Source organism: Petromyzon marinus, chromosome 3 (assembly GCF_048934315.1).
Source record: "Petromyzon marinus isolate PM22_M1 ecotype Great Lakes invasive population chromosome 3, UKy_Petmar_22M1.pri1.0, whole genome shotgun sequence".
Lineage (NCBI taxonomy): Eukaryota > Metazoa > Chordata > Hyperoartia > Petromyzontiformes > Petromyzontidae > Petromyzon > Petromyzon marinus.
In genome coordinates this window covers 21973146-22088561 of record NC_133669.1, presented here as the reverse complement: position 1 = coordinate 22088561, position 115416 = coordinate 21973146, and the positions used below count along the sequence as shown (strand labels likewise).

At 45.2% G+C, this 115416-nt stretch overlaps 1 protein-coding gene across 2 annotated transcripts; it reads right to left on the bottom strand.

Moving 5' to 3' along the window:
* Nucleotides 1-5664: 5664 nt before the first annotated feature.
* On the bottom strand, nt 5665-114969 carry LOC116957234 (kin of IRRE-like protein 1). 2 transcript variants are annotated; one of them, XM_032979275.2, is made up of 15 exons: nt 114517-114969; nt 52706-52858; nt 42190-42339; nt 33263-33420; nt 21071-21221; nt 18254-18359; nt 17308-17456; nt 14751-14878; nt 12982-13108; nt 12433-12533; nt 10551-10749; nt 9528-9635; nt 7679-7851; nt 7242-7328; nt 5665-6431 (listed from the first exon to the last, which is right to left on the bottom strand). In XM_032979275.2, exons 1-15 carry the CDS (start codon nt 114572-114574, stop codon nt 5814-5816), a joined length of 2466 nt encoding a protein of 821 aa, XP_032835166.2. In that variant the 5' UTR covers nt 114575-114969; the 3' UTR covers nt 5665-5813. The 2 variants fall into 2 exon arrangements, with proteins under 2 accessions (XP_032835166.2, XP_032835175.2); XM_032979284.2 differs by having other exon boundaries at nt 7679-7821; nt 114517-114968.
* Nucleotides 114970-115416: the final 447 nt, after the last annotated feature.

The window sequence follows — 115416 nt, the reverse complement described above, 5'->3', positions numbered from 1 at the left end:
TATACAAGGGATCATGTTTGCAATAACCACAACACAAGCAGTCAAAATGCAAACAAAAAGAGACAACTCTGATAATGATATGCACTGTCCTTGAAATTGATTGGTCCACACCCGAGACAGCTTTTCTTAGAGCCTCGTCTCCACTGGTGTTGGACCAGAAGACGCCAAAAGGCGTACAACTCAAAAACAGCGCACTATCAGAGTATTGAGAGCTGTCTCGGGTGTGGACCAATCAATTTCAAGGACAGTGCATATCATTATCAGAGTTGTCTCTTTTTGTTTGCATTTTGACTGCTTGTGTTGTGGTTATTGCAAACATGATCCCTTGTATAAAGGTGTCAGTTTTTGTGCCAGATTAAAGGGTAAAAACCTATTACTACTACTGTTGTCACCTTCTCACCAAGCTGCTTGGCAATGGTCTTGTAGCCCATTCCAGCCTTGTGTAGGTCTACAATCTTGTCCCTGACATCCTTGGAGAGCTCTTTGGTCTTGGCCATGGTGGAGAGTTTGGGATCTGATTGATTGCTTCTGTGGACAGGTGCCTTTTATACAGGTAACAAGCTGAGATTAGGAGCACTCCCTTTAAGAGTGTGCTCCTTATCTCAGCTCGTTACCTGTATAGAAGACACCTGGGCGCCAGAAATCTTTCTGATTGAGAGGGGGTCAAATACTTATTTCCCTCATTAAAATGCAAATCAATTTATAAAATTTTTGACATGCGTTTTTCTGGATTTTTGTTGTTATTCTGTCTCTCACTGTTCAAATAAACCTACCATTAAAATTATAGACTGATCATTTCTTTGTCAGTGGGCAAACGTTCAAAATCAGCAGGGGACCAAATACTTTTTTCCCTCACTGCAGAAACACATCGACTTACACGCACACACACATATGGACTCACACACACAGACATCGACTTTAGACACACATGTAGTTACGCATACAAATCGACTCACACAGACTTACACATATCGACTCATGCATACATAGACTGAACAACAACCGTCATCGCCACTAAGTGGCGGTGACGTGATCACAACGCTTGTGTCAGGCTATGCGCACCTTGAGGCCACGTGAAGTGTCGAATGCCCGCTGGCAGGATGTCACGGGGCAGACCCAGATGCCACAGGCCTACTTACTGAGACGACTGGTTGATGCACCACCTGTGATCTGCTTTTCAACGCAGCGGCGGCGGAATCCGGCACACAACACGCAGAACGGATTTGGTGGACTGCTCTAATTTGTAGACGCTTTTGTGCGCCCCACCGGGGGGGGGGGGGGATGATTGATTTTGGTTTGGTGAACTTCCCATCGCGTGTAAACCGCGTTGGAAGGGATGCCTCGGAATTGGCAACCACTGTCAATGCACCTTTTTAATTCAGTTCCTCCTGCCCGATGGGATGAACCAAGAGGTGTGGCGGCGGGGGGGGCGATACGTGACCCCTAATTGCCGCCGCTCGCTATTTCACTCCCAACTGTTGTGGGGGTGGGGGGGTGCACGCTGATCGATATGTTGGTATTTGAGCACATTTCAGCCCTTTTAACGGCCCGTCGCGCTTGCAATGTAGCCGTTTGTCATACATTACACGGCGGAAACCGCGGGGGACGGTTGACTTTCATGCGTCTGTGATTGGAAAATCGATACAAATTGCCACCGTGCGAGACGCATATTGCATTGCCAACGTTCGCTGATGTACAGAGTTAATTATCAACTGGGAGCGGTAGAAAAAAAAGGCCATTGGACGCGTTTCTAATTTGGAGGGGCTACGAGCGGTCGTATTTTTCCTTCCCACATCTTTCTGCTCCTCTTGTGCGTGTGCTTGCTGAGGATACATTCTCGTATGTAGACACACACACACGTATATAGTACAGTATATGCATTATCTAAAAGCTGTCTTGTCCATCGTGCACGCGAACGAAGTCTTGCGTTTTTCCTGTTCACGTTTTCCAGGCCAAGTCACCTTCTGCATATCATTTGTTTCTGGCACGCACGTGTTTGTTCGTTTGTCCCCACCCCCGCCCTCCCCCCGCGGCTGTTGAATTGCCCTCTTCAGCTGGAGAAAGTACTTGAGTTTATCTTGTGTTGTTGCTGCTGCTGCTGCCCTTAGGTTGTGCGAATATCCCCCAAGTGTAGAGAGAGAGGGAGATCGGGCCCAACACACATTGCCCGAAAGGGCGCAAGTGGCAGCAAGTAGAAAAAGTATGGTTACGCTCCGCTGATGAGTCCCAAGGCGAATGATAAAATCCGTATGCTGCTCAAAGTCTTTGGTTCTTCCCAAATGAAAAATAGGCCACGATCACCGCCGCTGTGAAGCAGGTGGTCATCGCAAGCAAGGATGCGTGGCAGAATACGTGATTTCAAGCTTTCGTGACTGCACGAATTCATATTCTTTGGGTCTTTCGGTAAAGTCACGTTGATATGTTCAAGGACTTTACCGCATACGTGATACCAACCACCCTGACGTGCACAGCAATGCTGCGGGATTCCTGTTATCTTTTTACCCCCCAAAAAAACACGTATCAATAATATATGCGCTCTCGTATGCGCTAACGCATTTGAGCAAGAAACGCTGATAATGATTCAACACGCAGTGAACTTACGCACACATGTGCGGTGTGTGTGTGTGCATGAGCAGTAGTGGTGGAACAGTCGTGTCGCGGTGAGCGCGCTGCACTAGGGTGACGATTATTTGAACGGGTCCTGGGCCTCGCCTACGTTGACTCAGCCTCGAATGAATACCTGGTTCCGATGTGTGAACATCGCCACTTGGGAGACAAAGGCAGCCGGGCGTGTTGCTGGCCACCCACTACCTCGTGTGCTGTGCCCCGCCTTCATATGTGCTTGCTAACAGCACTTGCTCCAACAGTCTGTTAATGCTTTACGGGGGATCTTTCTCTTTGTGTGCACAAACGGGGAAGAAGGCGCGTGCGTGTGCTGTGTGCGCGCGCGTGTGTGAACTAGCGGAGAAGAAGAGGCGAGCAACCGTTAATTCTCAACACTTAATTGCAGGGAGTGTATTCGACATCCGAGGGGATTTTTTTTTCTCTTTGACCTTTCCGTCGGCAGCGCTGAATATACAGTAATTGCACGCAGCCCCGCTCGCTCACGGGCGGCTTAGCAGAGGAACAAAAAAACACGACCTCACCACCGAACGGGTCTCTCGACACTGATTTGATTTATTTATTGAAGAGACAAAGATTCAGCGGAACTTACAAGAACCACCGGTCCCAACGAAAATGCAGTCAGCATGATTGATCGCTCGTCACAAACAACGGGGAGCTAACGCGCAATTAATAATAACAATCGTACGTGTAAAAAAAAAACGAAGCTCAAAAAAGGTACCGTAAAAAATGACAACGCAAATATAGAAGAAGCATTCTCGTGTTTTTTTGTTTGTTTGTTCTGTTTACCACCGACACATGCACAGTCACGCACACGAGCACAAACGTGCACACGCACACGAGCAACGCACGCACGGCGATCTCCTTGGCCAAGGTGACACCACGGGCGATTATTCCCAGCGCACCTTACCCTTGCGTGAGGCCCTCACGTGTGCAAATGCGTGTATATTTACACGACCGAATGTAAAACTGTATTTACATGAAAGTGAACTGATAGCTAAAACGCCTCGGGCTGACAACGAATACATAAATGATGCATAGAGACTTTACTTACTGGAGTTTATTTTTTTTCTTTTGATATTCAGCCCGACTGAAATAATTCCCCCATTCCCTGCAACCGTATGATATAATACGATGCAGTTAATGTAATATCAGATGTGCCTGTGATATGCTGCTACTGCAGCCTAAAATGCTAAAGTGAGCATTATTGACATACAAATAAATAACACTGATCAATTCAATGAAATTGCTGCCATTCGTCAACAACTTGCGTACCGGTCTGCACAACAGATATATTAACAGTAACCAAAACTGTTTCTGTTCAATTCACCTTATTTGTATGGGGGGAAAAAAGTACGATACAAAAAATATATATACGTCGAAATCAAGTACGCGCGTTACTATACAATATAGTGGTGACGTAGTGTGTACACAGAGTGATAGGAAAATTAATATAGTATCGGGGTGTGTGGATTGACTATACAGATTTCCGTGCCTGCAAAACATCGTTGTTGCACAAAACGCTTTTGTGTCCGTAGGTACGTATGTATGTATGTACATTCGAGCGAAGCTTAATTGGGCCTACGGCTCTGCACCGTCTGGCTGGCTCAGCCCAACCCGAGGTCAAAGCACAGACGAAAGAGAGAGGAGCGGTCCCATTCGGAGCAACAGTGAAAAATATCTGTAATTGCTCGTTCCCCCTAAAGGGCTTGGCACTACTTTCAGATACAATCCCGTGCAGCAAATCTGCAATAATACACCTCGACATTTGTGGGGTCGGGGGGTGGTTTTCTATTTTTTTTGTGCTGAAAGAAATAAAGACATAGGCAAATGAAACCTCAATCATTTTATCGTTACGAGGTTTTCTCAAATATATATATTTTTTAAAAACAACTCCCAATTCAAAGTGTCCGCCTCTGTGCAGAGTGTGTTGGGGAGCGTTGGAAAGTGGCTGAATTCTATGCCCGAACGGTATTTACAACGGCGTTTAAGTCTTCACAAAAAAAAAAAACACAATATGAAAAGCCATTTCAAGTACAACAGGGATTCCTTTTGTTCATTTATATAATAATAATCATAATGAAAAAATAGTTGGTCAGCAACCAGGCTCTGCAGGAGGGGGCGGCGGGGGGGGGGGGGGGAGCCTCCAGGCATTGGGGGTAAAAAAAAAAAACGGGTCCAGCCAATGCCCCCCACCGCCCTACAGCTGCATGCAAGTGTAGGATTGTTCATGGGAGTAAATAGGTACTCCATGTGCGCACTGTGCGAAGATCCGCACAAAATATACACCGTTCTTTGTTTAATTTAAAGCTTTCTTTTTGAAATGGTCATTGTCACGTGCTAACCGGTGGGAGAGATGTGTATGTTGCGCGCTGCACACGGCACGTGTGTGCTGTACGATTGAATGAAGGCACTGTCATGGTTTTACACATCAACATCTGAGTGGGTTAGGTAAGGGGGGCGGGGGGGAGCTTCTGAAATCTCCCAAAAATGTTGGGTTGGCTACGGCCGTAAAACTGCAGGCTTAACATAGCAGCAGGCTTCTATTTATTGAGAGATATAGGGCCTTGTTTGGAATGTTTGCTTACTTATACAGCAAGCAGTGCTTGTTTGTTTTCTGTACTGGTAAAGAGTACCGCGCTCATGGCCAACGTCGCTCTCGTGCCTTCTAACAATAATCGTGCAGCGTGGTATATATATATTTTTTTGGAACCATCATTTCCAAGCCAGTAACATTTTTTTCTCGAGGTGGGGGGGGGGGGTGGGGGGGGGATGGGGGGAGGGGGGAAATCAACAGCGGCCGGACTACGGACAGACCGGCGGCCTCCGTCGCAGGAATGTAAAAATTCCACCACGAGCATTAAAGTCCCACTCCTCGTTCGGAGCCGGGTGGCGCTTAGATTCCCGCCTCGATGCTTCGCGCGACTCTCGCCCAATAACCCTGCCCATTGCCCCTCTCACCACCCTGCTCAATGTGCAGCAGCAACCCCCCCCCGACCCCTCCCCCCCCCCGCCGCCGCCTCCCCTCGCCGCCCCCCCCCCCACCCCAACCGTGTGGACGCCGTTTTCTGAGCTTCCTTCCATCCCACGGCCGCCACCCCCTCCAAACGAACAAACAAAAAAAAACCCAACCCAACAACCCCTCCGCGAGGACGTTGGGTCTGCCGTTGCACCGCGCGGCGCCGCCTCCGTCATACGTGGGTCTGCATGCGCTGCTGCAGTGGGCGCGCCGTGAAGTCGGAGTGCTGCGACGCGTACGAGAAGCGGGACGACAGCGAGTGCTTGCTCGCCTGGTCCAGCGTGTCGCCGGCGCCCTCGAACGCCGGCACGCGCCCGTAGGCGTACACGCCGACCCCGCTGCCGGCGACGCCGCCGGCGCTTCCGCCCACGCCGAACGGGCCGGCCGCGCCGACCGCGGCCGCCGCGGCCGTGGAGGAGGAGGAGCAGGAGGAGGCCGGGGCGTAGACGGAGCCGCCGTAGACGCCCGTCTGGGCGTGAGCGGCGAAAGGCGGCCGCACCGCCACTCCGCCGGAGCCGAGGCCCGCGGCGGCGGCGGCGGCGGCGGCGGCGACGGCGCCGTCCGGCTGCTGCTGCTGCTGAGGGGGCGGCTCGAAGCCGCCCGCCTGCTCGTAGTCGTAGGGGCGCGCAGGGTACGCGCCCAGGTGGGCGTACCCGCTGGCGTGCGAGAGACGCGAGGGGGGACGCGGCTCGTAGAGGGGTCGTGCCAGCGGGCGGAACTCGGAGAAGGCGTTGCGAGTGGTCGACTGCTCCTCGTGCGCCCGCACGTTGTAGTAGCCGTTTGTCGGGTCCTGGTGAAAGTGGAAGGGGGGGGGGGGGGGGTCATTTTTTGAAGGGGATGAGAATTTAAAAAAAAATTGAATTGTTGGAGGGAATGGGGGGGGGGGGATATTGCGATGAAATAGTTAAATTAATTTAAAAGCCATTATAGCTTAATTTACAGCATTCAAGCTTCATTGGGTCAATGGTGAATTTTAATTATTGGTTTTAGGATGTACTTTGACAGTTTTGGGAAAAAAATTGTGGCAGGATAATACCCCTCCGAGAGTCGCTTCATGCAACAAATTAGAGCATTAGAAAGCGTTTAGTGCTTTCAAAATAAATGTATGCATTTGAAAGAAGAAGCATTTTTACTGCCAAGTTGTGTGTTAGAAAATAGATTGAAAATGGGACCAAAGGAAATAAAGAAATAATGTATGACGATGAAGTAATGTCATGACAACAAGTGAATCTCCGCAGCTAATTGGAATGTTTTTTACTTAAGTAAGTTTTTTTTTCATGCCTTGGACTCAAACTATTCATTGAAATTTAAAGGAACAGAAGCCAGGCCCTGCACTGAATGTGAAAAGCGATCGGGAATACATTAAAATGTTTTTGACTCGTAATGCGTGGCAGCTTAGGCATCGTAAAGTGCCCCCACAGAAGGTTGGGTCCAGCAATTAATTACCCGCATCAAAATTGTTCCATGTCGGCCTCTTTGCAAAAGGCAGGCTGATAGCTAGGAAATATAAATGTAGAAGTATATTTGTAGCACAACCAAATTGCACGAATCCCTCATTTGCCAGTTCAGTGGTGTCCTTCCTCAACGTTCTGGCACGCACCTTGAGGTCCTTGTAGTCGGCTTCATCCTGGCTCACGCTGGGTTCTGTCGTTTGCTCGGTTTTGGTGTCGGTCTCATCGGAGTACGCCTGGCATGCACGAATGAATATCAGCACCATTACAAACACACACACACACGCGCATGAGCGGGGCGTGCGAGCGTGCAGACATACCCACGATTGTGCATGCCTGCCTCGTCCTGCAGGTTAATTATCTGTTTAATGCTTTGGACCATATAATCTAAGAAGTTGCCCACCTTGTTAATTTCCCGCACCAACAATGCTCTGCTTCACTTTATATGCCGCATGCATGGGTTATTAAGCACCCTCTGAACAACAGCAAAAAAAATCACAAACTAATTTCCTTTTAATAGGAGGTTGTACAAATCTTTCCACGGCTAAGAAGCAAATTAAAATCCATGGGTGTTGTTCGTCTTTACCGGGTAGTAGTTGAACTTCTGGTCGCCATTCATGACCGGCAGCTTTATGTCTTCCTCGGACATCTCCTTGCGAATTTGGTCAAAATCCTTGTGGACGATCTCCACCTTGGGGTCGTGCTTGCAGATCTTGATGTCCTTCTTGGCTGTGACGCACAGAATGCAGGCAGTGCAAACTACTTTGGGTTTTAAATGGAATATTACAGGACGAATTTGAACAAGAACATTTTGACGTTCAAATAGCTCACCAGTAACCGTGTCACTTTGCACCTGTGACCCGACACCTACACAAGCTTCGAGTCTCTATGTAAGTTGCGATCGCTTGGTCAAATGTAATATGACACCGTGGTCGCTTATTACATTGGTAACTATTTGATTTTCAAGCTGGCTGATGAGCTCATCAATGACTCTACAGCTATGGGACGTCAATATGCACCGATGGGAACATGTATGGGCACCACTATGGCGAGATGGTAACTGCCTCGCCTGGTATACCCTGAAGACTGTATATTTGGAGTTTGCATGTTCTCCCTGTGGTCACATTGGTCTTTTTTCTCCGGGCCATCCAGTTTTTACCTCAACATTTATAAACATGCATTTAGAGTATTTGGGTGCAATGCATTTCTACATAAGCCACTTCATTGAGCTATCATTTGTGGCCCGGTTGCTTCTGAAAAAGAGCAATACAGCTCAGTCGGTCTTATCCGGTAAAAAAAAAGAAGTTTAGTTTAGTATAGAGACAACTGGCCTTACTGATTGATCATTTTTATTCTTAATTATTTGAGTACACACATATATGAATCAATTGCTCCTCTTTGCTAATTATACATCAAGCAAAAAATATATATATCTGATTTGCCCTGGTCAGCTTCATATTCTATTTATACAATTATAAAAACATTAACGTCTTTAAGCTTGGCAGGAATATGTTCATAGAATGCTGCCTTTGGTGTTGTGAGTTCAAAGCGAATAAACGTGTGAGGACATTAATAAAATGTAAGTTAGGGCGACCTCTCCTTTCATAGCCTTGCAAGGCTCACTCCCAGAAGAGGATTTTCACTGTAGTATTAGCATTTAATACTGTAGATTATATTCACGACCGATTTAAGTGATCTGGCCTCACTGTTAATATTGAGCCCGCTCAATCGGGCCGAGTCAGCATTTCAAGAGCACCGATTCCCCACTCTTGGCAACTGTCCCCGTGCAGAAAAAGGTGGCAGTGGGAATTAGTCTCCCGGCCGGAGAGCAATGATCATTATTATGCGAGTACATTATGTGGGTAAGTTTTATAACTTTCAAACATTTGAACCAGATTAATAATATATGGGTGTTTTAGTTAAGGGGGGGGATGCAAACTGGGAGAACCCAAGGAAAACTCATGCATGGGGGCAAGAACATACAAACTCCACACAACAGAAAGGCCACGCTTCTTGGTCGACCATAATCAGACATGGGACAACCACAACCTTGGCATGGGAAATAACGTAAGCATGGGCCGATAATATCATTCGGACGAGATGGCATACTTCTAGCATACTACAAAATACCCTGTCCAGAGTGGTTATCTAGCTCCGTGGCGAGGGGGGGGGGGATTTCGCAGCCGCTCGTGGTCACTGGGCTTGGGTTTGCGTGTTGAGCATCACTTCTCTCAACATTTTATTCAACTCCTCGCGAAGATGCCGCACAGCAGTGCAAAAGCTTTCCCTTTTTTTTTTACACTTTGTGGCGGTGCTGAGAAGCGCGCGGCAAGTAAAAAGTCTTTGTTTGGTCAACATGGGCCCCTGGCCCTGGTGCAGCAGAGTTTGCTCCAGTTGGGGATGGGGTTAGCATATTGCACTGGGCAAAAACTTACTTCTGCGTCGCTGACGGCAGCAAAAGATGATGACTGCGACGGCGGCGATGATTAGCACGACAGCAGCGCTCACGCCGGCGCCAATCACGATGCCCTGCGACAGCACCTCTGGCGAGCGCAACGTAGAAGGGGCAGCAGCACTGTCATCGACTGAAGTGTAGTCAGTAAAATAAAATAAAGAAGAAACGACGGTGCTGGTCGTTTGTTCTGGAGTCTTGTCATCGGGGCAAACTTTTTTGTTTCTTTGAAAGAAATTATATAATTGTGATGCTTTGTGATCGCTGGGCCCCCTTTGGACGATTTCACGCGCACAACACTCAAACGCATTATCAAGGCAAGACTCCCCAAGGCAGCTCAGGTCAGATGGCCATGGCAACGGTGGGCCTGCGAGGGCCAATTAGGCATGTGAAGAGCCTGCAAGTGGGTGGCGGAGCCGACGCCGCAACTTTGTCTCTCTTCCCATTGGTGATTGTAACATTTCACCGTGGTTTTTTTTTGTCGTTGTTCAGATTTTTGACTGACCAAGGTTGAAAGCCTCTGTCCGTCTGGCTGCGGTGGGGCCGATAACTCTCGTAAAGACGACCTTATGTAGATAGTTCAGAGGTTACCATAGAGTTGTGTTGCTATTACGAACCTACCTTCAGGACGACCAGCCATATTTATCAAACATGTTGGCCAATTCCGCTCATCACGAATTAAACGGGCCTCTTGGACCATTGCACGAGGCCAACCCAGCCGTGGCCCATGAGGTCACATGCCAGCATACGTCCGAGCGCAAATTCACGTGGCAAGAATCTACGGAGAGGCGTCATTTCTTCCTTCCCCATTGGGATGACTCCGCCCAGGGGTACAAGTTGAGGCGTGGCCTATCATGGTTTCACAGCTGTGAATTGACCCTGGGTCACTTGGAATCATCGTGCCGTTCTCACACGCGGGGCCCACCGCAGCGTCCAAAACTGACACGCGATATACGAATGCTTCGCGACGCAAAAAAAAACGAAACAAACAAAAAACAGCCCGTGCCTTTCTCGCGCAGCGTGAATATCTCTGTGTCGGAGCCGAAGCCGTTCCAGGCCGTGCAGTTGTAGGCGGTCTGGAAGTCCCCCTCCATGACGTTGGTGATGGTGAGCGTGGAGAGAACCCCGTCCACGCGGCTCACCGTCTCCACCGTGTAGCGCTCGTAGGTGCCGACCTCCAGCACGTTCTCCTTCCACGCCCACGCCTGCCGCGTCCCACGTGGCAAAGTGGTGGGGGCGGTGGGGTGGGGGTGTAAAAGAGAGTTTCATTAGGAGCAGGAATGGGAGTTTGTTAACTCGCCTGTGATCCATTGCTGTCTTTGTGAAACGCCTTTCGAGAATGACTATGCCTCTTGCTTTGCTGTAAAGTTCTCTTTCATTTCCACATCACGACTGGGGATTACAGAAAAATATGCCCTACACGTGTCCCTTCTATAATTTTACTGTACTCCACTGGCCCTTTTGTTCGTTGATTTGGTTGCATGAAAATGCATTTTTTATTTTTATTTTAAAGGAACCCGTTTTCCTCTTGCAAGATGTCATCTACAAGGAATATCTAGAGTGTTCTCTAATTAGAGGTTCTTCTGCCAGCAGTGATGTGGGAAAGTAATTGCAGGGCTGGGCCATTATCTAAAAGCCTTTTATAGGGTCCGTTCACTGTGACGTGACATGACGATTCTCATCTCTTATCTGAGCTCAGTGGTATCAGCTTTGTCACCACCGACTGCACAACAACCCTTCACACCATATAAGTAGAGAAATGTTTTTTCAATTGTTTAACTTAGCTACGTCTGATGGCTGAAATATATTTATATATGTACATAGAATTACTGACATGTGAAAATGGACAGATTACACACCATGAAAGAGCCTTTTCTAGTGGTGGGTTAATTTATAGCCCTTAGTCAAGACACGACTAAACACATTTTTTTTTACCAGGTAAGTCCCACTGTGCTATATTGCTTTTTTTCAGAAGTGACCTGGTCACAAATCATAGCTAAAAAAAAGTGGCTTATCATGTGGAAATTTCTAGCAGGCAAATACTCTAAACACACATTTCTAAATGTTTAGGGAAAAACTGCAGGACCCGGATAGAAATATATGTGACCATGGGGGGAACATGCAAACTCCAAATATACAAACAGGGCCGGGATCGAACCCACGACCTCCTGTATACCAGGCGTGGTAGTTAATATCTCGCCACTGCGATGCCACTGACAGATCATAACATCCCGCCACTGATGGATGAAGGTTCTTCCCACACCGTGTAGGTCATCAGGGGTTGCATAACCGTTCTTCACCATACTGGTGTTGGCTGGTGATGGTGAGGCCCAGGACCAATTAGGATATCACGTGCCACCGACATTAGCCTTGGACGGGAATCTAACTTGGATCCCTGGGTTCAGAGGTCGAGTGAATGTAACTGCAGAAGACGCGAGGTGCATTGTGCCAGACCAGTAGTGAGCAAGTACACTTGACGCAGGATCGCGCCAAGTGCCGTTACAAACAAAAATGCCATCTGCTCCGAGTCTTAAATTACGATATTTTTATTGCCCGAATGACAAGAAAAAAATTAGTTTTGGTTTTACATTTAAATGACGGCCGTGTTGGTGGCGCGAACGTGAGCCAACAATTTGAGGTCCGTTAACGACGGCACGAACGCCGACATCGTTTGTCACCGCGGAAACTTGCCCACATTTCGTTAAGGTGTTCGCGAATGTAGCTGTTGCCTGTGGCGACGGGTCGGTCAAGGAGGACGCTTTTCTCGGCAAAGCTCCTAGGGTCAAAGTAATCTCCCGCCACTCGGCAGGCTGCTATGTTTCATAAGATGTGAGGCCAAGAATGCAAGGCATTATTTTGTCGAGACTACTGCACCCCGATGCACTCACGATGCGGTCCGGAGGTGGTGTGCTGCCGATGAAGCACTCCACCCGGCCTTTCTCTCCGCGCAGCGCGTGCTGCAGAAGGTCACTGGATATTATGGGTGGCCCTGGCATAGGGAGACAAAACAAATGTTTGAACAGGGGTTATGGTTGTCGCCAGTCGTGGAGTCATTGTCTTGTGCATTTGCCCTTCATGAATGCCGTTTGTGTGTGTGTATGTATGCGTGCGGGGAGCGGTGGCGCAGATGCGCTTACGCTCCAAGCACGGCGACCCCCAGGGTCAGATTCCCGCTCACGGTGTAAGATCGGTGCCGAATATCTGAACCGGTCCTGTGCCCTCCCTTAGTTCGACTCGGCATTCAATTGAGTGCCTAGTGCAGGTATATAAACATCAGCACTAGGGAGACAGAGACAATCAGGCGTGGTGTTGGCCAACTACCCCCTCGTGTGTCGTGATGGCCTTAATAAGTGCTCGCTAACAGGGTCTTTGCCAACCAGTCTGTTAAGGCTATACTTTATTGTGCGCGTGCGCTTTAATATTGTCGTGTAACGTACCATTAACGTTCAGCATGACTTCTTTCTCGCCGACGCCAATGCGTGGAACAATGGCCTTGCACACATAGCGTCCAGTGTCGTCTTGAGTCACGCCTTTCAGGAGCAGCATGTTGCTGTTACTCAACACCTGCAGGGTACACACAAAGACCCCCCCCCCACCCCGCCATAGCCTTAACAAACTGTTGGGGCAAGCGCTGTTCGCAAGTAGCACACACACATTCACAAACAGAGAAATGCACTTGCCATCAGCTGTTGATGCACTCCCAGAAAAACAGGGATGCATAAATGTTTTGTGCATGCAGACTTTTCTGGATCATGTCTTTACAAAACCGTTGGGTGTATACTCGTGAAGAAAGGCGCGCGATCATCCAAATTAGGTTCATTGTAAGGAAGTCACGCTTAAATGGGCTGAACATTAAAGCTAAAATAACTCGACAAAGAAAGGATCCTGAAAGGATCCTGTTAATAATAATATATTATACATTTAAATTGGATATTATAAGAAAAAATGTACTTTAAATAACTGGTCGAATTTTTTTTATAGTTTAAATTACACTTTGCTACAGCCAGTGGCTGTTCCCTCTATAGAAAGACCACTTAAGAACTGTCACAAAGTGATAGTCATTGTATTATCCGCTGAATGATGGATGATGGACTGAGCCAAAGCACAACTGTGATCTGCTCTAACCACAGCAGCACCACACGTGCCCTCATTCGTCACGCGTTTGACTGCACTTGCGATGTTCATACGTGCTGCACTGCCTTCATTGTTCCTGCCCTTGACTCTGTTCGCATGTATTTGATATTGTACGAAAGTATTTTGTATAAATACTCCTTGGTTCTTTCGATAAAGTCACGTAGGTAGAAAAAAATAATAGATCGCGACGTTTCTTCGATCGCAACGCAAGCAATCGCCATCAAACAATTTGTTAATGTTTGCGCACGAGTCCATTGTGCGTTTGCTCTGCACGTGTCACTTGACACCCAGGTCACGAGACGTTCCATCGACAGGGGATTGCCCACGAGAAATATTACAATCAATAAATTAGTAAAACATTATTATAGAAATAATAATTATAATAATAATCAACGTGGCCAATACTTAATGCTGATAAAGAAAATAAACGGAACGAATGAATACATTAATAATGGGCCAATAAAATTACGATTGGCGTGGTTGTAACAAAAGCCAACACAAAGTGTGACGTTGCCGCCGTGTGGATTGCCGCAGCGCGGCGGCCAAAGCGTGCGAACACGAGCGGAGGAGAGCACGGAGGAACGGAATTGCGCTCCGTGTGCCACGGTCCCGGCTGCATTGCGCACGCGGGCGCACATTTTTACCCTCTGCAGCGGTGGTAGCTTTCTGGGTGGCCATCGAACAGAGATGGTCACTGCATCGCACGCTTTTTGGATGCACTCCAGCATCGGCAGTCCAGAAGGCTCTTCCATTCCGATATTAGGAAGCCGCTGGAGCCGTGCGCTTTAAAATCTAGATTGGAAAACTCATACCTTTTAAAAACAGTTTCTTACGTCAGTTTAACACGTAGGCTTTCGCGACCAATATTATTCATAATAAAGGTTTTTGGGTTAGATCGCGTTTATTTAAGTTTGTTAAGTTTGTTGTCCTTCCCACCCCCCCCCACACCTCCAATTAGCACGTATTGTGCGAAAGAAGTTCAACGTGCATACGTTGCATTGCTCCCCGGCCTTGTCTAGAACATCAACTCGGAAGGGGGCACGGGGGGGGCCTCGCCGCCGTTGACGCGTACCACGTTGGAGCCCTTGCGTGTCCAGGCGAGGGTCAGCGGAGGGTTCCCCGACCAGGCGCACGTGAAGGTGGCGTCGGAGCCCCGGTCCACGGTCTGCGGCTGTGGCTCCGTCACGATCCGTGGCCCGACTGGCGGCGACGTCGCAACAGAGCCGGGCGTTAATCATGCAAAGTGAAGTCCGGCGGTGGGCGGGCGCAGCAAGCAGAGCTTGTTGGCGAGATGTGGTAACACATTTTTTTTTAAAAAAAAGTTACAACTGTCCTCCTGTGCAGGCGACGAGTGCAAACGTAGTAGTTTTTTTTTTTTAGAATGATGTGATTTATTTTCTATCCGAGATCTCCCTCCATTCCCCCCACTTTTCGGTTTGTATACAATTTGCAATTACTCTCATTAGAGGTCGTGGGCATTTCGTTGGAGTTGGCAGAGTGCCAATGGTAGCCCGTTAAAGGCTTATGCAATTTTTGCTGCACGTTCATGCGGCTTTCTGAGGGAGGCGGGGCTGGCTTGGTGGGGGGGGGGGGGGGTTGGAGGGCAGAAATGGTGGGGGGGGGGATGGGGGGGGGTAAGCTGGCAGCAGGTGCCGGCCTGCCTGTGAGCGACGCCTGTGCGGGGACAAGAAGCAGCCTGATAACGCGATGATTGCCAAAGTGAAATGACACGCATTGAGCGCTGCGCCGCGAATGTCCCCGCGGACGCGCGAGACAAGTCGGCGGGAAGGAGTCACAGATTTTGTAAAGTGGCTTTACACCTGTGCTCGCGCTTCGGTGTAGTAAAAAATAAAATAATAAAATAAAGTCCAACACCGCGCGAGCGAGCGAGCGAGCGGGCAGCATCCAACTGAGATGCATCATCTTGAGATGTGAGCGGAGAGAGCCTGGAAGCAATCATTGCAAAACGGTGCTCACAGCACAACCTTATAATACCAGGAGGCAGAGCTGTGTGAAATTAGCTTTTATACACACTCATGAATAAAGGCAGCAAAGCGAGCCATCGCTACCTGACCTGACAGCCAACCTCGATGCTTTATACGGCTCACCGCACTACCCAGGTCACATGGACGCATGCCACGGCAGTGGCATTCAGGCCATATTTGCCACCTCATCTGATTATAAGTGACAGTCGAAGCAATTACAATATTCTCGTCTCCTGGAAATACATCTTGCCGCATGACTTTCCCCCTCAACTCATGCCCCACTTATCGCAACCCCATCCCCTCACCTCTCCATTCTTCCTCCGCGGTAGAATGTAAATTCCCCAACAAGGAGAAAGCTATTTTCCCGGTCTTATCGCCTTGAATGTTATTTTGTAGCCCCCCCCCCCACTCTCTTTCCTATTTTGAAATGTCTGTGCCTCAATTTACACGCCTGCCACGGCCTATAATTTCAGGCTGTGTAAATAGCACATAGCTACACCGGTGCACTTTGCCGGAAAACAATGCCGATGTGCCAACTGCCCTCCTCGGCATTCTGAAGACCCGGGAACGTATAATATTCTTTTATTTTCTGAACGAACAAAAAACACCGCACCGAGCTGCATGAAGTGCGAATGCATCTTTGATTCAAATCGAGACAATTATTCAACTTAAATGCTCGATTTTTCTGAACAAATCATGATTTTAGTATTCCTTTCACCTAAACCGGCAGCTGAGCTACGATCCCAGAAGCAACACATTACACACAACTGGTGGTGGTGTGCCAGTGGTGTGTGCTCAACACTAAAGCTGCCAGAACCGCTTCAAGTCTTCGCTCGGGTATTGGTATATTAGCATACTCATAACCAGTACACATAAAGTGCTGGGTTCTACTTTTACTCTACTCCCAGGTGTAATACTTCCCAAATCTATACAGAGAAATGCGAAGCAACTGCACGGACAATATTGCATAGCCATGCACTATAACATCGACGACCTGGCCCTTAACGCTGCCATGCAACGGCAAAAAATTATTTAGTCGGCAATTGCACCTCTCTATATATCAAGAGTGTCGAATCAAAGTATTGTCCATCATCAAATAATTCTAGTTAGACAGCTATGTGCGAGCTCGACCAATATAAAGATAAACACGCACTGCATAATGCGGGGATTTTCTCGTACGAGTCTCCACGTGCCCGGCCCTGGCGTTGGTGGAAGCATGTCATGCCGAAGTCCTAACTAATTGCCCACGTCTCAAGTGTGATCGCTGAAGAATCGCCATTGAAGACCACGCTCGTGGTTCTATCGGCCCGCACTCGATCCCTCACGTGACCCAAGCAGCCCTACGTTTATTTAACCGTGGACGCCTTGCATTATTTTTTTTGTACTGACGCCGCATTAATTGCAAAAAAAGAGGAAGCGGTGAGTTACATCGAGCCATGGAAGCTTTCCACCTGCAGTTGGTGGAAGGGAAAACAACGCAAACTTATTGATCGCACGTAGGACCCTTCCCTTTAAACTTTACTGCCACTGTCCGCCCAGCTCCCCCATGCCTCATGATGGAAGCAAAGGGGCTGCGAGCTCCTGGATCCCGGCCAAACGCTCGGGGGGGGGGTGGGGGGGGGGTGGCCGCGTGCGTTTGCTCACAGTAAACGTCGACCAGCGTGGTGACGTTGGTGCTCCCCACGACGTTGTGCACCTCGCACGACACCGGCTCGGTGAAGTAGGAATAGTCCACGGTCGTCTCGTACGTGTTCTCCGTCGCGCCTTCGATCAGTGCTCCCCCCTTGGCCCAGCTGCCCCAGGGAGCGGGAGAGGATGGGGACAGCGGGACGACGCAGGGAGGTTTTTTTTTCGTTTCGTCGTTGTGTGCGGCGGAGATTGCACGGCAGTGTAACCGATTCGCGCAGATCGAACGTGACTAGGGTTTTGGGAAAGGGTCCTGCAGAGAACTCCGCAACATTGTGCACGGGGATTGTGTCTCGTCTGTTTGTTTTTGCCTGTCCTTTATTTCCAGTGTTAACTTTGAAGACTGGAACAGTTCCAGGTCGGGAAATGACAGCGGAGCGCGGTGTCCTTATCGCAGCTTGCGCCTCTCTCTGTGTGTGTGTGTGGGGGGGGGGGGGAGCACTCATGCACACACCGAGGTCTGCATTGCACGGCTCGTGTCTTGCCGTGAAGCGGGAGGGCTCTGGCCCCAGTGATTGTGAACTTTCAACGTTGTCCTCGGGCTGGACTGATGCACACGTGTGATCCAACTGTCCTTGCAGCGGGAGGGAGAAATTAAACACCCTTATTCCGATTGGAAGCAAGTGCCTAACTGGCGCCCTCCCTGCAACCCACCCCCCCCCCCGCCCCCCCCCCCCGCCCCCCACCTGGTTGCCCTCTCCTCAGATATGACGTTGCCAAGGCAGTTAAAACAAACGAACAGCTTATTCACAAGTCACTCGCGTAAGCAGGAGCGGTGTGCAAAGTAAAAAAAAAACGTGTAATATGCTGGCCCATTTTTCTGTTGAATGGGCGCTTGATTGCCTCTGCATGTGAGGACACCCGTAGCGGCGTGCGGCGGGTGCACCTGTGTGCATTTGCGTACCGGTATCCGGTGATGTCAGGGTTGGCGGTGGCGGAACACGTGAATTTCACGGTCTCTCCCTCCTGCACGGGCTGCGGGTGCACTGATAGCCTCACAGCGGGCGGGTCTGCGGGAAGAGCACAAAGTGGTGTTAAACTCGGCTTTTTCATTTGTTAACCTCGAAGCAAAAAAAAAAATATCAGCTTGCAGCCCGGGGTTGAAATAATTACCCACTGAGCCCTTCTCCTCCTCGCCTCCAATTTCAGTTCAATTCGTTAGCCTTCATTTATCGTGACTACCTCGACAGTTGACTTAATGAAGGCAGACCTGGGGACGTGAACCTTGTGTAGTGACTATTTTTTCACCAAAAAAAAGATTTCTCATTTGTGAATTGGGATACAACACAGGGATACAAACAGGCCCACTTCTCACAAATTATGACATAGGGTGGTTAAGAGCCGCTTTCTCTAATCATCTTCCCATCAGGAAAGATAAGCCATGAATTTCCACATTATTTCAACATTAAAGATGAAAGAAAAAAGGGCCGACATGCAGTACCTGCCTTTGTCGAAATGTAATTAGATGTAATTAGGGCTGCATCAGAGCAAGGCCGGCAAATGCATATTTTATTGCAACGAAAGAGTTAGCGGCAGAAGAAAGATTCAGATTTTACGAGGAGCGCATGCTGGTTGCTTCGCAGTGAAGAGCCATGGAGGTAACGGAGGAATTCACAGCAATGCCATTCAAACGAAATTAGCAGAAGAAAGCATAGCGGTGGCAGGCGTGCGCATCGGTCAAAATGTACTCGCAAGCCATTTAATCGCACGGCCATGAGGATATATCTAATGGCTCTTGTTTCTTTAAGGGGATTTTTGTTCACACAGTCAATTGCAATTTAAGCTGAGCCATGTGGAGATCTGTTTTATTTCTTTATATATATATACACACACGATGTGGAGTCGTAAGTCGCGCGGAGACTTACAACCTTAACGATGAAAGAGTTTTTGGAGAGAGGGAGAGAGAAAGAGAGAGAGAGGGTGGGGGGGGGAGGAAAAAAAACATTCGCCTGTTGAACAAAAGAGTCAGGAAGGGAGAATGAACTACGTCCGACCACCCCGGAGCCAGCCAACATGTAGCATACTCCAGTCACTTACACACCACAGCATTGCTTCACAGGAGAACATGCAGGGTGTTCAAGCGGAGGCGCAGTGGTGCAATGGGGAGCGAAACGCGCAATGAACACGGTGACTCACATTCAAGCCAAGGCTAACATCACCAACCCCACACTGGCGAGGTATGGTTCAACGCCTATCATGTCTGATATCGCGTGGTGAGGTCTGCACTTAGCAGTGGAATCACAAAGGTTCGATCCTAATTTGTTGCTCTATTTATGTCCTCGGCCACGTATAAGTTCGACCGTAGCAGTTATTCCAGGCGCGTAGTGCACCGAAGCCCCCCGTGTACTTTTAATCGAGATCACGTGCTGTCTACCGCGATGCAAAGGGTTCGCACAACTGGACTTGTGACCCAGAGATGACCGGTTCGGTTCCATCTCCCGCCGTGGCAGTTGAAACACGTGGGGCAAGTTCCTTACATCTCCAACTCGCCCCCGCCCCCGCCACTGTCCACCCAGCACTACAAAGGGGGTATACACTCCAGTCAGTAGATCGGCAGGAGAGAGACAGAGAGTTCCCTGGAGCGGAGATCCTTTCGGCAGCAGTGGCGTGAGTGAGCTGATTGTGGCGTTGCACGTTTATTTCACCTCTCTCCAATTGTTATTCTCCACCGCCCCCGTCGCCTGCCCTGACACCCCACCCCGTTCTTACCACCTCTTCCTATTTGGACCCAAACAGCTTTTGTTTATTTGTCTGCATTGTGATCCCTCCATTTTCACCACGAACGCCGCTTCCGATCGCTAAAAACGGTGACCTTTTTTAAATTGATTCCGCGGCGTGAACGCCATGTCTTGAGACACGGCACGCTCAACCGCCGCACACATTTTTAATGAGTCTCCCGGCTGCTCTAGCAAAGAAAGCGTTTAATATTAAGAAGCAACTTCATTAGCCTTTCAAACCCTGTTAGCATACTTGGAGTGTTAATTTATAACCGATGGATGGGCCCCCCGAATGATGGCTTTGAACGTTCAAGCGTTGCGGTGTAGCAGGGAAGGACCGTGCATCTGTCACAGCCAGTCTGTGCAGAATGTGGACAGACTGTGCAAATGGTGTTTTTTTCCTCTCTCCCTGTTTTAATGAACAAGGCAATTAATTGCACCGTTATTTGGAAAGGACTGCCCACAATACTTTTTCGATTCCTCACTTTTAAACGTGTTCATTTAAGGAATTGGCCCAATTACGAATGCCGACTAGGCGGATACTATTTTTTGGTTATGTTTGCGTTTCTCGTTACATGGAATGTATAATTTAAAACGCAATGAAGTGGCATAATTATGGGGCAGTGTATGATTTTAATTAATGGCTGTTGTATGCATAGTACTTAGTCACGTTGCAAATGTTGCACTGGCACTTGGTGCTAATGAAGCCAACAGAACGCCTGTTCACATGCAGATGCTTTGACTTCAACACATGGTACCGGAGATAATTTTGCCGCGCCCACGTGGGAGTACTCGTAGACTCGGTGACACGCTCGCCCAGCAGTGCTCAAACAGGGATTCCTACACTCCTAATTTATGTAGTTAATAATGATAATAATGCCTGCTTGTCTGGTGCACGGTCGCTAAATGCTCGAAATGTGAGGTGGGGGGGAGCTGGATGGGGAGGGGGGCGGGGGGGGGGGTTAATGCACGGGGGGTAATACGCGTGCGTGCGGGGTACCTACGCTGCACGTTGAGCCTCACGGAAGTCTGCTTCCCGTCGGGCGCTGCGGCGTTGGAAGCGCGGCAGGAAAATGTGCGGCCAATGTCGCCGTCGCTGGGCGTGATGAGCAGCTTGCTCATGGCGCTCTCTCGCTTGCCGTCATCCAGGATCATCTGTGGAAGAGCGGGCGCACGCACGTACGCGCGCATTCGAAGACAGGCCTCCATCCCAATGGGTCCACTGAAGCGCGGCGATGGCGTGGGAGGCACCAGTAATGCTCTGCTCTCTCCTTCGAGAGTGCCTACAATTGTGCTGTGACTGACAGCCCATATAGATGAAAAAGAGAGCGCTGAAGTGAGACTGATCCCACAGCTGCGATAAGTATTTTCACCCTGTGGTCTAACTCTGAATGGTAGAAAATGATCCATGGTCCAGAAACGTATTATTTTCCAAACATTCTTTGACCTACAGTATTGGGCCCCCAGTATACACTGGCAGGCAGCTGCATCACGTTTAAAGGCTGCAGCTGATCAATTCTGCTGATCCTCCCTCCAAAGGTGTGAGAATAATATTTGGCTCATTGTGAAACCAGTGCGTCATAACTTATCTGTCATGCAGTGCTGTAGTATTAACAAATGAACCTCGATTCGTATCGGCGCAGCCAAAGTGCACGCTAAATGGTACATTCAGTCAAGCGTTTATAGACTAAAAATGCACTCACATGGGGTGTGCACGTTTTTACGATGAAATTATACACAGCCCCGATTACACCAGCAAAGATTATCAGAAGGAACAAATATCCAGATGTCACCAAATCTCTCCCACCCACTCTTCCCACCACGCCTCGCATCGACCACCAGCCCTGCCCATCAAGTCCGCTATGCTGGTGCGTTAAAGGTGGATCATGACGCAGTCAGCCACACTGAAAATTGCAAATGTGCTTGAGTGCGATTTCCCGGGTCGTGTTTAAATCTACGCACGCCTCAATGCCCGCAAGTCGCATTGGCAATCTCGCCCACGTCTCTCGGTGGCACGGAAGATACGCGCTGACGGGGGGGGGGAGATGCTTAAATAATTGATGCGGGAGATTATTACCGCATATATTTTACCCACCCCTCCTCCCCTTCCCCCCATAACTTCCAGCCCCCCCCCGCCGCCCCCACCCATCCCCCACCCTCGTCTTCGGGGATGAGCGTAATGTTGAAATCGCTAAATAACGATTTGGATTTAGAGGCAACGATCTGCATCGCCCAGCATGTTTCCAAATTGACAATATTTCCGACGCCGCCGCTGCGGGAGGGAGATACTATGCGATAATTGCGTGTTGCGAGTAATAAACACAACCCGGCGTAACACGCCATAATTGGAAGGGGGAGAATATGGGAGCGAACACATATAGGTCATACATATGTATAAAGGGCATTGGAAATAAAAAAAATAAAAACGGTTTTACTCCCGCCTTTTGTTCCCCCCCCCCCCAGAGTAGTTTGCCTTTAACAGAGAGAAGAAAAGCAATTAAAAACACCGCATCGGTGCACACGCAAAAAAACACGAGGAATGTCGAACAAATGGTGCCTACATTTACATATATTTTTTTATGCCAATGTCAAAGCACAACTGTACTGCCATGATGGTGTACCATCGGCAAGGACAGAAATAAACCCACCCTACGTTCATCAAAGGTCGCGCACTTACACTTCTGTGCGAGCCGAGTACACACGCGATTTTCAAATTGGATGTTAAAATTCACTAATTAGCATTCCCCCCTTTCGTACACATGAAGAGTCGCATTGCCGGGCTTCAGGCAATTAGCAAGAACCGATTTTCCTTCCTCCGTTGGGATTTTGCACAATAGGGGAATAAAGGACCTGCGGTTGCCGGAAGGGCAAGTGTCGGAAATGAAAGAAGGCTGCGAGCCTGGGCGAGGTTTGTCAGCTATTGCATTGTTTGTATTTGCAGTGGAGAAGGCTCTAACAAACAAGCGGGCACCGTCCCGCGGGCTACCCACGCCCCCACGCCCCAACCCCCGGTTGTGGAGGGGAGAGCGCGCGTCTGCATGATCCGCATCGCTCGGCGTGAGCGACTGTCGTCAGCCCCCACGCCAAAAAAAATATCCTCCACGCGACCACTTTGGCGCTCCGCGGTTTCGCTTTACACGCCGGCGGCGAAGCGTCGCGTGGCGCGGTCGCGTAGAGAAGCGTCGCGCAGCACCCGTGGCTGGATGACGGGCACTCGCCCACCCCTACCACCGCCCCATCCTTTTGCTTCCCCCCCCCCTCACCACTTCCCCCCCCCCACCACCCCCGACCCCATGGCTCGGGAAAATATTTCCTCATTAAACATGCGAGCGTTCCTTCAAAGTAACCAAGTTGAATCGGTATGAAACAAGCTATTTAAAATAAAACAGGGTTTGCTATCAACTATATATACGATGTTTACGGTGTGAAACTAATTTATTATTATTAGACTAATATTACTGCCCATTAATTTAAAAAAAAACTATTTGAGTCTCTACTAATTTTGCACAGTACAACATAATTATTTGTCAGCTCTGAATGTATGTGTAGTGACATATAATGCGTCACTACGGCGCCTAGCGCGAGTTGCTGATAGAGAGGGGAACTGGGAGTGTAGTAGCCCTCTCTGCCAGCAGGGTATGCTATGTCATGGAACGGGTCCCTAGGGGGCATGGTCCTGGTGGCTGGCAGAGAAGGGGCATCTGAGGACGTAGCAGCTCGGTTGGCTGGCAAGGGTACGTGACAGAACAGGGTAAGGATGTGGGCCAAAGGTGACAGAAGGGACACGTGGTGTATGGCCCAGAATCTTCTGGTCGGTTCCAGAAGGGGGCGTGGCCGAGGGCGGAGCCAGGCCACGCTGGGGGGCATAAAATGGAGGTCCAGGGGTTCTATAGGGGCTGTCTGCTGGAATGGAACCCACCGTGCTACGTCTTCTCCTCCGTCTCCAGTTTTCGTGCTCGGAATCGTGGGTCAGACAGTGTGCCGACTGACCTGACCCGTTTATATAGTTACCCCGTGGTGGTTACCGGTTATGTAGTTATGTAGTTACCCCGTGTGTCTCTCAAGTGAACCCACTACATATGTATAAAAACACAAATCTTTCTGCATTGCGTGTGTGTGTGGCGTCATTAAATATTGACTTAAAGCTTTGGTGACTGCAGGAATTCATATTCTTGAGTCTTTCGGTAAAGTCACGTAGATACGTTCAAAGAAAATAACAAAAAATAACAAAAAAACTGTGACGTTTCGATCGCAACACAGGCAATCGTCTCCTGCTGACGATTGCTTGTGTTGCGATCGAAACGTCGCAGTTTTTTGTTATTTTTTGTTATTTTCTTTGAACGTATCTACGTGACTTCACCGAAAGACCCAAGAATATGTGGCGTCATTACCACAGGCAACACTTTTATTGCACCAGGCGATGTCACACGGGATGAAAGGTTAGAGGCCGGATTTTATCGACCGTCCCATGGAGAAGGGAGTGCCGTTGAACCAGCCTCGCGCTTCTTAAAATATAACGATTGGGCATGCCCGAAAAAGAAATTACGTTTTTATCCAAGACGACACGTTACTGGCCCGTCCATGAGTCTATTTTTTTGTTGTCACTAATGTGAAAGGTGTTTGGTCGTCATAATTGAGACGTTAAAAGACAGGAGAGCACTTGCTGCTGCCCCTGTCTCCCAAGCTAAATTAACTCCTAACACCGTTGGTGGTATGGTGTGACTTGCGTAAGGCAATAATGCTGGGCTTTTTTTAAGAGAATACGTATTGATGCAAAATATACCATTCTAGATCTAGGCCAATTTCGCACGTACTAAAAAATACATTATGAAGTGAAATCCAACTCGGCGTTTGAATAGCAGCACGTACATTACACTAAAATGTGCACCACTTATGAGGTTAAATGGAAAATGTCTGTTTATTGATGAACACATCAATAAACGGCTCAAGTACCACATTACATTATAATGTGCGATTTAATGTCAACATTTGCTGGCGAACAGCACATTTTTTAAAGCAGCCGAGCTGAACTCTACAATAATTACACATGTTTGATTGGTTTCGAGCACTAATAAATACGAAGTTAAAAAAAAAATCTCGTTGGCTCCTACTAAGTCGAAAGATCACCAATGCAGGAAACACGGCGGAAATGGCGCATGATGAATTGCAGTGGCCGTGACTAATGTTCCGCTGGCTGGAGGCAGCTCGAGTGTTTCATAGTCTGGAATGAGAAGAGTCGTGTGTGCACCGGCTGGTACGCACGCAACACTCCCATGACGGCCGTTACACTTTTCCGCTTTGCACAAGGAGTTGTTCCATAAATCAACCGTTTGTCCAACGGTCTCGGCGATTGTGCTCTGCCGTCGGCAAGCCTTCACAAAAGACTCCCCCCCCCGCCCCGCCCCCACCGGTGCGTGACACATTGCATAGCAAGAGACGCGATTGCACTCGTGAATGAATAGAATAAATGTCACACAGGTAAGGGTATATAATTTCAGACGTTTGCAAAAGGCCGTAAGTAAAAAAAAAACTTACATTTGTTTTCATAATTAACCGTTGCTTTGAAACCAACCAAATATAATGTTGCAGACAATGTTAGCCGCTAAGTCTTTCTTCACGTTTACAACATTGTAAGTATAATAGCAGCGGTCTTTTTTTTGTATGTATGAATGTGGTACTTAGCCAACCGTGCTAATTGTCGGTGCGGAGGAAGGACAACAAAAAAAACATAAAGCAGTTTTGAAGAAATTAGTTTTAAATCTAGATTTAAAAGTGCATAGCTCCAGTGGCTTCCTGATATTATAAGAGCATTACAGACGGCTGCAGAAGTGCATCTGAAAGCGTGCAATACGGTTGCCGTCTTTGTTCGATGGTTGGCCAAAAGCCACTGCACGTGCTATAATAAAAAATAATAATATAAAAAATCTCCAACAACTATACTAAAATGTTTTGTGCGCAGAACTACACGATGCGCTTCACAGATCCCAAAGAAGCCACCCACCCTCAAATCCTCAAACGAGCACTGCACAACCAGTACCGTGCCGACAGATTTATCTTGGAAGACTGTCCTCCGAGAGGTGCCACGTTAATAGGCCTGAATATCATCAAGTCAATTGCATGTATTTTTGGGTTCACATGTGGAGCCTGTGTGACTCAAAATCTGCCACCCAAAGTTCCATTAGATCATTAAACGTAAAAATAAACAATTATGTACCGTTAAAAAAAATGAAAGCAAGCTGTGGCCGTGATTCATCTTATTGGTTCTTTCGGTAAAGTCACGTAGAATGGAAATAAAATAATAAAGGAGTTGATATGTAAACTCCTTTTTCAAGGCGCTTCACCTCTCCCACCTAGCTTAAAAGACGCTGCGAATCTTAGCAGCAGTCATTGAAGCGCTGTCGTCCCGACAGTTCTGTTCCTTCACCTGAAGAAGGCTACTTGTGTTGTGGCCGAAACGTCGTGAGAATTGCATTTTTGTTTATCATGTTTCATTTTTATTATTTTATTTCCATTCTACGCGACTTTACAAAAAGAACCAAGAAGATGAATCCCTCCAGTTACGAAAGCTTCAAATCGAAATTGTGGCCGTGAGTTTGTCGTTGTACGCATTTGCCAAGCGCAAAGGCGACATTTTCTGCGAATGGAGACAGCGAAGTGTGCTTCTCTGGTAAGCTGGAGGACAGAGCTGCATACCGAGGCCGATTTGCTGAGACCTGCTGAGAACGCGTGTGCGCGAAGCGGAAGTGTAGTGATTAGCCCACTGCGCTACGAACCCGGCGACTAGAGTTCGGTACCCCGCACATGACCAATCACAGCGGTGAATATTTGAACCGGTGCCGGACGTCCCCTAGGTCGACTCAGCCCCAAATGAATACCTGAGAGGGTGTGTCAATGTCGCTGCCAAGCAAAACGAAAGTGGTCGGAGGAAGTGCCGGCCAACCCACCCAACCCACCCACCCACCCCCTTGTGTGCCGTGCTCGCCTTAACAGGTGTTCATGAACAACACTTTCCCCAAGAGCCTGTGCAGACTATACGGGGGCACCTTTGTGTGTGTAATCAGGGAGAACTGCTGCACCGCATTCTCTCTCCCGCCTCGTGTCCGTCCTGCATGCTGAAAGCTGCATTTGCATGACGGCCGCCTTTCATTACCAATTGCCGTTGCTCCCCGCTAAAGACAGAGTACTGGGCTAAATTGATGAAATGTATATCGTCTGGCACAATCAAATTTACTTATGGGCTGCGCCATTAAATTAATTTGAAGCACACGCGGTTAGCAAAATATTGCCGACCCTTTATGCAATTACCACTTTCACAATTGGAGAGAATATTTCCATGACCGCTATTATTTTCCTTTTGGCTCTTGTTTTTTTAAAGCTGTTTAAAACGAATGCCATTTCATTAGTCGGGACATGCTTATACGTAGCAGCGTTGCATTTTCCACACACAGCCGAGACAATTTAATTTCAGATTAATGGAACACAAATGTAGGAGATTAATTTCGCTCTCCGAGAGCTGCACACGTGTGATTTAGTTGTAAAAGTCACCGATGTGCAAACTCATTGTCTATCCCATTAATGTATAAACAGCACATCGGTATGTCGGTGTGCAGTGCCAAGGCACTCTGTTTTGTTTACCATCAGAAAAAAAAACACTTAATTATATTACTGCTAAAGTTCGAAACCGATTACGTATATTTCGTGACGCAAAAATGTATGTGAGCCAGGAACTGGCTCACATACAGGAATGAAACGCTTGCGATGAGAGTAGGTGTAATGATGTTTTTGCCAGAGACGTGTGTTCTATAGAGTGCAAATGTAGGATGTTCGCTCCCTCGTCATACGGTCACGTTTCATTCGGGGGGGGGGGGGGGCGGGAGGGGGGCACTGCGTGGCTTTACTGATCGAAACCACCGCTGAGTACAACAGGTTTTAAAAAAAAATCATAAACCCAAGGTGTTTTTTTCATTTCTAAAAATAATAATAATAAAAAACCGCACAACAAAATGTCACGAGCAATTACATGCAGCACAGGCGACTGTGGGGCTCCCCTTACCAAGTGGTGCCTTTTAAAGCATAAATCCACTGTCACGTGTGTGCCCACCTCCGCTATTTTGCAAATATTGTAGACGTTAATACAAAAGCAAGGTACGACAATACTCTGGTCGTGGTTCGTATTGTTTATCTCATAAGCCGTGGATAAAACTAAAACACCTCCCAATAATCATCTGAAAAAATTGCCCAGCATTATCAGACGACGACTAAGATTACAAATAAAGATGACATGACATATTGTTGTCTGTTTGATTATTATTATTTGAAAATGATAACATATTCTCGGGAGTGTGTTTCAAAACAAATGGATTTAATAAATATAATTGCCAAGATGCATTTTTTTCCACCGACATCTGCAATTTACGCAGGGTTTTAACAAGTCATTTGGATGTTGGTTGTAACGTTAATATGACTATAAATGGATCTGCAATGATTAACTAATTAATGTTTGGAGAATGTGGTGTGGAATTCGTAAAAAGCAATCACATTACAGGCGGCGGTGGCGAGAGTCCAGAATTGCTTTGCAAATGCAATTCTTCCACCTTCAAGCCACTCTGCTTCAGTCATACGCGCTACAATCACCCTGTATACATTTTCAGTGGATAACGATGAGACCGCATACAGCGTCACTGGTTACGTGTCACGCTTAAAGCTTCGAACTGTAACATTCTGATAAACGTTTGATGTTTTTTTTTTATTAGTTGCAGTCTATCTGAAACAAAATGCATAATGGAAATCCGGTGACCGTGTTGCCCATTAAAGATAACATTCTTGCAGATTGTCCTGGAAATAAATCAGTTCCCTGCCAGTAAAATATAGAATTTTCACCGCCGGCTCGGGACCGGAGCGATAAGCATTGTCCAGGAGCTCAATTTAAACACGGGCATTGTTTTATACTGCGATCGCATGCCCACTCGTGAATGGGTGATGTCGACCCAGGTAAGACCCGGAACGGGTCGGATCTCGTCCCGTGTCACGAGTTCACGAGCTCTGTGCCACTATCCAGGCCCAGCTCTTCCAAGCGCTCACGTTCTATCCCATTCCATCTCCCCTCGCCTTGCCCGGCCGTCTCAGTCTTCCCCTCCCTACCCTCCTACAACAGAAGCGAATTGAAGATGTGACATCTCGCGGTGGTGAAATGTTAACCACTTTGCCTGGTATGCAGGAGACATTGGTTCGATCCCGACCCTGACGCCACTGTATATTTGGAGTTTGCATGTTCTCCCTTTGGTCGCATGAATTTTCATCTGGGTCATCCGATTATTCCCTCCACATTTTAGAAACATGCTTTTAAGAGTATTCGGCTGCCATACATTTCCATGTGATAAGCCACTTCGTTGAGCTATCATCTCTCGGCCAGGTCACGTCTGAAGAAGAGACATATAGCTCAGTGCGCCTTACCTGGTAAAATTAAAATTGTTAAACAGTGAATAGTTAGTTAATCGTTTTTTTTTTTTTTGCAGAAAGGGTCCGTGTGTTAAAACACCAATCAGTTCTTCGCCATCTCGAATGTCCACAGGTTTGCTTGTTGTCTAACCATTGCTGCTGAAAAGATCCTCTACCAGAAGGCCGTGCAGCTGAAAAGGTTTGAGGAAAAATTTGTCAATTTTAATGCAGACAGACAAACAATAGAAAGAGGTCTTCTGTCTGCCTATTTATGTTGAAACCACCATTCTCCACAATGACACTTCATTAGTATTCGGTGTTTTACATTGTTTAACAGGTTTTAACATATCGAATGGTTGTGTTAGGTTAAGTTAATCCAAGCTAACGTCGTTTAAATTTGTCTTCTTCCATTGTTTTTATTTTACTCTAGCATGGGCCTGAGGTTCGACTTTAGCGACGGACTCCACCGACTTACTTTCTGACCCCGGTAACGTTTTACGACCCGGTCCCGACGGTTGATTGGGTATTCCAAACATCGAGCCCAGTGCCACCGTAAGGGAGAGGGAGGGGGGTCTTGGTGTTGTGTCAGCCCAGTGAATCTACCGTGGTCGTTAATCCAGGCCACGCGCACTTTCCCGGTTTACAAACGGGGCTCAACTCGCTTCCTCTGTTGTCATGGAAACGTGACGACGTGTGTACGTTTACCCGACCATCGCCCGTGAGTTGAGAACGCTGTGTTGATGAAACATGTGTTTTCACCTTGTTTCGGTTTCCCCAATGAGCTGAACAAGCACGGCAAACGAGTCAGATGCCACAGGGAACTCTGGGCTGTGTGGGTGGACCCTGCAGAATGGCTTGGAGAGATTTTTGGCAACAAGAAATAGTATTATAATTGACGTATCATAACACGCACCTGGAACTAATCAAATAATCCACTGATTTGCGTGTGAGTGTGTTTGTGCGCATACAAAAGGCCAGTGGCTGTACTTCAATTTGTTGTTAGCGTTTGTCGCCGGTGTCCTGCTCGCAACGATTGAAATATTATCCACATTTTCTGCAATTGAGCGGGCTCAATTATCAAGCTACGTACAATTGTTTTGGAAATGTCACAAATATGTTCGTGTGATGTAATATGTAAAAACAATGTATTTTTGCAAAGCTTAACTTCCCACCATATTGTTGTTGACCATGCATACAGAACTGAGCTATGATATCTGGTTAATCCCATCAGCTAAACCCATACCCTGTTGTCTGCAAGATGCCTCCCCCCCCCACTGATGTTCAGAGATGGATTAAGTAACATAGAGTGATAAAGTAACACATTGTATGTGTTTGCACAATTACTGATTGCTTTGTGAAATGAGGAGCTGGTGTGGGTGTGCCTGCAACAGCACTGAGGAGACAAAAGTGGCCAAGAATGGTGCTGACTTGGAGACACCCTCATGCGCTGCGCCGACTTAAGAGCTTCTCATTAGTGTGGTGCAATAGTGGACATCCAGCCCCTTGGATGTCCACCACCCGTTCAGTAAGGGCCAGGGTTTCAGCAGTGTAGCTATCGGAGTGCACAGCCTGTGCAACTGCACCAGGGCTCGTGAGCCGGATGGGAGTCAAGCGGAGGGCTATGAAGAGGCGGGGGCCGAGGGCAGAGGGGCATGGTGGGGGGAATTCTAAAACTAAACTAAACTATTTTTTATTTTACCAGCTAAGGCCCACTGAGCTTATTAGCTCTTTTTGCAGAAGCGGCCTGGTCACAAATGATAGCTCAACGAAGTGGCTTATCATGTGGAAATTTATAGCAGGCAAATACACTAAACGCGTGTTTATTTATTATGTATGTATTTGTATTGAGGCAATGTGCGAGCCCATTACATCACGTTGTGACACACGTATAAACACATGTTGCTAAATGTGGAGGAAAAAAACGGAGGACCCGAAGAAAAATCCACGCTACCACAGGTAAGAGAGACACGCAAACTCCAAATATACAGCAGCAGGCGTCAGGGTCGGGATCGAACCGATGACCTCCTGTATACCAGGCGAGGTAGTTAACATCTCGCCACCATGATGGCCTGGACAGGGAGTCCCCCGATTAATTGCACTGAGGCTCATGCCTACTATGCTACGTCACTGGCAACGCGGAACTATGGTGGAGAGTTCTCAGGCAGGGCATTCTGATATCTCCTCAGAGGTCAAATCGATCCATCATCCTTTCAAAGCGAAATAACATAAGTACCACTTTGTGGGAAGTCAGCAGTTTGTTGAATTATTAATGAACAGACTCACTCCCACCAGAGGGATGTGGAATTCCCACCAATGACCAATGACTGCCAATAGTTATCTGGATTGGCTCATGTTCATACGAGCGGGGAATCTCTTTGGCTTTTCCATGGAAGAACAAAAAAAATAGGTAGCTTTAGGCACCGTAATTTGTTCCCTGGGGGAGCGGTGACACGGTGGTTCATGCACTTGCACTATAAACCCAGTGGCCAGAGGTTGATTATGAACCACCGCTAACATCAGCGGCGAGTGATGTCTGAGACCACCATACTCCTTCACCAACCCACACCGTGATCAGCTTGGTGAAGCATGGTATATAGGTAGGCCTTCATCCAGCAGTAGATAAAAAATGGTTGATGATGTATATCAGGCTGTATATCAAAGTACTCAGCATAAGCTATTTTATGCAATAACAAGAGATTTCGTTATGCAAGGCAGACGTGCAGGGTTGCGAATGCTGTCTGTGCAACTCTCAATTCCCACGTTCAAAACCCAATTAGGCGATAGAATAGTGGTTCAGTGGTTAGCCCATTGCTCTATGAACCAAGTGAGTACCAATCCCTGACATGGCTAATGCCAATGGTGAGTGACAAAGGCTGGTAAACAATAATTATTCATTCTGATCGTGATGATAGGGGATTCTGCTGCCATGGTGTCATGGTTAGGGCATAATCAGAATTGCAATCCAGAGGTCGCTGATTCGATTCGATCACCCGATATTTTCAATTCGCAGAGGTGAGGCTTGAGCCGAATTCAGTGTGCAATTTTTTCAAAGCCACCCCATCCGTGTAAGTATGATGACAATGATGACAATTAGCAATTGGCGGGGCACCGCCGCCTCTGTCCACCCAGCAGTATAAAGGGTGAGCGCCACGGACGGCTGATCGACAGGCCGTGCCTGGCGGGGTAAAGTGTGTGGGTACTCCCACCTCTTCCGAGACGTTTGGCCAGCGTGGAAGAGTAGGCCAAAGTTCCCTCTAAGAGGCTGTCTCTCTCGAGCTCCCTGGAGTGGAGGGCCTTCTGCCAGCAGTGGGGCACAGGGCAAAGCAATTGCGCGGTGGCACCTTTACCTTTCTCTTTGATAAAACTACAACTCTTTTTTTTATTTTACCAGGTAACGCCCACTGAGCTATGCAGCTCTTTTTCAGAAGCCACTCGGCCACAAATGACAGCCCAACGAAGTGGCTTATCACGTAGAAATGCACTGCCGCAAAATACTCGCAACGCGCGTTTCTTCCAAATGTGGAGGGAAAAAGCGGAGGAACCCGGAGAGAAATACACGTGACCAGCACGGGGGAGAGAGACGCGCAAACTCCACATGTACAGCAAGCGTCCGGGTCGGCATCGAACCTCCGACATTCTGTATACCAGGCGAGGCAGCTAACGTCTTGCCACCGCGTTACCCGTGACCGTCCCGACCAAACGCGGCATTCGAAGACGGGGCGGTGATGGCCGCGTGGGTGCGGGCAGCCGGACCCCACCTTGCTGTAGTGAGCGCCGTCCTGCAGGGTGCCGTCACGGTACCAGGTGATCACGGCCGCGGGTTTGGCACGCTCGGCGCGACACGTCAGGTTGTACGGCGTTCCCGCCTTGAGTTGCACCATCGGCCCGTTCTCGATCGTCGGCTCGTCGGGGGGGACTGCGGATGGACACGGTGGGGGGGGGGTCATGTAATTCTTGGTTACTTTCCGTGGTGTTCGTCTCGACGTTTCTCCCGTCCGTCCATCTGTGAGATTCGTTCGTGCTTCCGAGGTGGTTCAGGCTCTGGTGACACACTGTGCAGGATGAGCAGGTAACTGACGACGACCGCCGACACGAGTGTTAAGCGAGCAGTGTGTTCCCTCGTGATATTAAGATTGATTGAGGTGAGCCCTGCCCCTGCAGCTTCTGCTCGTACGACTCGCAGCTTGAAGAAGAATGCTTGGCTTACGCAAACAGTCTAACCAGCTAACATTAATTCAAAATTTCTTCTGCCGATGGTCCGAATGGGAACACTTACTCGAGATGCATTACACTCGTTACGTAACGATGATACGGAGCAGTAAATAATGCATCACGCATGTTGCTAAAATTATTTAAAAGCCTACCACAGACGAATAACGAAATATATCGTTTAAAATGCTATTACATTGCTACATTTACTTTCCTTTACGTCAGAGTATATGAGAGAGTATTTTAGTACGCGAGAGGTTGCAAATTGGACCATGTCAAGTGATTTTCTTTGAAGTCAATTTTGTATATTTCTGACCTGATTATCTGCCACAAAACTCCGTCTGCCGCTGAGAACAAAACTTTTTCTAAGTGGCCTTGGTGTAATATTGTGAAACAAAAGGAAAACAGTGTCACAGAAGTAGTTGTAACTGCAAAGAACAAGAGCTGATTTTAAAGTGCGTGTTATCCATGCTGATGAAAAAACCAATAGGACGTGTTTTATTTTGTCAGTGGGAACATGTGGAATTAAGTTACCATGGAAAACTCAATATGGTTTACCGAGAAAGTGCAACATTAAATCGAGCAATTTGTAATCAAGCATAGACTACGCTTGAGCGATCTGAAGCATCAAGAGTAGGTTTTACACCCGTATGTGTTTATGTATGTCTGTTTGTTGAGCTTCTTTCACACCGTACGTAGCCGACTGTGCTAATCGGAGGTGTGGGTAAAGGACAACAAACTAAACATCAAAAAGATGTTCTAAAGAAACGAGTTTTCAGTCTAGATTTAAAAGTACATAGCGCCAGTGGCTTCCTAATATCGGAAGGAAGAACATTCCAGATGACCACAGGGGCGCGTCTGAAAGTGCACGGCGCAGCAACCGTCTTTGTCCACCCAGAGGTATACACCGTGCACTCTGCTGACATTTCCCACATCATCAGTAGCATTCCGACAGCACACAGATGAAGGTCTCACCGTTCCGTGTCGGACACGGTGGGCTTTCTTTGCCATACTTCACCACGTAGTGAAGGCACGATGGGGCCCCAGGACCAGTTCAGGTATCGTTCGCCACTGATCTTAGCCCTGGTTGTAGATCTAGCTCAGGTCTCCGGGTCGATAGCATTGTAGAATAATTGCGTACATTTAGGTTTCGGTTGTATTCTTTAGAGATTTTATTTTGGCATTGTGCAATAAATGCTCAATGGGGACCTGGTTACACAGCAGAAACCTGGTTACTTCACGAAGTTCAATTGCAGTTTGTCTTTATATAACGTGCACACTTTGTTGTGAGCCATATGGACATTTACACACGTTTAATAATGCTAATAATAAGCCAAAAAGTACAACTTATTTCTTTGCAATATATTAAAAAAAAAACCTTTCCCAATGTTCAAATGAGTGTTGAGCACTATTCTGGTGGTCAATCCTAGGGAATTGTTGAAAATTGCATTGTGACAATGAGGACCAGTATTTGCTTATCAGTTGTAGCAATCACTTCCCACCAGGTGATGATCACATGCTGATCACGCAAAACAAGCCAACCCAATCTTTGAATGTGTGCCGAACAAAACAGTTGGTATTGGGAATTCTACATCTAAGTAAGTTTAATTTGTCATATATTGGAATGGTTCAGTATTTCTGAAGACACTCGTTTGCCTTTTCAGAAGACAGGTTTGCACTGGCTGCACAAAAGACAAATATAGCCACAATAGCCTTTACAGATTTTTCAGTGCAAGTGTTGTTAGCGAGCATCAATTTAAAGGACAGCATAGCAAGATGAGGGGGTGTTGTAGCCAGCACCATGCCTGGCCGCCTTTGTCACCCCCAGTACTGATGTATGTACATTGCACACATTTGTACACAAAGAAAATAAGAGTATTCCGGATAGCTGGAGACCGCTGGCATTGTTCCAATCATTTTAAATTGCCAGCATATTGCATTTTGCTTGGGAAGAAACAAGCTCTGTTTTGTTAAATGGCCCCTATTTAGCTATTTCTGCCTCGGGGCAATTCTACCAGATTCTCGAGATGCAAGGAGTTGCCAGGCAAGATCTCAAGAGTGGGGAAAGCACACTATGCAAGCCGCAGATATCCATTTAACCCTTTCCCATTCCGATGAAGTACGTGTACGTTTTTCTTCCAGTTCCATTCCAATGACGCACGCATAAAATAAAATAACTTTACCGTTACCGAGGCTCCCATAAGGCCATGCGGGAGGGCAAGCGGCACAGTTTGGTGCCAGCTATCGTAGAGTGCGGCGGTCGTGTCGCTGCAGTTATCTGCGGCGAGTGCAATGTCTTTAAAAACAACGGCGCTACGCCCCTCGAAATAAAATTAATGCCGCGGTGCGTGCACGCTCTGAGATTCAGCGTGGAACGGGACCCCCACCCAGCAACTTGCAGTCATCTCGGAATGGTAGAGGGTTAAGCTGTTTCCATGGGATCGACAATCAATTTAACAAATATCGATATCCACTGGCTTAAGTCTGTCATACAGTAGCTCGCATCTGTCACGTCTGTATGCACACAGACTCCTCTGTCAGACCGTGACATTTTTGGTGTGAAAATCACATCAACATGCATTAAAACTAAATTATTTCTCCCCCTTATCAAGAAAGCGCAGCCAGCAGTGTTTTAGTGAACTCTAATGGTGTCAAGTAGCTTACGCCCCCGGCACTTTACACTCCAACGAAATAGCTACTGGTGTTGTAGAGGTAGAATGAGACTTGTATGTACGTTTATGTGTTATAGGTCTCTATAAGTGTGTGTGTGTGTGTGCACGCGCCTTTGTGGGGAGCGGTAGCTACAAACCCGGTGACCCAAGTTCGATTCCTGCCCATGACCAACACCAGTGAAGATTATCTCAACTGATCCTGGGCCTCTCCTAGGTCGACTCAGCCTTAAATACGTACCTGATACGGTGTGGAAACATCGCCACTGGGGATAAAGAGGCAGTCAGGCATGGTTCTGGCCACCCACCCCCTCGTGTTCTGTGCTGGGCTTCATAGGTGCTCGCTAACAGCACTTGCCCCACAGACTGTTAAAAGGCTATCGGGGGATCTTTGTATTTGTACGTGTTCATGTGGTAGACAGCAGAGTGGTTAGGGCAATAAGGGCCATGCTCCCATCTCCATGGTGCTGAAGATTCAACTCTTACAGCTGTCTGGTTATTGTCTCCAGGGAGTTTACCAAAGCATGCTTCCTGTTGTCGACAAGAAATACCCCCATTTCATTATTGTTTAGCCGGTGTTATAGCCCAACTGCCCAATTTGATAATGGCCTGCAATGTAAGCGTGATAATAAAACAAATTTCGATTGAAAGCTTTCGTGGCTGCATGGATTCATATTCTTGGTTCTTTCGGTAAAGTCACAGAGAAGAGAAATAATAACAATAAAACATACAAAAATATTATTTTAATAAGAAAAGAAAATCAATATTTGAACCATCTGTCTAACTACAGATTAGTAAGCCCTGATGAAACAGGGATAATCTAACTCAATGAACTCACCTGATAAAGTACAATGCGGGCGTGTGTTTACACACACAATAATTATATGTGCGTTGCATCATCACATTATTGTTACTGCTTGTGCATCACTATTCGCACCTGTTAATGAACATACATTGCATGTGATACAAGCTAGCTACTGTAGCGTGTTGTGAACTCATTCCACATCAAAGTGACCGCACATTAACCGCATACTTCCTGTTGGGTCTCGATGAAGGACACGGATTAAAAGACCGAACGCAGGTTAAATATGTTATTTTAACCATTAAAACAAGTACGTGGGCTTGTACAGGACATATCAGAAGAAGGGTTCTGGCTGATGGTCAAGCATAATGACGGAGTGGCTGCCAAAGGTATGGAATGTACCCAAGTGGACGTCCGCTTAGCATATGTAGCATGGAAATCTTTTCATGTGCAAGGGCTAAATAGCTTGTGACATCACAGGATTCTGAGAGGTTGCCTTCATCCAGCAGTGGATGGAACATGGCTACTGCTGCTGATCATGATTGGAGGAGGAGGAGGAGGAGGGGGATGAAGGCCATGATTACCGCGTCCATTAAATCAAACATTATTGAATCGCCCCTCTTGTTATTCACTGCCTTAGCTGGTCACAAAATTCCACCCAATATTGCGCGCAGCAAAAAAAAATCAGACGTTGTTTTAGCGAGCACAAAAATCACAAAGGCACTTTATCTTCAATATCCAGCCCATTTATTTACAAAACCTTTCTTTGCTCGTACACCTTGACGCATTGTATATTCTCCACAATTGGGAGTGTTTTACTCGGATCTAATAGAATACAGAAAACGATTCTGCGCACCGCTCCCGTCGGTAGGAGAGTCAACTCTCATTCTCTAAGAAGACACTAAGCTCCTGCCATGGGCATGTGGATTTTCCAGTGCCATCTCAGGGCCCACCGATGGAGATAAGTGCCACCCCATCGCTTGCGTCAGCAGGGAGATACCTTGGAGAATAAATACTCATTGCGAATGGGCAAAGCACCTTACCTCACACGCGGGACCAGCTTTTACCGAGACGTACACACATCACCTGCTTTTTTTTTTTCAGTGGAGCTAATAGCCAGGTTTTGTTTGCCATAACAGCTATTTGGCACTTAAGTCCATGATGCATCGGTTCACAAAAAGGATTTGGGATTTGGGCAGTAAAACCATTCTGATGTAAATTCAATACAAGCTCAAATGAGCACACGTTAAAATGAAACCCTCGTGTCCGCAAAGCAGTGCAAAGCACTTGATGACCCACTTTTCAAAATGTTCATATATTTTGTATGTATGCACTCTGCAGCAGAGTATGTGTGCGGTCATGCTAAACTATTAATTTGATGATGTCTGCCCATTATATCAGTATCAGTACAAAAGTGCTGAAAGTTGGTGCAAGGTTTTCTCATGATTGGTATAATTTAATTTCTCACACTTTGCCACTATCCGATGTGCTCTTTGGAATTTCTCGGTATGAAATGCTGTATGACGCCGGATGCCGTGTGCATGCCTGCGTGTATGAGTGGGGAGTGACTGAGCAGTGTGTTTCGGGTGCTGCGCTACAAACCCAGCAACATAGGTTTGATTCCCGAACATGACAGACTTTGAATAGCCATTGATATACAGGGTATCTATAAAGTTTCTGTCCATTTTATTGAACGAATGGTGCATATACAAATATTTCGTGTGTGTTTCCTTTCAGGAACCTATGAATAAGAACGTATAACAGCGTGTCGACGGTATTAACACTTGCAATAAGATGGGGGCTGCTTGTCGTTACGCAAACATCGTGACGGGAGAACCTTGATGAACGATTTCCAAACCGCTGGATTGGATGCAGCGGCGACAGACCCTGGACGGCTCCGACTCCGGATTTAACGCCTTTCGGGTTTCTTTGCATGGGGCTTAATCAAGTCAGAGGTGTATCTAACAAGAGGTACAGATCTTCAATATTTACTAAATCGTGTAAAGGGGGGGGGGGGTGGGGCTGCAGTTACGAAAATAACTCCACAGATGTGCAGAGATACTGACGGTGCTCACGTAGAATCCAATGATTAAGTGCTATTAATAAATACGCCTCTGATTATATTATTGCATAATTTACCATAAATTGCTTTGATTTCCATGAAGTAGATTGGGAACTTTATGGACACCCTGTATGAACTGGCTGTGGGGCCTCCCCTGAATATGACTCATTCTTACATGAGTGCCAAAAAGACAGAAGTGGCTGGGCGTGGTCTGGCCAAACCAGCTCTTTTGTACCGTGCCGGTCTTAACATGTGTTGGCTAACAACACTTGCCCTCGAGTATAGTTCAAATGTTCATTAAGGGCTGTGAGGTGGCCAGGTGATGGCGATACAATAATGGGTTCTTTAATATACCTGTGTGGGGCTTTCAGTGTTACCCGGTTGTATGTGTGGTTTTTTTTTCCGTGTATTCTGATTTCCTCACGAAAAAAAATCCAAACGTTAATAAATGACTAAAATTTTGATTGAAAGCTTTCGTGACTGCAGAGATTCATATTCTTGGCTCTTTCGGTAAAGTTGCGTAGAAGAGAAACAATAAAATAATAAAAATATAAAACAATAAAATTCTCACGACGTTTCGACTGCACCACAAACAATCATCATCAGGTGGGAAAACCACAGCAAGAAAATTTTAAAAAATTGAAAAAAGTGGCGGTTTTTAACGTTAGCAGCACGGAGAGCGATTTGGTAGTCATTCAGATGGACGAGTCCATCTATGTTGGGAAAAGAGGAGGGGGGAGATGAAAATAATGGATGCGGTCTGAAAGCCACCGTAAGCATGAACAATCAATTAAGACCCGAAATGGTTTATCAAATCCTTCCAATGATTGCTAAGCAAGAATCCATCTTCTCGGTTGAAATTGTCTCTGTGTTTGTATATGTGGATAGCCTCATGAACGAATCTCTCATGGTAGCCAGATGGCTTGCAAATAACCTCTGTCTTGGAGAAGTCAATGTCATGTGAGCCTACTGAATTATAACAGTGATCTGCCACGGCCGAGGTGTTGGTCCTACCGTGTTTTAGGTCTGCTTTGTGTTCATGAATGCGGTCCGAGACATGTCGTTTGGTTTCTCCAATGTAACTACTACCACAGAGGCAACTTAGTTTGCCAGTATGGGTTACCTTCCTGTACACAGAGTGGCTCATTGAGCCATCTGGTCTCTTTTTGATTAAGGCATCCAAGAAGGGTAGCAGCTCTTTGATTGGTGTAGACCTACTGCCAGTGTTGGAGACTTCTACATTAACATTAGCTGCCCCGCCCATCTCTAAACCTTAATAAACAGCCGGCCTCAGCAGCTTTCCCCCTCTTTTTTCTCCTGATGACGATTGCTTGTGTTGCGATCAAAACGTCGTGATATTTTGATTATTTTTATTCACTTTATTTTCAGTGTTATTTTTATTATTTTTTTGCTTTTTTTTCTATTCACGTGACTTTACCAAAAGAACCATAGAATATGAATTCCTGCAGTCAAAATTTTACACTGGCTTTATAATGTTCATCATAATAATTTTCTGATAACGTTAATACGTCGATTAAAAATAGCAGGCTTTTTAGACTATCACTGGGAGAAAGGGAAGTGCCGGACATGTTGTGCAGGTGGCCTTCTTCAGAATATATTCAGGTCTTGAGAGACAGCTCCTGAAATAGTCTTGTTTAGTTAAGGTCAGGCAGTGGGTGTTATCAGATCAATATTGCGTTAAAATAAGTTTACATTTGGATTATCTGACTGAAGTTCAAAAAGTGTCATGAATGTGTGGACATTCCATTGAGCGCGGTATATTATTACCAAATTCTTTGAATTATAAGATGCTCCTAAAAGTATGACACACCCTAAAAACGTGTGCCTGGTGTCAAAAGAGTTATACAAATAGGGACAACATTGATGTCAAATATTCCCCATATAGTTTTAACAGACTGTTGGGGCAAGTGTGGGGTGCTGGCATATACTCTTTGGTTTTTTCGGTAAAGTCACGTAGGTAAAATAAAATAAATGAAAACAACTAAATTAAATCACGACGTTTCGGAGGCAACACAAGCTTCCGTCTTCAGGTGGAACAGTCACTGAAAAAAACAAAGAGTATGAATCCTTGCAGTCACGAAAGCTTCAAATCTAAAAATAGAAAGTGCTGGCCAGCCAAGCACACGATGGAATAGGTGGACAGCACCGCACCCGGTCGCCGTTGTCCCCCTAGTGGCGACGTTTACACACCGCACCAGGTACTCATTTTAGGCTAAGTTTACCTAGGGGAGGCTCAAGACCGGTTCAAATAATCGTCACTGGCGTTGGCCGTGAGCAAAGATCTAACGCGGCTCGCTGTGTTTGTAGCTCTCCAAAAGAAAAACCCAAATATCCCCTTCATAGCCTTAACAGACTGTTGGGGCAAGTGCTGTTAGCGAGTATCTATGAAGACAGGCACGGCACACGAGGGGGTGGGTGGACAACACCACGCCCGATCGCCTTTGACTCCTCAGTGGCGATGTTTTCACACATCGCAACAGGTACACATTTGAGGCTGAGTCGACTTAGGGGAGGCTCAGAACCGTTTCAGATAATCGTCACTGGTGTTGGCCATGAGCGGGAATCGAACTCAGCAAAGTGCGCTAATAGGGACACAGACAAAGATTCGCCGTATAGCCTGAAGAGACCGTTGGGGCAAGTGCTGTTAGCAAGCACCCGTTAAGGCCGGCCCAGCACACGATTGAGTGGGTGGCCAGCACCACGCTCAGCGGCTAAGGGACACACACACACATGCACCTAACGGATGATAAGAAGCACCCTTAGCTTTCGCTTAAGTGGGAGAAGTCCACCTTATAATTGAGAGAATATGGTCTCAACACCATGCAAGCGTGGACATCCCATTCAGCGTTTGCACCGTTTGTCCATACGCAACTGCTTAGGACTCTGCTTCCTGTTACGAGCGCGGCGAGCGGTGCGACTCACTGAGCACGGTGAGGTGGGCGGGCCGGGACCGCAACGCTGCCTGCGTGGCCTGGCACTCGTAGACGGCGTCGTCGGCGAGCTCGGCGCGTGACACCTGCAGGTTGTGCTCACCACCCTGCGTGCTGCCCACGATGGAGTAGCGCGGCCAGCCTGCGGGCGCGACCACCGCCAACACGCAGAGCGTTAGAGCGGCAGCGACGGCGGCGACGGCGACGCGGGTGATAACAGTGACGATGAAAATGCCGCAACAATAACGATGCCACAACGACAACAATGCCATGACAATAGAAATATCACGACGATGACAGTGCCCATATACTAGAGGTTTTTGGGTTTGATCGCCACTGCAAATAACGCATCAGAGAGCTACCGAAGAGCACAAACCGCGGGAAGCCTTGTGCAGAAGCATGTAAATCAGGGGTCTCAAACTCGCGGCCCGCGGAACGATATTTTGTGGCCCCCTACTTGACATCAATTTTTTTTTTACCATAGCTCAGGCTCGTGACAGCTTCCGGTGTTTGTTGACGGTAAATGTTTTGGCGGCATGAAGCTTGTGTAAAAAAAAAAACATAAATTAGCCGCAGTGTTCGAAGCGTGTAAAAAAAAGTAGCGGCTTATAGTCCGGAAATTACGGTAGTTTTTTTTTATTAACTTTTTTTCTATTGTTATTAAATGTGTTTTGTTTTTGTCACCCAGCCCCAGTTATGTCTTTCTCAAAACCTGCCTTGAAGAGAAAGGTTGGCGACGAGCACAGACAATTTCAGGAAAAGTGGGAGACGGAATATTTTTTTGTTGAGCACAGGGGCACTCCGACGTGTCTTATATGCACAGAGAAAGTTGCGGTGCACAAGGAATACAACATCAGACGTCATTACTTAACTAGACATACTGAGGAGTATGCAAAATACCAGGGAGATGAGATGAGAGAGAGGACCGGGTCGCCAATCTTAAAACATGTCTACTTAGGCAACAACATTTTTTCAAGAAAGCAAGCAAAGAGAGTGATGCAGCAGTCGAAGCTAGCCTACGTGGTGAGTGAGATGATTGCTAAGGCGGGAAAGCCATTCAAAGACGGCGAGTTCATCAAAAAGTGCATGTTACAGGCTGAAAGTATAGTCTGTCCGGAAAAGAAGGGTCAGTTTAGCAACATTAGCCTTTCAGCCAACACAGTGGCAGAGCGCATTTCTGACCTGTCAGGTAACATATACGATCAACTGCGTGAGAAAGCCAACACATTTCCGTGCATACCCAGTCGCTCTTGATGAGAGCACAGACATCACTGACACTGCGCAGCTCGCAATGTATGTCCGTGGTGTTGACGGCAATTTTGAAGTGACGGAAGAGTTGCTCACAGTGAAGCCAACGCATGGCCAGACCACCGCTCAGGAGATATCCCGCCATCCGTGTGATGCCATTGTGGATGCCGGTTTACCATGGGAGAGGTTTGCTGGAATAACAACCGACGGAGCGCCATCAATTACAGGGAGGAGAAATGGACTGGTGGCACTTGTTCAAAGAAAGCTGGAAGAGGAGGGTGTGGAGGAGGCCATTGCTCTGCACTGCATTATCCATCAGCAGGCCCTTTGCAGCAAATGCCTGAAGTTTGACAATGTGATGTCTGTCGTTGTGAAATGCATCAACCATATAAGATCCAGGGGCTTAAAGCACCGGCAGTTCCGCGCCTTTTTAGAGGAAATAGAGTCAGCATATGAGGATGTGCTCTACTTCACCGAGGTACGTTGACTCAGCAGGGGAAACGTCTTGAAGATGTTTTTTGAGTTAAGAGCAGAAGTGAAAGCCTTCTGGAGAATTATGGGATGGCTGTTCCTGTGCTAAGTGATCCCAAATGGCTCATGGACTTAGCTTTTCTTGTTGACATCACACAGGAGCTGAATGTACTGAACAAGAAGTTACAAGGCCAGGGGCAGCTTGTCAGTGCTGCCTATGACAAAGTCAGAGCATTCTCCACAAAACTTGTGTTATGGAAAGCCCAGCTCTCTCAGACAAACCTCTGCCATTTCACAGCATGCAAGGCACTCATGGACGCGGGCACACCATTCAGTGGTGAGAAGTATGCTGATGCCATTGTAAAGCTACAGGAGGAGTTTGATCACAGGTTTGCAGACTTCAAGACACACAGAGCCAATTTTCAAATATTTGCTGACTCCTCCTTCGATGTGCAAGATGCCCCTCCTGTGCTTCAAATGGAGCTAATCGACCTGCAGTGCAATTCTGAACTCAAAGCCAAGTTCAGGGAGGTGAGTGCAAAAGCAGACAAGCTTGGACAATTTTTGAGAGAATTGCCCCCCACCTTCCCTGAGCTTTCCAGGATGTTCAAGCGGACCATGTGCCTTTTTGGGAGCACATATCTGTGTGAAAAGCTCTTCTGCACCATGAACTTTAATAAGTCAAAGTACAGGTCCAAACGTAGTGATGATCATCTTCAAGCCATACTGAGGGTCTCAATTGCTTCCTCCCTCAAGCCAAATGTGGCTCAGCTGTGTAAGAAGAGGAAGCGCTGCCAGGTCTCTGGCAGCAAGGAGTAGGTAAGAGAAGCCTATGTTCTGAAGAACCAATCATGTTCTGAACTGTTATTAATAAAGATTAAGAAGATTGGATCAGTTGTACTTTTTTTTGGAATACTTGATGTGGCCCAGCCTCACCCAGACTCTACCTCCAGCGGCCCCCAGGTAAGTTGAGTTTGAGACCCCTGATTGTAAATCTTTTCACTGCGTTGCGTTGGTCAAATTCTTGGCAATTGCATTAAAAAGTCGTGCTGAAAGAATTGTATTGGGTGTTTAACGAGATTATAGCACGTGCTTCAGTTGAAAATAAAATATTTCTGGACATTAACTCTTTTTATTTCTTATTCCAGTGCTTGTTTGTGGTCACGTCCAGGAAGCACAAGAGTGATTTCGCAATGAGCCTCTGTTTGCAACAGGCACACAAACAATTAAAATGAATAACTGGTGCATTTCAACACATGTAAGCTCCAGAGTTTGCATGCATAACCAATGCTGCCGAGTAATATTTACTTTGGAAAGCTGATGCAATAAAAAAATAAATGCATTAATTGTCATGCTGAGAGATGAGCGTAGCTCTTTATTAATTTTAATGGAGTGGTCGAGAATGGCAACAGCCGAGGAACGGAAAGCCACCGAGAGTACGCCCGCAGGAGAGATGGAGCAATGAAATTAGTTTGTGCGCAGGTCCTGGGTGGATTGTTTCATTCTAGGATGATGTGTGGGGTCGTGGTGGTGGTGGCAGCTTTGAGGAGGCCTTCATCCAGTGGTGCACCAATCAGTGTGTACATATGTAAGGCTGACAACGTTTTAAACAGTTTCTGAGGACAGGCCCAAATGACCAGAAAAATCTAACGGACAACAACAACCAGGTTTTAACATGGCATAGAATTTTCGAAGATGACCACTGCAAAGGAAATAAGCAGACAGAAAATTGTTTTGACCTGCAGTGTGGTGGTTTAACACTGAATGAGACAAAACAGTCAGTCTGGTTGACCGTATCTTCAACATAGGTGGGGGGGAATTAATGAGTGAACCATGGTAGCAGCGAGAGACGGGTGATAAGGAGGTGACTGACCGCCAGTGAGCCGGTGACCGGAGTGAATCAGCGAATGCCTGACCATCGATCGACGTAACTGCTGTTCGTTGAACTCTATCTGGTGCAGTGAATTGGGAGCTGGGTGCTCCACCCCAGCAAGAGTATTTCCAACTTCGGCCATATTTGTGCTTCGTTGAGTACAGATAATAACAATTGTTTGTAGATAAAGGAAGTTATCTCCCCAAATTAGGAACATAGCCATTCCATGACAGGTCAGATAAGGCTGTTGCACCAATCAGATGAATTGTTCTTCTATGAATAAGAATATCATCGTTCAATATATTGGGAGGAACTTTGGTGATTGTATTGTATTCGAGTCAGTGGTGATTTATAACGAAGTATCTAGACAGGGTTGGGCAGCTCGAGGTGTTTTCAGATTGTTATTTAAATAAGTATCATGCTTAAAGTGTCCGACCATCGGCAAAGCAGTGGCCCATATTGTGAGTGACAGAGAGGAAGCCATTAATAGATGGAATAAATAAAGTTTGAGGCAAAACAGATCCTCGTGTTCACGCTGGAATTGATGGGGAAGGTATCATATTGGCCACCATCAACCACCGTATGTATTGACCCATCCATTAGAAAGCTTGAACTCCAGGCTTGGCGATTGGGATGGATGCCAAATGAGGGCACCTTGACAATTTAGAGTGGGATGTGTATCCTGCATGTGTCAAAAACGAATGCGCACATTATTAGCATGGTCTAAATATATCATGCGCAGTTGTTACAATGCATTTATTTCCAATGTTTGCAAGGTAACTTGTCAGATTCGAATTTGTATGTCCATGATCAATTTGGGCAGGTGGGAAGGTGTTTGAGCGGCGGCATAGTTGTTAGCGCACTGCACTACGAACCCAGTGACCTGAGTTTGATTCCTGGCCACGGCAAAATGGACAAATGCTATCAGGCCTCATGCAGGGCCCTGCTACTCTTCACCAACCTCCAGTCACCAGCATGGTGAAGTATGGTTAAATCATCCCCATAAGCAGCACATTGTGAGAAGCCTTCATCCAGCAGTGAATACAAAAGAGGCTAAGCGCTATATTTATTTTAGCCAGAAAGATGCTGATTGAGATTAATTATTTAGTAATTAATATTTCCAAGCGACCAAATGTATGATTAACGCTTGACATCACAGGGCAGCCACTGTTCGCTTTACAAGGGGCATGTGCGTACATACTGCCTCATACATGCGCAGCAATTGTGCTGATACACAGCAAGGCAAATAATGTCATTCGCATATCGTTTAATTGCCCACTTAATTTCAGAATTTTCTTGTAATTGTTCCACGTAACAAGTGGTGCTCTTAATTGCGTGCTTCAAGCAACGAAAGCCATCCCACCCATGTCGATATTTCACCCCATCGCAGTGAACTATTGTAATACCGTACAACTCTTAGCTTCAAAACTGGCTCACAAATTATCCATTAAAAAAAGAAAATAGCGGGTGGTAATGTTGTACACAATGCGGGCGCCACTGTAAAAAAATGGCGCGTGAACAGGGAACACCGTGGAATCAATCTGCCGTAAAAGTTCATTAGCACAGAATGATCACTGATGGAATCGGTAAATGCACTCTGCAGGTATCATTACATCCAAGGTCCCTTTTCTTTCGCAAAAAAAATGCCCGGCAGATAAAAATAGGATTTCTGATGAGTAGCAATCGGCTAATTTAATCAATTTCACATTGTTCTGCCGCAGGAGAGCCCGTCCCCTCATCGAATCTCAAAAAATATATAAAAGCGCGATCTATAGCATTCAATTGGCCCGCCAAGGATTAACCGATTGGGGGGGGGGGGGTTTGTCGGTTATGATCAGATGCTTGGATGCCGATTTCAAATTTGATTCCTCTGCGCACCAGTGATCGCTCGTCAGGAAACATTCGGACACTTTGCTCATCGTTATTAATGCAGCGGTTAACAACTCGCTACGTTCATCTGTGTGTCTCTAATTACCAAAACGGATTATGTCATCGGTGGGTTTTTTTTCGTGCTGCGTGTTCCATCCATATTAATATTTTAATGAGTTTAACACCTGCACGTACAGAATCAATTAACTCCGTAAGAGCTTTTATCTTCTTCTTTGCAACTCAACAGACGTCAGTGAAAAGTGACCGATGCGCTTTTTGGGAAGACGACAGTGTCTTTTTCACAACCTTGCAGTTGACTATGTGCACATGAAATGCCAATCAAGGCAATTAGAGACGTGGCACATCTGATTTATGCAGTAACCCTTAAGGGTATTGACGTAAGTTGTCATCATGCATCAATCCCATGTGACATGACATTGAACTCCAACGTCATTGGTTTGTCATCTGCTCAACTTTCTGCCTTGTGCATGATAAATATTGTATTTCTCTTTCTCTTCCTCTGAGCCCAACAAAGCATGTTAAAAAAGTCACAACTGTGCCTGGTGTGCAAAGTGGTGATCATTATTTTTTCAAAAGGCATTTGGTTATGGCGTTGCATCATATGAACACGATGAAAGAGGTTTTTTTTGCATTGGAGCACAACTCAGGTTTTATATGTGAAGGTGGCCCCAGTTGCACAATGGATCGGTGACTTCACCAGTCAATGTTTAAACACCGGTGTACATCCCTTTTCCACTGGATACCTGAGCTGGTCAAAAAATATCAATATATATTTTTGTATTCCTCTATGTGCAGCATTTTCATCTGGCTAACTAGGGACTCGCTTTTCCGCTATAGGAAAAAAAAATCATCAATAAATAAGAGTGCAGTATATGTGCGAAAAGTTACAAGATAAAATCTACAAGGGATACGTAGACTCAAGGAAGTAGCCTAAAACATCCATTCGAGGCATCGACCCCAATGTAACTCAAATCTGCAGAATCACTCTCATTCAATTTCCCCAAATGTTTTATACAAGAGCACGATCTGCTACAGACCCTTTGTGTTTTGTTAACGTAGGCAACTTTATTTTGCTTCTGGTGTTTCACTTCAGCTATCAGTTATTGGTAAGGATATGCCAGGTTCCACACAATGGAACTCCCTGCAATGAATGCCCTCTTCACAATTCCCTCATTCATGGATGTGCCACAGTCTCAGTCACAAACTGACTTAACCGCCTTCAAAAATCAAACATCAATTCAATGTTTGGGCTATAGAAGCAACCGACCATGCAGACTCTTTGCCATATTTTGTAAGGGACTCTCCATCAAATGCCATGCTTCTCAAACAGGCTAAGGGGAAAGGTCGCTTTTTTATAATTTAATCAGGCAAGACCCACTTAGCTAAATAACTCTTTTTCAGAAAAGCAACCTGGCCACAAATGATAGCTCAATGAAGTGGTTTATCGTATTGAAATGTATAACGGCCAAATGCTCTTAAACGCGTGATGTTGATTCTAAATGTGGAGGTAAAAAACGGAAGATCCAGAGAAAAATCCTCGCGACCATAGGGAGAGACAAGCAAACTCTAAATCTACAGGTGTCAGTCAGGGAGTTAACATCTTGTCACCGTGACGGCCTATACCTGTCTCCTCCCGCCGTTGGAAATAAGGAATATCCTCCTACTCCCTCCACCTGATTTTATGAAACTGTAATCTATTTTTATTTTACCAGGTGCGGCCCACTGAACTATATAGATCTTTTTCAGAAGCGACCTGGCCACAAACGATGGCTCAACGAAGTGGCTTTCCAAGTGGAAATTTACAGCAGCCGAATATCCTACACGCATGTTTCTAAATGTGGAGGGAAAAACTGTAGGATGCCGGAGAAAAATGCACGCAATCACGGGGAGTACATGGCAAACGCCAAATATACAGGCGTCAGGGTCGGAATCAAACCCACAACCTCATGCATACCAGGCGAAAGAGTGAACATTTCACCGCTGTGGCAATTCACACGCACGCCAGCACTCAGTCGCCTCCTTATCACTCCTCTATCACTACAACCGTGGTACGTTATCCCCAATAAACATTACTCATTGATTCCTCCTCACATGTCGGGTACTCGGTTTTCCAGCTTGACTCTTGAGGCTAATCCATACTATGGTCACCCACCACACAATTCTTTCCCTTTTTGCTTCTTTTGTCGCAATGCTCAAACCTTGGAAGGTCCTTCCATCGTATCCTTTTCCAAGATATAATATCCAAGCATGATTCAAGAGATGTGTTAAAGTTCAACTATTTCAAGGCCACTTGGCAAGTAACAAACGGCACTATTGGCAATTTAGGCCTTCATGGCCTGTGCTAAGCAACTCTGATAAAAATAGAAATTCAGCTTCTGCATTCTCCGCCGTCCCACCCGAAAATATGAGTGAAACGACTATGTATAACATTTGCAGTACACGGTTAAAAAACAATTGCGCAAGTAGTTGTTCCTTTGAGTCTCAGCCACTGTTCATGAATCACAATTTACGTGTAAAGGTTGGTAAGTTTCCAGGACAGAAAACGATTAATATTATTAATTGGGGTTTTCCCATATGTTTTCTCCAATTGTGGGACTATGAGTGTAACGTTATGAGATGAAAAATCAATATAGAGCTCCCACATTAGCTGTAGAGAATGGCCTACTGAACCAGATATCACAGCACTACTTCTGAGATCCCTTCATGTGACCTCTTATCTACATGTAAAAATTCGGTCACAGTCGCTGTGATCACTGTTACGTTGCAATTATGGCTTTATTTTTTGGTGATTTGTAAAACGTTTTTTTGGTTTGGACATGTTTGTTTTGTTGTAGTACGGAGTTAGACTGATGGCCTTAATCTAAGTTTTCTTGTGGTTGTTGTTGTTGTTTGACTTGCATCCCACTGGGATTTTTTGCACACAGCGTTGGGGTACGGTGCTTTTTTCAGGAATATTTTGCTGTTTTTTTTCATGGATTTTCTGTTTGCACAGTCACATAGTCACTTTAAGATGTTTTTCTTGTTCGTGGTTTTTTTGTTGTTGTGGTTGCACCCGATTCAAGAGCCGAATGGCTCACAGGGCTCTTCCAAAATAAATAAAACTGAAATAAATAAATAAACTGGAACATTCAGGGGTATAATATTCCCACCCACCGTTCTACAAAGTAATGTACATCAAATCACTGTCAAACTTATATTTTTATTTTCCATAGCTGGAATTTAGTTAATATAAAGTAAAAAAAAACACATTTTACGTGATGCTTTTTTGTGCAGTCATTTGTCACAAGGGCAACAGTGCTATATTTTGTGCAACAGAGGGCAGTGCTGTGCTAACCAACTGTTGCGCTGCACTCCTATGCTCTCACGCATCTGCTCCGGCCCTTCAACATGCACTCACTCGCATGGTTACGTATGGTCTAGTCGCTCCCAGGACCTGTACGGCATAGGGCTGGCACTTATATAGCAGTTGATTGACAATATGGCCGTATACCTGTATATATGTATCGGTGACCAGGCCAAGACCATTATCTCACAATCCTCGACGACCTGGTTTAATCATGGACAGCCATCCAGACTTTCAGGTATTTCAGTAAAAAAAAAAGATACATACAATTACGGGGGAGTGATGCTGTCAATATGACCGTGTTCCAGAAATCGAACGTAATCTATGATGCAGTGCACGGCTGCGGTGTTGCCAAAGCCTTATTACTGGCTTTGCTTTGTTCAAAACAGGGACAAGGGTTGTGGTTGCTATCCAAAGCCTTCGGCCTTGTGTACAAATGGGCCAGCCAACTTTTCATCTGCCACAGTTGTGAGATTAAATTAATAATTGCCGCCGTGGCTTCCCCAATGGCGTGAAAGCTCGCGAGTTCTTTGGCACTGCCACTACAAATATCGATGTAAGGCTTTGGAGCAAACCACTGTGCGATGTAAACGGTGGGTTGGTTCCCTTCTTGTTTGAATTGTTTAAAATAAAAATAAAAAAATTATGAAAAAATAAATAAATTACGTGGTGCAAACCTTGTTACATTCCTGGAAAATGCCGTGTTGGGCAAAACCGCGTTCGACAGGTGACAAACCTCATGTAAAATGCAGGGTTGCATTCCTGGGTCTGAAATTATCACCCCCTTCCTCTTTGTTTAACTAATTCTACAAGATTTCGACCCTTGTTATTCTTATTAAGGATTCTGAGTCGTTATTCGTTTCTTGCGTGTGTGTGTACACTATTTTTTTTATTTCACCTCAATACAAAACCCCCGTTTTCATTTTTCTTCCCACACCACGGGACTCACGGCCAACGCTCGCCCCTGACACTGAATTTTCTAACCTCATTCGTCCATATCTAGATGAACCAATCAACGTCTGATTTTGGCTTCTGTCTGGATACGTCAGTCACTTGAACGTTAACGCGTCGCCGTTCTAGGCGCCCGTACGACTGACATGCTCAAGGAGTGAACGGTTAGATGCATGCGGCACTGTGTGAACATTTGCGTTGGGCCATTGTGTGTGTGGAATGTGTTACATTATCATGCAAAAACATAGAAAAAAAACACATAAACATACGTGGTAACTAATGGTTCTGACAGTCGATCCATTCACACCTTCCAATGAATGCAGCACTCTCATGGAACACTTTTCTGGTGCAGATGAGAATCTTAGCAGCGTAAAACCACGTAGAGACCGAAACATCATTCCCCGTGTTCCCCAAAACAGACTTCATTACTTAAACCGTGTACAGGTATTGCCAAAACGCGCATTCAACGGAGCTGCATTGGGCAAGGTTTTCCCGCATTTGTTGAATTTTCGCTTTTTGCTAAATCAATTTTTGGTGCGCTCACGTAACTGGCGCTTCTTCTTCAATGCTGCTATTGTGTCTTCAACGAGCCTCCGCCTCGCTTCGAAAACCGAGTGACGGTGGCCGCACGCCGCGCCTGAGTGACTGAAGTGGCCTTGAAACGGGCCCGCACCGTCGAGGGAGTGTGCCGCTAGAGAGGGGGTGGGGGCGGGGGCGGGGGCAGCTGCGTACCTGGCAGGTGATGCTCGGCACCCAGCGCCAGCCCGTCCTTGGTCCACTGCACAATGCCCGAGTAGTTAGCAACCACGCACATGAGCGTGACTGGCTGGCCAGCCACCACCGAGCAATCCGATGGCTCCTGTGCGAAGGACGCCCTGGCGCTCACTGCAGAGGTGGGGGGGGACGGTGGAGACAACAAGAGAGCAAGAGGAGTGAAGCAGTTTTTGCACGGCAAGGTAGCAAGGTTGTATTCGTCTGTTCAGATTATTATTTTTTTCCCTTCATGACATATGGGTGGCTCCTTAAACCATTGCGCAGGAGGCGTGTGCAGTGGGCGGTTAATGTAACGAACGAAACCCATTAGTCAACTGTGTGTGTGTGTGCGTGCGGGAGAGGCGGCATAATAATTAATGTAAAACTATGGGAAGCTATCCGTTTGAACGTTGAGGCGGGCAGGCGCCTGAACTTCACACAGACGAGGGCCGCACAATTGCAGGCGCTCGCCCGGCACTGCAGCGCCGCTCGCACGCGGCATTGCCACCGTCTTCCCGGTGCGCGCGCGGGGAATACAAAAAAAAAAGTGCTCGGCGCAATGACAAAGCCGGCACCATTTGCTGAAAACCGTTCACTGACAAGCGGCTCAACTGCTGCAAGGCCCCCCCCCCCGTCCATCCGTCCGCCCCCCCCCGCGCATACACCCGCAATCACGATGGAATCAACATAAGCACGCATTGCAACCAGCGGGCTTCCAGGAATGTGCCCGTGACCTGCTGCCATTCGTGATGTTATAGGGAACAAATAGTTCAGCCTGAGCCCCAGTGCAAAGAGGCCTACGGCATAAATGCATTGAACGCCACCATTTGTCAGGGTTTAGGACAAGCAGTAAAAATGTCCGACTGCATATAATAACTGACATTTATATTTAATTTTAAATTACTAGTATTGATTCTCTTGCCGAAACGCTGGCACGCGCAACAGGGGCGGTGTGAGTGGCAGAATTTCAGTGCACGGCCGCCACACACCCCCCCCAACCCCAGCAACCAGGAGTAGAATATTTGGAGCGATGGTGGTGGGGGGGGGTGGCAGCAAGTCTCTGGACTCTTGTTTGCTGGAGCTACTCTTGCTTGCAGTGCCGAGGACATGCCGATGTGCACCGTTGTGGCCCGACGCGGCCTCGAAACGTACAACTTCATTCGTTAAACTTTTTTCGGTGCAGCACATTCAAAGTGCCAAGCCGTAACAACGCCGTCCTCCATTGTGTTGCACGGACACATGCATTTCACATTTGACTTTTCTTTTCTGTCTCTTCCACCCTTCTCCGTAAATTTGTTGCACTTTTAAAAAGGACACTTGATATACGAAGTAAATAATAAACGCTTTCAAGGACACAGGTTCCGTTCAGAAACGCACGTGGAACTGGGTTTGTATAGTTATCCATCGTGAGGCCAGTTAGAATGGCATCTTATTTGAATCGGATTTATAGAGCGACCATAATGTGATGGTAGTCGGTGAAATGTATTGCAGTGAAGAGTATCTTCAAAGTAATAGTGGGGATTTTGGCTTTAAGCAATGTTTACCCTTGGCACGCTATGTAGCAAAAAGCAGCGACGTCAAGAGCAGACACCAGGGCACTCCTCGGTGACCTTGTCTGGCTGGTGGCAGTGGCTCGGCATTGCCCGATGAAGCGACTATTTATTTCATTACTCATTAGCGCTGCCCGTTAGTGGGCAGTTCATTAAGAGTGGCAGTCCATTAAGCATCCCTTTTTTCCCCCTCTCTGACCATCGCCTGTGACTGCTAATGCTTTTAATTATACCACAAGCCGGTGGTGCTGATTGAGGGAACAGCGCGTGGTATAGATCTGCAGCCTTTATTTGGCTGTAGTTTCCTATCAATTGGACACGTGGGTGCTCAATCACTGGTGGCATATTTGCCGTTTAATGCAGTAAATTGCTGCTTTATTACATAGTGGCGCAACTTAGAAATAGTATTGTCATTAAAGAGTCCATCTCCAGTGCCTGTTCTCCGTGCGTCTTATGGCATTTGTGCGAATCTTTTGCCAACTGCGTGGATGGCAGAGCTCCAGCATGGTGCCACAAATGGGACAGGTCTTATTTTCACTCACAAAGCTTTAAAAAAAACAACAACCATGGAATAAACATTGGAGATAAGACGTAGTTCCAGGAGGGTACAGAGCTTATTGGATAATGGTTTAAAATACTGTAATATTATGTAGTGTATCTTTTAACGATCTAAAATCTAAAGCCAGTTCATCCAACGGCAAAATCCGAGCGATCACAAAGTGTTTGATCCTTTACCGTGCGTTAATCTTACATTCCCCACATATATAAAAACAAAAAATGCTTAGTTGATAAGACAAGCATAGGTCACAGAGACTGCCTTGGACTGAAAAACAGGGACCACAAAGAGTCTAAATAACCCTTTCCTTGCATTCCAGAGGGCTGGGCGGACTATCGATAACTAACCACACACACAGGCCATTGTGGACTAACCACACACACAGGCCATCAGTGACTAACCACACACACAGGCCATTGTGGACTAGCCACACACACAGGCCATCGGTGACTAACCACACACACAGGCCATCGGTGACTAACCACACACACAGGCCATTGTGGACTAACCACACACACAGGCCATCTGTGACTAACCACACACACAGGCCATCGGTGACTAACCACACACACAGGCCATCGGTGACTAACCACACACACAGGCCATTGTGGACTAACCACACACACAGGCCATCAGTGACTAACCACACACACAGGCCATTGTGGACTAACCACACACACAGGCCATTGTGGACTAACCACACACACAGGCCATTGTGGACTAACCACACACACAGGCCATCAGTGACTAACCACACACACAGGCCATCGGTGACTAACCACACACACAGGCAATCAGTGACTAACCACACACACAGGCCATCGGTGACTAACCACACACACAGGCCATTGTGGACTAACCACACACACAGGCCATCTGTGACTAACCACACACACAGGCCATCGGTGACTAACCACACACACAGGCCATCGGTGACTAACCACACACACAGGCCATTGTGGACTAACCACACACACAGGCCATCAGTGACTAACCACACACACAGGCCATTGTGGACTAACCACACACACAGGCCATTGTGGACTAACCACACACACAGGCCATTGTGGACTAACCACACACGCAGGCCATCGGTGACTAACCACACACACAGGCCATCGGTGACTAACCACACACACAGGCAATCAGTGACTAACCACACACACAGGCCATCAGTGACTAACCACACACGCAGGCCATCAGTGACTAACCAAACACACAGGCCATCGGTGACTAACCACACACACAGGCCATTGTGGACTAACCACACACACAGGCCATCGGTGACTAACCACACACACAGGCAATCAGTGACTAACCACACACACAGGCCATCAGTGACTAACCACACACGCAGGCCATCAGTGACTAACCACACACACAGGCCATTGTGGACTAACCACACACACAGGCCATTGTGGACTAACCACACACACAGGCCATCAGTGACTAACCACACACACAGGCCATCAGTGACTAACCACACACACAGGCCATCGGTGACTAACCACACACACAGGCCATCAGTGACTAACCACACACACAGGCCATTGTGGACTAACCACACACACAGGCCATTGTGGACTAACCACACACACAGGCCATCAGTGACTAATCACACACACAGGCCATCAGTGACTAACCACACACACAGGCCATCGGTGACTAACCACACACACAGGCCATCGGTGACTAACCACACACACAGGCCATTGTGGACTAACCACACACACAGGCCATCAGTGACTAACCACACACACAGGCCATCGGTGACTAACCACACACACAGGCCATCAGTGACTAACCACACACACAGGCCATCAGCGACTAACCACACACACAAGCCATCAGTGACTAACCACACACAGGCCATTGTGGACGAACCAAACACACAGGCCATCAGTGACTAACCACACACACAGGCCATTGTGGACTAACCACACACACAGGCCATCAGTGACTAACCACACACACAGGCCATTGTGGACTAACCACACACACAGGCCATCAGTGACTAACCACACACACAGGCCATCGGTGACTAACCACACACACAGGCCATCAGTGACTAACCACACACACAGGCCATCAGCGACTAACCACACACACAGGCCATCAGTGACTAACCACACACGCAGGCCATCAGTGACTAACCACACACACAGGCCATTGTGGACTAACCACACACACAGGCCATCAGTGACTAGCCACACACACAGGCCATCAGTGACTAACCACACACACAGGCCATCAGTGACTAACCACACACACAGGCCATTGTGGACTAACCACACACGCAGGCCATCAGTGACTAACCACACACACAGGCCATCGGTGACTAACCACACACACAGGCCATCGGTGACTAACCACACACACAGGCCATCAGTGACTAACCACACACACAGGCCATTGTCGACTAACCACACACACAGGCCATCAGTGACTAACCACACACACAGGCCATCAGTGACTAACCACACACACAGACCATTGTGGACTAACCACACACACAGGCCATCAGTGACTAACCACACACACAGGCCATCGGTGACTAACCACACACACAGGCCATCGGTGACTAACCACACACACAGGCCATCAGTGACTCACCACACACACAGGCCATTATGGACTAACCACACACACAGGCCATTGTGGACTAACCACACACACAGGCCATCAGTGACTAACCACACACACAGGCCATCAGTGACTAACCACACACACAGGCCATCAGTGACTAACCACACACACAGGCCATCGGTGACTAACCACACACACAGGCCATTGTGGACTAACCACACACAGGCCATCAGTGACTAACCACACAAACAGGCCATTGTGGACTAACCACACACACAGGCCATCGGTGAATATGCACACACACAGGCCATCGGTGACTAACCACACACACAGGCCATCGGTGACTAACCACACACACAGGCCATCGGTGACTAACCACACACACAGGCCATCGGTGACTAACCACACACACAAGCCATCGGTGAATACGCACACACACAGGCCATCGGTGACGACAGCAGCATTTGTTATGATCACATAGCTGATCGTAAAATATCTTGCTTTCAGTGTTGTTTACCAACTAGTGTCTTGGGAATGCAACACGGTTAGGCGCAATGTCCCATTAATTTGCTTCGTGTGCTTTGTTGAAATGTGCGAGATGCGGCATCCCAATTACCACCATCATTGCTGCCACTGTTCCTTTGTGTGGCTTTCATCCTCACTTTGATTCCAACATATTCCTTTAGCACAAGATAAATGTGTCGTGATAGCAGGTGTGAGGTTTTTTTTCCAAGGTGAAATGCACTTTAGTTTTTCTTGTTTTGATCTCTAAACTTTTTAAAAAAAATCCACAAAAAGAACAACACAATTGCCTCTCTAATGATGACAACTTAAATAAGCACCGCGATTTGTAATCATGCAAAACCTTGGCTATGCGCAGTGACAACTATCATACAGGGGAGGTGAAACTTCAAAATTTACAATCAATGCAAGGCAACACACAAACGTATCGAACAAATCAAAGCTATGATTTTACAAGTGTCGATTTACACAGTACGTTCCACCAACGTTAAAATACAGGACTGTGCTGGATTAAAATAACATTCATAGGGGACATCGGAAACCCAGTGTAGTTTCTTGAAAGTAAAACTGTTCCATTTATTACTCCACGAAACCAAAACAAAATAACGTCGTGCAGACATTTCCCACAATATTTTGAGTTACATTTACATGGTCCGAAATAAACAGCCAAACGTGTGTGTATATATTTACACAGCACATGAATGACAATACCACATCACCTACACTGACCTTTGGTTGGTAGCTCAAAAGAAAATTCAGATCCCTCACTACAAGGACATTTGTTTGCTTTAGGAAAAACATACAAAATGGTCCACGTGCTCGTGCCCACGCATGCCCACGCATGCGCCAATGTTTGCTGTATTCGGCAAACGACACCAGCAATTGCCTTTTAATTATCCTCCACAGCCAGAATGAGGACAAGGCCGTCATCTCATCATCGTTTGCCATTCTCTATCCACTGCTAGATGTGTGTGTGTATATATATCGCTGCAAGTCATCGCCATATCTCACGGTCTTACTCGTGAAACGACCCAGCTTGCTTCCACGCAAACGAGCTGATTTGTGCAGCTCCGATCTCTGGTAGGCGCATACGGTGGTAGCGAGTATAATTTATAAAACCTGGAGATGGAATATAGGCTGATTTGAGGCACACTGCCTCTTTTTCAAAGAGATTATCTGAGTGGATGTACTTCCCGGTTCATGTTTACTCCTTTGGCTGCCATTCTGTCGTTAGTCTCGACCACGATGCCTCCTGTCCCAAGCACGTGTACTTTTTCCTAGCGGACAATGTGATGTCTCTAACTCTCGTGTGTTCTCGAAGGTGTTTTTTGTTCATCATCATCATCATCTACTAACTACCGGCTATGACGAATGGATCTGAAATATGGACGCTGACAGCAATATGGACATTTCGAACTAAGACGGTGACTGCATTGCACACTTTCAGATGCAATTCTGCGGCCATCTGGAACGCCCTTCCTTCTGATATTTGGAAGCAACTGGGAGCTGGGCACTCTTACATCCAGATTGAAAACTAATTTCTTCAGAACGGCTTTTTGTGTTGATTTTGTTGTCATTCCCCTTGCACCTACGATTAGCACGGTTGGCTATGTACGGGACGAAAGAAGTTCAACGTACATATATTCATACAATGAAAAATAACGAACAGGAGCTGAAAAACGTCTTAATTTCACTGAGCGACAGAAAGAGGGAACGCGTGCATCAGGATGATGATGATGATGCACGTTAGAGGAGACACCACATTCACTATGCAGAAAAAGTGCGTGGGCTTGGGCAGTGCCATCACTGGTATGAACGATGGCCGGTGGTCAAGGCTAGTGACGGGAGTGGCGGCTAAACGAGGATGACGCGCTAGCACTTCCACTGTGGAGACGGAGTGACGAGATCGACCCGTGTACAGTAGCATGACGGATTGCTGCGTCACATGCATCGTTTCGCCTGATCCATGTTTGTTTATTTTTTTGGCGTCCACCTCCAGTTTGCACGATTGGCTACGTACGGCGCGAAGGAAGTTCAACATACCATGTGTGCATCCTCGTGCGCCAGGCGCACCAGGAGCAAGGAAGGAGATCAGAGAAGGGCAGGGTGCACGTTCCGTAGTGTACGATTAGATAACGAATCATACGCGTGTCCGCACAGATTCCGCCCGCATCTGTGAACGAATAGCACGACACTGATTGGCTGCATGTCGTTCCACACACACACAACCACCCATCCCCACCCGACACCCGTAAAATAAAATAAAAAATCCCCGCTAACTCAACTGAAGTTAACCTGAAACAGATGGCCGTGGGCTTCCAACCACGTCGTGCCTCGTCAGCCAGATAACATTTTACCCAGCATGCCGTACATTTGCTGAAATACGCTCCCTCCACCAACAACCCTACCCTGTCCCTCAGGAGGGTCGCCACCTCTGAGGCAAGAATATCCCACGATGCCGGAAACATTTTAACTACGTGTAAATGCATTGTCCGTCGGGGGGATTTTTTTTTTACAGCTACCTCAAAAAATTATGCGATCCGAGTAATACCAGGACAGGTGGTAACCGTAGCCCTCCATTACAGTGGATAATAATGAAACAAAATATCAGGCAATTAAAAAATAATCTGACAAGAATTGTCAACCATTCCTACTCGTCAATTTCGAACCTAGCATTGAAGCTAAGTTCTATCGTGTTCTGTGAGGCTCTAACTCTGAGATTTTTAGTCTGGCGTCACATATATGGCAAGTTGTCCTGAACTCCCTTTAGAATGCTACAAATTATGTGAATGGACACGCATTAAAACATGTAACTGTTCTGATTTAACCTTTCGTGACTGCAGTAATTAATATTCTTAGCTCTTTTGGTAAAGTCACGTTGAAGGGAAACAATAAAATAATAATATATAAAACAATAAAAATTCTTACGACGTTTCGACCATAACACAAACGGTCATCATCAGGTGTGATGACCGGTCATCAACGTGGCTTTACCGAAAGAGCTAAGAATATGTAACTGTTCTGTCGGTACAAAAAAATAAAATTGATCATTTTAATATTTGATTTCATTAAATGCTGCCTAGATTTTTCAGTCAATGAAGCTGGTGGTCGGTCAAAATTGTTGTGCTGCAACACCACCAGGAGTGAGTTCTAGCTCATGATACAATTGGCACAACGAATTGCTTTGCAGAGAGCCTAATACATGTGTAATGACAGGGTGACACTTGCCGGCCTGGAAAGGTAATTACGGTTATAGCTGCATTACATAATGCCTCATTATGAAGGGGCGTATCTGGGGTAAAGGTCAAGGGCATAGTCAGTCGAGAAGCTCCGGGAACCATCTCGAAGGTTCTAGAAGGTTCTACAAAGGGGTCGTGGCCAGAGGTGGAGCTTGGCCACTCCAGGCAGATATAAAGAGCACCGAACCAGAGCTTCGGGGCTGTTAGCGTGGGGTCTGGGTCCTGGTTGCGTCGCTGCCGCCATCATCTCTTCGTCTTCGACCGCGTGGCTGTTCTTCTGCGGGACCAGCTCCGTCACCGCCGCTACGCTCGTCGACAGCCAGCGTAGCGGATGAACGGAGATGGACTGCGTGTTAGGTGTAGCCGCATCACGAAGTGTATCACCCTTGGTGCTCTTGATAAATAAGAAGCCTTCTACTAGACGTGTGTCGGAAGTCGCTCACTACACATGTGTAGTACTCTGCCAAAGCGTGGTGCAGTTCTCTCAAAGCAAGTGCACAAAGCATGCGTCATTACCACGTCAATAAATGACGATAAAATATTTGTTTCATTATTTGCAGTTCTTTGTCAATCCTCCTGCTGGATGAAGCCCACCCCACACCATGTCAGTCACGGGGATTTGCTTGACCTCACTTCACCACGCTGATCTGTGTGGGTTTGTGATGAGGGTTGCTAAATGACCAGTTCATATATCTCTCGCCACTGAATTCAAACTCAGGGCACTAGGTGCGCTTACCACTGCACTGCCATCCTACCGCCCAATAGCCCAATATCCCGTTTAATCATTGCATCTAAATGAGCCAAAGTTGGATTGTGTCACATACAGCTCAATCTGCCGGAGCCAATAGAATGATTTATATAAGTAAATAAAACCCTTTGCATTCGCTTTTTTGCAAATGGTTCTGTAGTTGGAACCCTGAGTAACAAAAACAAAAGCAATGCCCATTGCACTGTTTTATCACTGACTGTTTAGGTGGCCTCAAAGGAAGGCGCATGTAAGTATCTGTGTTGTATTTATTTGTCTGAGCGTCCCACTCACACATTCACATTTGCACTTCGGCCCGACATATCTGGTCTTTAGTGGACAGCATAAATTGAGGCTCACATAATACAATACACAAAGCAGCACAATTCGGATTTATCAAGGACGCAAAAATACCGTTGTATCCCAAGATACTCTGCAACACGGAGATTGGCGTCTTGCGTCAAAGAGAAAGGGCGATGGCAATATTGAGGTTATCTACAGACCTATACAGGCAATCCAATTGTAAGGACATGAGTTCAAATCCTGGTCAAGAGCCGAGTTGACAAAATAACGAGTGCCGCTTTGTCAGACATCAGCAGAGGTCGCCCTGTGGAGGCGAGACCGTTCGTGGCCTCTTTGTCAACTAACGGGTGAAAAGTGTCCATGTTGTTTTCATCAGGGCCACCACGTACCCAGTACTGCGATATGGCATCAACTTTCCTCTAAAATACACCTCAAAAGCAGTATGCATCAAATTACCATATTGTGCTGTAGAAGATTTACAGCATGGACCGAACCTAAATTAAATTAAATAATAACTAAAAGTCATTAAATATTAATTAAAATGCACGTGTACCCACAATTCTGGTGTATAGAGGATATGCTCACACATGCACAATATATGATATTGTATAATGCATATGTGCAAAAGCAGTAGACTAAGCATCGTATTTATAGTAAATTAAATAAATATGAACAGAGCAAATTATTGATTATTTCGGAAAAGTCACGTAGAAGGGAAACAATAAACTAAAAAATATATTTACCGAAAGAACCAAGCATATGAATCCCTGCAGTATTTACTGAAAGAACCAAGAATATGAATCCCTGCAGTCACGAAAGCTTTAAATAAAAAAATGAACGGAGCTATTTTTTGTCTCGTTTCAGGCACTTTATATATACTGTAACAAAAATGGCCCTTTTAGAACATAAATGAACCGAAAATACAATGAATGCGATGGTTTATGAGTAATGATGTGGGGGAGGGGGTGGCTTTTTATAATAAATAAAATGACAAGAATCAAAGTATTAACAGCTGTGACGAACACGGTTATCCCTGGCTCTCTTTCCGATCCGTGACGCTTCTTAAGCGCGCAGCAGAAATATGTACAGTCAGCAAAAAAAACCAAGCTTGTTGATCCCTTATATCCGAAACAAGAAGATCTTCCAATAATCTACCGTTGTGGTCGTACGACCGAACGTAAACAAATTCGTCCCAAAGTGCAAAAAACCTAAAACTAGACTGTGAGCCCAGAGAATCTTGACTGCGAGAGCCACAAGCGTAGGACGAGCGCCAGTGGCAGCTGAGCAGTTTGTGGAGTCAGCCCTCCTCGTGGCCCTCACTCTGCCCTGGCAGTAGCCGAGGAGCCAATGAAGGAGAAAATTGGGGGGAAGTCGGGCCCTCTGTGGGCAGGTCCATTAAAAAGCTGAATAAGTCCTTGCCATCCCTCTCTTGGCTCCTCAAAAGCGATTTGTTCACCCATAAAGGACCCTTCACAGCCAACCCCCTCTCCTATCTGCTGCTCTGCCATGCATTGGCCGTGATGGCAGCTTAAGAGGGAGAGGAGCCTCGCGGATTTTTTTTCTTTTCCACCGGGTGGCGAGGGTAAGGCTAAAAGGATGGGTGGCGTGAAAGCTAGCTTTGTCTGGAGCCGCAACGCGCTGCCTCACCCCCTGTGGGCTCACAAATGCAAATTCTACGTGGCCCGCACGCTCCTCTGGGCTTTCAGCTCCAGTGATTTGTAATTTGGTTAGGCTGGTGCATGGAAATGCAGGGAGAAAGAGAGGACCCGGCCATTGTCTTGTCGAGACGGAAGCCAGCTGCGGAGGATTCTGGCCTGGAATTTTTGGGGGGAGTTTTTTTTTTCTTTTCTCTTTTTGTGGATGAAATATTTCCCGACGTGAACTTGGGGGATTAAAGAGTAAAAGCCGAAGACAGTGATGGATTAAAAGTTGTTGGAATGACGTTACCAACACCGTGCCGAAAAGGCCCACACTGTGCACTCCCAGGATCCTTTGCAGCATCTCCCACTACTACGGGATATAATGCTTGTACATATGACATTTGCATACTACACGTAGCTGCATGCCACAAAAAGGAGCGGGCTCAATAATACAAAATATTTTCTCTTTGTCAAAACAAAAACGGTCACGCTTCGATCTGCTGAATTTCACTGCAGAACAGCCGCATATTCTGGGTGACTCGTGGGGGTGACAAAGCTTGAGTGACGGAAGAAATTCGGCGACCATACAGAGAAATATTGTTCCGACCATACTTCAGTAGGAGTGCCATTACAGGAGGCCTCCTCTTGACTGTGACCGTAGGAACCACAAACTCAAAATTTTATGTGGGAGCTGAAAGGATCTGCAAAGACATTCTCATATTATCCACGGACATACTATTGCCATTATCTGCGATAACTGTGGGCTTATCCCATCTTGGATTGAGAATGGATTCTTATTATCTGAATTTTTTTGCAGATAAGAGGAGTCATATTGTCGAGAACCATGTGGATAACAGGACCCACAATGTTCATCTTCCACATCACCACATATAAGAGGAGTTGTATAGTATTTCTGATTACCTTTCATATAAGCCCTTTCTGGCCGCCAGTGCATGCGTAGTATTCTTATTTCTACGATATATTTAAGTAAAAATCTGTTTGCTGCTGTTTGCAACGTATACACGTCAAAGATGCTAGAAAGATGCACAAATAACGCTTTTTCACATTTTTCCGTGAAAAGGGTGCATCTTGAAATTATTAATGGGCTCCTGTGTTCAATCTATGTTTGTTGCTTGCCTAAGAATCTAGAATCTTTCCCAAGAAAGAGTGTTGACCTTTAATACCAAGTAGCTGCACCCTTTGCAATTACTCTCTGAATGTCCTGGCATTTCCATGCACATCAACGCAGGAGGATTTGACAGCTATTGGACATTCCACATAAATACATACATACAAATACATACATGCATGTACATTCACAAACACGAATACAAAGATCCCCCGTGTAGCCTGAACAGATTTTGGGGCAAGTGAGCACCTATGAAGGCCAGCATGGCACATGAGGGGGTAGATGGCTAGCACCACGCCCGGCCGACTTTATCTCCTTAGTGACGATGCGAGGCTGAATCGACCTAGGGGAGGCTCAGGACTGGTTCAGATAATCGCCACTGGTGTTGGCCATGAGCGGGAATCGAACTCTGGTTGCCGGGTTTTTAGCGCAGTGAGCTAACCGCTCCAGTACCGCTCTAACACAATGGATACATATACACATGCATGCACACAAACACACCAGCCAAAACACATGGACCAATCTAACAAATACAGTCTAAGCATATTCAAACAACATTTTAATTGTACGGAACTCTTTTTATTTACAGAACATATTTACTGAGGCATTAGTACTTGTGTTTACCTAATCAGACACTAACATATTTCGACATACGTATAAAAAAATGTTTATTCATATAGCGTTCAGTAAAATTTGATTAGTTCAACAACTCACATTCGATCGGCTGACCATTAATATGCGCGTGCATGCACAAAGTGAAACCTGCTCTCACACGCACAACATGAACAAATGCACCGTTGCACCGCTGTACATTAACTATTGTTACGTGATTGCAGATAGGACGAGGGGTGGGGGGAGAGGTAACCCTATAAAAAAATAAAATGAACCCAAGGAAGGAAAAAAGTGTAAAGTTGAGACGGACACGTTGCAAATGGATTGATATGCGAGCACAGATTGCGGCATGCCCTTCTGCACCTGTGCCTCTGCTCGCTGCAACAGGCATCGCGGATTTTAAAAAGGCCAGACCGCACGTCTGTCCGACAAAAGGCAGCCGACATTAGCAAAAGCACGCCACGCTTCGGCAAGCATTAGCTGTGCTTTGATTCGATCTGGCTTGCTTTGTTTTTTTGCGTCAAATTATATTGGAAAGTCCCAAAAGGCAATGTCTCGTGTAGATTTTTAATGGCTAAAGTTTTGTTGAAAACAGGTACACATTTTGAAAGATGTTGGCATAATCATAATGCCATTAGGGGCCGTCCATAAATGACGTCATGCGATTTTGGAGGATTTTTGAACGTCCCATCCTTGTCACAAAAAGTCAGACTCCCCCTCAAATATGACGTCACAAAGCTCTGCCACCCCCCACCCCCCAAAACCATATTTCCATTGTGAAAATAAAACATGCTTCAAATCGCTTTAAACTATTGTCATTGTACTGCGTATTTAATGTGGCGCATCACTCTGATGTTGTAGTAGTGTTGTTAAAACAATTCTATATTTATTTAAAGTTGCGCATTTTCATGTGACGTCACATTTCTCAACCCCCCCCCCCTCGTCACACATCGTCACAAAAATCTGACCCCCCCCCCCCGCTAGGTGCGTGACGTCATTTATGGACGGCCCCTTAGCTTCCATGCCCAGTTTCTAAATGACGGTTGTGATCATTTTATTCGCTCCTATTATTTTAGTTAATTTCTCGATAAGAAACAAATAGATGCGTGTGGAAAACAATCAACGTACAATGTTTACCGCGTAGGCTTTCGCGACCAATATTATTCATCGTACATAGTTCTGGCAAATCGCCTAATTCAAGCTGGTTGTAATCGCCAGCGAATGGTCGTATTAAATTGCCAATGTTGTGCCTTTACTCTCCAACACACTGCTTTGCTGAAGTAGCAACTTCTTGACACTTTTTGTTTACATGACCAACCTTACTAATTAGCTGTGTCGGGTGGTGGTGGGTTAACGACACATTTATATTTAAGTGATCTAACCCCCCCAAAAAACACGTTATTGTGTACATTGTTTACGTTCTCAAAATCTGCAACACAGTCGCAGCATAAGGCGGAGGGCAAAAAACGTGTAAACTACAATCGGCAATGTCTTGCCCCTGGGAAAGTGAATAAAAACTCGAAGATAAATAATCCGTACAGCGAAATAGGAGATGCCGCTTTGCTCCCCGGGGGTTATTTTTTTTTATAAATTAAGTCGTTCGCGATGCCCTATAACCTTCTCACGCATCTGCATTCAGGCTGCATAAACGGTGCTGAGAGTGCGGAGCGCCAGCCTGCCTCCGTGTTACATCGCGACGCGGCGCAAGGGAAGGCCGCTTGTCGTGTTTTTTTGTTAAGGGTATTGACTGGAGGAGGAAGGGGGGGGGTGGTCGTTTAGTTTCATCCATCATCGTTATAAGCTGTCATTTTGTCACGTTCTGTGAACGCTCCTGGCATGGATCCAGGGTGCATAAAATAAAATGGGAGAAAAATGTAAGAATGAATCGAGAAGGGTCTTGGACGTTATTTCACGGAATAAAAATTTACCGCACGCGTTGTGTTCCTTTAATGCTTAACAACACTGGCAACTGAGGATTAAATACATTGAATGCCCAATCAATAAATAATTAGGTAATATTTGTTTTTGAGTTTTTGTGGTAGCAGTTAAAATATCAGCTCCAATACACGTCAAAAACGATACCTCTTTGCTTTATGAACGTACTTATTTTGGATATGGTGTGTGCATTTTCTAAAGGAAAGTCACATAGACACACACAACAAATCTCCTATGCACGCTTGCAAATACAGTATCTGGTGGACGCTGGACTCGTGGATGAATCCAATGGACAGCCACAGACACAGAAACACACGCATTTACAATCAAGAAAACAAATATCAGCCATCATTTACATGACCTCAATTCCACTGCCAATGCTTAAAACGGACATATTTACCGTCATAAACCCTTTCTTTCCTTCAGCCACCATCCACAGCGTGTGAAGCATTTGTTTAGCAATGCTCCAGTGGGTAAATGGGGGGTTAAGTCAAGCCATTTTCCCGCTAGCTCTGTCTTGCTGCGGCGATGAATGGCTCACGGTTGGAGAGGTGGTGGGATCGAGTTTGAGGGGTGTGTGTGCGGTGGGGAGGGCTGGCATTTCAGCACGAAGCAAAGAAAATTACATTGGCTGCAGGGGAAAGGCAGTCTGCAGGAGTCGGAAGCTGGAAGCCAGATTATTCCTCGTGCAAGGGCCCATTCGTTATCATCATCCCGGGCTATTCTGCCCGAGTTTGGCTCTTGCACTGGCACTTCCTTCGCGGAAGGCTCCCTCTCATTAGTGACACCGAGGAGCCAGCCCATTTAGAGGCGCGGTGGACCACGTCATGTTATTTTCCTCCAGTTCTGCAACGTGGTAACTCCATTATTCCCAAGGCACGTTCCCAGATGCAGGTGCCACTAATGAGGCAAACATGGGGCAGCTATCAATTACAGATTTCCACCCACATCTAAGAAGGATCTCCTTTAAATTGTCAACTGCCTCATTAATAATGGCAATAAGGTGATATGAACCAGACTGGGTTTACTTCGTTGAACCACTGACTTTCATGGCATGTAATTTATTAACTTTAGTTCTTCTTGGTTGACTTGTAATTGTAAAAAAAAATACATATATATTTAGACCGCAATCTCTTGCCACTTGCAAAAAAAACACGTGCACTGGCAGATAATGAACCTAAGACGTTTTTCAAGGCCGTCGGCAATCCACTTCTAGATGGAGACCTCCCCACGCTGTGTTGGCCACGAGTGTTGTTTGGCCGCATACTTCACCACGCCAAGTTAACGTGGGATGGAGAAGCGGAGAGCACCATTTCAATGCATCGCTCGCCACTGAACGTTATCCAGCCATGGCTGGGAATCAAACTCCAGTCATGCCACCTCCATTGTGCAGCGCACAAACTACTGTACACACCCGCTGAGCCAGATCCAAACCATGCCTCTCCTTTTTTGGACTCCCCTTTCTAATATTATCTTGTTGCTTTATTCAAGCAAGGCATAACACACAATTGTAGGAAATGTGTTTTTAAAAAATGAATGCAGGAAACATTAACCATCAACCAATGAGAATGGACTAAAGGAAATGATTGAAGAACTTAATAAGGAGGATAGCGAAGCTGTGTTCCAGACAAATATGACCACAATAAGTCATGTACAATGGGTGTTCACTGGACAATTTGAGACATCTGTCTCAGGGACACAATTGGAACACACGTCAGAATATGTATACATAGTAGAGCAAGTAATTTAAGGAAGTGTGAGAAAAAAAAGTGTAATAAATAAGTAGACCAGAGCAGGATAGGGTCATTTTGTAAATCTGATCACGATAATGAAAACCAACATACCAATATGCTTACAGAATTACATTTTTAATCAGTACGAGTTATCTACTGTTGCGCGTGGATCAGACACGTAAACAATGGTAAGGAAATGTTTTTAACAACCTTCCAAAAATTGCTCAAAGGAAACATGGAGAGGTGTTTGCGCAGAATTGCACTGAGAGACGGAAAGAGGAACACGTGGAATGGAGAACAAATTAAAGTTAGAGACATTGCATTGAATATACAGAAAAGTAAAGTGGGCTTGGGCTGGATATGTCAATATAAGGTATTGTACAAAATTGAGACTAATGATGGAGTGACAGTCTTGGCAGTACGACCACCAAGGAGGTGACATCAGCTCATGGGACGCTGCTATGGTGAGATGTTCAATCCCTCGACTGGTGTGTAGAAGGTCGTGGGTTCGATCTTAATCCTGACGCCTGTATATTTGGAATTTGCATGTTCTCTCCCCGTGGTCATGTACATTTTTCTCCTGGTCCCTTGATTTTTCCCTCCCCATTTAGAATCAACATGCGTTCAGAGTTTTTGGTTGCGATAAATTCCCACGTCATAAGGCACATTGAGCTATCATTTGTGGTCAGGTTGCTTCTGAAAAAAATAGCTCTTTAGCTCAGTGGGCTTTACCTGGTAAAATTAAATACATAGTTTAAAATAGTTTCATGTGCAGGAACTTGATGGAATGTTGCATCAGGTAACCGTGAGGAATGGCAATGGCTTGGGGGGGGAGGTTTCATCTAGCAGTAGATTGATCATGGCTCATCATGATGACAATTTCAATATTCGTGTCATCACGTGCATGAGTGATAAGCGATGAGAATGAAAGAGGAGAGATAAAGCAGGTTATGAAACGAACAGATGGTGCGCACTCTGGCTGAACTAATGAAATAAATGTCAAGTGCCTTGACACAACCCATTTAAGCAGGCATGAAACCAAAAGTTCAGTATAAAACTTATTATTATTATTACATATGTAGATTACCACTGCTCAATGCTAACACGAAGAATATGCTTAAGTGTGTCATTTAAAATAGTGGGGGAAAAGCCAGTGTTTAAAAAAAACTGTTCTTACTAAAACATCGATGTTAATGAGCACATTAAAGATATCTCATCATTTCAGCGCAAAATCTTTTTCTTACATATATTTAAAAAAAAAACCTTTAAAAACATTCCAAGCGTAGCGAAGAAGACTTCACTATTTGCTTCTCAGTACTGCCCAAAGATTGGATCCCACTGGTGCCAGGTACCACTTGTGGGACACGTTCACTGCCTTGGGGAAATGAGAATCATTTGTCTTGATTCCAGGCTCCTTTATGGTCACTCTGAAAGCTTAACTTGTGAAAAAGTGGGCTGTGATTTTTCTCTTCACTGAAACAGTGTGATTGCATCCTTGCACCCAAAAATAATAATAATACCACAACCGAGGCCAGCTTCATCCAAAAGCCACCTGTTACCAAGACAGAATAGTTGGTGACACTACTGCGTTGGCAGTGGCGTCAACAGCACAATTAACAAAGCAAATCCTCAACACGATTGTGAATAGCACTCTGTGTTTTTGCGGCCTAAAGAGGAAACATTATAGACAATATTTTGGGCAATTGCCTTCCTTCATAGCACTTAAAGAGCTAATGATGCGCTATGAAGAAGGGCCATTGTCCAATACATCGCCGATTAAGGTAAGGCAGTGTTATTGATGCATGTGTTGATAGTTTGTTTTTCTATTAGTTATGCTTTGTCCACCACTGCCAACACAGCATCACCAAATAATTTGTCTCACGAAATAGCTATGTATGTGCCACGAAGAAGGACCATTGCTGGAAACATCGCCTATTATATATTTTTTTCATTTTAAGGCCAGCACATGGTGTTATTGACGGGTGTGTTAAGTTGTTGTTGTTGTTACCGAGACCCCTTTGCTCATGCCCACTTATTCAAGTATCCCGCGATGCCCAGCGATGTGTCGGGTAATGGGGCTGGCTGTTGCCCAGCGCTCACCCGGACTATGCTTGCACTTGGATAAATGACGAACACTGCCTTTTAAGACAGGGTTTTTGGGTCAAGACAGCGGAGGTGTGTGGTCTGTGTAACCCATTCACTGGCGTGTACAAGCCAGCCGTGCATGCTTGGTAACCCACAATGGCCAATTTGATCAATCTGTTTGCACTGCTCTTGGCCACAGAAAACCTCAGTGTGCCTGGCTGATGGGAGCAGAAATTTATATCGCGCGGACTGTGCGAGCGTTGTTGACTTTAATTGGATTTCGACGTAAAATTTTACTGACACCCTTTGGGAGAAAATTTGTTTTTGCTTGAACTTTACCTTTACGTGCACCGCAAAGACATTCCTTAAAAGTTGAAAATTACCATTTTGTAATTTGTTTAATTGCCCTTTTATCATTTGAGTTGCCACCAAAAAAAAACGAACGTGAGCGGTTTTTCGTCAAGCGATTTCAGCTCGTACAAACGGACGAGCATGGGGCCATCCAAACTGTCTTTGGCGTGCCCTCCGTGCCAACAGCAGGTTGTGCTGCAGCTACGGTGGGGCTGATAACGCCCAGCTGTCGAAAGCCAAAGTGATGTCCAGCTCACGTGTGCTCGTCCGCAAAGGACGCCTACCGAGGAGATGGAGCAATGAAATAAGTATGCTCGCAGGTGCTCGGAGGATTGTCGCAGCAGCAGCAGGATTATGATAAGTGGTGGTTGGTCTCGGGGAGGGTCTCCGTCAAGCAGTGGATTTACCACGGCTGATCACAACGGGGGTGGGAAGTGCGTTCAAACAAGCTGACTGTTTTTTCGAAGAAGAAAATAATATTTGCAAAAGAGAGAGCGCGAGAGAGAGAGAGAGAGAGAAAGAAGCAATATTTCGTGGCTAACAAATAAAAATAAAAATACCACTTGTCTTTTATAAAATAAACATTATTCGAACTTTTCACCTTTCTGCTCATTGAAATATACCGCACCAACGCCGAGCTGGGCTGGGGGAAAGGGGGGGGGGATCACGACGTGGGACCCGACACGGCAAGTTTGAACCATAGAGGTCACGGGGCAAGCCGGTTGCAGCAGCCTAGCCGAAGGACGCGGGAGCTACTTCTTTCCCACCATGGTTTGACCGTGACCCACAACCAACGCTCAACTCACTGTTAACGGAGCAGTCGGGGTCTTGACACGGGCTCCATGCCACTACTAAATAGTGTGAAGCCCGCACATGTTTTCACGCGCGCTAAATGCACTTCACACACCGCCGCATGCTTTTCAGAATTCTTCAAGATTTTAATTAGTCCCTCTGGTGACACTCTGGGTAACAGGTCCAAGCTAAATGGAAATGTCTACGTGTAGTTTATTTATTTCCACGTGTGAACCTTACACTGCATTTAGCATGCAGACCTGTGTATATGCAGGCAGGGTTTATGCATTTTTGAAAGAAAAAAAGAAATATAGGAAAACTTACATATTTGCAGCTCCTCTAGAGTTTCAAAAGGTCAATTTGTGGTTTCGCCGATTCCGTGTTGAACTTCATGGCACAAGTACCGATTTACAAAATTAGCATTTCCTTTCAAATGCCACGCTGTGAGACTCGCGTAAAAATATATGGGTAATAAAAATCAATCTCTTCATTTGAATCCCTCCAGCGGAATGACAAAGGGGTAATTGTTCTCACTCGGCTACTGCACGCGTGTTGTGTGTGTATATATATAGGCGTGTGTACGTGCACGTGTGACTATATGTAGAGCCAGCCATTCATGCATCTGCCCATGGGTCGCACAAATTATAATCACAATCACTTGAAATCAACATGAAACTATTAATATGTATTACCTAAAGCAAGCTCTGAAGCTCCCCATATTTCCAGTTTAGATTGATAATAGACCTAACGCTGCCTCATTGTAGCCTGCAACACAATTATATTGACGTCGCGGCTTTTTGACAGTTGCTAAGCAACTATTATGATGTTGCAGAACGGCCCTTCAGTGCAGTACCACAAGCTACGGTCATCAACCCCCCCCTCAAACCCCGTTCAAAGCAAATTATATAAATACGCAGCAATTCTGGTGTGGCTCACATCCCCCCCCCCCCCCCCCCCCATAAAGAGCCCAAACTAACGTGTTGTTTTGATTTTTGTTACAGTCAGGTTATGGACGGGCGATCATATAGTTTTAAGACGGAGATATTAAATATTTACACTCTAATCCGAAGGAATAAGCTAACTGCACTGACGCAATGGTTTAATATTTTTAAAAGTGACAAGTAAGCCTTTGGGTGTCATTAAAATGCTCTTCTCCAAACTCTCAGGCCACTCCCTAGAGTTGTAATAATCTCCCGACAAGTGCAGCAGGGCTAGGATGAATGCATACATTTTCAAAGGGCTTTCACATCTGAACTCCCAATTAACCAGAGTTTAGCCAGGAATGAGATAATATAGTACGACACCTTAATTTTAAGTGTTGCGGCGACTATTGTGTGGGCAGCGACAGTGGTAGCAGCATTCTTGTCAGACATGAGTTCATAGTGGGGCGACTTAATTGGGTGAATTGTATTTCACAGGCGACATTAATCCGTGCCAAGCATGTTGTAACGTGGAAAAAAAAACGCTTTAGAAATGCACGCACGAAATCACAAAGACAGTGAAGATTGGACAGTAACAGCATACTTTGATCGATTTTCATACCAAAAGCCAGGCTGCTCAACGATAGAGCAAGCGACATGCAATTAGACTGCTACGGGTTCAAATCCTGGTTGAGGGTTGATACAGCCACCCTTCTGGGGTTGACAAGTTCCATTTCGTGGGGAGATCAACAGTGGTTGCAATTTTGACTATTTCCATTATTTGCTGCCTTAAATTTTCACGTGATGAGCCACTTTGTTTAGATATCATTTGTGGTCAGGTCGCTTCTGAAAAATAAGCTAACATCTGAAATGGGCTATAACTGGTAAGATAAAAAAAAATTGTTGTTTATTTGTATATTTTATTAAAGTTAATTGTTTACCTTTCCTATATTTTGCACTCCTATCGTGTTTTTCATTGTTTGTTGTTGTAAACTTTCTGACATGCCGCTACTGGGCATCTGCAAAAAACAGCTTTATAGCTAATCGGATTCCTCTAGTATATATACAGTGAGGGAAAAAAATATTTGATCCCCTGCTGATTATGTACGTTTGCCCACTGACAAAGAAATGATCAGTCTATAATTTTAATGGTAAGTTTATTTGAACAGTGAGAGACAGAATAACAACAACAAAATCCAGAAAAACGCATGTCAAAAATGTTATAAATGGATTTGCATTTTAATGAGGGAAATAAGTATTTGACCCCTCTGCAAAACATGACTTAGTACTTGGTGGCAAAACCCTTGTTGGCAATCACAGAGATCAGACGTTTCTTGTAGTTGGCTACCAGGTTTGCACACATCTCAGGAGGGATTTTGTCCCACTCCTCTTTGCAGATCTTCTCCAAGTCATTAAGGTTTCGAGGCTGACGTTTGGCAACTCGAACCGTCAGCTTCCTGCACAGATTTTCTATGGGATTAAGGTCTGGAGACTGGCTAGGCCACTCCAGGACCTTAATATGCTTCTTCTTGAGCCACTCTTTTGTTGCCTTGGCCGTGTGTTTTGGGTCATTGTCGTGCTGGAATACCCATCCACGACCCATTTTCCATGCCCTGGCTGAGGGAAGGAGGTTCTCACCCAAGATTTGACGGTACATGGCCCCGTCCATCGACCCTTTGATGCGGTGAAGTTGTCCTGTCCCCTTAGCAGAAAAACACCCCCAAAGCATAATGTTTCCACCTCCATGTTTGACGGTGGGGATGGTGTTCTTGGGGTCATAGGCAGCATTCCTCCTCCTCCTCCAAACACGGCGAGTTGAGTTGATGCCAAAGAGCTCCATTTTGGTCTCATCTGACCACAACACTTTCACCCAGTTGTCCTCTGAATTATTCAGATGTTCATTGGCAAACTTCAGACGGGCATGTATTTGTGCTTTCTTGAGCAGGGGGACCTTGTGGGCGCTGCAGGATTTCAGTCCTTCACGGCGTAGTGTGTTACCAATTGTTTTCTTGGTGACTATGGTCCCAGCTGCCTTGAGATCATTGACAAGATCCTCCCGTGTAGTTCTGGGCTGATTCCTCACCGTTCTCATGATCATTGCAACTCCACGAGGTGAGATCTTGCATGAAGCCCCAGGCCGACGGAGATTGACAGTTCTTTTGTGTTTCTTCCATTTGTGAATAATCGCACCACCTGTTGTCACCTTCTCACCAAGCTGCTTGGCAATGGTCTTGTAGCCCATTCCAGCCTTGTGTAGGTCTACAATCTTGTCCCTGACATCCTTAGAGAGCTCTTTGGTCTTGGCCATGGTGGAGAGTTTGGAATCTGATTGATTGATTGCTTCTGTGGACAGGTGTCTTTTATACAGGTAACAAGCTGAGATTAAGAGCACTCCTTTAAGAGTGTGCTCCTAATCTCAGCTCATTACCTGTATAAAAGACACCTGGGAGCCAGAAACCTTTCTGATTGAGAGGGGGTCAAATACTTATTTCCCTCATTAAAATGCAAATCAATTTATAACATTTTTGACATGAGTTTTTCTGGATTTTTTTTGTTGTTATTCTGTCTCTCACTGTTCAAATAAACCTACCATTAAAATTATAGACTGATCATTTTTTGTCAGTGGGCAAACGTACAAAATCAGCAGGGGATCAAATACTTTTTCCCTCACTGTACATATTTTGATTCTGGTTGTCCTATGGAATTACATGCCCGACCATAGGAATGTGGAATTTCAAACACTGGCTTCAGGACGAAATTAAATGGGAAAAGGTACTGCCTGAAATGCTCCTTTGAGCAAAAATAACTTTTGATTATTTTTCTTTGTACTAAAAAAAAACCTCAGGATTCTATGGTGCCTGGAGAGATTTTTGGTCAGTGTGTTGTTGTTGCTCCACACAGAGCTGCCTGCACAGGGTTCAAGTGCCCATCCTGTTGGACACAGCAGCCTTTATTAAATTAGATTAGAGATTACAGAATAAACAAATTACATTAGGGACTACAACAACACCCAGCCGGACATGGGCTATGTTTAGATCACTCAAATTACAATCATTGTGTGTCAGGTTCAATTCCAAGCCACGTGTTGACTTGGATTGACTCTGTCCGTCAACCTGTCGCACAACTCAAAGTGCTTTGCTGCGCAAATTAGCATTGCGGCGGTGCCTACCTGCTGTTTACAGTCCAGCAGCCAGTGGTTGAAATTCCACATTCCTATGGTGGGGACAATTTAGTCCATAGGACCACTGTTGACCTCCCCACAAAGCGGTCCTTATTTTATGACCCCAGCGAGGTGATGGGCTCAACTCACTGCAACAATCCGATTGAGGGCCACTCACTCTGCCTGCATCTACAGCATGACTACTGCTGTTATTTATTCACGCTGTGGTTGTTAATATTACTCATGTTATTATTATTATTACTGGTCCGTTATTTGCGGGAAATAAACAGCTGTGCCTGTGGACAGACTGGGACACACCATAGCAATGTGACATTTCTGCCACTGGCGAAAGGGGTACTTATGGAGTGCGGCCTCATTGCTTGTTTGAACATCAAGGCACGTTGACTTCTGTGGCTTTGAATCTATGAAAAATAACAAGGACTGAACTTCTTATTATACTGTTTTTGAAGTCTCACGACAGACATATTACATCTCCTCTGGTCCTTAACCAGCGAAATTATGGAAAATTGTCGTTTTTGTGTGGCAGTGCTTAAAGCTGTGCAAAGTGGAACGCTGCTTGTATAAGATTATATACCGAGAGGAGCTCAGAAATCACTCTATCGTGGCGTGGTCAATATCCACAAGAAGGGAAAAAAGTAAAAGGATCAAACACCTATAAAAATGTGTTGCATAATTAATAAGCCTTGCCAATAAACGTAAAAGGGTCATCAAGACACATCAACAGCCTGGGGGTGGGTTGCATAATTGTATATGTACACGAAGAAAGAAGACAAAGATCCCCGGTATAGCCTTAACAGACTGTTGGGGCAAATGCTGTTAGCGAGCACATAGTAAGGTCATCACGGTACACGAGGGGGTGGGTGGCCAGCACCATGCTCGGCCGTCTTTGTCTTCCCAGTGGTAATGTTTTTACACACCGCACCAGGTACTCATTTGAGGCTGTGTCGACCTAGGTGAGGCCCAGAACCGGTTGAGTTAACCATCACCGGTGTTGGTGGCCGTCAGTGGGAATCAAACTCAGGTCGCTGGCTTTGTAGCGCAGCGCGCTAACCGCTACACAACCGCTCCCCATATATATGCATACTACACACACACACCCTGTTCAGATTTTATGCTGCAAGGGTCAAATGGCAAAACAATGTATCCATTGATGAGCTCTGTATTAAGCCCGAGCAGACACCACTTAAATGTAATAATTCACTGAGAGTGACTTTGCGGGGTAGGTCATGTCTCCGGAGTGACAGGTAAGTGGACCTAAAGGTTACAGGACTCAGCGAATCAAAGCGCAATGTGACGCAGCGGAGACCATGATGCATAAAAAAGCTCATTAAGGCAGAATCGGACGACAAAAAAAGAAAATCGAGCGTTGCGCAGAGAGCGACACCTTGGCAGTGTATTCAGGTTCCCGATAGCGACTCTCATTGTGGGCTTCCTAGAGAGGACGATCTGACGAGACCTGCGATGGCGAAGCTGATGACCTGTAGGCTACAACGAGCTGATTATTGCTTCTTTTGTTTCATCATCCATTGACGTCAGCCACCTGCGCCGGCACTAATCGCACCTTAACAGGCAGATAGCAATTCCGCATGTTACAGCACTCGAGTCAGCTGAACATGTAAATATTAAAAAAAAACCTTCGCATAAAAAAACAACCTGGCAATGAAGCAAAATAATATTTTCAATTCACGGTTTGTGTCTTTTGATTTCTTACACGTAATTATAAATACACGCGGATGTAAATAGGCGTATTTACATCTATTGGGCCTAACAGTGATAACAATGCATGCACATGTAATTACTGTGTGAGCTGTAAAGAGGAACAGTGGCACGGCGCTCATAATAACGTGGCTTGGTAGGGATATTTTCTTTCCCCGAGATATGCCTGTTTGACGGTGCATGCTTAAATACGGCCCGTGCATTATTCTGTCAACACTTTTCACGAAAATTATTGTTAAATTACCACCCGAACGGGCAGAGTGACAATGATAGTTCTCTTTAAAAACACATGACTGCATTCAACCAGTTTTCAGTTTCAGTTGATTTATTTTGGTATAGCCCTATGTGTCATTCGGCTCTTGAATCGGGTGCAACCACAACAAACAAAAAAACAAAAACACGAACAAGAAAAACATCTTAAAGTGACTATGTGTTGACTATGCAAACAGAAAATCCATGAAAAAAACAGCAAAATATTCCTGAAAAAAGCACCGTACACCAACGCTGTGTGCAAAAAATCCCAGTGGGATGCAAGTCAAACAACAACAACAACAACCACAAGAAAACTTAGATTAAGGCCATCAGTCTAACTCCGTACTATAACTAAACAATCATGTCCAAACCAAAAAAATGTTTTCGAAATCACCAAAAAAATAAAGCCATAATTGCAACGTAACAGTGATCACAGGGACTATGACCGAATTTTTACAATAAACTACATAAATAACATGTAACACCAAATCCTAGAGCCATAGCTGGCTGCATGAGTTACTCCACAACAACAGAAGCATCAGTCGGAGTATCAAATTTTTTAATGCACCTTTAAGATCAGCACGCTAAATCAAAATACAGATAATACTTTGCAGCGTCATCCAGAGCGAAACATTTTATTTTATTTTATGCCAATGAACAGTAGTGGCAGCTAGGGGTGTACAACTCCTCTAGAGCAGTTCTGAGAGAAGATCTCATTGGTAGCTATTCAAGATGCAGTTTATTGGCAATAGCATTCCCAACCCTGGGGGCATCAATAACAAAGGCCCTTTCTCCAGTTTTTGTACGGCAATAGGGAATGTGAAGCTGGTTCTTTGAGACAGAGAGGAGATCCAGCAGGTAGTCTGCGGATTTTTTTGTAAGTACATCGTGAATAAATAAGATCTGGTGCACAAGCCGTCGAACATTAACAGATGTTAAGTTTGAGCCAATGTAGAGATCACAGTGGTGAGTCCTATATGGGCAGTTCAATGTAAATCTTAAGGCCGAGTGATAGATGGAATCAAGCTTCTTCAGTACAGTACTTGGGGCTGATTTATACACGATGTCACAGTAGTCAAGTAGAGGAAGTATGGTAGCTTTTATCAATTCCAAACGGAACATTGGGGGGAAGCAGTGCTTGTGTCGATACAGAAAACCAATTTTTATTTTTGTCTTTTTACCAATATAATCAATGTGATCTTCAAAATTCAGTTTTGAATCCAGGATGACCCCAAGATACTTATAGATCTTGACTTGCTCTATTTGATAATTATTTAAGGAATGTAATTGGGGAAAAATAACTTCCTGCTTTAGTCCTGGTGAGAAGCATAGCACCTTGGTTTTGGAGGTATTCAGGACTATCTCCTTTGGTTCTTTTGGTAAAGTCACGTAGAATGAGAATAAAATAATAAATTGATAAAATAAAATAACACAATAATATTCTCAATTTATTATTTTATTCTCATTCTACGTGACTTTACCGAAAGAACCAAAGAAGATGAATCCTTGCAGTCACGAAAGCTTTAAATTGAAATTTATTCAGGACTAGTTTAAGAGTAACTAGCCGATGTTGTAGTTTGTTGAAATCAACCTGTGTGAACATAAATTGTACCACTGAAACAAATCTAAAGCTTTTAACCGATATATATAAATTACAAATTTAACGTGTATTGTCCACAGGCAAATATATTATTGGACTGTGCCTTGCTGATGAGAAATAACGATAATAAAATCAGGCTGAAAGAGGTGGTTGTCCAATTGGAAAACACGTCTTGTTTTTTTTAGTAAAACAAGGTGTCAGTGCCTGGTAAAAATTTGCAGAAACAAAAATGCGTATCTCTTTCAAGCCCCCATTATTTTAATATTTTTTTTGTCAAATTAAGTGCAGGGCACTTGAATAACAATCATCCATATGTATGTGAGCTTTTATCGCCTACGTACATTTCAAATATTTAGGATTTCATCATTGGAATTTACATACGAAGTGATGTAAAATGAATCAGAATATTGATAAAAATCCATTATCTTGGAAATACTTCATTTCCAAAGATACATGGGTACGGTAGTTCACGAGAAAAATATTCGGTCAAGAGTGAACGCTTACCGTAAGCAAACAGATACTGCGTGCGCGTTGTATAGAATATAATAGCAGGTGCCGATCGCAACAAATATTGGTCCCGTTATGTTTTGCTTATCCCATGCGTACACCTTTAGCGGTAAATTTACTTTCCTTTTACCAAACGTTCCAGCAGCTACCCACAATACTTATCCCACAGCGAGAGAAGAAGCTTGAACTGTGGCAGGGCCCAAGCTCTTAAGCACCCGATTGGTCTTGGTGGCGTAGACAAAGAGAGCTGATTGGTTACGGTGTGTGAGTTTGGGAGAGGCCACGACGATGATGGGAAAGTGGCGGGTGAATGAGGAGGCATGAGCTCCATTTTCTGCTCCACTAAAGGAGACAGCGAGAGAGCGAGGGGGAAGGAGGGAGGCGAAGAGAGGAGGAAAAGGAGGGAGGACACCAGAACTGGTAGAAGAGAAAAGGGCAGCCAGCTGCAAGGTTTATGCCAAGAGGTCAGCAACCAAAAATAACAAGAAGAGCCATTTTTTCTTGTTAAAACGAAAAGCTAAATATTTCAAGAACTTGAAATGCATGCGAATACGCGATGGTGGTCCTTATTAAATAATGCCACCAAACAGTCCTTAAAGAGACGCATTCTGTTCCGGAGCCGCAGGCTGCCGACTCCTGCCCAAGGAAAACTTGACTTCCATGATAAACTGGACTGCCCTGGTCAACTTGACCTCCATGCTAAACTTGACTTCCGTTGTAAACTGGACTCCCATGGTCAGGTTTCGGCAAACCAATATAACAAGAACCATTGTTTTTTTTCGAATTCGGTAAAAACAAAAAACTCTCAACATTTCAAGTGCCGCAATGCATGTGAATACGAGACGGTGGTTCTTAATAGATAACATCACAAAGCGGTCCTTAAAGCGCCGCACGCTGCTCCCGAGCTGCAGGTGGCCGACCCCTGGTTCATAAGAAACGTCTGCAGTGAGAAGAGACCAGAGAAAATGAAAACTGGCAGAGACTGACATGAATAAGGGAATAAGAAAGAGGGGATGGGGTTGGAAGTATTTACGATATGTGGAATGAAACCTAATTTGCAGAAGGTTTAATCAAAGAGTTTGGGGTCAGCGGGGAGAGGTGGAGCAGTGGCACAGTGGTTCGTGAACTATGAACCTAGTGACCTGAGTTTTATTCAAGTTCATGGCAGACATCAGAGGAAAAAATAATATCTGAACCAGTCCCAGACCGAGCTGATCAGCATTGGTAAAGTTTGGTCCGAAAAGCTCGGGGAGGCCTTCATCTACCAACAGATAGACACAGGGTTGCAATGAATATTTTTTTATGATAATTATTCATTTGAACATGTAATTACATTGCAGGAATATGAGAGGTGGTGGTGGCTTGAAGAGGCATTACTCCAGCAGTGGGTTAACTACGGCTGATGATGATGAACATCAAAGAACAGTGTACATCTGCCATATGCTGCAATACCAATATTCTTTTGTCCAGTATCACGTCAGTGTTTAGGTGAACAATACTGTACACAGTGAATTATACAGCTGTATCTTTCAGTTATCCAGTAATTGAAAATATGATGGAACCTCTTATAGAGTAATCATCATTTTTCGTAGACGTGGAATACACGCAGTGGAGTATTACTAAATGCCAATCAATGCTGCTGTTTGTGAGCTGGTTTCACAAACAATAACTCAAACTCTTCATTTCTTTTAAATAATTGTGTGTGTGGTCATTAGTGGGTATCGGTTGTACGGTTGGTAGCACGGTGTGCTACGAACCCGGCGACCTGAGCTCAATTCCTGCCCACCACTAACATCGGTGAGGAACATCTGAACAAATCATTAGCCTCTCCTAGATCGACTCAGCTTTAAACGAGTACCTGGCGAGGTGTGTAGACCTCAGCACTGGAGAAACAAAGGCGGCCGGGCGTGGTGCTGGTCACCCACCACTTCATATGCCGTGCCGGCCTTCATAGGTGCTCGCTAATAGTACTTGCCCCAGCACTCTGTTAAAGGCTATACCGGTGATCTTTACATTCATTTTCCAAGATGCAGCGGTTTATATTCTTGAGAAATGTAAAAATATCCTCATGTTGTTTTTTTCCCTCCACTCTAATCCCTATCCATTTTCAGATGGTCTGAGTGGTAGTTCTACCTCCTGTTGTTATTTCCCTCCACTCTAATTCATGTCCATTTTCAGATGGTCTGAGTGGTAGGTGTACACCCATTGTGCACGTAAGTGGCTAAATATCAAAATCCAGCGATACAGGGAAGCTCAGAACAATAGCCTCGTTGGATTTTTTCAGGTTTTTCTTTACACTGCTTTTATCTGCACTCAAGCAGAGCAGATTTTCAATATGGCTGTCCAACTTAGTTTATATAAATCTGAGCCTGGTTCAGCCACCTGAATTTAAATTCATAGTCCCGGCCAATTACCCTTTCTTCTTTATGCTCCTGAATTTATTCAAGAGATTGAGAATACTGCCACAGTATATGCGCTCTCGTTTTTTGCCCGCCTCAAATCAGTCCGTCCCCGACCATAATATTCGTGCAACCATCTTGGCGGTTGGTTTAAAAAAAAAAGTTAAATGCATTTCAGCGGTCACAAAAGATGCGACAAACCAAGTAAAAAGGAGGAGCCTGCCTGACCGACGTTACGCAGAATGCACGCTTGCTCAGCCGTGTGTGGTTTTTTTTGCAATGGTGAAATTCAGTAAATGGCAAAGAGAGAAGGAGGATGAGGAGGAGGAGGAGGGGGGGGCTAAGCGTTAGTGGGTGATGTCGTAGGATGGCGGGTGGTATACGGATGATGTATAAAAAAAGGCTATATAAAAACACGGACAGAAAAAGAAAGGGGAAAAAAATAACAGACAAAAGATCTTATTTACACAGCTGAGCTCCAGGGCGCCTTCAATGGCCATATTGTTTCTATGGCGGCACGGCGTTGTGCTAAGGAGCACAACGCATCTAAATGGGCTTTTTTTATCCGCCCTCCCCTCACAAAACCGGTGAAAAGGCACGCTTAAACAGCAACACAAAAAAAGAACCTGTACCGCCAGCTGCTAAAACGCGAGATGGTTATGACAGTTGATGCCTAACCTGGCAGAGAAAGCCCCTCTGTTGCTGCTGTTGGGTGGCAAACGAAAGGAGGGGAGGTGGAGTGGACACGACCCTTCGATGAAAAACTTGGCGCCGGCTCATCATCATCATAATGCCCTGCGTGCAACCGCCAACTGAAGAGGATGCTAATTGCGAAAATGCTCGGATAATTATCCAAACATTTTTTTATATAGTCCAAGCATTTCATAGTCGCCCGATTAAACTGCAACGTGAGTACAACCGCGACACTAGGGATGAGCGAAATGGTCTTTTGTGCGTAATTGCAGCAATCTTGTTATCGCCACTCGGGCAGCCGCAGATGATTCAAATTCCATGTGCACGCGTTTCATGGTAAGTTATTAAAAGGTCTTAAAGAGTAGGTATGATTTTGAATTGTACTATACTCGGAGCTTGTGGTGGGGGGGGGGAATTGGTGGGCAGTGCATTATGGAGGGCTACCAAGTGACCTTTAACTAATCCCCAATAAAAACCTATTAATGAGAAGCATTTTCAGTTAATTAATCACAAACATGCAGATTGTGACACAATGGAGGCTTTTTTTTCTTTCTCCTGAAGTAAAAATTGCCGGTCAGTGTTTGCTTGGAGTGGTTGCTGTGCTTAAGCTGGGCTGCTAAGAGATAACGGGAGGGGGTTTGTTGTCGAAAACCAAACCTGCGCTGGCAGCTTCTCTGCTGAGTTGGAGTCTAGGAAAACACCCGCTCAAACAGTGGACAATGGGAGTATCTCTCTCGCAAGAGCTTACCTGTGCTCTCACGCGGGATTAAAAGTGGATACAATTTGGTTAATCATCACCCGGCTTAAACAACTTCCCTTTTGTGCAGAGACCCATTTGCTGTCCTAAAAAAAAAACTACGATTCCTCACAGCTTAGTATATTCGGGTCCCAGATATGTGCAGCACTATGTCCAGTGGTGTTTACTTTTTGGCAAATTTACACGCGCGGGCCGGGCCGCAAGTCGAATCGGGCTGCACGAAGCCAATTTTCCCATAGACATACACGTTATAAGGTGGGGTTGCGTTACCGAAGAGAAATAATATTGTTTTCATTTAATAATTTTAGCCCTGGATTTACAAAATACGTATGAATGAAATACTGTATAATCATATGTTTAGCATTAAAAAAAACTTAATAAGGAGTTTAATAACAAACGATAATAATTAAGATTAAAAAGATTACTACTTACATAGATTACTTAATAAGGAGCAACTTCAGGGCGTGTACAATGAGTGTATGGATCTACGATAAAATTGGGCGCTTGCCATGACTCGGTGACACCCGTCAGATTGAGATTTTAGTTTGTTAACCAGCGAAATATTTTCCATTTCACGAATAATTTTTCTCATTGAAAATGAGTTCGTGTTTTCTTGAGCGCGTAACTGTGAAACGCATTGCGTGTGTCCCTAAAGGACGAATCTCGTAACTGCGAATTTGCTCTATGGGTCGGGGGGGGGGGGTGCGTTAAGCGAGGGACGCCTGTACTCTGCGTGTGGTTTAGGGCCAACAATTGTTGTTGAGTAAGAATCCTTTATTTGACGAGAAATTACATATGTAGCCATTGAGACGCAAGAAAATGTGTCTCTATTGCAAGGGTGCATATTAAAAATAACATTTTAATTAAAAAAATAATCCCCACTAAATGTAACAATTAATGAAAAAGTTTAAGTCGGCTAATTCAATGGCACATCTATTAGATATGTAAATAACATAATTTCTGTAAAATAAGTGACGATATTTGACAAAATGATATATATTTTTTAAATGTATGGCCACTGATTGAATTCGAATGTGAAAGCATGCCAAACAAAGATGGCAACGTCTTTCTTATCATCAATCCAGGCTGATTCTCTTTCCAGAACCTTTTATCTTTTATTGAGACTGGAAGAATGCAATGAGCAATGAAGCTCTTTCTTTCACAGATGTCCAATAGGACTTGAACATCTCGCGTGAAAATAGTGTGAACCACCACATGCCTTATTTAATGCATTCAGTCTATTGAATCAATGTGAATAGTTATCGATAAATTCACTGGATGTGTAAAAAAATCCCTTTTCAAACAAGGGACCGGTCAGATGCTTCAGCAATAGGGAGAGCGGCTCGCATTGGGAATGTTGAGAGTTCAATCCTGATTGGGTTGTTGACTTGGCCGATCATCTCTCCGGGGGCCAATCAAATGACCACTTTGCGTTGGGGAAGTTAACAGTGGTTGTCCTATGGATAGACGCGCATCCCGCCATATGTATGTGGAATATCCACCGCTGGCTCAAGGCTGTTGCAAGAGATGAGTAACCGCTGCACTGCTCATCCTAGCAAGAACTTTGACAATGACTTTTCAAGAGGACCTTGGGAGTTATATGTTGCACATAAGTTAGTTTTGCTTGTGCACCACTGCCAATTCTGTATTACAAAGACATATTGTGAATCATTGTTAGGTGTGTGTTCAGACATTTTTTTTTTTAGCTGCAAATGAGGGATACATTTTACATTATCCACAACTTTATTTTTTGAAATAGTATAGGGTGACGATCGTTTCTATGCAAGACTAACAGTAACGTTTGATCGGCTAGACTTGGTTCTACAAATTGCATAAATGACCTGAGTTTTCAAATTGGATCTGGAGACATGATATTTTTTATGAAAGCGTTTCAGTTCACGTGCAAAGATCGTCAGTTGTTCGCGCGCGCGTTGAAATGCGCAATGCAATTCGCAGTGGAAAAGAACCTACTTCACGGCTTCAAATCATCCGAAAAAATTACATGCTGTCTGAAGAGGGATTATAATTTGTAAAAGTGCACGTGCAAATGTACGCACTGTGGAATAGCCGCTGAGGATGTTCTTCCCAGCCTGCACTCGTAGCCGTTACACGTCTACGGAGCTACTTTAACTCTTCCGCGCCGAGTGACGGACGTTAATGATTATTTGTGCGGGAAGGAACAGTTGGCCGAGGGGATGGATGCGTCCACGTTCAGCCGGGCCACTGCCACCACCAACATCGTCAAGCAGTAGCAGCTGCGACCGACAACCAGGCACCGATTATTTTTTAAGTTTCCCAAATGGATTTCCGCCCAATTGCAAAGCTTTCCCATCAACGGTTAACCAAAGTAACAGACATTTGAACTCGCGGAGTTGGTAAGACGTATTGTGAGAAGACGTAACGTACAGCGTGATGGCTGAAATCATCTCGAAAGCTTAAGGCTTGCTGGCTTCCCGGGCAACAGCCCTTTAATGCCGGTACATTATGCTATGGCTTTGGCAGGACGCGCTCAGACTTTCGAAATAGTAGTATTTAATAATTACAACGATGTTCACTAAATACAATATATTTTATTCTTGCTAATGATCTGTTGTAGATAATTGTTCTGGTTGTTAAATGGATTGATGAGTTGATTAGGTAACTAGTGATGAGATTTAGGCTTCTTGAGCTGGAATGTACAAGTACATTGTCTTCAATTGCAGCCTCCACTGAATTACCCTAGGATTCCGATTGTTTTTTATAGCTGTGAAATTATGCAGGAGCATTTCGCCTCTCATGAAGCAGTCTGGCAGGCCATTTAGGCGAGTTTTTGGAATTTCACTTTTTTTTAAACACTCTACATATTTATATAAATATTTCACAACCATTCACCATGAAATGCAGTCACCAGCCAAAGTGAAACATTTCTTTTAATTTTAATGGACGGAAAATGCATTGCCAATGTGAAGGTTTTTCATTATTACTAAGTAAAAAAAAGTCCATTGAGAATTTGAATGTGGCAGACTGAACTAAGCCTAAGCCTCTTTGTGCGATGCCCACAGGTTACTCAGCATGTTATGGTTGCTGAGCTTTTCATGTATGATGTTTTACAAGGCAATTGCCAGTTCAGGCAATGGCTATAGTTTTGATTGTAGTTTGAAAAGGCAACCCGGTGTGTATATCTGAATGCCACTGAAATTCATTGGCCCGCAGCAAGGCTATATTGGATTTCGCAGAAATGTCCTTTGGAATTACTGCCTAGCAGTCAAACCTTAACCGTGGGATGTGATTTAAAACTTTGAGGGCACCTGCAAATATTGTCAACATACAGTATGTGGGCTGAACACCAGCCGAAATAAAACCTATTCAGACATTATTGTGGTGCCAAATTTTTTTTATAGAAGAATCAACCGGCCCTGTACACAAAAGCTCGGGAACAATTTGCCGCATGTAACCACAGATTCTACAGCTGCTGGGTGACGGTATCGCTCGGGCTCAGCACACAATTTATCATGTAACACCTTCCCACACGTGTACCGATGCTCACAAGCTTTAATAAGTCCTCGAGTGCCTCTTAGTTTGATAGATTAGGCAGGCATTTAGCAAAATGCAGGAAGGGTGGGTGGATGGTAGGGTCACAGCAGTTCCTCATTTGCTAAATTGTTTTAATCTTGACTGAGTAAGCCACCCAATAGATCAAGTCTACGCGAGGTTATTGACAGACCACATCTATCGGGAGAGCTCCTTGGGAAATGCCTTCTGTGCGTGGAATTCAAGGTGCCAAGGTCCATCGCCAAGCCCACGGCTAAATCATAGATGATACCTGTTACAGCATTTTTCTTCTCACCTTGTGTTTTTAAAAGGTATTTGCCAACATTCTGGAGTTGAACTGTAATGTATACGCTGATCCGTTGATAGATACTCCAATAAAAGAGTCGAGGTAAAATTACAGAGAAAACTTCTTATTTGGTAACCTACTGCATGTCTCCCACCAATCTCAGTTGCACACATTAATGCTCTCCTCCGTGAGATGTGGAGGCGTTGCTTTCACAATATTCAGCCAGCGGTTGAGAAGAAGGTTAGAGAGTCACCAGAAATCAGTGGAGGTATCTATAAATGGATCAGCCTGTAAAATGGATGTACATTTACGAAATGCGAATAAATAAATTGAAGCCTTCTCTCATTTTTCACCCTGTGACCAAAAGTACGGATCATCGTTTATCTACCTTTGCGCTGGAATCACCCATTATGTTGCATGTGTTTTGCCCCTAAATTAGAAGCTGGTTCATTTATTCAAACATTTCGTCCGCTTCTAAATCTGCATGGCCTGTTGTGCGAGCACATAACGAAATTATCTTTAACTTATAGTAGTTGAGAGCTTTAATGTCAGCTGAGCCATTCTACCTGGAGCACTTTTTGTATTAAAAAAATCTACGCTTGATTCCCACAGAGACTCCTGATCCCACTCCATTAAAATCACAGTACTGTCAATTCTCCCTCTGCGATGGAAAAGGTTTACCGCTATTTAAATATACGGCGATTTTCTCATTTTATCCTCACCCCCACTGAGGCCCAACTATGCCCCAATTTATTTCTCTCCCGATTTCGCCTCTAGATTTGGTGAACGTTTAATTATCCAGACAAGAGTCCACGTTTTTTTCTCGTGGCGACAGTCAACATCAGAAGGTGTCCTATTTGTGTCCGTTGATTCGGAACAACTCTCTGTGCTTTTTCCACCGACTCCGCTGATTGCTGCCATCACCGGTGGAATCGGAGCTGTTGAGGACGAGGGTGTTTTTGACCATACTTCACCGCATTGGGCAGTGTGGGTTGGTGAAAAATAGAGCACAGCTGGAAAAAGGGAACTCACCAAGGTCGACCAGGCAGCCTTCAATTACAATTTACTACAATAATATCAATTGCAATAACACCTGTTATATCAATGAACATTATTAATAATAATATTAATACAAGAATATTCATCGGTCTTATTTCAATTAGAGATCCTGGGCCAGATGGGATAACCGTGGGCATCATCAAATAAGAGTGGCCAGATGTTGGAACGTAAAATAATCCGTTAATTATTCCTATATTCAAAAATGGAGACAACACTATATTGAAGTGCTACACAGATCCATCAACCTCTTATCACATGCATATTATAACGTATTCACGTAAACCGAAATGTGGTCAGTTTAGAGACCAACCAACTATCGGAGCAAACTGGTTTTCAAAAGGTTCTTCTATAGGATTGACCAAACGCATACTATCAATCAGATGTTGTTTAGAATATGAAAGGTCGTTTTATCACGTGGAAAATCATTAATTCTATTTAGTCATCCAAGCATTCACAACCCAAGGTCTTAATCATATATAGATTGGGTGGCCCTTATGTTTCAAATAGTTTTCTTGATTGGGGTTATTTATTGTGTTTGAATGTTGCATATACTATGACATTTTAGCCTTTTTATATTATGTTTAGGGGTTGCTGCCATTCGATTTATTGCATATATACATATCATCATCATTACAATAATTTATAAAGTTATTTTCTGAAAGATTTATTGGAGAAATGGAGGCAACCATATTAACCATCTCATATTTGCTGAAGACATAGTCATTGAAAACAGTCAATGGTAAATACTAGAAATTATTTAAGAAATTTAACTAAGAAGGATTCAAAGTGCAGCTGAAGATACAATGATTCCGAGCAAAAACAAAAGTCACGTACAAAAAAAATGCTCCACAGTGGCGAGATGTTAACTACCTCGCCTGGTATACAGGAAGTCGTGGGTTTGATCCCAACCCTGACGCCTGTATATTTGGAGTTTGCATGTCTCTCTCCCCGTGGTCGCATGGATTTTTCACATTTAGAAACATGCGTTGAAGAGTATTTGCTGCTATACATTTCCACTGTCAAAAAATACTTTGTTGAGCTATCATTTGTGGCCATGTTGCAGCTGAAGAAGAGCTATATAGCTCAGTGGGCCTTATCTGATAAAATAAAAATAAATGTTTAAATAGTTTAGTTTAAATAACTGTTACAGCAACAGAACTGAAAAAAAACACAACAGGATACAGTATTCACATATGAGGGTCATTATTTGATGTAGACTATGATCAAAATGATCAAATAAAGAGACGAGTGCTAGCAGCTCTCAGAAAAACTAAATTTGATTATGAAAAACAACATACCATTCTGCCTAAAGAAAAAAAAGTTTGAAATCAGTGCTTGGTGTTAGTGCCTGCTAATAGATCTATATCATAGCCTCTGACAAAGAGTACGGGGGTCAAATAAGATTAAAATTACACAAAGAAGCGTGCAGAGATTTATGCTGGGGAATTACACTGAGAGTCAGCAAGAGGAACACATTACGGATCACAGAACAAATTTCAATGTGACATTATTGACTGTTAAGGAACGTATGCTGGCTCCGGTGGAACAATATCATCACTGAAAGAGATGATATATCAATGGATGAGACTGGTGATGGAATAGCAGCTAACAGCGTGAACAGGCCCGAGAGGATGACCACTGCGGAGATGGAGCAATGGGATTATCTCATGTGCTAAAGCGAGATGGATTGAGCATCGCAGGACCGTGAGTGATAGTATAGACAATAGCTGATGATTAGAATATACAGTAAACCAATGCACTAAGCCTAACCCATTTTTGTGCAATGCCTATATATGTTTTTATCCAAAGAATAAATAGAAAGCTGTAAGTCATGTATGAGCAACTGTCAATTCCCACAAGCTGAACTTAATTAGGCAGTGGCAAGCTGGCCCAGACGTTAGCGCAATGCTCGATTAACCTGGCGTGACTCTTAGCACAAATCCCGGCCATTGTTTCCATTGGTGATGAGTGACATCTGAACCAGTCCTGGCCCCCCATCACCAACCCGCATTGACCAGCATGGTGAAGGAGAGTTAAACAACCACAATGATAAACATGACATGGAGAGGCCTTCATCAATCACTGGATTAGCAAGAAACTGTACATTCGTTATAGCATAACGTATTAAGATGTGTTGTGTTTCATTTGGTGTGTGTGTGTGTTCTTAATCTAAGGCTTGTTAATTGTTATGCTCCATGAGGTATAGCTACACACACAGACATTACTGTTCATTAAGAGTGTTCAGTGTTGTCCCTACAAAAAACAGCAATCACCTGGATCTTTTGATTTCCATTTTCCTTTGGGCTCCCACAAATGTATAAAGAACTTCCATAAAAGTATGAAAAGCTTTCTAACAAGTACTGATGCTTTTTCCATTGATGAAAGTGATTTGCACCACTGTGCTGCTTGAATCACTTCATACTTCAGAGGAAAAAATGCAAATGTGCAAAAATAAGATTTTCAACAAAATGAATAATCTTGTTCTCATGTAGTTCTAAATGTACACCGCAGAATGTTCATTTTTAACCAAGTCATATGAATAACCTAGGCATTCTAAAAGTACTAGACGATGGTTAGAGTTCCATGATCGTTGATCTACCTCAGAATACATATGGAAATATCTGTTCGTTTTCCAAAAAAAACTACATTACAGTGGCTGCTCAATGTTCAGAGTCCCGAACTAAGGCACAGTAGATAGATAAACACTGTAATAGAGAGCTGAGATATTGGATTATCTAAGTCATTCGTTACCCTGCGAGTTACCAGTTCGATTACTTGATTAATCGGCGCACGTGAAAGTACAATCGCGGTAGTTGCAAACAATAATTGTCACCTCTGTTCTCACGTGTGCCGCTGGAAGGGGAGGTGATGGGCGGAGCTTGGTGAAATAATTGGCATCAAAACCCGACGTCAAACTGGGCGGGGCTCGTTGGGATTTGCCCCCTTTAAAGTACATTAATCAACTTGCTTGGCAAAATACAGTAATGCTAGCTCCACTACTTGAGTCTTCTCCTCCGCTGTGTTGCTAAGTGACATCGCAGACAGGAACATCACTATGCATACGTGGCCATTTCAGGTAACCTTTGTTTTAGAAGTAATTTTCATTCCAAAAGCTTTTCGTGAGACTTGTCTGCAACATCACGTGAAAGGTTACCGGACATTTTAATGGAAATGTGGCCACTGATTAGAACTGACAAACATGCAGCAAGGTACGGAATAGGGTTACACAATGATGTATGAATGCCTTTTTTTTTGTAAAGTATTGTATAGTGTCATGTAAATACTGAAAGCTCAGAGAACATTGTGAGAAAATGTAACGTAAAAAATATATATTTTTTTCTTCAGCATTAGTTTATTGGTGAAAACTAAAAAATAAATTTTTAATTGTGCAGATTTATTGTCTGATCTCCAGAATAAAGTGAATAATAAAACAAATTCTAAGAGACGTTCGTTTTTTTTTTACTTTCGTTCCCAAGAGAAGGAAAAGTATTGTCACAGTGTGTGTGTGTGCGCATATATTACACTGCATTTACATTTTTCAGAACACAAAACCCACTCCCAATATCTTGGAACATCGGCGTATGGTTGCCTTGTAGTTTCTGTTCACCTCGTTTTAATATCGGTAAAAGTAATATTTGCAAGTGTGCATATACATAACCATTATTCCGTATCCATCATTACAAAACAGACATTGTAGTGTCAAATGAGTGACTACAAATAACCAGAAAAACTCCCATCATATATAATCGCTATGTGTATTGAACATTACAATGACACTACCCTGGAGAGTGCTTTAAAAATGGAACTGAAATTTACCTCATACAATGGAGCGCTTTTATACAATGTATTTGTCCACGATTTAGGTACGCTACAGTAACTAGTACTGTGATGTACAGTATATGAAAATTGCCACGTGCATCTTCGTAAAAAAACTAGTTGGCCTATGGCCTGAAACTGCAGCACGAAAAGTATGCTGCTGCTGTCTGCTGCGCAACATTAAATTATTTTATTGCATTAAATCAACAGGCAGGTTCAACCTCTTACTTCTTAGGCCTCACCCTTTACTGATTAGGCTCCATTGTCTCTTCCTCCTTTGCCTCTGCACCTTTCCTTTTTAGGACCCGCCCCTTATTTAGGCCACACCTCTTTCTGTTTAGGTCCCGCCTCCTCCCGCAGACACAGGATTGGGCTGGTTTGCTTAGTGGTGGGGGTTGTGAAATAGGGGGGGGGGGGGGGAGGAGAATGTGCTCCAGCAACAGTGGTACTTAGTAGTGGACAGGGACATGACCAAAATTGCTTCTAGAGCAATATAATCGATATAAATAAAGACTTTAACCTGTATGTCTCAAAAACCTCGAGTTCTTCCTGACAAGGTAGGAAGCTCAAATTTGGTAAACATGTTGCTTTTAGGGCAGAAAACAACGGAAACATATAAAAATCCGAGATTTTTTTAAATTAAAGGCCCCCAAATCTCGATGTTTAAATGCCACATAATCATGTTTGTGTGCGTGGTGTCATTCAGAAACCGTTCAAAATGTAAGATTTCAGGTTTTTCGTTTGATAGAGTGTTAAAAAGCAAATGAAATGAAAGCGAGAAACATTGTTCTATCTTTGATTGTATTTGAGATATTTCGGATTGTTGACTAAAAATACGCATTTTATGGTGTTCAATTCTGAATAATTCCAAAACGGTAAAAGGTAGGAGCTTTCCTTCAAGCGTACGCTTGAAACTCCCCTCATAGAGCACTAAGTTCATATATGTTTGTTCTTTCTAATAAGAAAAGAACGGAATCTTGAATTTGAGCAGTTTCTGATGGGTGTGTCTTTAAATATTAGAAGTTGAATCAAGTCGTCAAAAATTTTCGTGGAAAAATACGGATTATTGCAGTAGTTGTTAGTGTCTGATAAAATTGTAACAAAAATCATATCAGTTTTATTATTATATATTTATTGAAAACATTTGCCTGGCAAAGACAGGCTTCATAAACTAGTAACACATCAAAGTTTAGAAGCGAAACGTTTTTTTCTTCATGCTCTACGAGGAATATAAAATACAGCAAGTAGCATGCAAACTGGAGATCTTTTTGTTATACAAAAGGTAAAGTTTTGAAAACTAATTTAAGCACTTCATAAGTGAAATATATAACAAATAAAGAGTGAATTGCAGGACAGCAGTTTGCAGCTTGAAAGTGAGACATCCATGACAGCTTCCTTACAATGAGGCCCAAGAATTTCACGAAATATGAGCACGGTAGTGCCTAATAGAATCGGAAAGATTTCCATTCATGGTCATTCTATTGTTAAATAAATCTCCACACAAATGCTGTATTTTAATATGGTAGTGTATAAATGTTCCAATGAAACTTGGATTCAATAGACACGTATTTTCATTGCATAAACCGTTGCGAAACACAAATACATTGTGAGCTTTTCGATTTAAAGCTTTCGTGACTGCAGGGATTCATATTCTTGGTTCTTTCGGTAAAGTCACGTAGAAGGGAAATAATAAAATAATAAAAATAAAACGTTATTTATTATGTTTTATATAATATATTATGTTTTCTTTTTATTATTGTTATTATTTTATAATAGTAAAAATAATATATTATATTCTTGGTTCTTTCGGTAAAGTCACGTAGAAGGGAAACAATAAAATAATAAAAAAAATTGTTTCCCTTCTACGTGACTTTACCGAAAGAACCAAGAATATGAATCCCTGCAGTCACGAAAGCTTTAAATAAAAAAATAATATATCATATATATATCATATTATGTTTTAATATATTTTATAATATAATATATTATATTTTGATTTAAAGCTTTCGTGACTGCAGGAATTCATATTCTTGGTTCTTTCGGTAAAGTTACGTAGAAGGGAAACAATAAAAATATAAAACAATAACATTTTATTGTTTTATATGATGTTTCATTTTTTATTATTTTATTATTTCCCTTCTACGTGACTTTACCGAAAGAACCAAGAATACATTGTGAGCTTCTTTTTGTAAAGCATAAAAAATATATATATAGTGCCAAGTAAGCATTGACATGGTGACCATTTCCTTTTACAGCCCTGAACCAGAGGTGGACATTCCACATTCCTACGATATGGCAAGGGTGAGTCTCTCCATAGGATAAATGCTGTTTACTTCCCCACATAGTAGTATACTGTACACTTTTTATGAACCCCAGAAGAATGATGGGCTGAGTCAACCCCCAAGCAGGATCCGAACTCGTGACCTTCCAATTTGCGTGCAGCTCGTTCTACCGTTGAATCACCTGGCCGATTGTAAACCATAGTTAAACTGGTTATGATTAATATTCTTAGTTTTTTCGGTAAAGTCAACGTGACTTTACCGAAAAAACTAAGAATATGAATTACTGCAGTCACGAAAGCTTTAAATCAAAATTTGGTTATGATTAAGTTTATGATCATAAGATTGAAATATTTGTTTTACGTGGAACGACAAGAGACATTCGGATTAAAATATATATGGAAAAAAAAAACATGGCATAGAATTTAACACAACTTGATAAATGTTTATAACCAGAAACTGATCAGATGGTGATCTTGGCGTTGCCTCTTTCTGGGGCCCAATTATCCAGACCTTTGCAGTTACTTTGCAGTCACTATGCACACGTTTCTCCTGCGAGAAAATATATCAATCTGGGCACAATGATGCGAACCGATGACCCCTGGAAGTAACATATTGACCACGAGCTCATAAATCTGGGAGATTAGTGTACCCTTTGATTTTTGATGAGGGTCTAGACCTTCCTCAAAGTCAAAATCCTGCTATTTCTCAAGTGGCACATCAAAGCTCCGAAAACAGGCATTGCGCTGCTCCTGTTTCACGACAAGAATGCTCAAAATGGACTCATAAAACAGTGATGTAACTGAAAATGATACACACGCAGACAATACAAACAAGACTTTTGAAAATCTGACAACTTAAATTTCATTAATGTAAATACATTCTTCAGTAAACATCCCTATCCTTTCAGTTGCATTAACTTAGTGCAGTTTTGACAAGCTATACGTATCTAATAAAGCAATTATAATCCCGTTACTATGTATTGAATAATTGGGAGCCGTTTGTGTAAACTACTGCTGGATGAAGGATCTCCCAAAGCTTTATCGGACATGGGGGTTGTTTTCCCATACTACAGCCACTACATTCAGTGCAGGTTTATCAAGGGGAGAGGGGCCTCAAGACCAGTTCAAATATCACTTGGCGCTGATGTGAGCCACAATCGTTCACAGCGTGGTGCGCCAACCACTGTGCCACAGCCCCCCCACCCCCAGATATACAGTTCCATACATCAAAGTCAATTTACAAAAAAACATCGGTATGTTTGCTACACAGCTGCAGTGGAACATACTTCGTAAATTACATCATTATTTCTCTCTTCCTGCGAGTGTTTTTGTTTTGTCTTTTCTCTATAGCTGTTGGTATTACCCTTGGTATTGGTCCCGTTTATTGCGGCAGAGTGCAATGAAAATTAGTTGTGTGCATGTACCTAGTAATAATATATGGCCAACAATATGTGCTCTTTGTTCGAAACCCTCATTGAGCATAACTCTGCATAAAGGGCTATGAATGTCCCCTTTATGACAGTCGTTTGAAACGTTTTACATGGATATTTTCTGCTTGAGGAAAAGCACACACATTTCACAAAGTTGTCATTAAACAAGGCCTTCCAATCCTGTAAATAATAAATAAATCGAATTGGCTGCGGCCCACAATAGTTAACAGAAATTACACCAGAACCGCCTTTTGCCCCACCTACCACATCGTTTAATTTTTATAACTATACCCATTCCAGATGGTTCTTTGTCCCATTTATTGAGCCCTAGAGGCATGTCACATCCAAGGCACACTATGTTCACTGGCGCTGCACAATGCATAAAGGTTTGGGAGTGGTAGCTGCGAGCAGAAAGGGGCCATCTATTAACGCTCGTGGTGGCACCAGCCAGCCAACATTGGCTAATTAATCGCTGCCTGATTTCTGATGCCGGTTTTTTTTATGGAGTAGCTGCTGCCTCGTGCATTTTCAGCAACAATTGAAACGCAATTGCTTGACATTCTATAGGAATGCAAAATCCCCCCAACCCCCACTCCCTGTGTCGGTATTGAAGGTAACGAGACCCTCATGGCTCTTTGAGGCCACATGCACTGATAATGTGAGGACGATCAACTTCTGCTCTCTCCGTCACCCGACGAGCTTACGAGAGCTCAGATGCCCAGGTGGGGCACTAAACATATAATCAAACAGAAAGTGTTTATCATCCTCAGTACCCATGTATTAAAGCGATTCCTGATGCATTTACTATTTTTTTTGGCAATTTAGTGGCATATAGCGCACGTGACGCTTGATCCGTACAATTGCTCCAATTAATAGACGCTTAGAATCCTCTGTGGAAATGTTTCTCGATGTGGTGGATGTTTAACGGTATTTAATAATGCCTGCTGACGCGCGAGTTCACAAGGAAGGCCAGGGTGAATGACATTCCACATTGCACGGTTTTATGCGATCACAAGATTGCCTCAAAGAGGCCATCGTCTGCAGCAGGCGGAGGATGCCAGCAGAGACAGACAAAAAATATTCGATGTGGTTGAACTATGATTTCGGTGAGAAGAAATACAGTATTCAACAGGAGCAGATGCAAACAAAGAACATAACCCTTGCATAACTTAATTGAGGGTGCCTCATGTTGCATTGTAAGAACACTTTAAACTGTCAAGACGCTAAAATTGAATGTGGACGAGTTTGTAGGATTCCCGTGCAAAATGTGCAGACCGTTCATTTTCATTTGCCTGCCTTGTTGAATTCGTGCCTGGCTTGTTATTAATCACAATGCAAGTACGCACAGGGGCTTGTTGGTTTGAATCAAACCATTCATCCGCGCGCTCGGATATGCAAGTAAGTTTGATTCCTCTGTGATGATGTGGCCTGGTATGGTGGTGAGGTTGCATACTGCAGAGCCATGTTTTCGATCCAGGCCACACGACTGTTTGCAGACGGGGGCATCGGAATCTCTCCCGATCCATTGCCGACGCTGTCTCAGCCTAAAATGAGTAGCTGATATTGGGTGTGTGAATGTCGATATTGGAGCAAATAGGCAGCCGGCTAAGGTGTTTATCATGTGCTGCGCCAGCCTCAGTAAGTGTTCGTAAATAAAACTTTGCTCCAATAGTCCGTACGCTAAATGGAAAAAAAAACATGCCTTGGTTATTCTGCAATGCGTGTGTGTGTGCGTGCGTGTCAGTGGAGAGCAACGGTGCAGTGGTATGATGGGTTGGCGCACTTGTGCTCTGAAACCGACATGGTGACTATAATTCCACAGTTAGCATCAGTGGCAAGTAGTGTCTAAACCTGACCTCGGCCTACCCGAGGTCAACTTGGTGCAGCTGCGTGTGTTCTCACGTCGGTACTGGGGAGATAAAGGTGGGCTGGTGTGGGTGGTTGCCACACCCCCCAATCCCTTCCCCCCCCCGTTGTGTGTTTGCGCTGGCATTAAATCGTTGCCCATTTGCAGCCCTTCGCCCCGTTCTGTACAACTGAACGAGGAATCTTTTGTCTCTGCGCCATGCTTGCCTCGCGTCTATTCACATCTATCAAAATGATCTTGGGGAAGGCTTAAATGGCTTCCCCCTCCGTCAAACCACGAGGCCTCGCGGCCCACCAAACATGACGCGATGCACCTCCGGGACACCACCACCACCAACCAACCAACCACAATTAACGGCGAATTCAGAGCCCCGCGTTAAATGTACCCGCATTGGGGCCGTCCATAAATGACGTCACGCAATTTTGGACGATTTTTGACCACCCCCCCCCCCCTTCGTCACACGGCGTCACTAAAAGTCAGACCCCCCCCCCCCTCAAATATGACGTCACAAAACTCTGCCCCTCCCCCCCCCCCCCCATTTTTTTTTCTAAACATGCTTCAAATCGCTTTAAACTATTGTCATTGTAGTGCGTATTTAATGTGGCGCTGCACTCTGATGTTGTAGGAGAAAACATTAAAACGTCTTCTTGGTTCTTTCGGTAAAGTCACGTAGAAGGGAAACAATAAAATATAAAACAATTAAATTCTCCCTTCTACGTGACTTTACCGAAAGAACCAATAATATGAATCCCTGCAATCACGACAGCTTTAAATCAAAAATTTAAAAGTCTATTTAATTAAGTAGAACGTGTTGTCTATAATTATTTAAAGTTGCGCATTTTGATGTGACGTCACATTTCTCAAACCCCCCCCCCCTCGTCCCACATCATCACAAATGTCTGACCCCCCCTCCCTCCTATCGTAATTTATGGACGGCCCCATTCGTCTATTTATTAAACTTCATGCCCTGGCACGCGGTGATACAACGTTCACTTCATTCGTGAAGTAAAACATCAATGAGAAAAAAAAATCCCCCTCTTCTTTAATTCATCTGCGATGTTTAATTCATCACGAGCGGTTATTTCTCTGGCGCAGCTCCGGCGCACAATGGTCCACTCTCGCCTACGTTGTCGTGGGAGCGTTCGAGGCATCTGCAAGCAGATGGGAACCGCCGGGCATTTAATGTCCTCATCCCCCCCCCCCTCTCTGGGGGGGGGGGGGGGAGCTCCCCTCCCTCCCTGCCTCAGTGAACCCCACGGAAGTACAACTCAGCTTTGTTGCATCACACCTGCCACATGGCGAGCCAATGCCCCCTTCCTTATCCGGAGGGACTGAATCTGCCACCCAACAAAGCTTTGTAGTGGGAGGTGAACGCGTTACCCTTAACCCTGGGACTTGTCGCACTTTAAAATATGAATATGCGCACATACTGCCTGGGGAGGCTGACGTCAGTCAATCAATCAGTGTCGTTTTAACGAGGTGAAGGGCCACCTGAGATGCACAGGGATAATAATGACGGCGGCGTTGTTAAAGGAGAGCTATTCGGGACCGTAACGATGCATCGATTCGCATTTGATGATTACGCTCGGGACACGCGCATCTTGTGCGCGAGGGTCGCTTATTTTCAGAGTCATTACTTATATGTACGTGATGACTGTGAAAATAACCAACGAAAAATGTGCGTTAATGGCTTCGCTCATGTAACCCTCTGCTGCCCAACACTACTCGCCGTCCGCATTCACCAGTGGGAATGCAAATGCCCGATTCTGGAAACGAATCGTGACGATTCTGAAAATCGTAAGGATTTTTTTTGGGGGGGGCGGGGGGGGTTGGAGAGGCGTGCAACGTGTTGTATAAACTGTCACAGGATATTAAATATGTACTATCAGACTAAGATAAACATGAGATACATTCTTCACATAGTGGCGGGGGCAAGTGGTATGTGGCCTGGCTAATGCATTAAGTGCTCAGCGTTTTGCCTGAAAATGAGAAGCATTTGGATGAATTGCAGCTGCATGAAATATGTTGCTTTTGCAATATATGATTAGGACGGGTGGCTACGTTCGGTGCAAAAAAAGTTCCACACACCTATATACAAGGAATCTTGGGAGCAGCGTCACTTGCAAGAGCCTAGTTGTCCAGTTGAAGGGTCATGATGGAGAACACTTGTGGTATCGAGCGATCTCTTCTTGTTGACGTAACTTTCTGCGCTCATACACGTGTACCTTCCTGCGACCCGACATGCGGCCCAACTCTGACTCCCATTAAGGAGGTAAGCACCTCCCCGCAGAGGCCTCCATGCTCCCATTAAAAAAGGCAAGTGAGCTTTCCTGTGGGTCCATACTGCGACCTACAAAATTGCGTGTGTAGATGCCAATGAATTCAAAGAAAGCAGCCGCACCTCGCATGCCACATTCGCCAAAGCAAATCGGCGCGGGGAATCTCGTTTCAAGCGAGACACCGCCGCACAGCAAATCCACAGCGATGATTCAATCGTGGCGTGTTTACTATAATACGTGAAAAAGAGCTTTATAGCTCATCGGATTCCTCCAGTATAAATATTCTGATATAAACCCACCCAGCCGGTATGTATCTAAATATTACCGCTGCAAATATTGACTTTTTTTAATACAATTTGCCAAATATTGCATCGATGAAGCATGTACACATTTTGTGTTATATTGTTCGCATACATGAAGAAATAACGGTGCCGGGCCGTCGAGGTGGCAGGGGACTGACGACCTTACGGCTACGTCATCGCGCTGGGCGCCCACTGGCGGGAGTTCCGCACGTTCTACGACCGTTACCGATCAAGCATTTTTTTTTTAATGTTATATATTTAAAATGAGCGATAAATATATAGAGCATTGTTTCTTCTCTTTCACCGCCCATAGCCAGCACACGATGACTGGCAGCAATTAGCAGAATCGCAAGCATTATCCAAACCCGGCCTTCACATTGGCACACAATGCCCTCTACTCCAGCGAGCAATGACATGGAATTATTACCGCCTGCGTGCATGTGCACAAGCGCACGGGCAGCTTGTGCGCATGCACACAAGTCTGCAATGGTATTAACGTTGACGGTTTTTGGGTCCAACCTTTCAAATAACATTCTGGGAATATGGATGACTTTCAGGGGGAAAAAAATATTAATTTGACCCAAGCTGCAGAAACATTGTTCTGAGTCTTCACTATGAAGTCGCATGCCTAGTGGTGGAAGCTTAACACAATTACTGCAGGAAGTCTGATCTCATCACAGATCCACCACCCATTGTTTTTAATATTCATTTTGTGTTCACAAGAATAAAAAAATAGCTGAGGTAAGGCAAGGGGCCTGACTTCATATTAACAAGAACGACAGCACAGTTCTCTAGTTTCCTAATAGGCAAAGATAAGGGGGGCATAGTATGTGTTCTCAATTTTGAGAAATATATATCGTTTTTTTATTACTTGGAAATGAAAAAGTTACGTGAAATATGAAACACGTGAAACTGTTTAAATATATTTTGTGTGAGGAAGAGGCGGTGTGTACGTGAGCACGTTTTCAACCCTTTGTAAAAATGTGCCCGTATTTTCCTGCAATTCCAATAAACTTTGGCCACATTCCACCACCCCCCCACCCCCCCGTGTCCCTCCATCAAATATTTTAGTGAATCCAGAACGCTCTCGTTCGGTATGCTAACCGCACCGTGGCAATCTCGACAATGTCACACTGACGTCTGCGCACAACGGTGGTTTAATATTTTGGCCACGACGCGAGCACAAAATTGCCCACACTTAACGGTTTGCTGACATTACCGAAACATTTGTGAGAGATGTCTCCTGCATGTAATGAAAGCACGAGAGCAGACTTACTTGGTTGGTGTGACGCTGTGGTGAAGGGGCACTTTGGCTTCCAATCATACGTTTGCACGTTAAACTCCCTCCAGGGTGCATAAGAAGTCAGCGATGGCTTTATTGACGAATGCACTGTCCCTTGTCATTGGGATTTGGCCACCAGGTGGTTTAGTAGTAGATAGAGATGACTTACCATCAAGTTCACGTTTCAAGTCGCACTCATTGCACACAAAGTGCTTGACACAAGTGAACCGCAGTACCTCACTGATCTCGTCAAGGAGCAAAAACCATCACGCGAACACTGGTCATCATCACAGCGGCCTTTGGCGAAGCCATGGAACAAAGACGGCCCACTGCATCGCACACTTTCAGGTGCGCTTTTGCAGCCGTCTGGAACTCTCTTCCATCCGATAATTGGATGCCACTGGAGCTATGCACTTTTAAATCCAGATTGAAAACTAATTTATTTAGAACTTCTTTTTTCGTTTAGTTTGTCCCCCCCCCCCCCCGTATCTCCAATTTGCACGGTTGCCTACGTACGGTGCGAAAGAAGTTGAACATACATGCATACAATAGTGACCTGGAGCATTATTCGACCAGTAGTGAGCAATAATTCCGATGTAAAAATACATTTTTTTGTGATTTTTTTTTATTTGACATAAACCATTTACACCAATGCCAGCATACAATGACATACTCATGCGAATGTCAGAGTAGCCTTAATGCCACTGTGAAGCAGACGGCATTATAATCATTCTTATGACACCCAGAGTTACAGTCAAGGTGGCCACTGGATTCTAACTGTGAACCTCTGCAATAAGTGGCGAACGTGCCACTGCTAGGCCATGCCATGGCAGAAGATTTGGGATTGAAATCCTGGTTATGAGGGTTGACCAACATCTTCATCCCTCAGGTGTGATAAAATAACTACTACTACTCCTTGTGGGGGAGTCAAGAGTGGTTGTCCTATGGAGATATGGAGAAATATTTATGCCGATGGCATAAATATTTTCAGGAGCTAAATGCTAATGTAAATCTTACCACGGCAAGAGGGTGTCAGGAGAGAGGTCTTGTTGTGTTGCTATTCCTCCTCCTCCTCTGTTGAAGGAGTGCAGATGATGGCGGTATGTTGTAAACAGGACATGAGTACCACTTCGGTGCTCATTTGAGCAGGAAATCAATTTGACTTTTGATCATACCCATTTGCGAGGGGAAAATGTTTTCGTACCAACACCACTTGATATTGGAGGCTGCAAACCCACCCCAATCTCACCATGATGTTTGCTATCAATCGGGGTACATCAGTTGTGCATGTTGTCAAAGTGCATCCTTTGGGCTAAGTTTACAATAATAAGCCACGTGAATTGAACAAAGCCCCCTTAAGACTCCGATTTCAGCGCGCTTCCTCTCAGTACCACCGTTGCCCTGAGCCATACTTTAAAGCGCACCCTTCACTTATTTTGTAGGCCACAGAAGGCAGACAACATTCACACCAAAATGCTCGCGATAAATATCTCCGTAGGAGGTAGTTCGGGCGTGCGTTAGTGAAGAAATAGCATTAAGGACACAATATGTGTATATGAGCAGAGGACATCCAGATGGGTTTAGAGTGGAGACTGGGAGGAAATTAAGCTCGGGACACGTTATTCGGACCAATATTGGATCTCTGTGTTACAATCCCCTCTCGCTCTTGCAGCCCCCAATGGATTGGGCTCAACAGCAGGGGTGGTTAAGAACAGTCGCGGTCATGTGTATTCACAGCAGCTACAGCAGCTAAGTAAATCTACATATCGTAAGCCTCCCTTCAGCATGCAGACTCTGCACACACACACACACATACACCCTCATAACGGGTTTTCCGATACTTCAAAGCTTCATATCCACGGGTGGTTAATTTATTTCTCTCTTCGTCAGTTTGCATCATTCTTCACGCATTTTTTTTTAACTACGTGTAATTCTTATCCTTTGAAATTGGCTCTTACAGAAGAACCGTAGCATTAAGATGTCTTTAATGTAGCACACATACTTTCCAGAGGCGTAATTATTCGACAAATTGATTCTGTAAAACATTTCGGGTATTTTTTTGCTTCATTTTAGCAGAAGATGCATTCATGTTGTCTTTGAAGCTCAGTAGGTGTTCGATTGACAATGGTAATGAAATAAAAACTTCCGGTGTGCTCACAGAAATAATGACATTTTGTGTTGCCAGCATGAATGCGATTTGGTTTCTATACGGGCATGGATATTTCTAATAGCACAGAACATGTATATATGATGGGCCAGCCAAAAAAATTAAGGATGCATTCTCATGTCTTCCGCTGTATAACCCATCCTGTTAACCATTAATGGTAAGGAGGCTACCCATCACCTGAATAACATAGGCCCTAACACGCCTAAAGGTGTTAATTACTCCATCCAAACTCTTTTAGCATTTTCATTTTCGCTATTGCAACATAAAGTCTTTGATCCCAGCGGGCGCTTTTAATCACCCCTCATGGCGGCATTTGCAACAAATGGCAACAATTGCATCAACTTCAAGAACATAAATCTTCAGTGCAACTGGGGAGTAATGACTAAACTTAGATTTTTTAAAAATATATTTGTGCAGATAGCTCTGACAAAAATCAAGCAATGCAAATCTTACTAATTTCTCGTACAGTTACATTCCTCAACAAGGTGCAATGTCCGAAAGATAATGTTAAGGGGGACACAGGGAGCCCATAATTACCCCAGACATCCCTAGATATTCGATCATAATGTCGCATAGGGGTCCCTTTCAAGCTGTGTAATTGCGATGTAAGAATCTGGCTAATGATGGGAACTCGTCCCTTTTCACTGTCCCTCTGGGGACAACGCACACCGCTCAGTCGAGTGTGCACGGTGCCTTTTGATCTTCAGGAGCCACAACAGCCAAGTCCACTCGAAGCCCAGAGGTTTGGACTGCCCAGTTTGGCTTGGCATGAATTGACATGACCGAGTCAAAAGCCTCCAGCAGTGCATCTCCATATTAAAGAAGCAGATGGCTACCGTAGATGAATATTCCAAGATAATGCAAACCTGTTTCTTCATTATGTTTATTTCTCTCTCATTGTTTCACGTTCTTCACCCCCCCCCCCCCTTCGCATTTTCTCCTTTAACCCTTCGCAACACATATCTTCTCCTGCTGTACCATCTCACGTCCCACATCTAGTTCGCAACAGTCCCCCAACCTTTCCACTACCGCTCCCCGCTGCTTCGACTCTCTCACATCCCTACAAAAATCACGGTCCCCCCCCCTCCCCCATAGACCGCCCCTCCCCCCGCCTTTACTTGCTGCCAGAAGCTGCACGAGAGAGGCTTGCATATGAAAAAACATAAAGCAAGTCAGAAAGGCAAGGCGGCCCACGAAACTGCAGGCAAGTGCCAATGTTATTCTCACTGCTTCGGTCAGCTCCTCCTGTTTCATTACAGCAACAAAAAAGTGACAGCGTTTTTTTTGTTTAACATAATGAATGCAAACTCATTAATGTGCAAGCTAGATTAAGGGAAAAAAAATGCTCAGAGAAAAAACATCCCCGCGTAAGGCGAGCAACGTAAATGAAAAAAAAAATTCTCGATAGCACCGTTCTTGGGACCTCCGCTTAATCCGCGGCCTCAACATTTATTTTGAAAGTGATTCGATATCACAGCCAGGTTTCCTGGCTGGCGGTGGTGTCGTCAAAGAGAAGGAGCGTTTGAAATGTCGTTTTAGACATTTCTGCGTGGCGAGTGACACACACACACACGCGCGCCTTCTCAAAAATATGTTGGAACATTTCTCGAAAGAGTTGCTCTCAAAAAATACGATGAGTGCATTCGAACGCTCCCCCCACCGCTGCAATGGTGAAGTCTCCCAGTTTTCCCAGCCCCCATCGCTCCAACACCGCCCGCCGCACACCCCCAACTTTTGGCAGTCACCCAGCCTGTAACGACGCTCCACACACACACACCGGGCCAGAGGTGCATGGAGGGAAGGGATTTTTCACTGCGTGTCTCTGGTTACCGTTAAAACAAACACGGCAACCTTCAACTATGTTTGGATTTAGTGTTTGGTGGAGGGAACGGGGGGGGGTGGGTGGGGGATGGGCATGTTTAATTTGTGTCCAGTTGTAGCCATTGAACATTTAAAAATAATAATGTACTTTTTTTGTGGTTGCCTTTGACTGTAAGGGGGATTTTTTTACCCCCCCCCCCATACGTATGGGTATTGTATCTCCTATGCATTGTTAGAAAATTACATATTCATCATAACTAGGTCACATCAGATATTCCCCACTGCATTACGGCCACTGCTGTGTATAATGATTTGCGGGCGTCATTATTATGATAGAAATGTCAATAGGTTGATTATGAAATATGAATTATTCACCAACGGGCTCGCTAGTGGTGGTTCCAGTTAATTAGTCCACTTCAATTAACATGTTGGAGAACACCTTTCTTCTTCGGTGACACGTGGCAGCCCAGAAAGTCATGCCCCCCCCCACCACCACCACCATCTAACGTTGACGCACGCTCGTGTACAGTAGTGCGTTCTCTCTCTCTCCCCAATTTTTTCCTTTATCCCCCCTCCCAAACACCACCTCATCCTCCGCTTCACTATTACCCCCAAAGTCCTCTGTTGTTTTTAACAGTCCTCTTTGTTAACCCACCCTCCCAACCCAGCAAATCCCAGCCCTTCCCCCCACCACCACCAGCCACCAGCCACCCACACCCCTCACTCTGTTCCCAGTGTGCTGAGGAATTCAACCTCCCCGCTCAGACATTTCCTCCGCGCGGCATTCCACCGCAAAAATGACTTACAGATGGAGCGCGCAGAAGGGGACTAAAGCCGTGCACAACAGGGCCGCTTGCTCGCCGCCGCTTTTACAGTGCGCATACAAAAACTGGTAACTTCGAAGAGGTGACGGGGATTGATAACCTCCACCTCCACCACCACCACACCCAACCCCACCAAGCCCAACGTTCACGATGATTGCGCTTTGCGCACAGATTGCTAACTGCGCCACAAGTGATTTTGGGGGAGGGGAGGGGGACTATATCTTTAAAAAAAATGTATGTCACCCGTCCTTGTTGCTGTTGCGTGCGCGCGGCATTACAGAGGAACGCTGTGAGCAAATTGAAAATTCCTCCATAATAGAGGTTCTTCTTCTTGCTCTTTCTGCCCCGACGATGTGGCATACATGCACAAAGAATTGTTCTTTGTGTGTTACGACACGCAGGGCAAGAACAACAACAACAAAGATCCCACCCTCAGCTAATGCGTGCGGCACCCATCACTTTACCGAATTCGATTGTAAACCAGACCACAAGCACTTAGTGTGTGTGTGCCCTGCCCAATCACCACTGTCCCAGCTATTTCCTATCGGTAAGGCGTGCTGCTGCCGCGCGTTATTGTTATTTTACAATACGCTCAGCGGTATGAGCACCAATTTACAAGAGACTGAGAGCTCGTTAACACGCCGATGGTTTGTCACTCGTTAGGGCGGAAAGGAAGAGGAGGATAGTGGGTCACAATGAGCGCAAGGGCTGTTCCTCCAGTTGATTGTCACCATCACCACCTCGTCCCCCCCCCGCTCCTCCTCGCCCTCCTCTCAATTGGCGATGATATATGAATGTACAATCACGGGGGAGAAAAAAACACACATTGACTTGCTCTAGCATTTTGTACGTGATCGTGGACTGACAGTATAGCGCATGCACGGGAGTGTATAGCAAGTAGGTCGGGGTCGGTGACCTATATTGTGTAAACAAAACGTGATAATTATTAAAATCGCATATGGAAATCACTATTGAGGTTTGTTTTTTACAAGATAATAGACTGTTCCAAAAGGAGCCTTGCCAAACACCATCCGACGCAAGGCCTTTTTGAACTTTTTGGAGACTCTGTGTGTGGCTTTTCCGGGTAAAGTAAAGATTGTCACTCAACAGTTGCCACTAAACTGCGCGTGATTTTATTTTGCAAGTTGTACCGCTCGAGATGCCTCTTACACGCGTGTACACGAACCAGCGTCTTGGTTTGTGCTGTGAGAGGAGGAGGTGGGGGGGTCTCTCTGCAAGAAAACGACATTCCCTTTCGGCTTGCTGTACAAAAAAACCCACCGCCTCCGCTGTTTCGACCATAAAGAAGAAGAAGAAAAAAACAACGAGCCGGCCAGACTTGGAAAGCGAAGCCAACCTTGCAGCTGCACATGGCTCATCCACGCTTCCCCCGGTGCTGCATTGCAAGTTCCATCTATTGCAGTCTGCCCTCCACCAACCGTCCGAGGCCCCGTGGCCAGGCTGCGGAGAGTGTGATGGAGAGGGTCTCTCTGTTCATCTGCAGCACGCAGTCGGTTACGGTCGTTCCGCCCATAATTTGGACTCTCTCTCTCGCCGTTTCTTTTTTACATTTACTGTTATTGATTTGGCATTTTGTTGTCATTAACGATCTGCCGGCCACTGAGCCCTGAGCAGAAAGCATTAAAACATTCCTGCACCGCTTTTACAATTCAATAGAAAGTGGTTTATTATTGCCGCAGCATTTTTTTAATGACATATGAGGGTATGGTCTGACTTTTTTTTTACTCTAATAAGAAGTTAAATCGGGATATGGCATAGGTTCATTCTATCCCGGGTCCTAAGCCCTAACAATGAGGCGAGAGCTGACCTCTCGCCTGACCTCCCCCTCCCTATCTACCTCCTTACCAGAGCTAGAGACCTTTGAGATGTGTTTTGTAAAGGTAAGTGCTGTGAAATAATTTGATGATGGCCAGCGATGAGGGGAAGCCTCTTATTCCTGAATGCAGCAATACCGAACCATAAAATGAGCGGCATAACTGATTTGATTTGACAAGAGATCCATCTCTTGCCCCCAACGATGACTGAGTTTGGTGTCATAATGGGGCTACATATAAAGTGGTTCAACCTCTGAGATGACGACGACGACGACAAACCTGGGGTTATAAATGGGTAAGGCAGCATCTGCCTCTGGCTCCCCGCAGTCACGCAGCAGTCCTGCTCAGTTGACGCGAGGGAGACAAGCCCAGCTTGCATCGATCGTTGTGAAATGAGACGCCGGAACGTAAGGGTTGGCCCACTTTGGTGGCACAGGTGTCCTTGATCCCCGACCCCTGAATCCACGTCAGCTCGTTGCCCAAGAACACCTGCCCTCCCGCCCGGCCTCGGAGCAATTAGTTTAGGAAGAGGGAGAGAGAGACAGAGAGAGAGTTTAGGGCGAGCCCGATTCGGACACAGCCTGTTTGCCGTGGCTTAAGTGCGACTGATTTGTTGCATTCGATTCGCGCGGACCCTATTGCAAGCACCATCAACACCTGCCAGTGGCAGTAAACGGGTTGTTGTGAAAATACCACTAGAACTGCGACCCCCCCAAAACACACAAACTGTGTGTTTTGGGGGAAGGGGGGGGGAGGCGGTTTATGGCATCGCTAAATTTCAATTTGTGGTGGGGTGTATAGGAGAGAGGGAAAAAAAGGATCATGGCACACGTGAATGCCATTACGTGGCTTTAATCACCAAACCCATATCTCTATCGGCTCCTAATAACATTTCATTTCTCGGCGGCGCATTCGGGGTCCACGGCTAATTAGGTTGTCAAAGCAATTGTCGTGCCTGTCCAGTGATGAAAAGGCTCTGACGGCACCGCCCCGTCATTGCAGCTGTATCTGTGATTGTCGAGCTATCATACCAAACAAAAAGAAATCCAAAAAACCCAGGCTATAATTACGGCAGAACTATCCCGCTGACCAAATGCCATTAGCGCTTCAAAAGGGTGGCATTTTGTTGTAGATGCTGGACGGAGAGGCTTTAAGAGCAATGTGTATATCAAACCCCGTCAAAAGGGCACAAATATGCAGCTGCCAGCTACAAGTGATTATCCCCGCGCACTATCTTCAGCCAAACAGCGGCCACGTATAATGCGGTTTTGTCACCCAGAATTCACCCTTGAAAAGAGAAAATATATTTTTCAATTCACGAGGCAGTGCTATAACGACAACGGTGGTAAATTATTCCGTGGGCCGGGATCTAAGCATGCTGTTAAAGATGTGGCCTGCGAGATATATTTGTGCATACAGTATAAATCCAACACGTTGTTTAAGCTGGCCCTTGAAAAAGAAAACAAATCATAACAAAATCGATCGGAGTGAGTGATTCAGCATGAAATAAGGTACTTTAAGAATACCTTAAATCCCCTTGTGATGCCGCTGATTATGTGTATGTATAGCACGCGGTCCCAATAGATCATATTATGGGTTGAAGAGCATTATACATTGACAAATGTTACATAAATTCCCCAAGTGACTACAATACATTGCTTAGAATGGAGAGGGCTGAGCTGGCACTGCGGGAATATGTAAACAATATTATTTCACAACTGATAACCGAATGTGAAATGGTCAAGCCTTGGTTTAAATGTCCACTTTTAAACGGTGATCTTTATCTACCTATTTGTCCAAGGAATTAATTTCGAAGATGCCCCTCCTACCTGGGGATATGACTATGAAACGTAGGTTGCTGATGGGAGAAACAATGACAATTGGAGCCGCAGCAGTGAGCATGTGGCCGCATGTTGATGGATGTTACCTTGAAGCATAGAATTGTTTGCTGCTCGCTTTCCCAATAAACATCCAGAAGGGTTCCTCCTCCCCTTTGCCTCATCTCCTGGCGCCTAGCACCGCGGGCTGTGTATTCCCAAAATCCTGGTGGTGTATTCCCAGAGCTGCGAAATTAATGTATAAAACATCTGCCTCTCGGTTGCAATATATTATTAAAATGATACGGCACGCGTCTGTATCTCATTAAACTTAAAGCGTGCATTTGGGCATTGAGTGTAACGCGAGTTGAAAGTATTATTTTTGTCTTGTCACCAAAAAAAAACACAAAAAAATGTGATTGTTTATTGTGATAACTTCACGCACGTTCGCTAGACTTAAGTGGACACTGCCTATGAATTGTGGTGTGTGTGCTTCAGACAAATCTTACACAAGTAGATTAAATGTATAGTATGTGTGATCAATTAACGTATGCTGAGTCTCTCTCGTGCGCGTTCGTGACTGTGGAAGAATGCCCTAAGTCACGAACAACACCAGTGGGATGTGCACCGGACCTCGCCTAGACCAACTCAGTCTAAAATATAATTGGGCACGGCGCGTCGACACGAGCGGTAGAAGGCTATGTGAGAGTGGTGCTGTCCACACCATCCACCCACATACATCCACCGTGACCCGTGATAACCTTTACAGGTGGACCGTCAAATTATTGGGTCATCAGGAAAAAGGGGGTGTTCGTCAACTTTATTTCCCCCCTCCACTCCCAAAGTGCGACTCAGTGACTGAATGAGAAATCTCTGTCGGCCAATTGACTGCCACTTGGTCGCCGAAGAAATGATCGATTCCAAAGATTTCTAAATGTCTCTGGAACGGACTCTATCACCTCCCACGCACCACCACCCACAACGCGCGCACTTCGACACAGAGTGGACGTGGGCTAGGAAGCGCCCACAAAAAGGGGGTCGAATACCCCCAACAGCATCCGGCCCCCCAAAAAAACCCCAGGGACACTCTCTCTCTCTCTCCCTTATCCATTAGCACATCACGTCGTGACTTTAACGTGCGCCCCAAAGTGTCAATACACACAGCCTAAATATAGCGTACTTGCTCGCCCGCTCAATAAACAAAAGCGTAAAGTTTTGTGCGCGCGGGGCTTTTGGCTGGGTTGAATGCGTCTTTTCTTTGTGCTTAAATGAAGAATGGCGGTACAAGGCACGGCGCGCATATGCACAACTGATTTAATTACGCGCCGCGAGACATTTGTTTGCAAGCGTGGTCTATCTGTCTGCCTGCCTGCGTTGTTGCCGAATGAATTTATATAAAAATGATGAGTTGGTGGCGCAATGATTAGCACACTGCACTATGAACCAGACGAATCCTGAGTTCTATTCCTGACACCACGGCTAAACATTCAGTAACTGGGTTTGATGTCTAAACGAATATCTGGGTTTTCACCACTTCCCCAGCCCTCCCTAACCATCGTGAAGTACAATCAAACACCTCCACCTTCCCCATGACCGGCTGTGCTTGAGTTAGCGTTCATCCAGCTGTGGATTGACAAAGGGCTGTAATTTGCTCATCCATTTAAATGATGTCCTTCGCGGTGAAGGAACTGTGTGCTGGCGAGCTTCTCGGATGTTTTATTCGTATATCCCCCCTACCCCCACCCCCCGTTTTTATTTTATAATTAATGCATACTTCAAACTTAATCGAGCGGAGTCTTCAAGTCATAAATTTAAAATCACGGCTGTAAAATAGAGTTTTTCCAAGGCGGCTGTGTGAGAGAGAATTAAAAAAAAACCCGCAGTATAACCCCAATAGGGGCTGCGAGATTCGGATTACAGATCGGCTACTACAAGGCATAACTCATCATCACCGGCATCAGCCATGCGCAATCCACTGCTGGATGAAGGCCTCATCGCGCCCCCAGCACCTCGCACGGTCCCGCTGTTGTAACGGCAGACAGGACCAGCGACCATATACTGTCTTGGTAAATGTACATTCTCTGCTACGGGATCCAAGCCGCACTGATCAGCGTGGTGACGTTATGGCCAAACAATTCCCATGAGCCAACAAGGCAGCATGTATGTGCGTATGTTGAACTTCTTTCGCGCCGTACGTAGCCAACCGTGCTAATGGAAGCATGGGTGGAGGAGTGAGGCCTTCATCCAGAGTATGGATTAACAAAATAATATTTATCGGATGCGAACTCAAAATGTGACAAACACAAATTGGCTTGGAGCTGTAGTCGGACTCGTTTAAGATTTAAGGGGGTCCAGGCTTCACATTCGTACTTTAATTCTAGAGTTGATCCCAACTAATATATTATTATTACATCAAATCTTAGTCGTTGGCAAGCCAATCTACGGAGCATCCTCCGGCTTCCAAACCCCATCGTTGTTTTGTACGCGCGATTCCACTGGTGTGCTTCTTGAGCAAATATTCCTTCCCTTCGCTGCGCAATGCACGGGGTGAGTAACGGACTCCCGACGATTTTGGGCACCAGAACAAGCCCACATGTGGTTTGCTTACAGCGCCGTCCGCCACGAGCCAGCATTCCTTGCGCTGATAAACAGTCACGAAACCCACCAGCCCCAAGCTTCCCTTCCGCTCTGCCTCTGCTCTGTGCAATGTGGACATCGAGCCGTTTGCGGAGACGGGTGAGACAAAACGCAGTGAGCACACACAAAGAGTATACAGTACATATGACACACGTATGTTCGACGACCGTTGGGTGGTACCGTATGTACTCTCTACTCACTGCCGTACGGCATTATGTATTCATTTTTTGTCAAGCCACTGCTAGATGAAGACCTCGACACGAACACGTTCGTGTCGCTGGTGGAGATTGCTTGACCACACGTTCACGCTGGGCTGGTCAGTTGCGGAGATTCTGGTAGGGCCGGTTCAGATATCGTCTCGCCACTGCGTGTCCGTGGACAGGAATCGAACTCAGGTCGCAGGGATTTTCAGAGCGTGGCACGCTACCCACTGCACCACCGCTCCACACCAATGTGAATTTATCATGTATACGACATCGTAATACCTCGTTCATGACACTTGTAGGGGTATGCTCCGGTGTGTGTGTGTGTGCGCGCGCTTTGTGTTAAATCTGGTCCAGTTTGCGTAATCTATAACCAACGTGCAATGATCGCATTTCAGAGTTTGTGTCCTCTCTTCAATAAGCAAGTATCAAAATAAACACGGGCGCGAGGCGCAGAGAAACCCCCGCAAGTACGCCGGACTCCAATGAAAGGAATCAAACGAAAAGACAAAAAAAAAGTTGAATGTTGTTTAAATCTCTCTCCCCTTACCGTGCGAAGCGATCCATGAAGCCGCGATGGTCCACAGAAAGAGGCGACTCGACACCATAGCGCTGGACTCTAGGCAGGTGACAGAGTTCCGATGTGGGTGCTAGTCCCTCAAAGTCCAAATCTTCTCGCTTTCTCTCTCCCTCTCTCACCCTCTCTTCTCTCTTAGCCCCCCCCCCACCTACACTCCCTTCACAACCCCAGCACTCCACCGGGCACCCCCAACGCCCTGTAGGGTTCTCCTCTGTTACTCCCCTTCACCCTCACTAAATCTTTCACTCCAGTACCTATACACGCGCGCGCCCGGCCGCGCGCGCGCCACAAAACCCGTGGGTTATCTCTCGATTTCTTGTTTGCTCCACGTCTCCGTCTTCTCTCTTCGTCTTTCCCAATCACGCACACGAACACTCTCTCTCTCTCTCTTCTCAAGCTCGCTGGCTTCCCCCTCTCCCACCACCACTCTCCCCCCCCCCCCCCTTTTTCTTTCGCTCCCTCCTCTTTTTCTCTGTCCCTCCTCCACGTATTACCAAACATAAAGAAGGGGGTGCCCCGCGTGCGCTCTTTGGAGTTTTGGGCTGCCTCTGACCGTTAGCGGCTCATGCGCTTAGCTGTGACTGCGCGGCCGTGATTGGCAGCGCCGTTGGACCCGCCTCCTCGTGGTGTATGGGTGGTGCACAAGGGGCGATTGCGGGGCGGGGGGGTGAAGAGAGAAGAAGGGCCGCGTGGTTATTGTTGGGAGCCCCCCTCTCTGCCCACCCACCCCACCCCCCCTCTCTCATGCGTGCGTGCCGCTTCCAACCATCAACACGCTGGACTCGCAATACAGAGGCTGGAGACCGCCAGTTTTCTTTTTTTTCGATCTCCCGGAGCTGCATTTTGAACACGGCCGTAATTATAATATGT

Excerpts from the sequence above, each read along its gene's own strand:
- LOC116957234 (XM_032979275.2), bottom strand. The coding sequence starts at position 114,574 with ATGGTGTCGAGTCGCCTCTTTCTGTGGACCATCGCGGCTTCATGGATC. Across the intron at positions 21,222-33,262 it reads ACGGCGCTCACTACAGCAAG|ATGATCCTGGATGACGGCAA; the intron begins GTGGGGTCCGGC and ends GCTCTTCCACAG. Across the intron at positions 17,457-18,253 it reads CCTGACATCACCGGATACCG|CTGGGCCAAGGGGGGAGCAC; the intron begins GTACGCAAATGC and ends TCCCTGGGGCAG.